Below are 144,179 nucleotides of genomic sequence, written 5' to 3'. Positions count from 1 at the left end.
TGCATGTCCAATATGTAGGCAATCCTAAAACTCCTGTGGCCCTCTAAAAACTGACTCACAATTTTCATCCTGTAGCTCCTAAAGAGCTGGGTACACAGATGAAACAAGGCTGTAACATGTAACATTTTTAGCTTCTTAGACAACTCACCATCACCACCAGCACACACACACTCAAACATGCTACTGACCTCTTCAGTAATATTTTGTTTTCCACAGCATCTTTTCCTTTTGTTTCAGGAGGGCCCTGAAACACCTTTCAAAGGACTGAAGTATGCAAAGATGCTGCTCTCTGCTTTTCAGATGTTGTTCCTGACTTCAGTCCACCATAGAGCAGAGTGAAGCAAAGGGGCAGTGTGGCATTCTATCTTACTTCCCCATATCCATATGCATCTGGAAGATATTATTTTAGGCCTGTCAGCTTTTGCAGTGATAAGTTAGCAATATAGATCACATATAAGCTGCATCACAATGATTTTTAAATGAGATTTATTCATTTAAAGTGGATGATAAATGGTTTTCTTTTATCAGACTCTGGCAAATGAGATTAAAGCAATGTTATTTTCCTGGAGTAAGAGAGCAGCTGGCACAAAGTTAATGTCTGTAGATTGTACTGTGCTTGCCTGACCTTGCAGAGATGTGTAACAACAATGGGGAACATCCAGGTAGTTTTTCTCTTCCTAAGTCCTGTTTATGTTTTACAACCAGGTGCTACCTGGAGTACTGGTAGGCTGTGGGTTATGTGAGCACTGTGAGAGGCTTTGGCAGGAAAGGGCAGCGGACAAGACAGCACAGTCTGCTCCAGCCTTTCAGGGAATCATGTATACATGCCAAATCTCTCCCAAAACTGTGGGAAGCACTGCTCTGTGTTTCTTCAGCATTTTAGAAGGTCTAGCATATTGTACAGGGTATCTTGAGTATGCTCCCCTCAGGGGTTAGCTCATCCTGCTGGGCACTTGGTCTTGGTCTCTCCTGGATTCCAGGAAATATCCTGATACTTCCCCCCTGATTCAGATACCATGAAGCAATGTAAGAACTGCATAAATAAGCCTTACAGCCCATTGCAGTTCTCAATTTGTATGATGGCGCAAAGAATTTGTGTTGCATGCCCTTAATATGACATGAGTGGATAAAGGGAGCCAAATGTATATGGACTTGTCAGCATTACTTTCACAGAGTAGCTCCTGAAATGAACTCTACTGAGAATTTTTTTGAGGAAACAAGTTGGTTCAGTCTGGGGCACTGGGAGAGCTCATTATCTGGAAGAGCAGTGGATTTTTTCCCCTGGATGAATTCTCAGTCTACAGGATAAAACTTTTCCTGTTGTTCTTTATTGCATTCAGGAAGAGGTCCTGTCCTTGTCCCTGGAGCTTTCTTGGCAGGAGGTTGGCTGTACTGAAGAAGATAACAAGGATTGCAGAGGGTTGCCCTCACAGTAAAGAAAAGTACTGGAGAGGTCAAGGAAGAGCTGACAATGACACTAGAGTTCTTCTGTTCCACTGACTCCACAAATTTCTTCCTGTCCCAGAACTCTGTGGGTATGGGAGATGGAAGGGAAGATTTGCAAACTGAGAGTGATTCCTCTCACAATGTGTTTTGGTAATACATCTACATTTCCTCTGGTGATTTTGCTCAGAGGAGCTATCCTGTGGTACCTTTATCTGTAACTTTCTCTTTCTTGCCTATATTTCCTCTATTGACAGAAGAAATAAAGTCACACAGTCGGCTTACCATATGTCATTGGCGAATGAGCTTTGACTGGCATCTACTCCAGGGAAAAAAAGACTTTGTTATGCAGAGTACATCTCCTGTTTCTCCCATGACACTTCTCTTCAGCATCTCTCCTATGAAAAAGAAATCCAATTGCCACTGCTTGATTTTTGTCCTGCTTCTCAGATGTTATTTTTCTAAGAATTCCTAGCTATGAGTCTGTCAACAAAGTCTGTAGCTGATGGCATTTTGCCCTATCTGTCACAACTCTGTACACTTTGATAAATTAGCTGTATTGGATTGCAGACTTAAATTGGAAAGTAGTACAGAGTAATAAGTTATTTTATTGGTTTCTTCCTTTTGATCTTGGATTGCTAGTCTATAATCTACTCTACACCTAGTGATCTGAGCATTTGCTTTGCTAAAAGTAGCTGTCTATTTCAAAGTTTTGGGTTTAGTCCAATGTTGAATATCAGGCCACACAGTGGGCAGGAGAGGAAACAAATTAATTCCTTGTTTTATTTTGAGGCAATACTCTATAAATCTCCAGTTTAAGAAGTGAGTCACTTTTGCACACTCAGAACAGAACAGAAGACATGCATTACTAGATCCTCTAGACCTGGTGATGGTTCATCAGTTGTCCCTTGGCATCCCTTTGGGTAGTCATGCACAGCACACAGGACAATTGGAGACATGAGGTGCAAGACTGAAGACTAATTCAGTTAAATTCTCATGCAAGATCCTCCTACCTCTTGCAGTAAGTTCTTATACATATATAAAAAATTATGTTAGGGTTTTTCTTCATTCTGGGGAAAAAGGAAAAGGATGGTCCCCCATGAAATGGAAGGTTAGTAAAACATCTAAAAGCACTAGATATTTTGAAACCCCTCTGTAGACATATGTATATAAACAGGCTCTGAGAACTGTTGAGAACAAATCATCCTGCTGTGCTTCTGTGCCTGGTGCCTATAGAAAGAGTTCAATAGGAGTGGTCTGTGTTAATCTTTTGTGCTTGGAAATCTGAACTCTGATGTTCAGCTCCTCAAAACATACGAGAAACAAGGCGTATTAGTGATTCTACTGAGCAGACAAAAATCAAAGCCTGAACAACAGAGAAAAATGTTCTCTCTTTTAAACCCCTCTTCAGCTTTTCTGGAGAACATCACTACAGGACTGGCCTAGAAAGAAAAAAGCAATTGGGGATTTCAGAGTGCTCAATGTCCTTGCAGTGTGTATGAATATTGCCATTAAAGGCATGCTGAAAATAATCTCCTTTGAAAAAAAACATTGTTAGCAATCAATAGGAATTCATGAGTAGAACATTTTATAGATCAGAAATTGAGATTAGAACAGGTAAAGGTTATAGGTCTCATATGCTCATCTGGCTTGGTAGAATTCAGTTTTCTTCTAGGTTGAATAAACTTTATTTGTGACTGTCTTATTTTAATAAAAATTAAAAGACATAGTGAGCAAGTCTGAAGAAAAAGTATGTTGTAATTTATGCTTCAAAATAATTTCTAAGAAATTTAGAATTCTAGACATAGAATTAGTTCTTGCTCCATTTATGAGATAAAGAATGCACTGGGGGATATAAGATGTGAAACTTAAAATATAACAAAATATAAAATAGGAGACATCGAGTGCAGTACATTTCTCTGTATACTGACCCCATTCTATTTATTTTTCCTGTGTATGTTTTTATCATTATATCTATAACTGTTAATTTGTGAGGTGTTTCCTGTGCAAATGTGGAGGGCAAAACACAAGAATGAGAACACCTCATTCAGTGTGAGATGATTTTTAATCTATTTTGCTTCATCTCATTGTTCATTAGTGATACAAATTGAACCCAATCTCCAACTCTGATGTAACTTTGCATATTTAAGTTGGCCAGAATTTCATCCCAGAGAGCCTTGAATTATATAGCTGATTCCAGTAGACCAATCTAACCTCACAAATCTGGCCAGCTTTTTGTAGGAGTGTGTGTGTGACTCTGTATATTATTTTAATCTTTGGATCATAAATAACTTAGTGGAGCATTACAATAGTTTGTTTTCTGTAATTCTAATACTGCAGCTCTTTTATGTTGTGGTGCTTGGCCTCCATCCTACTGGGTGGATAACACAAATAAGCATGCACCTTTAGGTACTTCAGTTTCTCTGAAGGGAGGGGTTTCTTCCCCAGCTCCTTAGGTCCCTGTCAATTAAAAAATCTTACAGGGTTATAACTGAGACCTATATTGCTTTGAAATGAGCCCTCACTTTAAATGAGATGCCTACCCTTTTGATCTTTCAGTTTTAAACTCTTTTCTCTTCACCCTAATTCTAGACCGACATCCTCTTTCACCTTTGCTCATGGAATAAACAAACATTATATTTTCATTGCTTCTGAGAAGGAACAGGGAGACAATGGTAGAAACAGTGTTGTGGCTTCTCACAGGTAAAAGAGAAGGGCTGTGTGATGTTAGGGTAGAGAATCAGGGCATGGCAGAGAGGAATTAAGCCCCAAACACCTGTAAAAGGTGTTTAAATACAACAATCCTCGCTTCAATGTATTTGCAGTGTGAATTAGTATGTGAAAAGTGAGCTACTAGTGGTGACAGAGGAATTCTGGTTGAACTTTGCCTTTTTATGTGGCAGAACAGAAAGGGGTTATAAAAAGCAGCTTTATGGGATGGAATATAAAAGTAATAATTCATGTAGGTGAATGGACAGGTCTTGTTAATTTTGAGGCATTATTTTAGTTCTCTTGTCTTCTATATGTGACTGTTATTTTAAGTGGTGCAGAGAGAAAACAGCAGATGAGATGGGTAGATGGTGGCAGTAGAAGGGATATTTGCAATAGGATTAGGAAGAACAAATGGTGCCCTTTGGCATGATAGAAGGGATTTAACATTCTGGGCATGAGGAAATGTAGAGAACCATTAGGACAAATGGCCCAGAGATTGCGGGTTTACAGAGAAGGACAAACATGAAAAAATATTGTGAACTACAGGATTTTTCTGAATGCACAGAAGTGCATTAAATGGAAAGAAATTTTAAAAGATGGTATTGTGAAAACCATGATACAGGCAGGCAAAGCAACCTTAAAGTGGCTGAAAATTACAAAATTTGTTCTAGCTGTAGAATGGGACTGTCTGAGGAACTCACAAGGGGTGGTGAGCACAACTGGAGAGCAAAGCAGAGAACAGTACCAAGGAAAGCTTGATAAATGCCAAAGGAGCTTGTAGGAAGCATAGCTATGTCGAAGATGTGAAACATTCTATGATTGTGATCATCACATGAGCTATGGTTCGTTTTTCCTACCAAGCATGTAACACTAAATCTGATTTAAACCTATTTCAGTTTGTATATAGCTATGACAGATCTAGAGAAAAGTGTAAAAATTGATGTCTTTTAGGGTTACTATCATTAATCCTTTGGGGTCAATCCTGTTGTTTTGTTGGATACCAGGTCACCACTTGTACCAAAATTTGGTTTGCCCATAGGTTATTGCTCTACTTTCTTAAATAAACACAAATTTATAAAATACCAGAATTCTATGTCCTAAAAAAGGCCTGTGATGAGCTGGATAAGTAACAGCTGAAGCAACTTTTCTGATGGCAAATTGTGATTTTATATGTCAGCTATTTCCAGTGAGAGGGCCATTCAGATGAAACAAACAGCATTAGCTTACATGTTACAGCTTTCCATTAAGGATGCTCTCATTGGTAGGCATACTCAGTGCATCATTTACCATTGATGTAATTAACAAAGTATCTTCACATGTTAATGAGTCTCAAAGCTCATTTCATGGCACAACTGATTTGACAGCTGTCTAAATTACAACAATGTGTGTTAATATTATATTTTCTTATAGCTGGAATTAAAGTTTGTCTTTGAGACCAAAATTACTGTCTCAATCTGTACTTCACAACACTAACTTTGACACTGATAGTCTGATAAATTGCTCAAAACAATTTTCAACCAGTCAGAACAGATATGATTTTCTTCACTTTGGATGAATATCAAAAGTGTTTAGATCCCCATCCAACTGTTTCATCTTACCAGATATTACTTGATAACACAATGTCATTTTGTAGTGACAGACCATAATTTTGTTCATATTCCAAACATTGCCCTTTATAGGATATAGAAGCAATGCTTGAATGCTGAAGTTCATTTCACAACTTACAATCTAAAATAGTATCATAAACTCTCATCACATAGAATATCCTAGTGAAGGGTTATTTTAGGAATAGTTTCAGAAAATATGGCGCGATATCACACTTTTTAGATCCAATTTTTAGGTTACATAAATTCTGACAAAAGAGTCAATCACAAACAGAGGTTGAAAATCCACTGAAGCAATGGAACAAAACTCTTGGGATACAGGTTTCAGTATCAGCTAGTGATAATTCCCAAGGAAAAAGATTTTCTGCAAGTGCAGTTTTCAAGGATTCTGAAATGAATCAGCACAACTAGAGATCATTAAAATATAAATACAAAAGGTCAATTGTCAATAATATATCCTATACTTGACAAACATGAAATCCCTGACATCCTGTCAGGTGTATTTTAATTTCAGTCTTTTGTGTTAACCAAAATACCTTTTTAATGAGTCAAGGTAAAAATGCTCATGAAAGTCTTGCAAACTTTTGATAAGATTAAATCATACCATATTTTACATAGTGTAAAAATTTTATTTTTTCTTTTTTTTTTTTACTTCACCTTTCTTTTTTCTTTTTAAATTTTGACTGACATTGCAGTAACATTCCAGAGCATACGTTTGTGCTGATGACAACAGAAAGTCTATACAGGAAATTTTTTGAGCTCTCTAAATATAGATGACAGGATTTTAAACTACTTGACCGCATGATTTTCAGAGATTTGAAGGGGATCTGCCTTACTGAGAGGGGGGAGAAAGTTAAGGAAGTTGAGTCAGAATCATGCTGATATATTTTAAGAATCCATATTCCTTTACTTCCCAGTCTTTTGTCTAAGGCATTTGGTCACATTTATCTCATTTTCTAGCTAGAGAAGACAGTGATAGGTCAGTTTCTTGAAAAATTTTCTCTGCTCTTTTGTGTTGACTGTCAAGAGTATATTTTATAGTAGTTACCATTCAGAATAACATTTTCTTAAATTTTGTTTAGGATCCAAAAATTACCCCTGAAGGCATTTTTTGACTATATTTTGGAAAAAGGAAATACTATAGGGCAAGAACAATAATTTAAACAGTGGGTAAATTTTAGGACCTGCTTTCTCTTTTTAATGGATAAAAATAATATAAAAGCCACCATGTAACTGTGGTATCTTCACACATCAAGCCTTTGTACTGCAATCACCAGTCTAAGAGATTCTTTCTCTACAGCTGCTACATCTTGTATCTAAGCCACAACATTTCTTATTATGGGTAATTTACAGGATAACTTAATTAAATAGGTGGTATTTGATAGCAAAAGTTGACTGTTAATCAAGGCTAATGCGGTGCTTAAATGAACTGGAATATCTTGCCAAGATGTGCTTCAGTCATATACACTGTGAATGTTCCTCAATATTGCCTCAGGGCTTTTTCCTTTGTACACAGTTTTACCCTGCCTCTACTGGTGACTACGGTGATCCTGTAGATCCAGGAGTTTACTTGCAAAGAACAGGGGAATACCTGGAGGAAATAATATGTACAATTACTCCTATTACAGCAGCACAAATGATCAGAGTTCTTCTGCAATAGGTGCGTTATATATATGAGGGTGGAAAGGGTCTCTGCCTCAAATGGCTTGCTAAATAAACACAAGTAGGAAAAATTAGCTATTATTGTCTTCACTGACTAGAATTGAATAAAAGAGTAATTTACTGACTGGCCCTAGGTCATGCAAGAAGCTGATGGTAGTGCTGCTGATTAAATGTAAGCATTCTCCGTTCCAGTGCAGGGCTTCATCCAAAAATAAATCCTTATTTGTTAGACATCTGAGTAAGAACATCCTGATAGATATCCTGACTAGAAAACATTCTCATAGTGCTAGGTTTAATTTTAACTTTTTTTATTTCTTTTAAGACCCACAAATCTTTAAACTTATATTAAATTATTGGAAGAAGGACTGAGAAGTGGTTAAAGGTGGTGTATACACAATAACTAAAATCCTCTTGGGATTCAGTTCTGTTTTATTGCATTTAGTCAGCTCAGCCAAGTAATATATATCTAGTTCCAGGTATTTCCTTCTTGTCTCAGTTTGTATAGTGTTGGTAGGAAATTGGTACCATAGATATTCTTTACAAGAAGGAATGATATATGTCCCTCCAAAAAACAATTTTGAGCAGCTCACAAAAGCTGAGAAATGCTGGCTAATTTTCCCTTTGATTTTCTCCAGTGCTGAGGAGTACCCAGGATACTCAGGGATACCCTGAGTTCTCAGGGTATTTGTTGGCTGACCTTGCTACCTGGAACATCACAGTCTGGTTTTATACCTTGCAGACCAGTTGACAACCTCAATTTGGATGTGTTTTAAATGTGTGAACACCATCTGCATGTGCATTTTAGTAAAGCTCTTTTGTCTTCTCCCTCCAGCACAAAGCCTTAAGGCTTTTGATTATTCCTTCTGTGGTTTGCTGAGGGCTTGATAACTGAAGGATGATGTTAAAGTTCCAGTCTGAAGAGGCCTGTCAATGCAGAACTCAGCAGTTTGCTGTGAGGAAGGGATGCATGGAAGAGAAGCTGCATTATGATTCAGTGTATTACCACAAACATCTTTTGCTTATGAAATGAAATACTCCATTCAACCTAATAACACTTTTACAACATTCAAAGCGGAAGATGTAGTCTGCTGCTGCCAGCCTTGATAGAGCAGATGTTACAACTTTCATCAGGTTTTCATGAGCAATGTCACAGCCAGAGCACCTCAGCATGGAGCATTACCTGCTCTGCCATTTGCCAGAGCTGCTACAGAGCCCAGGCTAGAACAGTCCTACAAAATTTGTTTCGGTTATGCAAATACCTGAAAGAACTGAATGAGAACTGAAAATACATTTTTTTGCCACCTGTTGGGTGCAGGGCTTTGCAAGGGAAATTTACTCATGGACCTTGTAGTCTTTGATCAGCTTGACTGACTTTTCTTGACAGGAGAAGCAGTTGTTCCATGCCAGTCCCACACTGGACCTCAGCAGCAGCTAGGTGAAGAACAAATTGAGTTATTACTGTCTTCTGCCTGATTTTATGGTTCTTCTAATGTGCTGATCATTGTTTTATCTCATCACTTAATAATTTGAAAAAAGTAGCAGCAACTACAATATGGATGTTAGCAGAAGGACAGGGATTCTTGCCTTATGAAAAAAACAGGGAGTAATGCAGGTCATTCTCTGTTAGTTATTGGATTAGAGTGATTTGTAGGTTCTCTTGGATATATATGAAAATAAGATTGCCCTAAGGACAGCAAGGATATTTAAGAATATTGTCTAAATCTATTTACAGATACTGAATTCTAAGTTCTGATGCTTTATCTCTATATTTTGATATGATGAAAGCAAGCTGTCTTCAAAATTTTAAGGAAATGCTATTATACCACTATATAAATCCTCATTAGGCTTGGATCTTGAATGCTTTAAACAATTCTGGTTCCCCTGTCTCAAATAAAATGTAAAATAGCTTAAAAAGTTAGTGAGATGAATAACAAAGATAATCATGGGTATTGAAAAATTTCCATAATATGAAGTTAAGTATGCTAACACTGTTTAGTCTGGAGAAAAGCTGGCTAAGGACAACAAGCTAGAAGTCCCTGAAGCTTGACATAAAGAAGGTAAGAGAGTTCATTGTCCTTTCCAGTGCAAAACATGGAGACCTGAAATGAAATTAGAAGGTGTTAGTTTCACAGCAAAAAGAAACCTTTCTGAATATAATGGGTAATTCAGCCAAGAAAGCTATCAACACAAGATGCTGAAAAATGTTAAGGTTTTATAGAGCAGTTGATAGATTCATGAAAGAAAATTTAAGCAAGGCTGCCTAAAGAAAACTGCAGGAAGCTGGGGAAGTATTGTGGGTAAATGTTTATTTTCTTACACCCAGGTCTAGGCAGAGTGGTACTGGCCAGTGGCAGAGTTGATGATGTGGCAGAGATCCAGCATGGTGCAGCTGTTCTTTCCATTCCTGTGTCCTGGAATCAATATCACTGCTAGAAATGAGAAATTTATTCCGTTCCTGAGATGAAAAGTTCTATCTAGATAAAAAACTCCATTTTCTAAAAATAATATATTCATGAGGACAGATGCATTTTTTATAGCAAACTAGGTAGCTGTTGAATGATTGCAGAAGAAATTAAGGCAAAAGTTTAAAAGGCTAACTTTTTGTTTTCAAATATTTTGTTGCTATGTACAACTGAAACATCAGCATTCAGGGTTGCCTCTGCCCCAGTCTGGGTCTGCCAAGGCACCTGGATGAGTTAGGCATCCCCTTCTTGCTAAGGTTCTGCAGAAGTTGGCATCTTTTTGTTTGACCTTCTAGAAATCCTTGACTGAATGCCTGTGCACAGTGCTGCATCTGCAAATTAGAGCCGTATTATTTGGGTCACATGTAAGAAAACCTGGCCAGGTATCTTAACAAGGCAGATTAACATTCATCTGACACACACATCCAGGAATAGTGAATGCCTCTTCCTCACAGAGATGCAGATCTGAATAGCAAACACTTCCTCCTTTTCTTTGGATTTGCTGTTCACCTGTGCTTTGATTTTATGTTCTGTAAAGATATTCCAGAAGCATTTTTTCTTTCTAATGACTAGATAAATATAAAGAAAGACTAAATTTTGAATCTTTCATCTAAACACCAAGCTCTATCTCTGATTATATTTCTGGATTAAATAGCTTTTTTTCCCCTTAGAATTTGTTTTTTGTTTCCCAGGCTTACTAAGTCTTTTGCAGTAGTTCTAGAAGTAAAACAGGTACTCCTAACCATTACTCCATGATACTCCTACCCATTACTAATTTTCTACATGGCCAAGAAATGTTGAGGATTTAATGCTCAATGTATCTTTGGAGTTCAATTCAGATATAAAATAAAAAGAATACTGGTTTACAATTGATTTTACTCAAGTAACTATTTCCTAAGCACCATTATTGTATACAGTAGGAAATGGGTATAGCTATTTCCTTAGAATAAAGCAAGTTGTGAGGTCTATCATAAAAGGCTAAGAGAATGCTGCCTTTGCTTCACATCCCTTTTAACTGCCTCTATAAAATTTAAGGAATTGCAATAAAACTTGGGAAAGTGCTTTGACTGGTGAGCATTATTTGACAGCACTTATGAGATTACTATGTGCACAAGGCCACTTAGAATGTTTGAACATAAGAAATTATTTAAAATTATATTTATTTTCTGATTTTTTCTTATTTTTATCTTTAAATATCTCTCAATCTGCCTTTTTTTTCCCTTTCCTTGAACAGAAAGATCTTTAAACAGTTCGCTGCCTCCTTGGCATTTCTTCATTCTGCTTTTCATTTCATGTGAAGTCTCCTGGGCTCTGACCAGTTCAAAATGCAACTTTGTAGTTTTCTGTGGTAAATGACTGACAGTGTTGGAAATTATGCTCCTTTTCTGACAGACAATTGTATTCACACTGCTAAGCAGTGTTTGGACTGAACTTTTAATTTAACCCTACTGGCTTTTTTTTTCTCCTTCTTTCAGCATTGTCTGTATTGTGATTCCTACCATGGCAATGTATCTTCTGTTTCTGAAGCAGCTGCAGTTTTTTCTGTGATTCCAAATGCATCTTTGGTGAGCAGTTTGGGGTCTGATGAAGTATTTGCTGTTGTACAGAATAACCTGAGACATTCATATTAAAGCCAGTGAAAGGACGGCTCCTGCCAGTCTCTAGGAACAGAGACTGTAATTTTTTGGTGTCTGGTAGTGACTGATATGGTGTCAATCAAATTAATAATAAAAAAGAAATGCTAATAAGACTAAGAGTTTTGTGAAAACTGTAAACAAAGCAGCTGAAAGGTGAACATAGCTGGAGTTTGAACAACTCTCTTATGTTAGTGTCTCTATGCCGAAATTTTGGCATGTCCATGAGAAGCTTAGGGAATTTTTTGATACACTATAAGTATCTTTCTGATATTTCACCCAGAAGAGAGCTATGCATAGATCTCATTAGTTCACATTGCCTAAAATTCCTTGTGTATTTTGATGCTTCCAGTCCAAAATATGCAGTATAGTGCTGCTGGCTTTGTGAGTGTTGGATTTGTGGGAGTTGTGAGATATTTCCATGAGCTAACCAATTCTCCCTTGGAAGAGGTGTGCAATAGCTGTTGGGGCAGTGTGTTTTACTTTGCTGGTCAAACATCTGTACCAGCTCAGGGCTAAAATCTATACTGCACCAGCTACCTCCATAGGAAAAGAGAGGACAAAGTATGTGTGGCCTCCACCTCTACTGCAGACTCAGACTTACTGCCAGGATGCAACACAGAGATATCCCAGCTTGTGAAGAGGTTCTCTAACTCAGATCTAGCCCCAGGCATTGTTATTTTCAGGCCATCCAGGCCCACATAAAAATGGTTGATGCTTAATAAAGAACACAGTCCTAGGTCCTGTGTGAACAGTCTTGGCAATGTATAACCTTTCGTAAGTAATGTATTTAATTTAATAACTGGGAAACTTGGAAAGGTAGAAACCTTTTAAATTAGCAAAGTTATGAAATATTTGTGTATATAAAAAAATAGAATTAATTTAGTATCTAGCACAGACAGCATGCCATGTTTTCATTCCAATATAAGAATTTATGTCATTTGAAAGAAATTATGCTCTTATCCATATGTCTCTTTTCTACACAACTCAATTTTGAGATATGTGTGTATTAGAATCTTAAAAATGGTATTATATTTCTATCAGTTTTATTTGTGCATACTGCAAGTGGGTGTATAAATGTCTTCTGAATGTTATTTGTTACAGGTCATCCCTTGCTTTGAGATGAGAAGTGCACTAATAAAGCTTTGGAAGTTCAAGTTCAAATACACATTTTACAGAATGGGGTTCCAAGATGCCACAAACACCATTAAAACCCCAACTTTGCTTTTCTTTTCCATCTACTCACCTAAAGGCAGTATGACCACAATTCTCACATTTACTCATGTTATATCAGTGCACTTCTAGTGCAAGCTACAGAATACCTACACAGAGTCCTGCAGGATGTGTTTCTCCTGTGTGTAAAAAGATGCCTTACTTTGTTTCTGTCCATCTAAAAAAGAACTAGAGACTTGACCATCCTCCATTATATTATTATTTTGTAGTTAAAAGATGACAACATATTCCACTATACTTGTCTGTACTTGCATGGTGTGCAGAATTATTCATCCATGCTGCACTATAATTAAGCAGAAAGGCCAGTTTATCTTGAGGTGCCTTTTAACTATAAGTGGTAAATCTTCTCAGAGTGTGGAATCCTGTGGTCTGCTCGAGATTCAAAGGTCTGTGAGGAGTCCAAAGAGCAAGAAGCAAAATTGAGATTGTAGTTTAAAGCAGCCTCAGGAACATCCTTTCCAAGCAAACATGAGCAGCTCAAAGCAAACACTGATGTCTGGAACTGGGTGATATTCTATTTATAGGCATGGTTGCAATATAATATATGCTTATCATACAATTATATAAATACTGTACTTTTATAATATAATTAAATTGAATTAATTTAGCATATATTAATAGTCATACTAGCTATAGTCTCCTATATTAGCATGATCTAACTCTCTTTTTACATATGATCCTGATAAGGACTTGCACAAACAGAACAGGTTTTTGCCTATATGGATAATTACAGTAATAACCACTAAATGCATTTATTAATCACACAGAGCAGGTGAAGGCTAGCTCCTTTTGTGTGCAGCTGCTCTCATGAGCCTTCTGGACACAGAACAAGAGGGAGGTTGTTAAAGAGCTCATGGACTGTTTAAAAGGATATTACCCTTTTCTGTATATTGCCTATTGTAGAGTTTCGCACACCTCAGAATGCGCTATTACGAAATAACTTATTGACTCTGAATAAGGCACTTTGATGCACATGTGAGTCTAAGTCTGATTTTTTTATGAGGTGGTTCTGAAAAAGCAGTGTGATTTATGTATCTATGTATCCAAGTCAGTGGAGAAAATCTACAGTCCCACATCCCTTCCTGTAATGATTTAAATTCAAAAGTCAGTGTTAAAATTTTTTTTTTTGCATTTCTGCATGTACATTTCTTAGCTTCAGCTGGCCAAGTATTAATATGAAGAATGTCCCTATTCACCCTATCTTTCAGATTTCCCAAGTAACCTGATGTATCACATCTGTTTTCTAAGCAGCATCCTACAAAGAATGCAGAAGCTACTGTAGATTTGAGAGGGTTCATGGGAGCGATGACAACAGTTTTTAGAGTGATCTTTTAGTTTATTATATGCACAGAGCAGACACAAAAGGCAATCTGAATTAAAGAGGATGTTGGAAAAGTGCATGAATTTTTAAGAGTGGGATAAGCTCACCCACCTTTTGTTTTCATGGCCAGAATTTTTCCCATTATTTAATTTATTCCATCTCTGGCTTCTCACTTGTTCTTTCATCTTCAAGATGCATGTATTTAATATCTTAGCTGAGGTAAGATTCAGTGGACTTTAAAAGATTGAAGCCTTTTTAAGACAATGGTGAAGGACAATGACTGGAGGTAGAGGGTATTTCAAATAAGTAAAACTGTGAGGGAGGTAGGGATGATGGAGATGATAAAGAAAAGAAGAGAAATTTTATAAATCTCTTTAACTGCTGCCCATGTTCACACATTTTCATTATGAAATTTTGGCACTTCTTTCTAGCTTAGTCTTCCTGTTCTGGTTGATATTTAGCCCTGGTCCTTCAGGCCTCTTGCATAGTCAGTGACATTTTTTCCAACAACAGAAGAAATGTCTCACCAGCCTTCAGTTCTCTCCATTCAGCTTGTGGCTGCAATTGGGCCTCACATGGGTGTGAGCCCATAGTTTGTTAAGATAATTGCACAGACTCTTTCTTTGCCTTTGCTAATAAACTGGCTTATACAACCTTGCTGCTTTCCCCAAATCCCACAGCTGCCTGCAGTTCCAAAGACTCTTTGAAAGGCAGGTTGCAGCATCCCCTTGCTGCACAGAATGCAGAGCATGAAGCTTCTGCTGTGTGTTGACTGGTGAGCACCTCCCTGTACAAACAGCACGATCATTTCTGGGTCATGCTCAGCTTGCTCCTTGCTGCGTTCGTGGCAGAGTTTATGGGTGGAAATAGAATCTAGAGCCACATTTTATTTCTCTCACTTGACTTCAGCAGTTGTTGGTTGTGGATTTCTTTTTGTGAAATAACAAAGCTTTTGATTGACATTATTATGCTAGGACTGTGTTTATAGTGAATACGCAAAGCTATAGACAAAATATAGAGCATTTTGACTGTTTTTCATGATCTTTACACTCCCCCATCCTTGAAGAAAAGTAAGTAAAAAAACAATGGACTTCCTTTGGAAGTTGTAGGGTGCTCAGATTCTATAGTGCTAAAGACTTACAACTACACAGAAAACATAAAAATGTATACATACAAACATGTCAAGAACGTTTTCTAAAGTAATATTAATGACACTTTTTAATATTAATGAACTGCTGAAGATAATTCTTTTGTCATATAAACTTATGTATTACTACCATTATTCTGATCTTAATTGATTCTCACATAAGAATTACAGTTGCTAATTCTGTATTCATAGGAAGTGAATTTCTTCATTAATAATTATTTTATGGCTCATTTTAGCTGTGAAAGGACAGTCTCACTACATTTTCTTTACCTTCCTATTTCTATCTTTTCAATACCACCAATATGGAAATGCAGCATGTCAGACTTCTGGAGAGCTCTGATTTTTGTCTCCCTCTTAGCCTTCAGTCTGTTAGCCAACCAAATGGGATTCAGAGGTCATATTTTTAACCTGCTGTTGCAAAACTAGACTGAAAGGTGCTGCTAAGCTACACGTGTCTAAGCAGGGTGGTTTGCAATGTATTGAAATGATGTCAGAATTTTTGTTAGCACTGATTTCTGCATTTTCCACAGGAGAAATTAGTGACAGAAAGAGCAACTGAGAGGCAGTCCATGAAAAACATTTAATTATACTGAAGTGTCTCTTTTGGTAAAAATGAGGTCCTTCTCAAGTAAACAGGGAGATGTACAGCATCTAAAACACCTAAAAGCAGGCACACTGACCTGCTCACTGAGAAATTAGTGCAGGGTTGGTGTCTACTATTTCTCTCTATTGAGGGTCATTTTTTCACCACTATGTGGTGGTGGTGAAAGAAGAACTATAATTTTCTGCAGCTGATATAAACAGGTTTGTTTTAAGGGGATGATGTCTGCCTGACATCACCCAGAGGACGAGCATTCATCTTTTTTTTTCAGGATGGCAGGTGAAAGCATGGTTTCCTTGCTTGATCTAAGTGGATTTGTTGCCCTTGCCATGTGTGCAGTACTAAATGAAAACAGTGTTCCCTGAATAATAACGATGCTTTAAGCTAGTAAAGTTTGACTATTTTTAAATTATTCTTTTCCTCTGCCTAAATCTGTATTTTTCATCCCCTGAAAGCAAGAGCAAAAATCTGAAACATTTAGCTGATTGTGATTTTTAAAAATGCTATCTAGAAAACAGGTTCCCTGACACATATGTGCAATTATATACTTCTGGTAAACAGAACCAGATCATCCACATTTCAGTTCATTTTTTCCAGCAAGGAGATTTTTGAAGACTTAGTGAGTTGAAAAGAGCAGAGCAGGCAAAGCAAGGGATTGCATTATCCATCCTTTTCACACTCAGCACGTGATGTTTTTCTGAGAAGCAAGAAATTTGTTTTCCAAAGACATTGTCAAGTTCACTGAGATTCGCTGACTCCTGGTAGCAATGTAAGCTTGAGACAGCAGTGACAGGCTTTATTTCAGGACACTACATATCGTACAAAATAAGCTTCCTTCAACTGGAATGATGTCTGACTTACAGCACCACCACCATGAAAATTAACAGACACATAGATCAGCCAGGCAGTAAGTGTGCAGGATTTCTGATCATGCACAGACATCTCCTCTCAGCTTTGCTGGTGATACTTTCCATAGGCAGCTTCTGTTTGAGGGGTTATCCTGCATGTGAGCACCCCGTGTTCCCTCTCCAACCTGTCCTTCCAGGAACTGCAGAGAGAGCAGAATGCTGCAGCAATATTCAGGCACTAATTATTTTTGCCAGCAGGAGCTCGTTTTGGCCTTTGATTTTGAGCTGACACTTAATAGATAGGGCAGTTTCAGAAGTGGGTGTGTTTTACAGCACTTGGCAAATGACTGCCTAAATCACAGGTACAGCTTGCAATTGCAGTGATATAAAGCATCTCTCTGTTTACTCTCTTTCTGAAGATATGTATTCACAAAGAAGATATATTTTTTCAATACAATGAACGGTATATTGGCATTGATAAGGTGAACTTTATGGAGAGAAATTAAATAAATGTTATTATCATTGAATTACAGGCAGAAACTGAGCTTGCATTTGGCTGCACAAGACGTATGCCTACAGGGAGGGGCAGCCTGAGGCAGCCCTGTACAAGGTAGAGCCTACAGAATGGGCCAGGGCAGCTGCAGTGTGTAGGGATCCAGGGCTGTGTCTCTACTGCAGGAGAGACTAGGGACAGGAAATGTACCCTTGGGGCTGCTAATGCTTGTTTTGCAGTCTGGCACTGTTTTGTGTTGTCAGGACCAGTTTTGTTTTCCCCTCTCCCTAATGATATCCTAAGATGTTTTGCAGCTTCAAGGCTTCTGTTAAACCACAGATAATGCAACCTATAGCCTGCATTTTGTACTGATAAAGTGTTGTTTTGATGAGTTGTGACACTGCCATAGCATTATTTAAAATGCTCTGAATTGAGAATAATACACAATTAAATAATGTTTATTAAATCAGGCTATGGGGCAACCACAGGTGACTAAAAGGGGGACTCTTGGCAAAACATTATGCAGAGCGATGAGGCAATGCCACACAGCTTGAACGTTATTTAGCAGTGTGGGTAAGGTCCCAAACCTTAGCTTGGTGTATCTGAGCTGATGGAAGGTGCTGTCTGCTACTAAGGGTGATATCTGTGGTTATTTTCTAGCAGTCATCTCATGATCCTGTGTGGGAGCAAGAACTGAAATTAAAGACCTCTGGATTTCTAATTCTTGCACTCCTCCTCTGCAGAAAATGCTGCACTGAAATACAGTAAAAGAGTAAACAACACCTAAAGAATGTAAAATGATGGTCCCTGATGACATCCAGTTTTTGTCGTCTCATCAGTTCAATGGAGAATTGTCAGTAGAGCAGGTGTAATTCTTCTCTCTGGAGCCCCTGGGAGCTCTGACTTTATTTGCAGTAGAAGTTGGATTGAATTCTGAAGTAAAAAGTACTTTAAGTCAAATGCATTACTAAAATTATGTGCTACGGATGCATGAGGGATTAAAGAGTTTAAAAATAATGATTTACTCAAGTCAGCCTTGAGGATCAAAGCTTTGGCTTCAATGCTGTCTCAAGGTGGACTTTCGTATCTCATGGGATATTTTCATGGCTCAAGGCAACACAGATAATTTGGTATTCCGAGCTGTCAACACCATGGATTAATAAAGCATTTAGAGTATCTTTTAAGTTATTATTGCAAGCCAAGTCTCATGCTCTTCCTGAGTGCTACTGTGTTTGTTTCTGAAATGCAGATTTTTGTTTGTTTGGTTTTGTTGTTTCTTTTTTTAGGAAAATATCCTTGAAATTGAGAGTAGACGATTAAAACCAGCAGGAAACGTATAAGAGAATTCTTGGTGGTCTAATAAGGGATTTAGGGACTCCAGCAGGGGAAAAGTATTTTATAAATTTAATATGAGGGTAAATAGTATTATCTCTGTTTTGCAAATGCAAGAACTTATTCAAGATCATTATTCATAGTCCTTAAGCTTTTGTGTTTCTTTTCTTAGCTAACTACATCATGCCCCTGTCTCCAGCAGAAGGGCAGGAAGATGCATAGAAACTGAACTTAGCTGGGATTATCTCATAAAGCAACCTTAAACTTTGGCAGCAAGTCAAAGGTTTACAGCACATCAAGAAATGAAACATGAGGACAGTTCGTGGTGCTGCTATCAACTCTCTCTCTATCAGCGTCCAACAAGCAGAGGTCAGAGTAATTATCTCCTAGTCACTTTTGGGGTCTTTGTAGCAAATGAGGCACTCAGATTGTGCTATGGAAGAGCACTGCAATGCTTGGGTAGTTTTGGCACAAGGCAGTTGCTCTGCAAGGCTCCATGGCCCTCTCACAGCAAGCTCCTGGCCTGCTCTCAACTTAGGAGGAAAGGATCTGACGGTCAGTGTGCCTGGTTCCTCCCACTGAGCCTTTTCCAAGGTGGGAAATATCTTATTTTCTTCCTTGCTGTGTGCTTGTTGGAGCAGAGTTCCAATCCTCTCAAATGGACCTCTTAGGAAATTGATACAGTGAACGTTGAGTCCTTGTCCTTTGCACAGGTTTGGTGCCTTAAGCTGAAGGTTCTATTGACAGATCAATGGAGTAATTGAGAAGGGTTATATAGATAAAATTAACTGCTAACTTCTAATGTAAATATGAACATTTAGACAAATTGGGAAAAAGGGCAAAGTGACTACCTAATTATTATGAAAAATGGTATTCATGTTTTGTACAATTATGGCTATATTAAGCCTATTTCAAGCAACTAATATGCAGATCTGATTCAGAAGAGATTAATTGGTGATATGAACACTTAAGCTATATAATTTACTCTGATTGAAGAGGCAATACTAAAATGTGGCATTAGCAGATGTTGGATGAATTTTTGCTCTGAATCCATCCACTGAAAATGCTAGGTAAATCTCCCCTTATTCTAAACGATTAAATACTCTAATTTCTGGATTTGACTTGCATCTCTGTTTTGTTTCTTTGAATTATTAGTCAAGAGTCGTTGCTGTGGCAATAGCTGGTTCTGTGATGAAATGAAGCACATTCCAGATTCAGCTGTTAAGGTCTGTGGGGGCCCTTTGCAGGATCCAGCAGGGTGCTTATTAGAAAACACCTGCCCCTTTCTGTTTAATATTCAACGCCATATTTTTGTTCTCCCCAAACTCGCTGGTTATCAGAGGGCAAGTCTCTGGGCACTCCACTAGTTGCCGTGAATTATTCACTGCCACTCTTCTCACCCTAGAACAGAGAAACTGTGTTTTGTGTATCGTGCTGGCACCAGAAATTCCCTAAATCTATATTTTCTGAAACAAAAGGGAAGCTGCAAGTCATCTCCTTAATTCCATTGACAATGAAATAGTTAAATACATTTAATTCACTCAAATTCATCGGTTCTGATCCAGAACCAGAATTTCATCTGCACTGTGTGGATGCCCCTGAAAATTGAAATAAGAGAAGAGAGAGGTGGACAGATTACAAAATGGCACTACCTCAAATACACATCATAAAGCCTGATTATGATTAGAGTTCAATTGGAGGCCAGCTGTATATATAGGGAGGTATAGCTCAGTTTCATTTGCCATAGCACAGAAGTCGCACCTGGATGCCAGTACACATGCTATGAAAATTTGCCTAAATGCTGTAAAGTCCTGAAGTATTAGTAGAGCAGGATCCTATAACAACCATGTCCAAAAAGCCTAACTATGTGCAGCTAACACAGATATTAAATTGAATGCTTCTCTTACTATTATAAATGGCTGCTTTGCTGTCTATGTCAGCAGAGTTGTGGCATTCATCCCGTTGCTAAGAATAAGAATAAGATGACCATCTGCATTTCTGCAGAGTGATGGCTACCCAGAGCGAGTTCAATAAAAGAAAATTATGGCTTTGTGCTTTGCTACAGCTGATAAATCACTAGCAGGTCTTACATTGAGGCGAGAAATGAAAAATAGCATTATGTGGCAAGACTCTTTATTGGGTACCAGCTGAGCAGGCACTTGAATTGTAATACCCCCAAAATGAATGTCATGCAAGTGATAAGTAATGACCTATTCATGAGGAGCTGACCATGCTGGGTTATTGGGACACTGGTGGATACATGTCAGAGGCCCCAGTGATTGTGTGAAAACAGTGACAGCACATATGTGCCAGCTATGAGGATGTTTTCCGTTTTCTCCCTTCAGAATAAATCTCTTCAGTGCTAGTTCAGCATATAATTCCTCTCCCTTTCTGTGACCTGGGGTCTTCTGGAACAGCCTATTCCTTTAGCCTAAAAGACTATGTCCTGGAAATCAAAGCTGGTTAAAAGACAGCCTCAGGGACCCCTTGGAGGTGGTATAGACCTTCTTTTTAGGGTTTGAATATGCCTGGGGTTCTCTCACCACATACATCACTGTAAAACCTCCAGATGTCTTATTTCTCAAGTCATAAAAGCCTTTCTCATTGGTGGGGACTCTAAAATCAGCTGAAACCTAAGCAGGAGTTTTTAGTATCCCAAATCAGTTCTTCCTAAAGGCAGTTGATTTTCTGGTCGTGTTTCCTCTTTCAGTTTACTTTGAAATCAGTAGTTAAGGTTCTAGTAGTTTCTCCTTAGTTTAGTTATCCTGAGTGAGGAGTGTACTGCATGCATGGTTTTGCAAATGAACAGAAATATGTGCTAAATGAAGATGGAGTAAATACTATGGAAAGTGGGTTTCTAAGTAGAGTTTTGACTGTTATCTCATAAATATTCATTGATATCTACAATATAGTAAGGTGTTTTCAAGACAGTAGTAAACTAAATGATCATTTAAAGGCTATTTGTAGCCATTTACTTACAATAATAGGTAAACAACTGCTTAAAGACAAATGTTGATCTGAATTTAGTAGGAATAGCTTAAGGAGCCTCTGATCAAATCAGGTGTAATACAGATCCTACTGTGGCTCCAGACATGCAGAACTGCACTCCCATCTATTTCATTTTCAATTTTACAGTCTCTGCTTAAACACATGGTGATTGTCACTCAAGAAATGCCTCCAGGTGGATTTTCCCAAAGGACACAGCATGGTGTCAATGGGAACAGTGCTTTAGAAAACATCAGCTTGAACAAATATTGAAAAACATAATAATCACTAAAATTCAGTTATCTAGAACACAATTCCATGCGCTGTGGAGGGAAAGGAAGAAAAACGAGAAAATAAGTTTTTGAATCTGAGATTATTATTCTTTATTGCTAATTAATAAGTGTTTGGGCTGTATTTATTCTGTAAAGGCCCACTAGATGTCAGCACATATCTAGGCTACCACAACTGGAGCAACAACCATCTGGTAGTAAAAAAACCCCTCTGCCCTGGAATTATGTAATTTAGACAGCACATAGTCACTGACTCAAAGTGTTTTGTTTGACTTCATGAAGATTTTGAGTTCCCCCACTGTAACAGTGACTGCTTTGGTCATCAAAATGGGGATTTTATGCACATTACTTTTTGTTCTTGTTCTGCAAAACGCTTTCATTGCCATCTCCATTTGGTCCATTGTCTTTCAGGAAGCACTTCTCATGTCTGCCAGGTGCAGCTTTATAATGAGGATGGCTAATGGTTTGCTTTTATTTGAAGATTTAATGGCCAAACTTATTTTAAACGTGAATATGACAATTCTGTTTGGAGTGGCAAAAACTCTGAATAAAACTTCAGACATATTTTTCATAGCATAATATGACATGAGGCAAAATCCCCCACACCATGTGTATTACATGTGTGCTCCCCTCACCTGTCTTTTATGTAAGAAATAATGGAAAAAAAATCACTCTATTATGCATTCAGGCTATTTAAAATGCATAGACACAGTTCACTGCTTGCAGTGTTTTAAAGCTAGATCAAAACTCTCCTTGATGAATTTTGCCACACAGTAGCAAGGATTAGTATTCAACCATATATATGTTCATATGCTGTGCATTCATTACTTAATATTTGTCTAGATCCAGTGTCAAAATAAAGAAGAATTTGGGTGATTTTGGCAGGTAATCCATTTTTCTTAACCATCCAGATCTTCAGGACAAATGTGTTTTGGAAAATATGACATATAAACTGGAAACTGTTGTTTGGGTGTTTTCCTAATATGGTGCAGGACATGGTTCTTAGCTATTCCAGCAATTCAGACCTACAGCTGTTGCTAGCTGGAGTCAGGGGACATCACGTCACTACTGAATGAGGCTGTAGTGAGCTGTAGTGCAACCCCTGCAGCTGGTCAGGTATCATAAAGTGATCCATGCTCCTTGCTCACCCCATTTCATCAGACACACTCAGCTGAAGCACGTGGGCTAAAACATCTAACTTACCTGCAGGTACCATCTGAGCTGCTCCCTGAAGATACAGAGGAAACCTAGGGATGGGATGCCTCAGTGGAGGGCCTGAAGTTACTTGTGGTGAATCTGGGCCCATAACATGAAGTCATTTGGCCCTTGGCCCTTAAGCCTCTAGCACTAAAGCCTTAATTTCTGCGTTTCCAGTGTGTCTCTGCTGTGGTGGGGGCACTGCACTTGTTCCCTACACTGAGTTATGGATTCCTGCAGATTCTGAGGTTCTGGGGAGCTGCAGAAAAAGCAGAAAGGCTTTTTGTTGGCTTGGAGTGGCTCCAGCCTGTCCTCAGATGTGACCTGGCATGAGAGGTGTAATCTCATAGCAGTTGCAGCCATTCTGTTTGCACTTAGCATACTTTACTAAGTCCTTGTCCCAGCACCTGCCCAGGGTCTGCAGTGTGTGTTTGCAGCATGGCAGAACGTTCATCAGGTTTCCAGGCTAAAGTGCATTGCAATAACTGGCCTCCCCAAGAGGCCTGTGTTAGTCAGAGCACCAGCCTGTGTGAGGAGGTGCCTCATCCTTGCAGTATTTCAAAGCTGATAAGGAGCTGACCCGAATACAAGACAGGGAGGGATGCAGAGTAAGGGATAACTTGGATTCAAGAGTGAGATCAAGTCTGCCACCAAATTTTGTTCACAGAAAATACATCCTGCTGACCTAGAAACTTGACTGACCTTATTCACACTGTGCTTAAGGCAGGTTGCCTAGCAGCAGAGATCTTAGCAGAATTTAGCCACAAACAATGTCTTGCTGTCTCATGTGTTAATAAAATTTAGGATGCATTGGAATTTCTGTGCCAAAAGTGGAAGACAGCCCCTGTGGATCTCACACAAGAAAAACAATGCAAACCTAGGTAGGCTGGCTTTATTGTTCCTGGAAAATGAAGACTATTGATTGTGCTTGACAACTTGTCTTTTTTTCTAATATGAAATAAAAGGAATTAATATTGTTTTTAAAACAGATTGCTCTGAATTCTGAGTATCTGAGCAGGTTAAAAATACTGGTAAATGGGAAGGAGCTGAGGAGGAGTAATACTTGGTTTAAAAGTAAATTTCATCGTGACTACTTGCATGATTTCCTATCACGTGAATCCTTGAGAAGTCCATGAGGAAACTGGATGAATAAATGTGAGTATTGGAGTTTATGAATGTCTGCCCGGGATAAAATCAGTGATTTTTATGATTTTCTTGATTTAGAAACCTGATCCAAACAGCTTTTTTCCCCTTATCACAATCCTGTGCCTTTTTCATCCAGAGCAGAAGGTGATTGTCAGCAGTGCTAATGAAGGAATGACAGAATCCCTTTAGCTGGTCATTGAGTGAGAAGAGGTTCAGCAAAGGGGAAGTGAACCTTGCAGTTTTCCAACACATTCAATATTCCCTATTACTATAGCATCAGCCAAGGATGAGCAGGGAAGTTTTTGGCTCACCATTGAGCATTCTCTTTCTCAGATTTGATCTTTCTCCATGATGGCTTTTACTTCTAAGGAAAGTTTTTTTGTTTTTCAGATTTTAAAACCAGAAAGATAAAAAATGCTCAAGAATTTTAAGTCTGGTGAAAGGTAGGATGGTAATTTTCAGTGTTAATGCAGTACCTGAAAACATTTTCATTTCTGTTTGGTTCTAGAAGATGGGCTATGGCATCAGCTGGTGGAAGCCTGCATATCTTTGCTGCAGTCCATGCTGGGAATTAAAATTGGCAGATGATTTTGTTAAATAGCTCTGCAAACTGTTGCAATGTGATGTAATATACACATGAACATTGTTTCTTAGTGTTGTGTTTTGGCCAATAAGAGCATTCCTCAAAAGTAGCATACTCAAAATCCATTCCCATGTGTCTGCATCACTTGAATCAGGCCTTCTCTTTGTGGTGAATCTGTACATTTTTCCTTGTTAGCCCTTCATTGGTACTCAAGTGTTGTGTTCAGCTTTGTCCCATTTTGTGACTAATTGTTGGTTAAAAATAAAATCAAACCTGAGGTTTTCAGTCACTATGTTTTGCTCCTTAGAGGAGAAAAATATCTTCCTTCCTGAAAGAAAAATATTGTAGCAACTGATTTCACATTTCCAGTTCAGACATTAGGTACAAGTACAAGTTATAAGCTATGTAGGGATCTCTTTTGTCCAGTACCAGATATCAGTTGTTTTTCTAGCTTTATTTTTGGTCCTGGAATAATACAAAAAAAGAGATTTTTGTAGTACTTATTCATGATTGTGGATATTGGGATTCAGAGAAATAAGGTATGTCTTTCTAACAAGGAGAATAATTAATCACTGGAAATCATTTATGTAGAATAGTGTTGGGTTCTTGAAAATTTCTAATGTAGAAAATCACAATTCAATGTTTTCTTTTGAAAGATTTCTTCAATTTCAACTGCACACAATCATTGGTCTTGATGCAGTAACTAGTAATTGGAAATCTTACGGCTTTTAATATTTTGAATTTCATTAATCATTAATCCAAAATAATTGGCTTATTGGTAAGAGGAAATAGTCTAATAACAGTGTCAGAGTAAGGTCCTTGCCTCTCAATGGCAAAACCTTGCTATAAGGGGATAACAGGATCAGAGATGTATTGATTAATTCTATACTTTTTAAATGACAACCTTTCTCCATGTAGATTATGTTCTCTTTCTATTTATAGCATTTCACTGCTCTATGACTCTTGCAAAGAGGCTTATTTTTTCAGACTACCTTAATCAGTTATCCATCATGACCACATCTTTCTGAACAGGACTTTTTGGGGATGCAGTGCTGCCCTGTGTAAGTATAAATCCTGAATCTTGGTGTGTCATGGCAGTCATAGGCTTAGAGTACTTTCATGTCCTGAACCAGCAGAGGAACTCTGCAAGCTGGGTGACTGCACTAGTAAACCCCTAGTTATACATTCTGCAGGGGTACATGTAGCTTTACATGATGAATCAGCCAGAATGAAGCTGGCCATTAGAGTGTGCTTGATGTTAATTGAAGCCGTGACTCATTCATTTGCATTTTCCCTTCCCACAAAGAATATTTAACTAAGACCCTTTGCTCCTTATAAGGTCTCTAAATCTGTGTCTAGCTACATATCTGAGAAGCTACTGATCCCCGTGGTTGATCAGAAGCTCTGCTATCACATGGGCATGTACAGCACTTTGAAATCCAACTTGAAAGCTGACCAGGGTTTTTGTGCAGCCTGCCTTTCTGTAGCTCACTTTTGGGATTCTATGGCCACTGGTTACTCTGCATCTCTTTGCCCAAGACCTACTCCTCTGTCAATTTACTCATCATGAACCCACACTGCTGAAGTAAAAGTCAAACAAAGACAGTTTTTCACATTTCTCTCTTTTTTTTTTATATCCCTGCTGAAAATTAACTAAAGAACAAGTTGCAATGAGCACACCGCTTGCCTTGTAAATGCATGCAGTAAGTGACAGTCCTGGGCTCATTTTCAATTTGAATTGACCAGGTATCTGAAGATAGAAAGGAAAACATTGCAGACAGTGACAAAATTAGTCATATGTTACCCAGCAGGCAGGGTCCAAATAAAGATCCTGTCTCCACAAGGCAGGAATGGGTTGGCTAGAAATCCCTAAATATGAAAGTCTTGCAAAACCAGAATGTCATTATAAAATGTATCCTTTTTTTTATACCCTAAGAATAAAAAAAATCGTGTGGTGTTGTGTAGTAAGGATATAATTTTCAACCAAGTTCTGCAGCTTGCTTAAAGAAAGGTTCTTCACAAGATTTTTTTCTGCGTTTCTATTAGATTCTAATGGACTATAAAAACTGGGGATTAATTTGGCACATTAATTGCTAAAAGATTAACACTTTTGTAATTTTTCTAATAATTTAGAAGTGAATTATATAGTTGCACTGCAATCATTCCACTTAATTTTACCTCTCATGTAATTTTTCTCCCAGCATTAATTTTGTCCCTGTTGCAGCATTCAGCTCAGGACAAATCTCACTGCACTCCATTATCTGACCAGTCGAGCCTGCAGAAACAGGGAATCTTACTTAATTAGAAAAATGCACTGATGCAGAAAAGGTACATGTAACTTCTTGCACCAGCTATACCTTTTAAAAATGCATCATTGCAAAGATGACAAACTGCCATCGGTTCTTTGATCTGAAAGATTTTCAGGAGCTGCTGGAATCAGAAAGTAGAAGGACTGAAGCCAAAAATTCCTTTTATGTCATATTATGGAATAGATGTATAAAGAATGACTATATTGGGAAGCACCAGGTGAGAATTTTTAGAAGCTCTTCAAAGCCATCAGTGAAATCTGATTTAAGAGTCCCACTTCATTCTCTACTTACTAGTGTTCCCCAGGTAAGCTGTATTCCAATGTGCTTCACAGAGTTAAATAATATAGCTACCTGGATAAGTAACAGTAGAAGGAGTAGTCAGCCACAGTAAATTATAGACTTGGGGAACAGCTGTTTTTCAGCTGAGATTTAAAATGAAATGGTGAAATTACAGTGCATTATTCTACTCCACAGTGGCCAGAGGATTTCAGCAAGGTCCAACACACCTGAAAGCTATCAATCAGATAAGAGGAGTGGCTGGAAGAGTTCAATAACCTGAGCCCTACTGACACAACCTCTATTGAAAATGAACCTTGCTGACACCAGATCAAATGTAACGTGACATTAATTTTCTTCTTTGTGACCTTGCTTGACTGAATGTGCTGGAGCACTTAATTCTTTATGATCACATCAGAAAGAGCTAATGGGAGAGTCCAGTGGTAGCCAAGCCTTCAGTGACCTGTCCAGTAGAGCATTGTGTGAGCTTGGGCAGTTCATTCCTGGAGAAGGGTCCAAAGTTGGACAGTCCTTGGTTGTTGGCAATTGTGATCTGTTTTCCTCGATCCTGATACCAAAGCAGGTTTCCAAGTCACTAACTGCAAAGCCAATGTTCTTGTGGAGGTGAAAAGAGCAAACCTGGGCATGAGAAATACAGTAGAAATATCTCAGTTTACACCTACTAAGAAGTATGATAAAGCAGCTGTAGCTGATCAGAGTCTGTATTCTTAGCTCAGACACAAATCATAATCAGAGACAGTTTTAACATTTTGAATAGTATGGGGAGAAAAAGATGGAGATACATGCCATAATATATCATCTGAAAAGGTCTTGTAGGCATAGTCATCAACTGTTTAAAGATTTCACCATTCATATATCTTTTTAAGCGGTCTGCTTCTTTCAGAACCTGTACACTTAAGATTTGACACACTTCAGCCAGAGAGGTGATACCACTACAATACCATATCCCAAGCCTAAAGAAACACAAATAATGCTATAAAAGTTGCACACATTCTACCAATGGCTCGGTTTTTTTTACTGCAGAAATGTTGATTTAGTTAGATCCTTAACTGTCTTTTCCCTGTGGTACCCTCAGCATCCCAGTAACAAAAAGCCATCTGCTTTTTCCAGCCTCCATTTAACACCCGAGCAGGGGGAGTCATGCTGTGCCCAGCATTATTTGCACTCATGAGAAAGAAATGGGAATATGTTCAGTGCACTTTTTAGGGTTTGCCTAACAGCTTTGGAAATCAGTGGCAAGATTCACCCTGTTGTTAGGAGCTTGTACATATATATATTGCTCATCTAGAATACAAAATTAAAGGTGCTTACCATAGATTTCTCCTTCTACCACAATAAAAACCACAAGATTCACTCCACAGAAATTTGGAGGGGTCCTACTCTAGGTATGTTCTGTGCTCATTTCAGAGCCTGATAAATGGTGAACAATGCAAACTAATCTGCAGTTATTTTGTGGGAATAATTATTGTGTTAATACCAAAGACTTGTATGAGTGAAGGATATAAATGTTACATTTGATGAGAATTTTACAAGAACACCCATCTTTGTTAAACTTAGTCAGTTGGTGTTGTTAATGACATTCTGTGAATCAGAATTTGTGGAAAAGAAAAAAGATCTGTATCTGTACCCTCTGCATCTGTAAATGTTCACTTGTAAGAAACACACACATTCAACATTTGAGATGCTCTGCTTTGTCATTCCTGCAGTACAGCTTTTCTTACTTAGGCCTAATTAATTTTTTGGTTTAATCTTTCTGTGCTTGAAGATACATGGGCTGAATTTTGCTCATCATCCCACCCGCTTATGCCACTTGTGTCAGGTTTGAATATGAAAAAGAAATCAGTGTTGTAGAAAAGGGATACAGCATAATGACAAAAAATACTGTGCAGCAGAGAATTATTTTTTTAATATTAGGGCTAAAAGGACAACTGTTTTGCAGAAATACATTTAAAACTATTACAAGAAAAATGCTCTGCTCAGGAAAATGATAAAAAGCAATTGGGATCAAACAGATAATTTCAAGGGGATAAAAATCACTGCAACGATAAATGGAAATGCCTGCTGAATTTACAAGGAGACTAATTAGGCATATACTGTCTGACATTGCTTCTCATTGCCCAGTATCTCAGAGTATGACATCAGAAAGGTATGAAGAAATGGAAAATATTTGTAACCCATACATTGTGAGGATCCAGTGGGTCTATCACAGGAGAAAGAACAAACTGATGTATTCTAAGTAAGTGTTCCACAGAACTGGTAGCTGAAAAGAAGTTTTTTAATCACCATCTGCCAGCAAGCACAATATTGAAATACACATGGTGGTAAACATTTTGGAATCCATAAGTCTTTCTGGGCTGCCTTCCTAAAAAATAAGGAAAACAATTTTGATGTGTATTTAGCTGGTGAGCATTTGGTCACCCACAAAGTCATCTGCTTGAAAATGTTGTCTTTGCCATTGCTAAGTGCCTATGAGAAGTGAATCTAGCATGGAAGCATGTAGAGGAAGAGAGGTATAGATGTAGGGCCAAACTTGAACAACATTTATGAGTAAAACATGCATAAAGCCTAAATTCTCTCTGACATTGCCCTGCACTTTCAAATTCTTTGGGGTGAGTAATGAAATGTAGGTGAGATTGGTCTTTTCCAATTGTGAAGCTTTCAGGAGAGTGACTGTGAGGAGAATAAGACCCCTTTTTTGTGTCAGTGTTGGTGGTAACAGTGGGAGGATATATCTGCAGAGAGCTGTGATACTCTCAGTAGTGGAGCTGAACACAGTGCTCACTGAAGCTTATCCAAAAGCCCTGTTTTGTCAGAAACAGCCTGTATGTAAATATTAAATGCATATTGAAAGTATGGTTTTGAAAAACCTTTATTTTTAGCAACAGGAAAGCAGAATAGAGAACTGTGTTGCCAAGACATGATATATGTACTATATACTTCTGGAATGGATTATTATTTTCTGAAACTACTGCAGAAGTCGTATGTTCCCATGACTGAAAAGAGAGCACTTTTTAGAATGTTTACACTGAGAGATAAAAGTTCTAGTCCAAGCTTCTGCATGAAATTAAGATAATCTTAGTTCCAGTAGTTCTTAGCCTCCCCATCAACACTGATTTGGCTTTCAGACTGCTGTTCCCTCTTTTAAAATTGATAGCCTAAAAGGATCAAAGTGTTCTGCATGAGTTCAGGAAATGGACACAGAGCTTTATTTTTACTTCTATAAAAACCGAGTCAGATGAGTATGATAGTCTGATTTTCTAAGGACTCCACTCCATAAGATGGATGTCAGCACATGAAGGAAACAAAACCCAAAAGTAGTCTATGACACCAATAAACTTAGTTTCTGGGTTTGCAGTAGAATATCAAAATTGCTTTCACCTAATATTTTATTCTCCTCTGTATATTCCCCTCAGCAAGAAGATGGCTTGTATCCTGTGGTATATACAGAAACAATTAAACCAATGATGTACTGTGAATTGTTAGAAGGTTCCCAGCTCTGATTTCACAATTGCCAGGTATGGGTAATTCTGTGGCCCTTTGAAGGCTGAGTGTGGAATGTGCAATCTGGATATAAGGGTGCCAAGGTAACACAGACATTAATTGGTGAGTGTGTTGCCAATGCAAGCTTGAGTTTTCATAAGGGTGCTAATATCCAGGCTCAGGGAGGGGGAACACTCAAACTGACAGTGTGTTAGAAACCCCACATCATCAAAAAAGCTGCTGAAGCAGAGCAAGCAGACCAGCACAGCTCCAGCTCCTGGTACTGCTCACTGGTGTCCGCTGGAATGTGTCAAACAACTGAATATGAATGGGCTCCAGTGGGAGGTATGGCCTTTTCCTTGCAAATATTTCTTCAGCTCTTAAGTTGCCCTGCAGCAATAATGCTTGGCTTTTTATAGAACACTGCCTGATTCATTGGCAACCTTTAGCTATTTTATTGATTTAGCATTTCTTCAGAGATGCAGTGAAATATATGACCTGTGGACAATGTGATTTTTTGAAAGCTGATGCTGATGTCAGGGATATGTTCTCTGGTTCAAGCTCTGCTGCCTCTGGAGTTCATTAGAAGTTGTTTTAAATATGCTTTCTACCCTGTTTATGAACTATATTTCTTTTTTCACACTTGGTAAGGGTGCTGTTTTACACTGCCTTTAGTGTGTATTTCAAATCTTCTTGGCTGAATTGAGTCATTTCACGGTGAAGTAAGTGGAATGCAAGAGAAATATGCCATGGTTGGGACACTGTGGCTCAGTACATCAAAACCAATAAAGAATGAAGAAGAGGTTGGGAGGACTTCTAGAATCTATTTTATTTATTCGTTAGACGTAATGAAGCAAAATGTTTATTGTTTGTGTCCTCTGAATGTTAATCTGCTCAGCAGTTGAAATCACAGTGAGAGGTGATAGCAGGCTCTGATGGAATTGTGAACACAAAGCTAGTTGGCAGGATACTGAATCAGAAGCTAATGAGCAGGCAGGGCTGGGATTTGGGGTGTGGTGAAAGTGGATTCACCACACAAGGATTTTAGGAACAGAAGCACAGACCTGAGCAGCTAAGTTTATGTTGAGACATGGGTGGGTTAACTGTGAAAAGTTCTGAGCCTGCAAGAGCTGCCACTCACCATTTGATGCCAGTGTCTAAATGTAGCTCCAACTTCGGGTTTCTATTTCTGAAAACTGGCCTAAGTCTTGGGGAGTTTATAATGGTGCTGCTAAGGATAAAACCTAGCACAGCAGAGATAATGATATTCACTGTCCTTTGGCAGATACTTTGGTCATATCAACATGTCAGGCTGAGCATCCTTCAGCTCCTGTGCATCTGTGTGTATCAAAAGATAATTCCATTAAAGGACGTCCTACTTTTTCCCTCCCCTTCCTTATAGTTGCTTTATCTCTCCAGGAATCCTCACAGATATTATGATTGCAGCTGCTGCTGCTCAGCTGCTATTGCTGCACTGTTCCCATTTTTCTTTTACACTGTAGAGATGGAGCAAGCCTAAAGTTGCTTCTAGTCCATTGAAAGCTTGAGCCAAGAAGCTCAGAGACAATGTAGTATCACAGCACCACTCCACACCATGCAGGGCATAGCTCAGTGACAAAGCTGAATAAGCAGGAGAGAAGCCTGGAGTTGATACATGTGGATTTGGTGGCAGAAGCAGTAGCTGTGGTTGCTACACATGATTAGCAAGATGTGAAAATAGCCTCATCTAGAAGCAGAGGGATTTCCAAAACTGATGGGTCAGGTTCATGCTAGAGCCAGCGACTGTGTAGTACAGAGTGAAAGCAGCTGGCCTTTTCAAATTCTGTCATGAGCTGTAAATCACAATGTCCCTCTTCTCATGTAAACAGACCTACTGTAACAGCTCATCTCTGTGAAACTTTAAATAGCCAGGCTGAAATAACTCCTGTGTCACTCCAGGTTTGTGCTGATGCATAAAATTACACTGGGATGGAAATACCATGGTGAACCAGACTGGAACACAAATGGTTGTGACTTTTTCATGTTTGCCTAAAGCCAGATGATTGCTGGTGAACCAGAAAAGCAGAGTATAAGTGCCATGTTCTTCACCTAGCTTCCTGCAGTGGCCAGCTTTTATGGCTGGTGAGGACTGCTACACTGAATGGTTGGTGTTGGTGGGTGGATTAGATTTCCCAAAAGAAGGTCTGATGAAACCAAAACTGTGGGCCCTCCCCGCCCATCTCACCAGCACAGGCCACAGAACTCAGGGTTTTATGATTGTGATAGGCAGAAGGTGTTACACGCCCTCAGGAGTGGGTCAGAATTTGTCTGAGGACCTCTGCTGACCTCTGAGGACCTCTTTCCCTTCCCCAAAAAAATGGTGTCTTAGAATTGATTCTGATGTTTTAATCTTTAAAGCAGGAAGCAGTGAGAGCAATAAAATTTAATCAACAGAGCACTTCTTTTATCAAGCAAATGGATAATTGTGACATTTGACATTCTTATGAGGCTCTGTATCTTGAACATTTGCCTAATTATCTCCCCCCTTTAAAGATTCTGGTCAGATTCCTGTTTAGCAGTTCACTGCATGATCAGATTCAGCTTTTCTGAAACATCTTATTGTTGTTTTTGTTATTGTTATATAGTGCATTCTCTTGGAAAGGTCAAGTATGTTGTCAAATATTGTACTAATTTCAGTTTTCATTGTGTCAGAGCCCTGGACTTTATTAAGAAAACACATACTGTGAGTAGGTCATTCCAGTAACTAGCTCCATCCTAAAGAGCAATGGAATCACTCAGTTGAGATGTTGAGAGAATCCCTGTACAGTTAAAGGGACCCTCTCAAGATTCCTTTTAACTCTATTTTCTGTGTTCCTCGGATCACCCATTTAGAGCTAAGGTGTCTTTGCATTCCAGAAGCATGCTTTTGGCAATGCATCTGTGTCACCTAGCTATAGCTGTCAGAAGTGAGGCTTTCATAAGGCTCCCTTCTAGGTTAATGGAGGAAAAAAACATCTCCATGCAGTAACTCATCCCCAACACCTGCAATAACTAATCTAATGATGAGTGGAATTTCCCTCTGAAAGCCCTGCTTCTCCCAGCTGATAGAGAAACTGTAGAAAATGGCCCAGACCAGACATTCAAGACTTATACAACAAAAGCTGGGAAAAAATTAGGTCTGCCCGGGCAAAGTGTCGTTCTGTACCTGACAAGTCTGTGCAGGTTTCAAAAGTGACAGGACAAATGCATGGACTAAAAAATAAAAATACATCATCAATAGTTTGGGAAGCTGCATAATGCTAATGCTTCCCATCCATTTTTGGATGGTATCTCTACATGTGATCTCTGTTTTCTTCCTTAAACATCCAGTTCTGGCCCCTGTCAGAGAGAGGATTCCAGCAGGAAGGACCTTGGGACACATCTGCCATCAGCTGCTACTACACTCCTGAGCTCCACCTACATGGAACATTTCTTAGTGTTCTCTCAGGTGTAGTTACAAGGGATTGATGTTGTGTGTGTTTGGAGAAATAATACAAGGACTCTGTATGATCTGAGCTCCCTTCCTGCTTCAAATAGTCCACAGACCATGTGCCAGCCCTTGGCGTGAAGTTGGCATTGAGTCCACAAAGTGAGCTGGTTTCCTGAATGGATGAGAAGGCAGGTGGCAAGCCAAAAAAAACTAGTTTAAAGCCTGTGAATGGAGAATGAAAGGCACAGATGTGTAAAGGAATACTCATATTATAGCTCTAGACAGACATTAATGAGTGTGTGTCCTAACTATCATGCCAAGGTTATAAGGCCCTGCTTACGGGCAAGACAGATCTAGTTTGTCTGGCTCAAACACTGGCAGTTCAAACTCTCTCTTAATTACAAGATTTATGCCTTTGCCTTTATCCAAAGAAATGAAAGAATAGTTCATTCTCTCAAGTTCCATTGCTTTTGTTCTCATTACCATAAATGTAAAGGTGCCAGTTAGAGTTGGTCAGACATTTTTATAATTAAAGCTTTAAAATTTAATAGTGAAGTGAATGTTTTACACTTTGGCACTTTGGTTGCTCCATCAAATATTTTGTGTGATCTTCATTAGAGTATGAATACAGTGGGGTGCTGAAATACTTCAAATAATTTGTCCTTGGGGTCTCCTTCTCTTGATCTCTGTTTTTGTTTTAAAAATTGTTGTCATGTGGTGGAATGGTTTATGAAGTTTCAGCAGTGTCACCCAGTAGTGCAGAGATTAGTCCCAAGTCCCCCACAGGATAAGGAGTCACAGGCGTATGTTATGTGTGGCTGGCACTCCTCTGAATCTGCCAGCATGTCTGTCATTTGTCCCAGGGCCAGTGGAGAGTAAGGATGGCTCATTTAGCATATTGATGGCAGGGCAACTGGAGCTTTTCACTCATTCAGAACATGATTTTCCTTCTTGTCCAGCTCACTAGTCTGTCAGAGTGATTTCATTTTCAGGTTTCTCTCACAGCTTCCGATTTGTAACGCCAGGAATCATTTTGGTCCTGCTGGTTTTGGTGGGAAGAATCACAAAAGTATTGCAAGTGAAGCTACGAACATCTCTCCTTTTACACCTCTGACCTGGTAGATGATCTTGTCCTTTCTCCTCTTCCTCCTCCTGCCTCTTTTTCACATGCACTCATGTTCTCTTGGGGTGTTTCATCTCCCCAGCATTCCCAGGGATGCCTGACATGCAGAAAGTGCCCAGCTGGGGGTGGTTCGTGTCTGAGGCATTTGCTCTCTGCCCGGTGTGTCCTGGCAGGTGGAGCTCCTTCTCCAAAGGCAGGTGAGGAGGCCCTGCTATCTCTACACACAGAGATCAGTAATTTCCTTACCACAGCAGCAGTGGCTTTGGGGCTCCGTCACTGCCTGCCTGCTGAGTTCAGATCATTGTGTACTTTCAGGGAGACGTGGGAAGAGCATTCCCTGTGCTTTGGAAGTTACTCCTTTTACAACTCTGATTCTTCCAGATAGGCATGACTGTTTATATGAAGAAGATAAATAAATATGTGTTTGTTTTGAGAAACATGTTTGTTTTGACAATACAACATCGTAGAATAGATTTAATTTCACTGCAACATTATCAATATTGATAGCAAATATCTTGAAGGCAGAACAGAAGGGTAATGTATTTCTTCTTCTCTTCTTATCATCTTTGTATTGTTTTTCCTTCAATTTGATCCTACTGCTGCAGTCTGAGAACCTTTATGCAAAGCATGGAGACAACTTAGGCTCTCATCAGATTACTCATTGCCTTGCAAAACTGGATTTTAATGGGTACTTGAGGTCATATTGGGAAAATATTCTTTTGGGCTGCTCCATGAACAACATTATTTTGATATTTGAATCCTTGAAAAAAGTGTGCTTGCATGCTGACTGGGTCAAAAACTGGATCTTGCTTTTAGAGGATCTATGAATCTTTTAAGAATGCCCCACTGAAAGCATAATGTTTGTATGTCCAGCAAAATTAACATAACCTTTTAACCAAATGAGGATTCTCTCTTTAACTGCCCTTTTTTTGAAATACCACCAGTACCACATGATACTTTTGATGAGTTTTACCACCTAAACAGTGAAATGGAATAGAAAGGAAAGTCCTCAAGAGTAAATACTAAAAAATCCACATGGCTTTTATGGCTGTGCCTACCAAGCAGTGAAGTGGCACAGCAGGAGCACACTTACCAGGAAGTATCATGTACACTAAGGGCACTTCTGCAAGAGTGCAGGAATTCACAACACCTCTCTCTTTCACTAAAAGCCTTCATGAAAACAAATTTTTTGTGCTTACCTGTGGCATTTCTGCAGTTTTTCAGAAGAGTTATTCATATTTATCCTAAACTTTTGGGAGGAAATTCAGCTCCATTAATGAGTCAGGAAAAGGTATATATGACCATTATCTCTCACTTATAGCCTTGTTTTGATGGCTTAAGTGCAATTTTCTACACAGAGATGAATTTTATTCTCCAGTAGTTCTAAGGATGCTGTTAAAATTTGCTATATGTCACACTAAAAGGACAGCTCATCTTATGGTCCTTGTCCTCAACCTTTTTTTATACATACACAACCTATAAAATATCTTTACCTAGAGCAAAATTGCATCCTGGCTGCTTCCTACTTTCTTTCTTGCAATAATAAATAGGTCATATTTTGATGGTCAGAACAATATTTGAATTTGAGATTAATTCAGCAAATTCTGTTGGCTGCAACAACAACAACAACAAAAAGCCTAAAAAGAAATGATGGAAGTGTTGACAAGAACAGTTCTAATACTTTCCAAATGTAAGTATTTTCAGGATTAGAATCACAGAATCAGAGAATCATTAAGATTGGAAAAAACCTCCAAGATCATCAAGCCCAACCATTAATCAGAGATTTCATTCAGAAGGGAGTTTACAACAATAAAGAATGGGGAGGTATCATCCCATTCTCCATTAATAGCCCCAAATCCAGTGGTTCTTGCTTGGACTTTGTATGAGGAAGTGTTAAATCTAGGCTCAACCCAAATTACAACAATGGTTCTTACATCTTGAAACAGCACTTGTTATCCATCTCTAGGATGGTGTGTATTGACTCTTCCTGACATAACATTTTTAGTGTGCATAATACAGAAACATTTATTGCAGGAGATGAGACAGGTCAGATAGCTTCCTTTACAAAAAGGCCTGAAGCCATTCAGAGTGATTTTCACTGTCCCTCTCTGGTCAAGCAAATATTTGGATATGGTCTATGCTAAAGATAATATTCAAATTGAAACCAAATAGGTTAGTGTTAAAATACTTTTGCCATTTCTTGGTTTGGAGTCTGAACTGGAAAAATTGGATTTTCTTTCGTTTTTATTCATAACTGGGAAAAGCTTCAGAAGAATATGCTTTTAGTAATGTTTCTATTAATTATTATGTGCTCTGTTAAGCATTAGAGCAGGAAGCTTTAAGCAGGTTAAACAGTATAGACTGTATTATGCAAACACAGCTGTTGCAGTTGCAAACTCCCACCAAAGGAGAGGGAGTAAAATCTTATAGATGTTTTATCACCAATATATAGCTGGATCACCTTAATGAACTGCAGGGTAACCTGGCCTGTAAAATTTTTCTGTGAATCCTTTCCCAGTTTCTGGGGACCTGAATGCTGAAAACAAACCAATAATTAGGCCTGTTAAAATGCTTAAGCTGGCTAAGTATGAACAGCCCTCAGCTCAAGAGTCAGTGAAAATTGTGTTACTGAAACAACAGGCTGGACAGATGACCATTAATATGTAAATAACTGGTCATTCCCTGTTGAACTGTAGCCCCTTTTCTGGTTTGTCAAGGATAAGATTGAATTCAGTGCCCAGGTAATGGAACTGGTGGTGATAATTATTGAAAACCAGCATTGCTGTTTCCTTTGTAACAATCCTGCTATGTGGTAATGTTTTTTGGGTTCCCAAGTAGTATTCATTTTCATGTAGAATTTATTTTTGGTGCAGAATCAATATTTTTCATCTTGTGGCTATGGAAGTCTGCTGAAGTAGGACAAGTTACATGGCTTTTGCTTTTTTTTGTTGCCAGAGTAATGTATCCTGAAAGATCTTCGAAAGTGTGTTCCTTAATATAGGCTAAATTTCTCTCTGCCTCTGGCATTTGTAACACTATATCCATTCAATTTATGATGTTTAAAATTAAACTTCTTCTATAATTTTGGTAGCATGACTCAGTTCTCTTTTGAGATTTCCCCACATACAAAGTTTCCTCTTATTAACAGATGTATCAACTATTTTATACCAGCTCCTCCTTCCCTGTCTGTCACCCTCAGGAAACAACAGTAAGGGCTTCTGCTTGGATTGTTACCATTTCCATTGGGTTGCTAAGCACATTTTACATGTAGGCTGTCATTTTTTCCTTTGCTTGCTTTTTCCCTCCTCTCTTTCCCCCCTCTTTGTCTCCAAGTCCATTTGTAATATATTTGTGGAGTTGCCCTTCAGCTTCATTAATGCATTGATTTTTTTTTTTTTTTGTTAATTTATCTAATTCCCAGTCAAATGAGGACATGGTACTTGTAAATCATTTAGTTCCTCATTAATCTCTTCCAGTGCTGGTTCCATTTTTCAGCTGTCTTCCAATTTACTATCTCTAGCGAAAAATATCCACTGTTCCCATCACTTGTCACAAGTAATGTCACGGTTGCTGTGGATCCATTGGCCTGAATAATCAACATGATTTTTTTTATTAGAAATCAAAATATTTGCTGCTGCTGTAGAAAGCCAAATCTTTAATCCCATGCAAGGAAGTTCACGAAATGAAATGCACTAAACAGAAGATCTAAAGCTTGGTCTGTTACTTTGTGCCAAGTCCTGTTCATTAGTTTTTCTCTAACAATAGCTGTAGAATATTAAGATGCAGCTGAGAGCAGCAGAAACCCCAAGAACTGCATCCTCATGCCTTGATACCTCACTGGCAGAAATCCTGTTGAGATGAGAGGAATAAGGACTTCAGCATTCACTTGAGAGTAGCAGGTATCAGCTTAGTCAGAACCCAGAGATAAAGAATTCTCTGCTCCTATCCTCAACTATAAACATTGGTATCACATCAGGCTTACAAGCTGCTTATGGGTAGATTGGCAAGACAGGCAGGGTGCCTGCTCATACAGCAAACTGGCAAGAAAATAATTTTCCTCTGAAATGGAACAGTGCTTTTAAGGGCAGTAGGTGATACTCCCCTTTCCTGGTCAGCAGCAAATGCTGCCCTAGCAGAGTAAGAAAGAGAATTAGACTGAATTCCCTACTGGAGGGAAGGGAAGGGCTGTTGTTGCCCATAACTGTTTAATCAGTTCTGTTGCTGAGGCAAATCTATCCTTCAGCTGTAGAAGACTTGACTTGTGTCCCCTAACACTGCTCTGGACTCTGTGACAGCTTTGCAAAGTGGCTTTCCCTGCATTTCAGATATTTGCAGTGTACTTTGGTGTGAACATATATATACTTTGTGATCTTTTAGACATTAATCTCAAACACTGTTATCTTATTTTGAAAAGAGGCAGATTTTACCAGTAGACTCTTGATGTCACTCATCCTGACTTTTTCCATAGCCTTTGTGCAACAGTCACTGAAAACAACTTCAATGCCATGGTTATTTTAGTTGCCATCCAGTGACTCATCTTCCTCTGGCTGTAATGGGATTTAAGGAGCATTTAATGCTCTCTGCTGTGTATAGGGTAATTGCTTGGACAATAGAATGATAAGCATCTTCAATTTAATATAGATAGAGATGTTAGACTGATGGCAGAATTGAAATACATGGGCATTTTGTGTTTGAGACATCAAATAAAAAGCACTGCCTTTTCAAGAACAGAAGTCCTGCATAGGGAAAATCAGGCCACAGTGTTTCTTCATGTGGCAAAAACATATCGGAGGAGGTGGAAGAAATTGGTGTAGCTTTGTTTGTAAAGTATGTGCTGGTTAAATTGCTCCCCCTTGCTGATCTGTCTAATCCTCTTAATGAGGCTAGGTAAGCAAAAAGGAGGCAGTAATGATGCTGATGACTCAGAGATTTCTCCGAGTGGAAGAAAACAAGCAGAAGATGATTGTCTAAACAGAACAGCACAGTGACTCTCCAGGTGTCCTTTGCACCTGTAAAATGGTTGCTGGATGGCAAACTAACCAAGCTCAGAGGCTCCCAGTGTCCCTGGGTACAAGCGCTAGAATACAAATCTGTACATTGTGAGAGAGTGAGATTTTCTGTGTTTCAGGCAGCCTTCTGCTTGCAAGAAGCATTTTTTCTTAAGCCTAGATTTGTGTTGATCCTTTATGTTTGAAGAATGAGACAGCAGCAAAACAGCTCAGAGGCAACAACCAGCACACAGAGACACTGGGGCACTTTGTTCTGCTCTGATGAGTGGAATGTAACCCATCTTTCTCACTGAAACTGCCCTTATCTGAGGATAAGAGATGGTACTTGTTTGACTGTCCCTAATTTTTTTGTTTTGTTGGTGGTTTTTTTTTTGGTTGTTTTTTTTTTTTTTTTTTGAGGGGGGCGGGATTTGGCTTTTTTTTAATAATGAAAGATGTTAGGGGTATGCTTTTTATTTAATGATTCTCCCATGTGAAGTTCTGGGACATCATCCCTTCACCAATGTTGACTGTTTATTGTAACTTTTCATTGCAAAATTTGTAATCACTCCTGTTGACCTGGGACTGCAAACTCCATGGAGAGAATGCTGACCACTAGGTGACAGAGTTAAGTTACTTTCCTTCACTAAACGAGCTTTTAATTTTTCATGCAAATTGAAGCTAACTCAGCCAGAGAGATTGTAAGAACTTCTGCCCCATAAAACAGGCAAGCACTTGTGGTAAGAGAAGTTTTTTGAGGGGCTAGTTGAATCCCATCAGGCAGAGGGTGGCTGTAAATGTTTGTAAATGTTTGTGTATGTTTTCACTTGCTGAATTTACCACTAGACTGTGGTACAGAAAGGGGAGCAGGGTTCTCTGCTAGCTGTGCCTCCAAAGGAGCAATAACACTCCTCCTTTAGACACGCTGATAGTCCACCAGCTGGATCACCCCTCAGATGGAGCAACAACTGGTGGAACCCAGCAGGGCTTGGCACTTGGCTGCCAAGTGATGTTAAGAAGCTGTGTGCATGGCCAGAAGGTTTCCAGAGACTCAGGGAATACTCACATTTACGCTTGAGTCCCCTGAGGGAATTCAGGGTTTATATGCCAAGAGGGGAAGGAGACAGGCAGCAGTTTTATGTATCCAGGCTTCAGGGTAGGGAGGTAAATACAGAGAGAAGTGAAATGTATATGCCCCAGCCCTTCTGTGCATCTGGTACTTAGTATCTATTTCACTTGAACAACATGGCCTTCTGCCATTGCAGCCTCGTGCCAAGAAAACCCCAGTAATATATGTTTGGTGCCAGCTCTACAAGTTACACAAAGAAAACTACGTAAAAGAAAGTTTAGAAGATCTGAATGATTTCTGCAGGGGATTATTTTTTTTTCACTTGCAAGGCTTAATTAGTAGGATTCCAGATTGTAACAGTGCAGTGCTTGAAAACATGTTGGATTGCATTGAGACAGGTGTTTTTTTTAATGGGATGCAAGTTTCGATGTTATAGTGAAGTTGTTGAAATATCCAGCAGCACTTCTGCAGACAGCTCCAGCTCATGCGCAGTGCTTTGAATATTGGAACCCATTTTGTTGCCGGTCAGAAAGTTTCACATTTGACTTCCTTCTCTTCACACAGTTCTTACATCAGATTTATTTTTGAATTTGTCACTATAGAAATCTACACAACCTTTACCGTAATCTAGAGTAGTTGTAGCAGGGTCAGTACAATGCATACTCAAATATACAAGGTGGGTGAGAACATCAGAGGCAGCGCTGAGCATCCCCTGTGCTTTGCCTGGGGAGGAGCTGCTACCCTGCTATGCACAAGAAAACAGAACAGGCCACAGTGCATTTCACAGTGCAGAAGGCTAACTGAGCACTGCCTAGTATTTTTCACTTTCCATCCATACACTATAAAGCAAAAATGTTGGAATACATATTTCTAGCAACTGTGAGTTTTTGCACATTGGTAAATACCATAGTTCTCTTCTGCTTGTCAAGATGTACTTCTTCTGAGTGTGGGGCTTCAAAGGAGGCCATTTAGAAACATGATTTTCCAGTCTGGATTGGCAATTATGTGCCCCCCTAAAAGCAAGTCACTGAGACTGCAATTTTGAAATCCTGCTAAAAAAATAAGCATTATCTCTCTCTTGACATGTCTGTGCACTAACTGCTGGAAAACAGTTAAATCAAGGGAATATTTATAGCACCAGTGGGAGAAAAAAGTTGGTCCCTTAACTGTGACAGAGCCCATTTCAGTCCTGTCAGCTGTCTCTGTTCTTAGCTGAACAACAGAAAGCAAGTGGTGGCTTTGTGCTGCTCTCTGCTGCGAGCTGAAGCTTCAGTCAATGTTAGTGTGAGTCTCTTATTAGACCCTTCTGTCTATACTGGCTGCAGCTTCCTGCTTTTGATCCCTGGTCTCTTGAATCTGACATCCACTTGTCCTCTCGATTGTGTAATGCTTCATGGAAGTTTTCCAGTCCATCTGTGAGTAGGAGATTTTAAGTATATGCTAATTTAATTGTAAATTATTGACAAGATGAATACGGAAAGATCTGTTTGTATGCTTTTGATACTGGAGAAATCTGATCAGATATTTTCCATCAAGGAAGCCTCTTGTCCTGGTTTGTGTGCTTCATTGAGGCTATGTCCTGCTTGGCAAGTGGTCTAAGAAACTGAGAAGCAGCCCCCACAATATCCATAGATGCACATACATGAGGGGTACAGTCAAGTTTAGGCAGCTCAGGCAGACTCATTATGATGGTGTTTGCACCTTTAGCTCTTCAGTGACAATCATCAATTCCTTTCCTGCAGCTTAGGATGCAGAAGCTCAGTGAATGTATTGGGAGACATGCTGAAAAGAGCCCAAAGAACAGTTTTTAAGCCAGTTGGATATGATTAATTAAAACCACAAGTGAATTCCCTTAGCTAAACCTAGCAGCAATCCTTCTTTGACCTTTCGGTTATTGTGGGTTGTTATTAGGATTATTTTTAGGATGTTATTAGGATGATTGTCACTGTGATTTAGGGCCCCAAGCTTTTTTCCTCCTAAAAGGATAACATGTTCTTTTTATTTTACATTAAGGAAATCACAGACCTGTCACATCTTGCAATTGCTCAAAGGCTCCAGCCTGCTCTTGCCATGGCACTGCATCTCATTTTTCTCACCTGACTTTACTTAGCCATCCACTAGAAACACCCTGTCCTTTCTCCTGCTTGTGGCGGCTGGTGATGGAGGATGTGCATGACCAGTGTGACCTGCACTGTGCCTGTTGTGGCACCTGATGCGTGGGTTGGTAGAGAGGCAAGGCCATAGCACTACATGGAGCACAGCTACACCCTCCCATGAGATTCCGTATTCAGGAGCCTTTTGCCAGGGTCTTTCCTTAATCTCCTTTGTACAGATCCCTACTAATTATCTCTGTTGTAGAGAATATAGTTTCATTACTAAGAGAGAATATTCCATCCTGCAAACTTATCAGACTTTGACATATGAGAGTTCAAACAAAACTTTTTTTGTGAGGTCCAGAGACTGTAGTGCCGAGGCCCAGAGTTCCTCCAGTTTGCTGCCGCAAATTAAATCCAGGCTCTTTGATTCATGACTATGTCTCTTTCCTATTATACCTGAGCACTGATACCCTAAACACTGAATTCTGGAAATTTGATTCTGAACTTCATGGTCTTGGCCTCTCCACCTGTGTGCACATACCCAATGTCCTTATATGCTCTGAACCGGTATCTCTGTTTAGGGATTGCTGTCTAATATTTCTGGGACTTGGAATTTGCTCTTTTAGATTCTTGGCAGAGAGACCTGAAGCTGTCCTTCTGCTTTATTATTTTGGCCTTTAGCCTTTGTAGGGGTATGTTCTTCTTTCCTGAGACTTGCCTTTAGCTCAGCAACTGTGAGAACTCTGTGATTTTTCTCATCTTTTGTCCTCTACTTTTGTAGGGACTCTGACCTAGTTGTGATATGCAATGGTCACTGATATTGCAGAGAATGAGAAATTTTGGTGATTCCTGAGAAATTTTGGTCTTGATGTTCTTTTTTCCATTTCCTTTTCCAAGTACTCAGCATCTTCCTTTTTCTCTTAGCCTTAATTTATCATCTCATGCAACTTTACACTTTGCCAACTTCAACAGCATTTTATCTACTTGATGATGTTGAAACAAGTCAAAATGTCTTGCAGGCCCTTGATTCAGTTGTAATATTAGGAAAAATATCCATATGGAGAATATCTCCTAAAGATGAATCAAAACAAGATAGTGAGATACTGTCTTATTATTGTTTTTAAAACCACTCTACATTCACATCCATTGCACTTGGGCATAGACTGCTGAAGCTGAAATTGTCTTTGTTGGAGTAAACATTTTGGAAATTATTTACATGAGATCAGTAATGATTCCAAAATACAACAGCTATTTTTATTTCTCTTCCTCCTAAAAAAATAAAAATAAAAAAAATGGCGACTAAACTTTGATTATCTGAACTCTTCCAGTGAAAGTTTTACAGATTCTGTGAGAAGTGTCATATGATTTCTATTGTTGGGAACATGTTCTAGTTTTATCACACCTAAATATATACCTATTCTATTTCAGAAAACTTTTTTAAAAATAGCCCCTCTTGGCTACATGTCAATGATTAAAATTGCTTCTGTCTCACTGAGTCTCCTGAGGAGACTCAATTAGACTGAGCTCAGAGTGAGATCAGAGCCCTTCGTCTGGTAGATAAGCACACCTGTAAGAGTACTGCAAAGCCTAAGATGCATCTGAGGTCAGCTTCCTCTCTGACTGTCATTGGACACAACACCAACAAATGCAGAGGGCTTTCCAGGTGGCAATTAGTTCAGCAATTTGGCCTTAGGATGGGCCTCTGCTGCACAGTACTGTGAATATTGTATTGAGGCAGTGTTTCTGAGGCTAGACAAAGCTGGGGCCAGGTAGTGTAGCTTAGCTCATTTTCACATGGCTAAAAACTGCTACACTGTGGTCGGAAAGGACCTCAAGGATCATCTTGTTCCAACCCCTTGCCATTGGCAGGGACACTGCCCACTAGATCAGTTTGCTCAATGTCCCATCCAACCTGGCCTTGAACATTTCCAGGGATGGGGCATCCACAGCTTCTCTGGGCAATGTGTCCAGCACCAGGCCAGCTTCAACAGTAAAGAATTTCCTCTGTCTATATATTACAGTATTTAGTTATTATGATTGAACTTCTTGAGTGTTTTATGTTCCACTGCAACACATTGTAATGATGAGCACTGTGATGCTAGTGCCATAATGAGGCCAATTAGCAACAGGGCTGACCAACAAAGAAAAGAACCTTTGCTATCAAAGCCTAACAATTTCCAGCAATAGTAAGGAAACTTTGTGAAAGTGTGAATACTTAGTCCACTTACAATGTCCATTGTCTTTGAAATGGTTACATGTTCTGTGACTATGCAAGTGTAAGTGGAGTAAGATTGGAAAACATTTGTTTCTTCAAGGGAGAAAAAACTATGGCCCTTTTGCCTTAGAAGTGTTGCCCCACTTTGAATTCCAAGTAGCTTCTTTTTGGGCCAAAATAGTTAATTCCCATGGAAACTCTGCATTTGCACGTCGCTGCTCTGAGCCAAGTCCTTTCAGGCTTTTGTCTCGAGGTTCTCTGTCCTGTACAATCCTGATCATGTGGTCATAATCCTGTGCTTCAGTGCATGCTTTCCCTTTCATCCCTAAAAATGCATGGGTTTCGTCTCAGTCATAAGGTGACCCAACAAATACATCTCCTGTCACCTCATTTATTTGTTTAATGGTCAGAACAGCCCAGCAACAAATGTCAGACCTTTCACTCTTTGACTTACAATTGCAGAGGGAAGAAGCAGAAGTTCAACATGTGGCATGTCAGGGATGGACAGAGAAGCATAGGTCTAATTAGAATTCTGTAGGTGATTTTCATCCAGATCATTTTTTTAAATCTTAATAAGGCAGTACTCTTTTCATAGGTCTCTGATCTGCAAGACATAAGTGTCAAAATGTATCAGTGTTTTCTTCCTCTGTATTGTGACTGTTAATTTATTTTTCTGCCTTTTGAAGAATAATGGTCATCCACTCATTTGGGTTAAAATATAAAGTCATCTGGAAATCCCAGGTAATTTTTTTTCTGGAAGACTCCAGTTAAAAGACTTTCTGATAAAGAATGAAATTGAGAATATATTTGAAATATATAGTTTTTTTGTTTGTTTTATTTAAAATTTTTAAAAAATATTTTATCATTTGGAGGTTAAGTTTTATTTATCCAGGAAGAGATATGAGAAAAGAGCTTTTTTTGGCATTGTGTAGTATGTGATTGTCTCTGGGCCCTGCAACTTGATCTTGGCAGAGGGATTTATCTGAGTACTGTACAGAGGCACTTGAGGTCATGGGGGATGTTTGTGTATTAAGTAATGAAACTCAACACTCAGACCTCTGGGGTATGACTGGTCTGCTCTCACACATGCAGATGATGCAGAGATGCTCACCCAGTGTTCTGCAGAGCCCTCCACCAAGCCACTATGCCAAAGAGCTCCTGGCTATAGCTGGTGGACAAAGGGTTCACTGGAGTGAGGCTTGGACTAAAAAGGTTGGTAGTTAGTAGTCTGCAATGTGTCACACTGAAGACTTTTGTAACACAATTATTCCCAGCTGAGTTGCTCACAGGAATGGCTGGTGTTGTCAGATGCACAGAGGTTTGGCAGGAGTTGTTTAGTAATAAGTAGCAATAATCTCTTCTGACAATGGGGAAGCTCCTGACAGGCTTGTTCAGAGACTGATGAATTGGTTTACTCAGCCTGTCCCCAGGAGAGCAGAGGACAGGAAGGTGTCCCACTGGGAAACCACACAGTCCTGGTGGTGACCCTGAGCTGGATGCAGCTTTTTGTCACAGATACCTACACTCAGACCATGGCCAAAGAAATGTGACAGGGGACAACAGTTTATCACCCATTTGGTGAGGCTGATGGAACCGTGTGTTTGCAGTTAAGACTAAGTGGGCTGCTAAGAAAACAGCTGCAGAGGTTTAAGATCTTATAGTTTTCTTGATGATTGCTACTCTGCCAGCAGTCACTACTGCAGTGGGAAACCTGGCAAAAGGAAATGTATACCCATGCCTCTGCCATTTCCATCCACAGTCAACCATCTTAGTGGAAACAAGTGTCCTTTGGCATTGCCAACTATCAGGTGCGTGGAGACATCATGGGATTTTGTTTTAAACTTTTTGAGCAGGGTTGAAACTAATACACCTCATGCTGAAATTAATTTTAAATTAGCTTAAAATCATGTAAAATAATGCTCTTTCATTGTCAAATTAAATCCTCAGATTCATATCTAAATACTTGGAAATGTGAGCAGTTGTGGAGATTTTTTTTTAATCAGAATTATGAATTTGTTGCAGACTGAAATAATGTACTTTGGTAATTTGCCATCATAGATGCATGCTACTTGAATCTTTATTGCAGCAGATCAAATTCTTCTATGCAAATGGCAAAAAATGAAATCCAAGAAAACTGCCTTCATTAAGGTATAAATAAAACCATTTGCCATACTTACAAGGACATTCCCAACCTGCTTTTGGTATAAAATGTGTCTTTTACAGCTTATCTTGGCACACACATCTTCTGCTCCTAATTATGAATGCCTTGGGGTGACACCAAATAAGCAATAATTCCAGCTGCTCCTGACAAAAGAAGACACTGCTGCACTGCATTATTTCTCTGATGAATGTATCTTCCCAATAAGCTGAAGCAGGCTTTGCATCAGCAACATCTGCAACAACAGGGAGTTAGAAAGTGGGTCAGGTATATTGATGGTTTGGAAAAGGAGAATGGATGAAGGAAGGTGTGTGTGAATGTGGATCCACTTTTGCCTTTGTATTTTCCTACAAATACCTTGCTAATTGATTCAGGTCCTCTGGTGACAGCCACAGGGGAAGCTTTCAGTATAAAGTGCTTTACTTGGAGCTTCGGTAACCAAGGCTGAAAAATCTGACTCTGTTAGAGTTAGTAGTAATTCATTTTCTTGACTCATATGGGGACAGCATTTCTCCTTGTAATTCCTGAACAGGTTGAGGGCAGGATCTAGGTAGCACATTGATTGTGCTGTTTGCTTTCAGCACTGGCTCTGGAATTGTGCATGTGACAATGACAACTTGAGGTGAAAAAATGTCTAAAATAAGATAGCAAATTTCAGGAGGGAAGGGATTAAAATCTGCAGCCAAAGGGTTTCACCCAGTGAAAAAGGTAGATGGAGACTGTGTTTTGAGCCTGGTGTTAACATACCAGGCAGCTGGGCAGGAGGACATTTTGTGGAAATATCTGCAGTGTGATGTTTGATTCCCTGGGGTAAGAAAGGAGATGGTGGAAGCAGCAGCAGCTGCAGTCAGACTGAGAAATCTCTGCTTTTGCTGTTTATTTTAACAGCAATATTGAGTTTATGTTGTGTTGATGGCTCTGGAGACTGTCTAGCTCTCTTTTTGCTGGCTGGGCAGGGTGGGTTTGGAGTATGCTCCCTTTGAGCTGCACAGTAAGTTGCCTAATGCATAGTCTGTAAAGACCACCTTGAACGAAGAAGACTCTTGAAGGAATCACCTCAGCCATCATAAATATAGTCCTTTGCAGTAGCAGGCAGCCCTGTGATAAATGTTTAATACAACTAAGTCAACAGAAATGTGTATATCCCAGGAGCCACAGAACTTCCCCCAAACTTGTAATAACAAAAGGCCATAATATAAAAGGCAGAAACACAAAAGCATGACATGACAGGAAAAAAGCAGAAGAGATTGGGGCAATACCAGTGTGTTCAGACTCTAAAGTACCAGGAGAATTTGTCCTTTAAAGAAGTCTAGAAGGTCCTACAAAGTAAACAATCCATCATGTTATTGATAGAGACCAAAACCTTCCAAGCCTTTCTTTCCAATCTAATTTGGAAGGATTTTTTGGCTTCATTCCTGGGGACCAGCTTAACCCTTGGTGCCTGAGTAAGATGCATCTTTATTTGGACAATTGTTCATCCTCCATGTCCATTCTGGTTTTTAGTGGCCTCTATCTTCTGAGACAGCTAATTAGATTCTGTATTAGTATTGATGGTCCTGGATACAGTGATAGTGAGACACACAAGAAACTGGACACAGATTTTAGATGCATCTTATGTTGACCATTAACCCACTCTTAGAGAAGTTGGGTCAAACCTTGTAAAAATAATATTCTGAAGATAAGCTAACTTTTTTTTTAATGTTTGCTTGTTTTTCTGTTAGATCTTTTTGCAGGGTGAGGGAGAAGGAGCTCATTAGAGACTAGCACAGGAGTGTTGTAGGCTTGCTTCCCTATGTTGTCACTCTATGCATCTGTCTTATTTTTCTCTGTTGTTGTAGCACGGATCAGATGGAAAATCTGTCCTTTCCTATACATTTTTTATAAATTAAACTCCTTCCGGTAGAGCTGCTGTCAAACTAGGTTAACTTTTAGAGTCTCTCTCATATACAATGTCTGTTAAAATTACCCTTTGGGGTTTCAGGGCCACTAAGGGCCATATGCTTCTATCCTTTAAACAAAAGAGAAGAAAGCAGAAGTGTTAACATTGTAAACAAGAAAACAAGTGAAAGCTTCAGCACATTCTTTACACCAAGAGTTGTATATTGCACTCTGGAGCAGGACTCAGAGAAGAGGAGTCTGTCAAAGAGGCATTAGATAGAAAATGGCACTGCAGCACACAAATCACCAGGTAGTTCCTAAAAGACAAACTCAACTCTAGTTGCAAACCAATGAAAAGTCTCATGCATAGTTCCCAACAGGTGAGAAAGATTTGGTTTATAATGCCACAATATACCAAAAGTTCCCTATTCCTTTTAGTGCTGGCTAGAATCTGGAAACTCCCTGAATGGAGTTCTGTTATTTAACATTCTGCTGCAACATTTTTGTTGAATAGAATTTTTTCTTGCACTGTTAAGGGAGAAATACTAATTAACTCTCTCAATTTTTGATAGCTTGCCTAATTATGAAACAAATTAGTGTCTAATTTTTATTGTTGTGAGGATTAGAATACTGATAAAAGCCTCAGAGTAACAAAATGATAAATACGGGTTTTTCCTAATGATTCTGGACTGGGTCAGACATCTAGGTATTTCTTCCAACAAACTTATATATGCTTTGGAAAGGAAAAGAGAGTACTCTTTGGGGTATTTTTTTCATTAACCAGTTCTTAAAATTAGCCTCTGAGAAAATGAGAACAATTAAGTGTGCAAGTTACTCAGGGCTGGAATTGTCTAGCAAAAAGTCCTGTTTGCTTTCAACAGAGGTTTTTCTTGAAAAAACTCTAATGGCACAATTGCTACATCCATTCTAGTACTAAGAATACTAAGGAATTTGTTTGACATCTGCAAAGAAACCAAGGTGTCCAGAACAGAACAAAAGCTCTTATTGTCACTCTGCCCTTGTAAATGAACTGAGTTACAAGAGGCTAGCATTAAAGAGTATATTCATGCATTTACAGAGAAGGGTCAAAAAGTAGTAGCAGTGTTGTCTTATGATGGACAAACACCATAATGAAAACAAATGGCCTTAAAGAGTCATCTTGTAAAAGTGGGAGTAATCTGAGATATCTAATTTTGCTACAGTAAGTCAATTTATATTAGGGAGCTATACTATTTATTGAGCAGTTTTAAACTATAGGGATTGACCTTTGAAGTGAAATCAAATATCTACATGATTAAGAAGAATTATCTGTGTCAATATATGTAGCTCTATTTTAAAAGACATTATTTTAAAATGTGCTGGTCTAATCTAGTGATTTAACGCTTTTAAATACCAGTGATAAGAGAATCTGTTTGTTGTGCTGGTTTTTTTCTGTGTCTGAACTGCTGCACTGATACCAGAAGTGTATCTAGACAAACCTTTCAAAATGGGTTGTTTCTGTGCAGGATGCAACACAGAGGATGTAAAATCACATATGTTGGTTTTAAGTTGCTCTTGACATTAAATGTTTGAGGATGTTTATGATGCAGAAGGGAATGCAATGGGTTTAATGTGCTATAGTTGGTTGTGAAGTATAGAATTTAATGGTGTCTTTCTCTCTAAATGTGTTTTATATTTCTCTGTACTGCTTTATGTAAGTAGGTACTGAAAGAATATGTTAAAATGATGCATTTTCTCTTTATTTAATTCTTAATAGTGTGTTCATACATCTTGGTTTATTTATTTGTCAGATATTCCCTATAGTTCAGTTTATTTGTAAAATATTACTGGGGTCTTTTCTAAAACAAGATGGAAGTTCATTTTATTTTCTTTCCATTTCACTGCTGACAGGCCTTGTATTTTGTGACTAATTTGTCTCCATTCCTTCTGATGTGCTTGTAGAGTAAGTCTTTGTATTCTTCCATTTTGTCAAGCACAGAAGACTGTGCAGTGTTGTCATCTCTATTTTTAGTACAACTGGTTGAGTGAACAGTCACTGTTGGCATTCCTTTACCTGTTCAATCCAGAGAGATCCCAAGAGAAAAGAAGTCTTGGCAAAGAATGCAACTAAAGTTTGAATGGATTATGTCTCAGGAAAAAATCAGTTCTAAATGATCAAATTAAAAAAATAGTATTGTGAATAGTGATTCCACTTCCCTGCCTGAGCAGCCTAATACCAGCAGCTCCCATGAAGGAGTCTACATATCTGAAAGATCCAGGATTTTAAAACACTTTCCTCAACTTGCAGTTGTTGGTTTTCAGCTAAGTTTTTTCTATTTTTCTCCCTAAAATTTCTCAAAACCACTGTATGAATTTCTGTTTTCAGGAGACCAATTCACAAAATCCTAATATCTAACAGTGCTCCAAAAGCATTTGATGGTGAAAGAAATGACAACACATGGGCTCCAGTTCAGCCCTTCAGCTGTGTCTTTGCCAAATTGAAAATGTAGCTGAAAAACGTGAAAACAACCTTTTATTCAGTATTTTTCTATTTTCTCATGTTTACACTGCCATTTCTAGCTAGAAACTCCAGTTTCTTTTTTATTTATATAATGGTCTAATTACAAAAGGTCTCCAAAGGTATCCCTGTCAGAAGGATTCAGTCCAGGAATAAAGTTGTGCAATAGTTATTAGGTGCCACATCTTGTATTAGCGTCTTCCTCAGGATTGTCAAATCTGTCTCAGAATTGTGTCAGTTCTATCAGCAGAATCATCTGGCACTTTCCATGGTGTTTTCTTTGGAAGAAGTGGTCTTCTGAGTCCTTGAGAAGCAGAAAGAGGGATTATAATGTTTCGGCAACAGGAATTTGGCTTTTCTCCTAGTTAGGAGCTGACATTTCCATTTCTTTTTTGCCTTGCCATCATGTAAATTCACTGACTCATTCCCCTGCTCAAAGTGGGAGATGTGCTCTGTGTGCAGGGATGCAGGAGATGGGAGTTCAGATCTTTGACTGCTCAGGAGTATAGTAAACTTTCAGCAACACACTGGTGTTGCTTTGACTCTCCTGTCCCCTACACTGGCTGCATGAAAAGCTGTTTTCTTTAATCTAACAAAGGGGACTTTTAAAGTTATATAAGAGCTTAGAATGCTAAGAGGAGTGAGCTGCTTAGCATAATTCTTGGCCTGAGAGGTGCTTTTATTTTTTGTTTATCTCCTTTGATCTCAGAAAAGATGCTTTGTCACCAACTAACCTTTCCCTTTGCTAGTAAAAAGCTGCTGTAGAAATAACAACCAAAAAAAAAAAAAAAAAGATTTGCAAATATTACTGATATGCACTGTACAGTGTCCAGCTTCCAGTCATCTCTTTCCTGGTCTTAAGCTTGATTTTTCAAGGTCAGCTTGTTACATGTGCTACCTATTTGCATCAGGGGTACAGCTCAGTGCTGTGAAAGTTGTGTGAAAACCAGATGCAAAGGACAGGCTCAAATCGCAGTTAAATATGTGCCCACTGGAAATAAGTGGTCACTTCTCTTTCTGCATGGGGGACTTAGATATCAGAACCACTTTTAGTTGTCTCAATCACAGTGTTTGGTGTAGCTGTGCTTTTTAACAAAGCATATACTTAGACAAAAAGGAGCCATTGAAATACTTCTGCCTGTGCTAGCGTGAGGGAGCAGACATAGACCAAAAGTGCCTTCTGGTTTCACATAGCTACTACTATGCTGAAGTTATGCCTTTCCCTATTGCTGCTCCATTTCTCCTGGAAGACTGAAAAGCAATAAGCCACTTAACTGAAACCATCTCTCTAATCAACATGCAGTATTTAGGCTATCTAAAACATTCCACCATTAAAAACCCCCTTTGTTCTGGGTGTGGGATGGTGACAGCTGTTTGCTTCTTGTCTGTTCATAGTCTTTGTATTCCAGCCATGACATCAACTGTTATAATCTGTGAATGCAGCAATTTCATTTTACTTCAGACTTCTTTATCCAAAACAGGTGTTCACATGAAGAGAAGAAATTGTGCTCATTGCAGTGAAATTGTCAAAGGTCAAATCAGGTTTGAAGATGGCTCAAAGAAGCTTGTTTTTTTGTCCTCAAATGCAGTTTCATGCTGCTTGGTGTATATTGTTTGTACGCAGAATTCTACATTTTCCATGGAAGTGAGAGTTGGGAGTAATTTCATTTGCAGAACCCACAGGCTAGTCTTTTGCTAAATAACATTGCTCAGTGTGGTTCTGAAATCGCCTGCTGCTTTGCATCCTTTTTAAATGTTATGTGGTCTGTGACTCTTGTTTTGCAACAGGAGAGAATTCATGTAAAATCTGTCTTGAATTGATACAAACTTCATTCTTTCCTGGAGGTTACAGAGATGGGAAGCTGAAGCATTAACACTCCTTAGCATGGTTGCATGGCTCTGGAAGACAATGGATGTGTCTTTCACTTACAGTCTGGTGTCTCTATCTGCTCCCAAATGGTTCCACACCATGAGCTGCACTGGATGGAGTGCTGGACCTGTTTGAGTGCATTTCTTGGACTTGTTTTACCTTCTGGGGCCCGCATGTTACAAAGGACAGAAATCTTGATTCTAGAAACAATATTTATGCCTTTTATTTTATGGCTTGCTAATGTGAAAATTACAGCCTTTGCTGCAAAGGTATTTCAAGGTGGCATATACTTAGCCTTCTCAAAATTTCCCAGTTTAATTTTTTTTGGAAAACCAAAAAGGATTTAATTTTTTTAGGTGTGGAATAAACATGTAAGTTACTTTAAGAGAAAAAACCCCAAGGTATATAGGGTTTTCTTAAGATTCTTGACACTTCAAAATGTCAAACTGGAGAGTTGCCCATTCTCTCCTTCATCATCTCTACCTCTGTGCCCTTCAGAGTTTATTGTCTCAGGAATATCTAGTGAAACCTGATTCAACAGTAGCTATAAAAACAATTAGGAAAACAGACATTTTGGGAGACTTTAATTATGATGTAGCTGACTGAGGAGAGAAACCCTGTCTATTTACTAATTTCATCTTCAACTTTTGTGATATTCATGTACGGCTTTTGTCTCCTAACTTCCAAGATCACCCAAGGACTGATCTTAGATCTGTTCAGCCAGCCCATAGGATCCTTTGCCACCCTCCTGTGCAAGGCAGCGCTCCAGCTGCAGCAGTGTGGGGCTCCAAGTGGGCCACGGGCCAAATACCCAGCCTTGAGCAAGAGTCTGCAGCTTGCCCTGAGCATTGTGTTACTTTTGGTACTTCTTCAGAAATACCTAACCCTACTAATTCAGAGATAGCTCATACATGCCCATTCTAGCTGCAGTGGCCACAGTAGAGTGATATCTACTATGTTTCTCTATTTTTTTCTCTCCCTCTCTGTGATCCCCTGGCTTAAAATAGGTTAAGATTCTTGCATTAAAAATAGAAAGAAAAAAGCTATGTGCATGTCTGTATATTTTTGTTTATTAAAATAAATCAAATACAGACACATAATGAGGGTGAAACTACCTTGCTTTTTTAAGCTATTTTTCCCCTATGCTTTGCTGTCTAGTGAAACACAGTGAAATAGGCAAAAATGGGTTATATGTCTATGAAAAGATTTTGGTAATATTGTAAATCATAGGAATGAAGCTTATCTAGACATTTTCTTTGTAATCACTGAGATCTTCAGATAAAATTAGGGCCTTATTTCTATATCCTCACTTTTTTTGCAATTTTCAACTGTGATTTCCTCATTGTGCCTGTTCCCTCTTTGTCTGATTTAAATGGCAAATAGAAGCCTTGCTCTAATCGGTTGCTCATCCTATTTTTAATTTGCAGGAGCATTTTAATCCTTCTGAATTACAGAAGGGGCAAGCAATTCCATAAACCTGAATAATGAGATTTGTTAAGCATTTTTTCACCATGAAGATGTGAAACTGTATGCTGATTCCCAAACCTTGAGAGGTTCCTTCTAATAAAACATTTTAAATTCTTTTACTTCCCACCAAAATCAACTTAAGAGAAGGGATATGACATGATCTGGTTTGCCAAGATTGATTAAAGGACAATGTACAAGACATACCAGTTATTAAAAAATAGTATTTCAATTTTGAGATCAGGCACTGTAGGCAGTCTACTGTTTAATAATATATGTTGCATGGCTGCTTTTATTAAACATGGGAATAATAACAGATCTCTAATTCTCATTATGGACTTGAATGAACAGCAGTCAGCCTTGAAAGGTTATAAACAGACCTATTTGGATTACTTTACTTTTTTTTTCAAGAAAATGCAGATGTGATTTAACAGATTTAAATGCACAACATGGGTATCTGATCTGGATCTGAGAAACCACGAAAGATTTGCCAGGAGATGGAGTAAGTTTCCATTTGAGCAGGAAGTTGGGATAAAGCTAGCAGGATGAGGTTGCCACAGGTCTGAGCTGGATGTCCAGCCCATGCCTGCAGTGGAATGCTGAGAAGTCCTTCCAGTGCCTCTGGAAGAGCCTTCCAGTTCCTCCAGTCCTCTGACTCTTTTAGGCTGCTGTTTCCTGCTCATCCTGCCTCTGGCACCACCAGCAGGGACAGCACTGAGTCCTGGCATTTGTCATGCTGTTGCCCTGCCTCGTAATGATCCAGGAGGTTTTGCTGTTTGTGAACTGGTCCCCATCTTCCCTCCATCCAGTCTTTATTATATTTGTGACCTCTGGGCAGCTGCAGATGTGCTGTCCAAAAGAACATGTGGCCTATTTTTGTGTCAAGGGAATGACATCTGTTAATCTCAAATTTGCAAAATATCATCTCCAGAAAGAGTCCTGTACTGCAGCTTAAATTCAGTACTCTCAAATTCCTGCTGGCTTTGTTGTCTTTGCTGATGCCTTGAGGGTCCAAACCTTGGCAGCTGATGTTTTGTTTTTGATGTTCTGAACTATGTGCTTTGCCAGCCATCTAATGCCCTACTGTTCCTTCGAAGGCATCAGATGCTGCAACTTGAGAACCTACTACTTCTTCACTTTACTGTGTAGAATGATCAGTCTTCACCTTTGGTTGGCCTCCACTAGCACAGCAACATTATTCCTCTAGGCATCAAAAAGGTAATGAATGCCCTTCAGCTTCTTAATGCTTTTTCTTCCCTGTCTCAGTTACCTGCACCAGGCTACTACTCTTTGAGTTCCGTAGGTGATGTTGACACCAATGGAGGTAACCGTGACACTTCAATTATTAATGACCTCGGATCTGGATCTGATTTTCAAAAACTCAGGGATCCTGCAGCTTTTTTTTTTCCCCTCCATTTGTAGTTGTGAATTCTTTTTCATTCTAAAAATGAAGCCCACATCTTCTTCTGGGGAAAAGGCAGAGGAAGAACTGAGACCCTAATTTATGCACCTTTCAGGTTAGATTTGTGGAGTATATGGTAATTTTAAAAGCTTCAATCTTTAAGACCATCTAAGGACCTGGCATTTTTCTAAGTAATTTCTAAAAGTCAGGACCAGTCACATGCTATTAGAATTTGCATACCAGTATTAGATATTGCAAAATCTTTGAGCCTCTTTTGGATAATATTAAGTTTGTGTTTGGAAAGCACCCTTGTTCTGAATTTTGGAGTAGTGAATTTAAAAAAAAATACGTCTGATCTCCAAAATGAACTTTCCGTCTTCAACAGAATTCTTTCTTCCTTCAGTAAAGAATGAATTGTTATTCTAATCTTCTGTGTTAACTATTTGTTTACAGCATTTGGGTTGTGCATAGTTTAGAGGAGGTTCCTGACTTGTTGAAAAGGTTTTGTGCTCAGAGAACAAACTTCAGGCAGGGGGACAGGTAATGAGATCAGAAAGGCCACTGAGAGCTTTCAGCTTTGTAACATCAGCAAGTGTACGTTGTAACTTTGCCATATCAGCTTGGTAAGCAGCAGAGAGAAGATGCAAGTTCACATCCTGGCAAATAAAACAATTTAAGAAGAACATTAGTTCATTAATATTTTAATGCAGTTCTCAATAGTTTATGTGCAACACAATTCAGTTGTGTGGTCCTGGCTGCTTTCAGAGAGGTAGGCATTACTAGCTGTGTCAAACCTTTTTGTCTCCACTGCATACCACAGATCATTATGGGGGATCATAGCTTCAGGTGAGGTAACTTGATTCATTTATGCACAAACTGGGCAAGAAATCCATAAATATTTAAAACTGGAAATGTATATTTACCAGTGCAATATTGCATATTGAATTAGTTATCTGGTTTGCCTGCCAGCATTTCAAAGTTTGTGTTTAATTACCATGTTACCTAAGTCTGATGGCCAATCTGTTTAATGGATTCATACTGCTGCCCTTTCCTTCAGCTTCTCCTTAAGCTCTTCTGAGCTCCTTTTTGACACAAATGAATTGAAATCTTGTCAGCTTAGTGCACTGACAAATGAAAATAGGTGACTAATGTTGATTGTCTTTTGGTATTTCATACGCTGCTTGCCAAGAATGTCTTATGTACTGTGATCATTTAGAATCCTACAAACTCAGGGCAGTCATTTTTTTCAGACTGATTGCAGTCAGTTGACAAAGAATATCATCTTGAGCAGATGCTCACCAGTAGCCAATCCTTCTTTTAATTACTTAGCATAAGAAGAAAAAATTAAATAAGACACAGAGGACCATTTAGTCATATGGTCTGATGTCCTCTGTATCCCGTGTCATTAAATTTCACACATGTACAAGCAGTGAGAGCAGTAGCAGTAGTCTGCATTTGGCTAAAACCTGTCTTCCAGAAAGGCACCTTGTCCTGGTTGAGGGACATACAACCATTAAAAATTTCTTGGTGCCTTTATTAGCTGCTCCAGTGATGTGTTGTCACCTTAAAAAGAAAAATTTTGTGCTACATTTGAATTGCCTACATTTGTGCTACATTTGACTTCAGTTTCTACCACAGCTTCTTGTTATGCCATTCTCCACTAGATTAAAGAGCCCTTCAGAATCCAGTATTTTTTTTCTGCATCGAGGTACTTATATGCTGTAATCAAGTAAATCGTTTTGATATGATAAACAGATTGTGCTCTTTACATCTCACTTTGCAGTATTTTTCTTCAACTCTCAAATCACATTTTGAGCTTTTAATCTGCCCCCTTCTACTATTTTTCGATTTTTTTTTCAAAACATGGGCAGGAACACAGTATGCAAGATTGGTATAATCAGTGATCTATCCAGAGAGTTCTCTATGTTCCCTATTTCCTACACCCTTGATGCAGGTCAATCCTTCCTTTTAGCAACATCACAGTCAGTGTTTAGGATGAGCTGGTGACTATGGCCCCTAAATTGCTTCCAGTGAGTGCCATCACCCTCTCAGTGCACAACACCTACAATCCTTCAGGTTTATTACAGGGATTGTAACAGGGATTTAGCTACAGAAGATGTATTTTGTTTGACAAGATACAGTTTGCCGCTCAATTCAGACTCCTTCACTTGGTTGCTTGGCACCTTTGCCATCTTTTTCTTTTTGGGGTAATTTTCAGAGAAAAATACCCATTGAAAGAAGGTTCCTTTACTTTTTGTTGCTTTTTGTCATCAGTTGACTAGGCCTTTTTGTCATCAGTTGACTAGGCCTTGCCTAGTCAATTTAACATCTGCTTTAATGGTATCATGGGGCACCATGTTTTCTTTCAGACTTAAAATCTGAACCATCAGTATGCACATAACCAAACAAGCAATCTCATTGAAGAATGAATTTAGAGAAGTTTGATTAGACCTGGTCTTCATAAAAAAGACTGGAATTATTTCTATTAATTGCTTTGAAATATTTTTAAATGAAATGATTCTCCCTTTATTATTTAGGGTGCCAGTGTTGGCCTGTATTTTCTTCTCATTGCACCTGCCCATTTTTTGACTACTGGTATAAGATTAACACCCCTATGTAATATCACAAATCATGATTTTCACCTTTCTTAATTACTAGTGGGTTGGAGCAGTTCTTCATAATCCCCTTGAGATACATCTACTTGTTTCTTTTGTAGCACAGAAGTACTTATAGAACATGTTTACATTTTACACATCAGCACAAAACCACTTACGTGGGCTAGTACCATCACTAGGTTTCTTTTGTTCCTAACACACTTTAAATTTCCTATTTGTCTTCAGCTGTCACAACCATGGATATTTTTTCTTCCCTATTAAATTATTATTTTCTGATATGGTAACTTGCAATTTATAGCAACCGTAATTTATATAATTTCTCTTTGTTTTCCATTTGCTTTGTGATTGCCACCTTTGAAGTTTTATGGTAAAGTTACTGCTCTCTGTGATTGCAAAGTCAGTCTTTTGGCCATTTAATAGATGCTTTATGAGAGCCCCTGCTTTTGACATTCACACTAAATACGGTTTTTCTTGTCAGTTGTCTCTACTGTTATTCTCAGTTTGGGGAAATTAGCTCTTTGAAGCAGCAGAAATGCATAGTTTTGGTTGAGGCTGTCTTTCTTTTACCCGTGATGAATACAATCAGACCACAATTGCTTGTTCCCAGGCAACTACAAACTCTTAATTTAGCGATACCAATCCCTTTTGCTTATCAAAATGAGGTTCAAATACTTACCTCTTGCAGTGTAGGATATCTATTGGGCTGCAAAATTATCTTCTCCAATTGTACAAGTTATTAATGGCTTGGTAGAATCTGCTGTTAAGCTACAGAAGGGCTACACTTGTTTCCCAGCAAATAAGAAAAATTAGGATACTACTGTGAATAGATGTTCAATTCACATGTGAATATTTCACTACTTCCAAACATCTCTGTCAAATATTAATCATGATCCAATTTTAAGGGGAGGCATAACATTTTGGGGATATTGGTTGTTAATTTTTGGACACTTTCAGGCCTTCCTGTTACAACAGTGCTCAAAACCAAAGCTTGTTTACCTTTTTCTTTTAAAAGGTAGCAATTAGGAAGAAATTTATTTTAAGAGGCAGTAATTAGAAGGAAATCAAGGGACGAAGATTAAGAAGGCCTATGTTATGCTGTGCAGGGCACGTGTCCTGGAATGAACTGGAACAGCTCATTGAACACAACTCATCCAGAGCCCTTATAAAACTTGGTCTGTTGAGTTTGGAGAAGTAGAATGAGAGGGGACATCACTACAGCCTACAGATTACTCGTGTGGGGAAGCAGAGGGGAAGGCACCGATCTCTCCTCTGTGGTGACCAGCAACAGAGCCCGAGGGAATGGCCTGAAGTTGTGTCAAGGGAGGCTTAGGTTGGATATTAGAGAAAGGTTCTTCACCAGAGTGTTGTCAGGCACTGAACAGGCTCCTCAGGGAAGTGGTCACAGCACCAGCCTGACAGAGTTCAAGAAGCATTTGGACAGTACTCCTGGGCACATGGTGTGACTCTTGGGAACGTCCTGTGCAGTGAGCGGTAAGAGTTGGACTTGATGATCCCTGTGGATCCCTTCCAACTCAGAAGCTTCTGTGACTGTGTGACAAATCCCCTGGGCGGGCGGCGGTGGGCAGGACGCGCCCTGCTCAGGGCTGCCGGCCTGCCGGGGAGCCCGCAGCTCCGGCGGGGGCTTTGAGGCACCGGCTCAGGCTTTAGGGGCAGCGAAACAATCCCGTTGTCACAAGCAGCGGCTGCCACAACCCCTCGCTTTGGCAATGAAGGCAGCCCGGGGCCGTGGCCGGCCGTGCGCTCGCCCTGCCCCGCGGGAGGGGCGGCCCGGCCCGGCCCGGCCCGGCGCGGCGCTCCGAGGGTATTTATAGCGGCCCCGGCAGCCCGGGCACAGCGGAGGCTGCGGCAGCGGCCAGGGCACAGCGGGGCCGCCCCCGCTCCTCTCCGGTGCCAGCGCGACGCCGCGATGGAGGGTAAAGGCTGGGGACACTGCCCTTGTCCCTCCTGTGGCCCCGCTTCGGCCGGGCTGCGGGCGGAGGGGCTCGGCACAGGCTGCGGGGAGGGAAGCGGAGCGCTCTCTGCTCCGCTCGGCGCGTTTAACACTTCCCTCGTCCTGCGGGGCTCCTGCAGCCTCCCCATCGCCGGTAACCCCGGGCTTGGCGGGGAGAGGGGCCTCGGGGCAGGGGGAAAGGGCAGAGCCGGTTCGCAGCGCAGGTGCAGGGCTGCCTGCCTGCTGGGCATCCTCCTGTAACCTCCTTTTGTTACAGCGCGGCACAGCGTGGCCAGGATGGCTTAATAAGGTGCAGACTTTGCAACAGTTGTCATAAAAACATTGCAGAGCAGTGTTTTTTGTTGAAATAAGTGATCTTTAAAGAGTGGTGCCTTTAATTGAAATTTTTAATTTTTTTTCATCAGGCGCCAGAATAACATAGTGATATACAGCAATATAGGGATTTGCTTTGGAACAAAAGGTCTCAGTAAGGGAGAAGTTAATCCTGTTTTGTAAAGGTGTTATCAAGTTCTTTGCCCGCATGAAGAGGAAGGCCTTGCATCATTAATGAAAAGTGAACGTTGACCATGTATTTATAAAAGTTGGGACTGTGGATGAAGTATGGCTAATACAAAACACTGCCGGAGGAGCTTAGAAATTGCAGAGATTAAAAAATTAAGAAAGGAGGAAGTCCTTGGTGTTGTGAATGGAAGCTGATTGCTAAGTCAGAAAATAGAAAAAGTGTTTGCAGATGGCTCTCCCCCTCTCCCACAAGATCAATATTCTTGATAAGAATTTCTTAACTTATCTCAAGTTGTAACTCTCTTATGAAAACCATCAAAATAGACTTGAGACCTAATAAATTTCTTTTATATTTTACCCTAAACATGGATGAAACAGTGAAAAAGCTTTTATTCCGAGGTTGAGAAGTCTCTTGCATCCGTGGGTCATCCAAATTATTAGCACAATATTAGTTAAAAAAATCTCTGAATAAAATAATATTTTTGAAAGAAAACTGCATAAACTTAATATTTTAAAAACAGTGGATCCCCTTTTTCTTTATTTGATGTAAATTGAAGGAGCATTGTAAAGTTACATGATGGTTCTTGTGTGTAGTAAGTATGTTCTGGTGCCTGTAGTAGTTTCAGGCTGTACTGTAAGGACAGCTGTACTATGTGAGTAGCAGGGGTAGTACTGTATGAGTGACAGCAGCTCCCAAAGTCATTTGCTTCAGATGCAGCTTATATTTATGTCCACTGCCAAAACAACTGCAAAGATATGCTGCCAGCAGTCACTAAGATTGAGATCCTGGTGGTTTAGCTGGGTAGTAATGTTCTTGTTCAAATTTTGCCTGCTGTATGCTACCAAAAATACTAATTTCTTTCCTAGTTTCCTTCCAAAACTATTGGCTTTGGCTGGTAAGACAGAATGTGTCTAATGGTAATGTGATCTCCACCCTTGTTGCTGCAGGTTTTCCAGTCTCACCTTATTCATGAGTAGCATCTGTTCTTTCTTTGCACTTTCCCTCTCATGAGGAATCCTTTACTCTCAAAGACCTCTCTTTCCTTTGTCTTCAGTGATTTGCTGTGTTTTCTGCCAGGTTCTATCTGGTGAATGAGCTTCTCCCAAGTGGGATGGTGAATGAGGTTAGGCTACTTTGTAGCCTTCTCTAGAAGCTCAAATTACTGTAGAAATTTGGCTTTGTGGTTCTTGAGGTTGTACAACTTTGCTGCCTGCTGAAATATTTTTTTTTCATAAGCAAATGTGAGTTCATTGTTAAAACTAGACCTTCTGAGCTGATCAGTGCAGTTCTCCTTTCAGTACTGATATTATGGGCTCTTAGCTTTTACAGTCCTATTGGAAAGCATCTGGGAGAGAGGCTTAAGGCACCTGCCTGTTGCAGCACTAGCATTGGGTTTGCTTGCACAGCTGGAGCAGCTGGAAAAGTGGAGTGGAGACTTGAATGTGCAGAGAGTTAACACTTGCAGAAGCTGCTGGGGTGAGCACAGCGGGAGCACTCTGAGGAGTGGCACTCTGGAGTCTTTTCCTTGTGTATTTTTTTTTCCCTTTTTAAAACCTCCTCAATGTATCTGAAAGTGACCATTTGAATTTCATCTTGCTGATTGCTAGTTGAGCCTAATTTCTCTCAGATATCACCACTGTCCACAGGGGAAGCATTAATGACTATGCAGAGGATTTTTTTTTTTTGGCTATGCTTTCATTCACACAAAAGACAGCAAAATCCCATTAATGAGAGGGGGCCAAGTTGTAAATTCCTACTCCTAGCTGCAGAAAGGGATCTTCACTGCATATATACTTCAGTCATTTGGCATCAGGGTAGTTTTCCAAGGTTGATTTGGCATGGAGAAAGCTTGGCAAATTCTGTATTTGGAGAAAAAAAAGTAGGTGAGCTGTTTTCTCTGGGGCATAAGACTCAGTGTGCTAAGCAGAGTTTCCAGCAGGTTGCTAGCTCATCAACAGAGTCAGAGCTGGCAATCACAAGAGGAAGGGAGCAGCCAGCATTTGTGCAATATTCTGCCTTTAAACTTCTGAATTGCTGGTGGCTCAGCAATGTATGAATGGGGAGTTATGTGGTTTTATGCCACCAGCAGACCGGGGAGGTGAGCTGGCAAACATTTTGTGTAAGGTGTTGCCATGTTGCCATCTCAAGCAGCTGTAATGTGAAGCATGGTGAACCACCCTGGGAGTTAGGGAGACTTTAAGGCGCTGGTAATGTGACACTCAGGTTAGTATTTTGGTCAGAGCGGAGGGATAGGATCTCTCCTGTGTCTTAAAATCTGATCTGATAAAAGAGGTACTTGGATCTTTCCTAATATCACTTCATCAAAGGAAGGGAGACATCATTTTGCAAGAAATGAAGCTTGCATCAAATAAAGCCATTTTGTGTGAGTGCATTCGTGGTGCTTTAAAATTAATAAGAATTTTCTTGGCAGTTAATGAACATTTAGTGAAGAAGCTTAATTTGACATTTGAGAAGTTCAATAAATAACTTTTCTTTCTTGATTAAGGCGTCTTTTAAACTGTCACTTATACAACCAGGAATTGTCACTTTTTAATGCATTATGAGATCTTCTTGCATATTGATTCAGCTATTATTGCCTATTAAACAGTTTAGATTTCGTTTGCCTTAATTTCCCTGCTCTTGACTATTTTAAGCTGCCTGCTTCTTTAAAGATCATTTCTATTTGCATAAGCATTTATTACGTATTCAAGACAGAAAAAATGGACACACTGAAGTACATGTCTGTATTTCTGACTTCCTCCTACTCTGTGGTCTAGTTTGAAATAGTTTTTCATGCTTATCCCAGATGTTTACCTCTTCAAGCTTTGCAGAAATCAGAAGTTAGATTTCTTGTGGCTTTTTTTGCTTTGTCTCATGTCACAAGCTGCAGAGGTTGTAGGAAGCAGTTGTTGAAAGCATTGATAAGTCCAGGATACTCATCAGGACATGGCTAAGTTTGGGCCACTTCCCCCCTTTTGTTCTCCCATCTGTGCACACAAGTAATCTTATTTTAGCATTACTGGGCTTTATACATATGCAATGAGGGAATAATAAATTGAAAAGGCAAATTGTTCTTGCCTTGTAGCGCATCAGTAGTGGTTATTTCTGTTAATAATTATTGTCAGGCCTCATCTAAGGGTAATAAAAGGTGTCTTTGACCTGATTCAAATGTAAGAATGTCCATCTCTGTTACCATTTCTTGAGTATATGTGATCTTTATTTTTTTAATGAAAAATGTGTCAAGTGTCAGCAAATAGAATTGTCTTTCAAAGTAAAAGACACCAGACCAGAAGCTTTTCAGTCTCATGAATGTCACGAGAAAGGTGGTTCTTAGTGACCACAGTCTTTTGTCAGCAAAGTAGCAATGACTCTACAAAGTGGTTGGTTAAATCTAGATAATTTGGAAATGCTTGTGTCTCTAAAGCTTAGCTATCTCTGCCCTATGTCACATCTCATCTTACGTATGCTGAAAAGCCTTATAAATATGATCTTGTCCATTGGCAAATGTCAGGGTTTCAACAGGAAATCTTGTCTTTAAGTGGCTTGGCATCCCTCTGCTGGTTACACTGCAAGACAGCTTGCAGGGTCTGACTGAGCTGCTTAAACTAATTTTTCGCAAGCAGCCCTACTCCATTGTTCAGGGATTACTGAGCCCTCTTTGGGGCCAATATATCACGTTAAAAAGCTCTGGCACCGGCCTGAAGGGGAAAGAGCAGGTGACAAATGCTGTATGTACCTGGTATTTGGTTGCAGTGCTAATGCTGAGGTCAAATGACTGATTTAAGTTTTGGCATGGTCCCAACAAACAAACCCCAAACAAAATAAGGTATCCATTTTCTGGGATCAGTCAGACTACAGGCAGTGTGGTGACTCTCTTTGTGTCTCTTTCAGCTTGCCATTGCTGAGCCCTAGTGTGCACAGCAGGATCAGATCTGGGCTTCCACCAGGCACCATCCAGACTGATGCTCTAGAAAAGGACTGCTAGGGTCTTCTGCTGGCCCCTGCCAGTGCCATGCAGCAGCCTGGCCTCTTGCAGCTCAGGAGTGTTTTCCCAAAATCAGGTAGTAAACCCACGGTGGGCGCAACCTGAAATGGTGTGTCCAGAGCCCTGCTGGGTCCCTCGTCTGTGTGACCAATCTCTGCTGCTGTGACCAGCAGGGTTATAACAGCCTGGGCAAGGCAGCTTGCTCCATTTTGAAAGTGCATTGAGCTACTTTAAACTACTTTTACATTGAATTGATAGGCTAATAAATTATGGATATCTATGTAGGAACCAGTTCAGAGAACCTAGTGGTCTGGAAAGTTACATTCTGATTCACTATGCACTAGCTTCCCCATGCTAGTAAAGAAGGGCATATCTCAGAGTTATGTTGTAGGCATGAGTTATTGAACAGCAGCTGGAAATCCTTTGTAGGAAGCAAAAAATATGGAAGTGTTTATGATATGAAAAAGTGAGAGGAAAATACTTGTTTTGACTGTAACTTGAATGTGCAGGTAAAACTTCGGAAAATGAAATTTAGACTTTTCATCTATTTCTACATTTTAACTTGCACTGAATCCCATTAAACTCAGTTTTGGTAAATTACTGCCTTCTTAGTTGATTTTTGAAAGACTGGAGTTAAAAGTTGATTTTATATTATGATTAAAAATATCGTTCTTGCATGAAATTGCATGCTGTCAGGAACCCTTTTAAAACAAGTTGTAGAACTTCCATTTGGATAAAAAAACTATTTGTGTTTTCATTTAATCCTTTTTTTTTTTCTACTGGACCATAAAAGTGTCAGGGATTCTGCATGTTCTATGTGGGTCACACCTGTATTCATCATTTCTGTTTGAACTCAGCCTCCTGAAGTTAACTCTTCTCTTAACTCAAACACAGTGGTTTGATTGAATGTTGCAGTTTCAGTCACTTTTCCACTGAAAAAGGAACATTCATTAGATGTTCACCATCAATACACAACTTTTAATTAAAATGAAAAGAGTTCTGTTTCTCAGATACTTCCTACACTGTTAGCAGGTGTTAAGTGTTAGAACAGGTGAGAAGGAATCTCACTGGGGTCAGGGAGTTGGGATTTCCATTTCGTAGTTGGCATTTGCCGTTTCTCAGTTTTGCAGCAAGGTGAATTCCAATTCTCCACAGCCTTTCTTCCTAATTGGAAATGTTACAGCACAAATCATTCCTACACTTATTGGTTAGGGCATTGCAGAGTTGTTCTGAAAAATTAACATCAGTTCCCAAGGACTGGCTGCATAAAAATGTCTGAATCTTATATTTTAACTTTTACTTGCCCTTTTCTTTTTTTTTTTTTAAGCAAATCCCGCCTAGGACAGCACAACAATGACATGTTTTGAGCATTTGACTAGAAAGAGTCCCTCCTCAGAACTCAGGAAGTACCAGTGAAAGCAGGACCTCTGTCCTAGCATGGTCCTCACATTCCCTGTCAGATATTCATCTCTGTCTCTCCTCATTTCATTCTCCCAACCCTTTCTTTAGGAAAGGGAAATTCAGGTGTGGGATGGAGAATAGGATCCATTTGTAGTGCTGTTGCTGTTCAGTGCTAGCAGTGAGCTCAATGAGTCTATTCAGGGGTTTTGGAGCCCAGACACAAGCACTTTGTTTTCCTTGGGTCCTTCTCTATAAAGGTCACATTTGCCTTTTCACAGTCAGAGGATTCCTGTGTGGGGGTGCTGTTGCTGGCCTTCTGAGGGGAAGTACCCAACTTGTTCTCTATCCACAGGCCTGGTCCATAAATCTGCAAAACAAGAATATGTAATATAGGGGGAATTGCATAAGCCCTACCATACACGTGCCTACTCCTTTTTTCCCTATGGATAGCTTTTCCAGGGCAACAAGTAATTTTATATACTGGATTTTAAGAAAACTGCATTTCCTTTACTTGGTGACAGGCCTGGGAAATCAGTTTATGAAGAAACAATATATTTTTGCCCTAAGACTGGAGTGGTTTTACTTTATTCATATGTACAGAGAGCAGTGATTAAAGAAACAGAAGTTGCTTTAAAGATTGTTTATACCAAGGGACTCAAATAGCTGCATAGTGTGGGACAAGTATGTTTTAATGCTTTGATACATGATCTGGCACCACAGTAATTCATGAAACATGGTGGAGTCTTGATACTGAAGGCACTTATTTCTTTTGCTGGACACACTGAAAGAAGACCCGTGACTAGATCATACAGAATGAGAAATTTAATTTTTTTTTTTTTGCTGATTAATGCTGGCAATTACTACTGCATTTGTTGCAGAGTAGAAATAGGCCTTTGGTCAAAGCCAGATTTTTGCATTCCCTCAAATAGTCAGTGGGCCTAATACAGTATAAACTGAACAGGATTTGGCTCTGGCATTCAAGCATACTCTACTCTTTCACAAGAACTCCCTTCTGTTTCCTCATTCACCTTGTGAGCAGTAAATCTTTTTGATAATTTCATGCTACTCTCCCAAATATTGTTAGAATGGGCCAAGTACAATGCTTCAGTTTCTTTTTATAGTGCAAGGATTGAGCAGTCAAATATAGAAACTGATGAAGCTTTTAAAATATATGTAGTACTTACGTAAAGATATAGAAACATCTGAAAAAATGTTTATTTTTTTCCTGTACATTATTCCAACTCCAATTAATTTATGTTTGCTGCTGGGAAAATAATATTGATCATAAAAGTGAAATGCTGGTTGGAAATACTTAGGCTTCTGTAATAGAATATTTCTTTCAGGATGAAATATGAGAATTATGTGCTTGATTTTGCTGCTGCTGAAGCCAGTGGCTGAATGCCCAATTGCCTTCAACTGGAGCAGAATTGAGTCTTCTCTTTTGCAGAAAAATATCTTTAACAGTCAGTAATTCTTAATCTCTCTGTTAAAGCACTTCCATTTGCTAAATTTTTAGTTCTGTTTCAAGCCTGGAGGCATTTGGCTGAAATTGTATTTGATGTATTTTCTGGAAGTCTGTTTTCTGAGTCTGCTTCAGAGTATGTTCCTGTATTCTCAAATAGGAAAGAACATATTTATTACAGTCACATCTCTAGATGGTTTCCCTATCATATTTGAAAACAAAAGAGGTGTATGTGACAAGATGCTGTTTCTATGAAGTGGGCTCTCCCACTTCAAGGAAAGTGATGTTCCTTTAGTGCAATCTCATGCATCTGACACAGATATATAAAAGGCTCAAAATTTTTGGAAAATAATGTGAGCATTTGATGAATAATTTTTTTTTTTTAAAGACACAGTATGTATCATCAGCATAGTGTGTGTTTTTTAGCTTGGATGCTGAGCTCTGACAATGTGTTAAAGGCATCTATTCAATTGTAACATAGAAAGTGAACTGGAATATTTCTGGAGGTTTATCTATCTAAAGCATAATAAATTGATCATTGGCTTCTTTAAAAAATGTGATAAAAAGAAAAAATATTGTGGAATTTCAGATGTTTATCATCTACTTAGTTTTCCTCTTCAGGGTTTTACTGCAACCAAGAGGACACACATTAATTTTTTGATAGGGAAGAGTTTGATCATCTCATAAGGACTCCAGAAGTTGGATAACTACAAGTAGAAGATTAAGTATCATCAATTGCAGAAAGATCATGAGGGATGAGAAGAGTGTATGTATCCAGTAGTGGTTTCTGAAACCTGAAGACTATCTTAGAGAAATGTGTGTGCTTGGGGCTTGATTTAACACCTGATTGTCAAGTAATTGCTAAATTATGAAGTTTCTGCTAATTTCAGGTAATGGTTTTATGGTATATTCCAGGGCAGAATTTGCAACAAATTCAGATTGAAATTATAAGTGATAACCAAAAAAATTATTGAGGAAGTGGTAAATAATTGCAAGGAGTATTATTCCATGAATTAAAATATGGGCGGAGTTACAAACTCTTTGCTGGAGCTTTGCACAGGTGAAATGCTGTTGAAATGAAGTCTGTCTTCCATCTCTTCCTTCTAAGCTCTTTGCTTTGCCTTTTTTTCATAGACTGTGCCCAAGTTCTGAAACAGATGTGGGGATTAAGAGTAGACCATCAAAAATTTTCCAGATCATATCTTCCTCAGGATCCACAAAGCATCCTAGGGAGACTGTAAAACTGTGTGTAGAGGGGAACAGACCTGCTTCAAACAGGAAGCTGTTACATCTATGACTCGGTTCCCTAAAGACCTGGTAGAAAAAGTAATGTAAAGTTCTGCTGTTGCAGAATTCCTGCAAAAAGATCATTGTAAAGCGATGGAAATATTAGTATCTTATCTCTGTGCAAAAGTGACAGGAATAGGGCTAAGGGAGTTACCAATAGAAATCTTTTTCACAACTCTGCTTCTAGCAGAGAGTTTATGGAGAACCAAAAAATCCCAAACCAAACCAATAAACAACAACAAAAATACCCCAAACCAACAAAAAAAAAGGAGTTAAAGAGTTAGTGAGTTCTCTTGCTCTGCCATCAATTCTGCTTGTAACCAAAGGAAGTATCAATATCTGTGCTCTGCACTAGATATTAATCTCCCATGGAGTTCTTTTTTAGATCCTGTCCTATTTTTCATAGAAACAAAACACCTTTGGCATACATAGAGATCATAGACTCTCCAGGTGATGTAAAGATTAAAATTCTTTTTTGTATTTATATTAAACTCTAAATAGTACTTGTGGCAGCTATTTATGCATCAAATAACTAAGTCTCAACACAAAATTAGTCTCTGTTCTCTCTGCCCAAAGCCCTGATGCCTTCAATTTCCTGGTGATACCCAGAGTTTTAAATCTTCTAAAGTTGACCTACTAGCTTGTGTTTCCAGAGATAAACATCTAAGACTTTTTCAAAGCTGCAGTTTCTTTGCAGTGCCTCTGCTGTGGTGTGCTGGAAAGCATGATGAGAACTGATGTTTTTGACGTCTGTGATTTTCCCTCTTTGCCTGTTGAAGATTTAATACTCTTTGCCTGCTTGTTCTCCGTCTGTCCAGTAGGAACATTTATGCCTTTCCTATAACAATGGGCTGAAGGCTACTCTGTTCAGAAAAATTTAGTATTCTGCCCATTTGGATTAAAAATAGAAGTAATTTCAGACAGGCGAGGGCAGGGGGTGTGTGTGTGTGCTATTTTTGTTGGCAGCATTATGAGAAGTGTGAGGTCCCATCTCATGTTAGAATTTTGTCTTGTTTGTCATATCTCCCCTGATAAGTCAAAGTGAGCTGAATGGTTTCTCTGAGTCACCAGAAAATAAAAGCTCATGGGATTAGCTGGGTTTCTTTCAATCAATGGAGCTTGAAGTGATGCACATTTCTAAGCATCACTGTTGTTCTTCTAAGTCCTCCTGAGCATGAGGAGCTGTAATTATGATAAACATGATGAATGTGTCAGACTACAGTGCCTGACAGTCCTCTGGAAATTCAGTTGTTTAGACCTGTGAAAGAGTCACCTGTCTTCTCTACTTTGCAAGTGGAGCAAAAAGTAAAGCAATAAGATAAAGCTGTTTTGGGCACAGAACATACACCCATTTCTCCATACACCCCAGCCTTGCCTCATCCTGACTGTAAATGAAGACAACCCATGGTGGCAGTGCTGCCTGGCTCCATAGACCTCAGCTATTCTAAAGCAGGATCAGTGAACAGATAGCGCCTGTAACCCAGATAATTTGGTTACAGTAGTTACCGCTTCTCCTTTCAGCGCGATACTGTTTCAAATATCTATTCCCTCCATATCTCCAAATGTCTCAATTTCATCTTCATCCTCATGCCGGTGAAAAACAGAGTCCTGATCTTGCCATATGAAATCAATACATGAAAGAGATACGTAGTTGCCACTGTTGGCCAGTGTCTTACAAGCATCTTGGATGAGCTCTCAGGGGTAATGCAAAGGTGGAAGTAAAAATGTGTCCAAGGAGGAAAGTATGTCTCCTGGGTAAAGGTGAGGGAGGGGAAAGAGATCATCACTGGAGAAAGGAATAAACAAAATAAACAAGATAATCTGCCCAGCAGATTATTGTAATTAATGACTGAGGGCACTTAATGGGATAAGGGCAGAAAGAAGTACAAGTATGTGGCATTGAAAGGGTTTTTTTCCAGGGAGTGTGGGTCAGTGAAGCACTCTGCAAAGAATACAGAAGACGCTGAGCAAGGGGACTGGCTGGTGGGAAGGAGCAGCATAAAGATACAGGAAACAAAGCTGAAAGTTATTTCATGAAAAATTGGGAGCAGAGGGATGGCTTGTGGAGGGAAACATTTTCAATTAAGAAAAATGCCCATTATCTTTCTCTGTATTTCTATTTATACAGCTGTAACATGTTCTAAGCCAGAACTGTATTTTCCTCTGTGTTTGGAAGGTCCCTTGCATGCTTTTGTATGTTAGAGAAAGCAGTAGGTACAATACAAGTAGGCTATTATTGCCTGCAGAATAACTGTCTATGTTTGAAGTAATCTGTTTGGGTTTTTTTTGTCTGTAAAGATTCTTCCACCAAAATCTAGGATTTTTGTATGGGTAAAAAGTCCTTGTGAGGTTTTTCTGAAGTTGACTAAATCTCCAGCAATGAAAGAATATTTTTTTTATTTTATTATTTGTTTATCCTTGCTTTAATTATGAGTTATTTCTCTTACAGTTGGTGTTTGCAAGCAGGAGATGCTCCAGAAGAAGAATGCTGTTTTGGTGGATGGGGTCATCCTAAATGGTCCAATAATGGACTCAAAAGCAGGAGAGAAGTTTGTGGAAGAGGCGTGTAAGATTATAATGGAAGAAGTTGTGCAGAAAGCGGATGATGTAACAGAAAAGGTAAAGCCATAGAGTGTTGTTGAGACTTTGTAGTGAACGTAATGAACAATAAATCAATTTTTTATAAGCTCTATTTTATTGCACTCTAAGTAGCCTCAAAATTGTTTCTACTCTGTGCTTGGCTCCAAAATAAAATACAGCCTTACAAATTTATAAAGAATGTATTATAAAACCTTCCAATAACATAATTACTATACATATCTACCAGTAAATGATGGTTTTTTGGTTTTTTTTTAATCTCTGAATACAAAGGTCATTTTCTTTGAGATCACAAATGACTGTAGTGTTTTTCATGTTTGGAGTGGGGTTGAGTTATTTGTTTTCTCCTCAGAGGCACAGGCGTTGGAGAAGGAGGAAAGTGGGTGTGGTACCACCGTGAAAGGACAACATTATGAGATTGCTGTGGGTTCTGCAGAACCTGCTTAAGAGGCTGTATGGGAAGAGGTCCTGCAAATAAACTGTGCTTGCCTTTGGGCATGCACAGCTTGCTCCCACCCCTTGGCAGAGCAGCATCTGAAATGCTGTGATTACAAATCCTTAGCTAACAACAGAATTTGAGCTGCGGCTTCTTTCTTTTCTGCCTTTCAGCATTTCCCACTCTAATGTTCATGCTTGAGTGTTGCCTGAGACATGATAAAACCAATATCCGTGAGGTCAGCTTACTGGATCTATTTTCTGGTGGCACACTGCCCTGCCACGGGAAGTTTTGTGAAAGCAGAGCTGAATGGGGTGATTACTTTGTACTCTATAACCTCTTGCTCCTGGCTGAACTGTTCACTGATGGTGTCTGCCCTGCTCCCCATCACTAGGTCTGTGAGTGGCAAGCCCCCGAGAAGCTTAAGCAGATTCTTGACCTGGAGATGAGGGACACTGGAGAATGTCATCAGAAGATCCTGAAGCTCTGCCATGATGTTATAAAATACAGCGTCAAAACCAGTAGGAATGGGGTTTAAGCACTGTTGCTCAGCATGCTAACTTAGATGGGATAATCTTTACAAACCTCTGTCACCTTTCAGGGAACTGGGAATGTGAATGTTTGTTTCCCTTCTGCCTATACAAGTGTGCAAACAGTTGCTTAACTGAATTCTGGTCACCATAGGCTTGACTAATACATGTCATAATGGCAAACTAATCAAAAGTCATTAACGTAATGTCCTTTGCATTAATAGTAGATTCTGTCACTTTGATGTCTTGGGAAAGTCACCTAGACAAGTGATATAACAGTCTAGCAAAACAGGCAGGAGAAGGACCTTTTGGTGTGATTTCCTGCTGTCTGAGTGATGAGATTTGGAGTCGCCATCATTGCCCTCATATGTTCTTAGTGATGATGACCCTCCATTTATTATTGTTCTATTTGAGCAATCATCTTGCAGGTTGTTAATTTGCTGATAGGCAGTAATTCCTGTTCCAGACACCATGAGAGGAGAGCCTGCAGTGTTTCAGAGACAGTACACCACAGCTCTGCAGGATTAGTTCTCTATAGCTAACCTTTCTGCAGCATGTGCAGGGTAATTCAATCTTGGTGAAAAGGGATGAACAACATCTGTTCAGGAAATGGCACTGTGAATCAGTGGCTCAGGATTTTAGATGTTATAGGGCTTAGGCTGTATTTTGTTAAGTAAGAAAGACATTTGATATAGTTTGTTGTGCATTTCTGGGCTGCATTCCCTGCTACAATCACTGTTGCTGCAGAATAAAACTGTAAAATAATTTTGAGAGGGAACTTATGATTTGAAAACCACATCAGAGTAGTGATACTGATCTGCAGGGGTAGCGTACTAATAATATGCAGATATAATTACTGAGTTAGTGGAAGACATTTTGTTTATATTGCTTTTGCAAATTGCCTTTAGATTATAATATGTCGCCTTAGAAAGGACGTGGTATATAAAAATATGCTCTGCAAATAGTCTTTGAGTATAGACATTTATTGAAGCCCTAGTTATAATATAAATGGAGCCATACTGTTTACCTGGTTTTCCATGGGAAAATGCTGTGTGCTATGGATTAAAATTTAGGTGGTGACTCCACTGTTGAATGGAGTTGTTTTTATAGTCAGCAGTAGCATAGAATTTTGTCAAAATTAGTAATATCTCAGTGTTTAAAGGAGGGTAAATAAATTCTCTTAACTTCTCATTCATTTTAAGTGTGCAGCAAAATTTTCCAAGCTGTTAGACTTCCTCTCTCTCTCTCTCTGTGTTGAAACTCTGGTGGGAGAAAAGGCACAGCTGCTTGGGATCCTGTATTCTATGGCTTAGCAAAATTTGGCTGAGCATCGACTGTGGCCTCTCAAAACCACTGTTTAAAGGCACTATGTATACTCAATTGTCAATCCCTTTTATTTTTGCTTTATAAAACTTGTGAACAACTCACAATTATTCTGTGCACCACTTGTGTTTCTCAAGACATGTTTTGAAGCTTCAAAGCACTTATTAAATTTACTTTCAAAGGAATGTCTAACTTTAGGAAAGGACAGCAAATCCAGAGAATACTGAGAGAATGGAGTCAATTGTGGTTTGCAACAATCAGCATTCAGCTGAGAGGGAGTGTGATGTATTCCCTTTTCTGGTATATCCTGTCATTTGCTTTTCATCTGTTTTTTCAGATCATCCAAGATTTTTCAATCAGCTGTATGCTGGAATAGATTATTACTCGTTAGTGGCTCGTTTCATTACAGAAGCACTGAACCCCAGTGTGTAAGTGTGGTTCTTTGTCCTCTTGATTTTGAATTAGTATGCTTTTTGGAATAACAGCTTTTTTGCTTCCTTGTTTCTGATTCCTGTTTTCGGTGTTACAGAAGAGGCGGGAATTGTGCAAGACTTTGGGAGAGGGAAACCCTCTGATTTTGATTGGCTGAAGTTGGGGTTTATGAGGAGAGAGGTTTTTTTTTTTTTTGCAATGCTAATAAACTTAGACTTTTATCTTACTTAGTACATAAAAATAAATGAATCAGACTTAACTTAGTTGTTCATTCCTTTGAGGCATTCTGCACACAGTTGAGTGCAAATGGTTACCTGTCTACTGTTTACTTGCAAATGTAAAGCTGAAATTTAAGCTTCTGACCTACATTAATAGAAAACTCTGGTGTATTACTTTGAGAGTGGAAGTGTCAGTGAGATGCTGCCAGAACCTAAGCAATTGCTCTATTGTATCAGATCCATAATGTTTTTAGTTTGGATTCCTGCTGCTGGTGGTGATCAGCAGCTGATAGATTAGAGAAAGGTGCAAGAAGCCTTTATCTAGTTTTAGCAATGCTCTGTGCCACGAGTTATCTAGTTTTAATACCAGTTACCATGCTGTTATTTCTCTTTAGATACACATATGAAGTATCCCCTGTGTTTCTGTTGGTGGAGGAAGCAGTCATCAAGAAAATGATTGAATTCATAGGCTGGGAAGACGGCGATGGTATATTTAATCCAGGTAGGAACATTCAAGCGGAATCATTATAAATGGTCTAATACCATTAATTCTATAAACATTGGAGTCATACAAATTGCGTATTTGAAAATGCATGCAAAAGTGTAGTGATAGCCAAAACTATTTTATTTTTATTTCTAGGCTTATCTTATGTGTTTCTAGTAATAATTCAGCAATTTTGACCGGTGAATGAATGAAAACACTTCTACATTAAATATAATTATATGGAATTATTTGAAATTAATTGTTTGTAGCTGATGCCCTTCCTGACCTTATTAACAATACCAACAGCCTCATTGGAATGAGTAAACTGAGCTGACAGACAGGGAGATGATTTATGTGCTAGATGCCAATCCATGGTGCCTGAGAGCATAGATCTTTGTATCCTGCTTATGAACTGTAGGAGCAAGAATTTACATGTTCTTAACTCCTCTGAATTTTTATAATTTTATTAAACGTTATAATAAGGCAGGCCAAACACATATTTCTAAAGCTGCTTGATAAACCATGTTTTTCAAATGTTCTGTAAGGCAATGTTTCAGTGCATGACACTGAAATAATGAAGCATAACGGGGATATTTCAAAGATTATTCAGGTAACAACTAATTGGGATAGTTGTTAAGCTTTTATATCTATTTTGGGGGTGAGAAGAGAAATTAAATGAATACATGAGTTTAAGTTCCCCCTACCGAACTGAAACAAAGTCAATAATTCCAGCCTACATATGAGTAGTAGAAAAATAAACAAGATAAAAATCCCTATTTTTTAATATATTACTGGTATGGATTTTTTTTCACATCAAATTTGATGTGTATTTTTGATAGAAGCCTTACTTTTACAGAAGAATTTATGGCTTAATACTTAGTTATCTACGGAGAGAAGATAAATTAATTGCCCTTGTTTTGGCTCTAGTTTTATGTAACGGTTTTTGTTACTGCTTTGGCTTTGTTCTTCTAGGTGAATAAATCCTGTCCCGAGTGAATAAAACTTGTCCAGATCTTACCTTGCAGATCTTTCAGTTCCCACTCACTGTGGTTTTGTTTTTTTTTTTTTTTTTTTCCAAAGACCTTTTTTCTCCCTTGGCCCTCTGAGACCTGGTTGCCCAAGAGATCTCCAAGGCTCTGAGCTTGGTGCAGGCAGCTGAGCTTGTTCTGCTGCAGTGTAGAGGGGAAGGTGCTGTGGCAGGGTTTTCTCTGTTGGGAAGGACTGCTTGGGCACAGCTCTTATTCCTCAGAGAGGAAAATATCCCCAAAGAGCACCCAAACAGGCTCTGCTTCCATGCCTGCTGCAGAGCCCAAGGTTCATTTTATGGATGTAGCCTTCAGGGGAGGAAATAAACTGTGATGGATGCATCACTAGGATGCCTGTGGGATTTATTTTTCCCTTAACAGGTCAAGCTCTCAGATGCAGGAAAGGTACTCATACTATGGCTAATCCAATATTTGTATGTCTCTTTTTGCAGGTGGCTCTATTTCTAATATGTATGCCATGAACTTAGCAAGGTACAGATTTTGCCCTGAGATAAAGGAGAAAGGGCTCTCAGGTCTGCCAAGACTAGTTCTGTTCGCTTCGGAAGAGGTAAAATGAAAACAAAGAAAAGCTTTTTGAACTTTATTTTTTTCAGTAGCTGCAAAATGATATTTGCATATCTGATGGAGCACTGGTAGAATAGTTCTGACATCAGTATATGATGTGGAATATCGGAGCAAAGTGGAGAAGTCTGATGGTAAATTTCCCTGCAGAAGCTTTCTTGCTTTCAGAAAACAAACACAGATGTTGCTGTTTTGAAAACTGCTGATACAAGAACAGGTTGTACATGGGGTAAACCTGAAGCAGAATGCATGTGCTGTATTGTGGAGGTCTGCAGCATTTGATTTCCCACAGCATAAAGTCTAGCAGGAACTGTAGGTGGGTTTTGGATGTCAAAGGTTTTTTTCTGCATGTTTAATTTGTACTAAACTCAGTACTTGTGGGCCTGTGAGATGGCTCTCTGCAGCTCCCATTTTGCCCTATATCTGAATATACAGATTGGTTGTGGTACAGAGTCAAACCCACCATATGCCTCTGAGAAAAAAAAATTCTGGACTTTTAGACATTTTTTCTTTAAATAATTAAAAATACCTGGCCAGTTTTTAAAGTTTTTGAATAATATCAATCCGAAATGCCAGTGGGAAATTGAGTTACATCCATACATTTATTCGGAAGGTAGATTTTGGCGGCTTTTTTCTCTTCCCTGTCCCTTCAGTTTTGAGAGCTTATTATTTGATTAGCGTAGAGTTGTTATTAATTCTGACTCTACTATATAAAATCCCCAGTGGAAGCCTGCACAGAACCTTGTTGTATTAGAAAATATGGACTTACTAGGATAATTTTAGCTCAGACGTTTATGCTCCAAACAGTTTGCAGTGAGAGGCTTATTTTGAAGAAGCCTGAGGGATGAAGGCATTGTATGAGTTTTCCAAGATAACATGCCTTTTGGAACTGAGCCCACATGTTCTAAGTAAAGGTGGCTTGTTTGTTTTTTCCCCCCCAAAAATATTTTTTCTTGTTTGCTTTCTTTTCTTTTTCTGAAAAGTGTGTGTATGAAAATACATGCCAGTTCATACTTAATCCCTCATGGTACATCTTCAAAATAGTTAAGAAGGAAAAAATGAGTTTGAAGCAAGTTCCATAAATGCTTTTGAAGTAAAGCCCATGAAACTTTCATCATGAAGTAATGTTTTATTTCATTGCAATGGTTTAACTACAACATATTTTCTTACTCTGAAATAAGCAAACATTTAAATTCATGTCAAAAGAAATTTTAATTGTCTGCCAGAATAAATTTATTTTTATGTCTTTGCTTCACCAGGAAAACATAAACTTGACCAGGAAAAATAAATTGGTAAATTATTTGTAAGGCCATGCTTTTGATCTCTAATACTTTGTTTGCTTCAAACAACTACTATTGAGTCTTTAGCACTCAATAATCATTTACTGTAAAACTGATGCTTTTAATAGCTAGGGTGACTATTTTCCAAGATCACTAGTGTTTATTCAGTGTTATGAGGGAGGAAATGGGCATATTCATTTAAAATTATTTTAGATCCACCTGTACTGAGTCCAAGCTAGATGACTTTTTGGAAACTTTTGTTCAGATATGCCATGCTGAGAATATATGTAATCAGTAGCCCACACTTGAGACAAGTATGGAAGCACTGGTGTCATACAATGCTAGTTCTTTTATTATTGTTTTTATTTTGAGTCTTATTTAACATTTTGCACCTTTTAATCACAGAACCTAGGAATCATTTAGGTTGGGCAAGACCTCTAAGATCATCAGGTTCAACCTTTGACTGACCACCACCTTGTCAACAAGAACATGGCATTAAATGCCATGTCTGGTTGTTTCTTGAACACCTCCAGGGATGGTGACTCCAGCACCTCCCTGGGCAAACTTCCAATGCTTAACCTTTCCCGTGATTAAATTCTTATTGTCCACTTGAACCTCCCCTGGCACAGCTTGGGGCTGTGTCCTCTCATCCTGTCAGTGGTTGCTTTGGAGAAGAGCCTGACTCCTCCCAGGCTACACTCTCCTTTCAGGCAGTTGTAGTGAGCAGTAAGGTTGGTCACCTCTGTTCAGCCTTTTCCCAGGCTAAACACCCCCAGCTCCATCACCCACTCCTCACAGCGCTCACTGTCTAGATCCTTCACCAGCTCTGTTGCCCTTCCTTGACATACTCCAGCCCCTCAATGTCTTTCTTGTAGTGAAGGGCCCAAAACTGAACACAGGATTTGAGGTGTGGCCTCACCAGTGCTGAGCACTGGTGACAATCACTGCCCTGGTCCTGCTGGCCACACTACTGCTGATACAGGCCAGGATGCCATTGGCCTTCTTGGCCACTTTAGCACACGCTGGCTTGTGTTCATCTGGATGTCAACCAGCACCCCTAGGTCCTTGTCCACTGGGCCCCTTTCCAGCAATTCTTCCCCATGCCTGTAGTGCTGCCTGGGGTTGTTGTGACCCAAGTGCAGGACTGGGCACTTTGACTTGTTGAGTGTCACACCCTTGGCCTTGCCTGTTAATCCAGCTTGTTTAGATTCCTCTGCAAATCCTTCCTATCCTTCAACAGATCAATTTCCCACTCAGCTTGGTGTCATCTGTGAGCTTCCTGAGGGCACACTCAATCCCCTCATCAAAACATCCTCCGTTTTTGTTGGAATTTTTTGTTTGTTTTGTTTTAACTGAAGAGGTTCCTGGAGAAGCAAATTGTCAACCCTCCCAACAAAACAAACTTGGAAAAGTAAAACAAAACTTGGAGAAATTAACAACCTGAGTTTATCTTCATCAAGAATCAGACCTGAGCATTGTCATGGAGAAGCCATGAGGTTATAATGAACAGTATTGATAAGGAGTCAAAAGACATGACTGTTCATTCAAGGCCCTTGTGCCATTTTAGGCCTTGGCTGAAATAAAATGATTTTTGCCTTGATTTGCTAAGTCTCTAAGTTTCAGTTTGGCACTTGTCAAGTTGAAAGAGTTGCCCTGCTGCAAAGCAGGGGAATGCACAGACTTTCAATGACTTATGTGATCTGGGGCTATGTATTTTTGGTATGTTCTTGGATAATATAAAGATGTATATTTAATGCACGGCCCACCCAAGGTCCTCACATATTCTGCTTGGCCTTCAGGAATAAAAAGGCTCCTTGTTCCTGTAAGCAAATGCTTAGATATTCAAAGCTGTAGTGATATGCAGTGAACACTGTTTATGCTGCTACTCTGTAATACTTTTTGCTGGACCATAGCAGTGTGATTCCCCTTGAGACAGGAGCAGCAGAAGAGTAATTGTTATATCCCACTTTCTGGAGGCATGATTTGTGGTTCTGTAGGAGATAAATGCTGTTCTAGTTATAGGTATCAGCCCACCTTTTTATTCCCTTTTGCTATCTGAGTCCCATCTAAACTTTATTCTGGCACAAGTATGTGCTACATTGATCTGAAAGGTAGAAATCTGATAAATTTGAGGCAAGTAAGGGTAGAAGAGGATGTGTAAACAGTTGAAACGTACATGCTGATGTGAGCAGTTTTTTAGATTAAATGAAACTAAATTCCTCCCCAGTGCAACTTGATCATGAAAGTAACAAAGCGAGAGAACACAACATTAACTTATCATGTTGTCCCCTGTTGAAATTACAACAGACAAAAATGGGTAATAAAACAATCTCATAATCAGATAATTGCTTTATGCAATCATGTTTCTAGGAAACTTTTTAAAATCAAAAAAATACAAATTTGTCTTCTGTTCTAATGAGCACAGGTAGAAAGTACCTTGTCTTTACAAACATCATTAGGAGATGAAAACTATGCCTAGATATAGGTAAAATAGTATAGCAGCACATCTTAAATGCACCAATGTTCCAATTTGATCTTGTGCTCTAAGATGGTAATTTCTTACTACAAAATGGCTACAGCTTCAATAATTTGTCCAAACAAATTAAGCTGTGAAAGACATGCCAAGAGTAACCTGAACTCACAGTATTTAAAATAATACTTTTAATCTGGATATTTCTTTCTCCTTTTTTTGGAAAGGGAACTATGAAAAGTGAATTAATTGGTGCTCTTGTGACTGTAGCTGCTAAATGCTCTTTGGTATATTTTTTCTTAAAATGATGCAATGCAGTTTAGCATAATGGCTTCTAGTAATGAAGATAGGGGAAGAAATTCTTACATGTTTTCAATCAACATAACTGAAAGACCTCTTTTTTCACCAAAGAAAGCATATCCTAAGTCTATGTAGTATTATGGGTCTTGTTCTTTTTCTGTCCTAGTGAAAGACAGAATTTTCCAAGAAGTACAGAGGTTCTTCTGGAGGAAAAATAATTTCTCTTGCAGCCTGTTTGTTTTTGTATTCCCTCTGTTCTTCCTTCTCTTTTTCTCAGCTTTTTGGTATAATCTCTCAGGCACTCAGGCCTCTTTTATCTTTCTTCCAGTATCTCATACCATTGTTTATAATAAAATATATATTTTACTGATTGTCTGCCTACTAGTATTCTGAATTTGCAGGTCTTATTCAGTTTGGAAGGATCTGATTATTCTTGGTGATTCATACCTTACATTTGAAAGAAATGGCTAGAAATCAGTGATTTCTGGCAACTTGTATTTGAAGTGATTCACTCGTCAGTCAAAAACATCTCCAAACTTCTGCTGAACAACACAAAGCCACTTACAATCATTATTACCTTTATTGATGTAATGTAAGACTAATTATCCACCTATGTATGTTATTATTCTTGCAACAGTCTAAATGACTGAGCCCTAAAGGCCTTGTGGATGTGTCATGTTACAAATTAAGCTTTCTTAAAACTACTCAGTAGCATCATGTCATTCTATGCCTTTGTTTAAAAAGTGGGTGATGGTGGGGGAAACCTCTTTGTCATAAAGAAAAAGAGCCCTCTGAGATCATCCATCTCATCAAAATAAGCGTGACAGGCTTTAATACCCTTAATATATTCATGCCCACACATTAAAATGTTGTACATTTTTCTTAATTATGTTCTGCAGTAACTGCATTTGTGTGAACTCTCAGGAAGAAAATGGAATTAATTAACCAGCTGGCTTCACCTCCTGTATGAAAAGCAGCAATTCCAGACATCTTTGTGTTTGCTGGAGTATGCTTCATTTTAACCCTTCAGTAATAATGTGTAAAAGAGACAATCTTATTTTTGTGAGGAGGGCAGTGATAATCCAAGGGTTGGATGGTCTTGGTTCTGAAAAGAACTCTCTAGTCCTATGGGATGTGGTGTACTCTCAAAGGTGACTCCACTGCTATAAGTGGGTAGTTTTGATGTCTAAATATCTTTGGGTTAAGAAGTTTACTGTATCTTGAATTCCCAGGCTAATCTTGAAGACAAATTAAGCAGAGATCAGTGTGCTCTTGTTCTGGAATAAGCCAAAGTGTTCTTGTGCTGGAATAAGAGTATCCATAGCAGAGCAGGTCCTTATAAAGGTGAACGCTGGAAATGTGATTAGATAAACCATTAATGTTTGTTGAAAATAAAAAAGTTTGTAATAAGTGTATAGTGGTCTGTGGGCTTGAATAGCATTCTCACCTTAGTCATTTTACCACATTCTGATTAAATAAACACCCATTTCTAAAATCCTCCTTTGCACTCCACAGGCTTCATAGACTGATGCCCTTTATTCAGTGCAAAGTGAGAAGCGGGCTGCATGTGTCTGTGTACTCATTCAGTTATGTCTCTGTGATGAGACCTAGCTAAAATTCTTTGCTAAAATAGTAACTTAATTTTCTGAAAAATGCAGGCTGGTCCACACTGGGACCTTTTGCAAAATCCACAGTAAGTTATGAAGATGTGCTGGGTCCTGTCTAAGATCTGCTTGCTTTCACAGTCATGTGAACTACACACCACCATGATTTCCAGATCTTTTTGCAGAGATAGGATGTTGAAAGCCTTGCAAATCCCCATTTTACCTCATCAGAAGCTTTGGTAGGTCTTTGGAATTGAGCTCTTTGATCCTGTGGACATGGGTTGCTGAATTAGACCATGGGTCAGTTTAGCAGAGTATCTTGTCTCTGGCAGTGGCCATCAGTTGGGGATTAGAGAAAGCATACAGAATTGTTACAAACATAAAGTACTAGAAGCTTCAAAAATATACATCCTAGCTAAGGGTCCAGTTTCCAAGGAGTGGTGCTCTTGGACTTTAGGACCTAATTAATTGTTTCCAGGCTGTTGAGTTAAACAGCCTTTAGACACTTTTCTCATGCATTTCCTAACTCTTACACTCATGGATATTTTCAACTTAGTTCTATTAAAACATTTTGAAACAATTAATAATTCTTCTCTGATGACACTTCAAAGTTTCTACTTTTCATTCTAATGCAGAATGAGCTCTAAGAAAAATTGTATGAACTAGAGCTTCCAATTTTTTTCTTAACCCTACATTTTAAACATGGTGCACAACTTTTTTTGTTTTATTTTCTCCAGTTTTCTGTGTGTGTTAAGTACAAGATGGGCTTTGTGATATGTACCTTATCAGTTTGCTTTTTGTGTTAGAATATGCTGTTGTCATGCCTGTTAGGTGCTTTTGTACTTGCCACTGTTCCCTATGTTAAGGAATTTGTTTCTCTTGTTTAATTGCGTGTGTACTTTTTTTTTGTGCCCCTCTCATTTACAGTGCCATTACTCCATGAAAAAGGCAGCCTCCTTCCTGGGAATTGGTACAGAGAATGTGTACTTCATCAAAACAGATGAAAGGTAAGAAAGCAAAAGCCAGGACTGATCTCTGAGCCTTTGTAAAATGCAGTAGTGCTGTACATAACTAACCTGTTTGAATGTAACTGAAAAAGTTTTAAATCTGTGTCCCTTAGAGGTAAGATGATACCTGAGGAACTGGAGAAACAAGTCCAGCGGGCCAGGAAAGAGGTGAGAGGGGGAGAGAGAGTGTGAAGGAGAGAGGAGTGTGTGCAGACTGTGTTCTTGTGTCTGGGTGAAAGGAAGGAAAACTAAGAGTGACCAAAATCTTAAAAGTAGGGTAGTTAATGTAACAATGTATTTCTTACAGGTGCAATCTGTTTGCCCCAAACTTGTGGAACAAGCCAAGGCTTATGGGTTCTACACTCTTAGAAGGGAGGAAAATTCCACAGGGTGTTTACTGCTAATGAAAGTCCCGAGTACAATGCTGCTCTGAAGTATTTAGCACATTTCTTATAGGATTTCTTTTGCCCTTGATCGTTTTCTAAATGGATGCAGTATGTTTTCCTAAAACGGTTTTTCAGTTAATTACAGCAGCTATTGCTCTATTGCCTCTGCAGTGAGCAACAACTGTAACACGTGGCTTAGTCTCTAAAACTATCTTACAAGCTTCAAGTGCTAAATTCTGTCCTTTCTATTATTCTAGCGAGAGTACAGAGAACTGCCTCTTTTCCCCTAGGGACTTTGCCAAGTAGGAAGGCAAAGGCAAGAATTTGGAAAGGCACTGATGTGTATTTGGACAACATTAACACACATTCCCACAATCTGTAAGACAATCCTTACCTATAGTCAACATAATTTATTTTAGAGAGCTTGAAGGACTGACTGTGACTTCCAAGAGAATCTTCTTTTGTCTTGGTTAGCTCACACTATTTCCCACTTCTAGCATGTGCATCAGAGCAGTAGAATTCAAAGCTCAGCCCTTAGTCCATGATGAGTGAATACAAAGCAGCTAGTGCAATGTTTATGGCATGGATGATACTTTCCATGGAATTCTGTCTTGGGAAATCTGCCTTTGTGCCTGCCAAGGCAGCCCTGTCCTGTCCTGCACTGGCATGGCCACAATAGCTTACAGTAAGTTCTGATTTGGATATGTTTTCTGCCAAACAACCATCTCTTACTTGAGTTTCATGCTGGATAGCATAACTATTGATACATGGGGGCTCTAATGACCTAGCAAACTCTCTTTTTTGCCTCTTTCTCTACTTTGCATTTTCTGAGAAAGACAACCTGTACTTTACTCATTTGAGCAAGCTGGGGGGAAAAAAGGGACTGAAATAAAATAAAGCAATGGGAAGCAGGCTTGCAGGAGAATCATCTCTTTGCTTTTGCAAAAACAGTATTCTTGTTTGTTCTTGTAACAATACATGTAATGGTCATTTGAAAGAAATCTTCTGGCATTTGTGATTTTTTTAAAAAGGTCTACCTTAGTATGGTGCCCCACAATTTAAAAATAAAATGCTCTGGTTGCAGGAAAACATGATTTCACTTGCATTTTAAAGGAAGTTACAGGTGTATTGGAAGGTTTTCATTTAATCAGAGCTTCAGTGTGTCTATCCAACTGTGTCTGTTACAACTTTTACAGAAGGACGCTTCAGTAAATAACTGTAAATATTCTAATGACTCTAGACAACAGAGGATGTATTTGCTGGTGATTGAAGCACAAAATGATCACTGACTATGAAAGGCAAGAGTCTTCTCTTTTTAGAGAACTTAGGCAGGAAGACTAGATTAACTATATTGTCAAGAGTAATAAAAATGTAATTCCCTTCTTTGTGGGAAAAGTATAATGGTAGCAATTACTGGAATTTGTAGATATCTGAGACTTCTCCCTGTATGCAGTTGTGCTACCAATTGGCTGCTTGAGAACCTTTGACTTTGATGAAGCTGTGGGGCAAAATTGCTGGGAACACTAATAGAAAATAGATGCATTGGATACAACTTTGCCTCCCTTGCAAGAGTTCTGTACTCAAGACTCAGGCTGATTTGTAAGTTTGATTAACTATCGTGGTAGCTTGTACTGGGAATAAATGGCCAAGAAGTGAATTAAAGGCTGGTAAGTCTTTGTGAATGTATGGGATTCATTTAAGTTTATTCCAATGTTACTTTTCACTGCTTTAGCCATTTGTAAAGAAAATCTAAAGTACAAATAAATCATAATTATGTACCATTCTAACATTCCTCTGCACTGTAAAGAAGGATAAAACTGTCAGAGTGTAAATGTGATATAAGCCTGTCCGTCTCTGTAGATGCTTAAAGTGGCAACATTAAAAAAAAAAAAAGAAAAAAAGATATAATATTTCAGCTGGGTGAAGATGCATGGAAGACTTGTGTGGATTAGATTTTTCAGCTGATGTCTGATTTCACTAAAGCTCCATTGAGTTACACACTTACATCATCTGAGAGATCTAATTCACTGCAAAGGAACTTCAGTGATCCCAGCTTGCACAATTCAGTAACACCTTGAGTGCCTCTGCAGTAGGTGTGTTGTCATTCTGCAGGCCAGGTGCTGAACTGTGCAGAGCAGCTCTTTCAGCAGGCACTTCCCAGCAGTGAGACTGCACAGTCACTGCTGGGGCAGAAACCCTCAATTTCATGGAGCTGCTACAGACTCCACCCATTCTTTTTGTTGCTGCAGTTTCTGCTCCTAAGAAGACCCCACACAGATCTGCAAGGATCTGTGAGCTGGAATGCTGCTAGCTGAAGGGAAGCAAAGATGGATGGCTGTCAGTGGCTGTCTGAGACCCCAGCCTGACAAAAGCTTTCCTTATCCCACCTGACTGACCTGAACACCATCTGAGATTTCCAGCAGTCTCTCTCCTAACGTTCAGTTACTGCCTTCAGCCCTTCTTCTTTCCCAGACAGGAGTGGGAGCAAGGGAATAGCACTGAGCTGCAGGTCAGGTGTGGGATCAGACAGCAGTGACTGTCCCTGTCATGGTGTGCACCAACGTGGCTGAAGGCAAATCACATTCCCTAGCTGAAGTTTCCTCTTCACCAGGCAGAGGACAGGGGTCTTGTAGAGACAGTGCAGGTGGAAACCCTAAAGGGATGAGCCCTTTCCTTGCATGGGTAGTCTGCTGGCTGAGCTAATTGCTTTATTTTATCACTCAGAATGACAGCATATATGGTAGTGAGATGTGAAAGACTGAGAATTGAAAATCAGTGTATAAAGAGAGATGTCTTATATCTGGTATGTTTTGATTTTGACAAAACTAGCATATGTCAAAACAGTCTGAAGCTGCAGAAGTCTGCCCTGGGATGGTGTTAAGTAAAAATGGAAAATGCCTTTTTTTAAATGAAAAAAAAAAAAAAAGAAAATGAGATCCAGCACTATTAAATGCAGTGCCTTCTGCTGGGAAACTAAAATGTGGATTGTCACATCTTTGTCCTACATTCCTAGATCTTTTTATACTTTAGCTCTACAAGTATACAAGGAAGAGATGAACAGTGCAAATGTTAACTTTTTTTTTGTTTTGAATCCTATTGCAGGGGTCAGCACCATTTCTTGTCTGTGCTACAGCAGGCACAACTGTGCTGGGAGCATTTGATCCTCTGGATAAAATTGCTGATATCTGTGAAAAGCGTGGCCTCTGGCTTCATGTTGATGTGAGTTTGTATACTGCATGGTTTTGTTTAGCACTGCTTTTTTTATAATTGCTCTTTGACTGTTGATATTTCTTTTTTAGAAATTGGGCTCTAATAACATTTCTTTTTCCTTACATAGGGACCAGAAATGTGTTCTGATTTGACTCAGTTACATATGCTGCAAAACAGCAAATAACTTGGTTCTGACAAGCAGCCAAAGCCATTTTGTTATTGTCAGGTTATATTTCAAAATTATTTTATAATCAATTTCTTCTTCTTACTACCTCCTAAAAGTGCTTCAAGAGTGATATACAAACATAAGTTTTGATTCTCCCCACATTCTTTTGGGGAATAGACACATTAGAATTGTATGTAAGGTTCATACAGGTTAAAATAAAGATATGCTTTCTGACTCAACCAGTCATAAATTATTCTGTTTCATATTTACAGATTTGAATTTCCTGTATATATCCTTGCATTTTCCTAAACTGTTCAGAAATTTTTCTCTTTAAAAAAATTCTTTGTAATTTTAGGTTTGGATATTAAAATCCTGTAATGAATCTTTTTTGAATAATCACTGTGCCTTTTTATGACTTGAAAGAGTTAGCTGTAGATGTATTTTTCTAAAGATAGGCCACTTCATATTTTCTAAAATTGCATTCTCTTTATAATTGCAATGCCACAAATCCAGAATTATAGTTGGCTAGATTAAAAGTTATGGAGCAATAAGAGGATCTGGAACAATATTTGTGGAGATTTCCAGACCTGCTCTAAATTTCTGAAATGTTTGTATAATGTTGAGTATCTAAAGAAAGATCACGTAGGCAGTGATGCATGTTTCAAATAAATGTCTCACAGACATTAATAAATAAAATCACTGTATGTATGAGTCAAAAGAGTTTTCTTATATTCTTGGAGACAAAAATGCAGAATTTAGGCCTAATATTTAAGATGTCTGCCAAGCCTCACGGCTGCGTGCTGCTGGGAAGGACTCATCAGATTTTCAGCAGGGGGGCAACGCTGCTGTTACACAACTCTCTTGTGTGTCTGTGTATAGCTGGTGGAGAGAGGGATGTGGCTGGAATCTGTGTTGGACCTTAGGTGAGTCAAACAGATGTGGCTGGAGCCATCTCCAGTGGCTGTAGGAGAGCAGTGAGCAGTCTCTCTGTAGCTGAACTCAAATATGGTGGGATGAGCCTGGGTCCTGTTCTGAACCTTAGTGAGTTGTTAGTCTTTTGAAAAGAACTAACTTTATTCTTCTGATTTTGCCTCATGTTAAACTAAGGTAAAAATGTCCAGAAATATCTTCTTTTCTGTTTTGAAATGACTATAGTTGTCAGATATTAATTGTTTCCCAGTAGAAGGATAAATGTCCAGTAATAAATTTGGTTTACTGTCTGGAATATCAATTGTTCTTTTAAGATGTGATTCGTGTTGTGAGCCTCTCAGTGGTTCTCAGAAGTTCTATCAGTATTTTCTCTATTTTTACACTATATAAAGGGTTGGGTGGATGGCTGCTTCTCTATTTTTTTGTTAAAAGTTTCTAGCTGTATTTATAAGAGGACAGGATATAGAGAAAGACAAAGCTTTCCACAGAGGTGACAGCAGGCACACATGTACATACAAGTGTGCTATGGTAAAATGAGCAGACGGTCATTCTTAGTGTAACATTTTTTCCCTCACAGCACCACTAGAAAGAGATTTACTGAAATTGTATCTGAACAGGTACAGTGAGACTGAGTCTCTACCATTTAGAAAGACTACAAGAAACACAGAGAAGGATTGCTTTTTTCCTTTTACTTTTTTATTTAATTTTTTTAGCAAGCATACCTTTTACCACTATAGGATAGAATGTAAAATTTTTGAAATTTTTGAGAATCTACAATCTGCTGAAAGGCCTGGCTTCTTGTGCAATGATTTACACATTATGCAGTCTACAAAGTGTTCTGCTGTTTAGGCCTGCTGTAACTTTGGAGGAAAAAAAAAGCACAGTACAATTAAAACAAAGAGTAAAACCCAGGTTAAGTGCTGTCTAATGTTGGACTTTTCATGTATCATTAACAGGCATCAGGATTATCTACTGCAAGTGCTCTCACAAGCTGTTACTAAGGATATCTTATATGAATGTCAGTGGTGTTTCTTCCAGATTTACACTGATTTATCTCATTTCAGAATATTTTCTGATCCCAAAAATTGATGTGTTTGCCTTAGGGACACTCTTTTCATTAAATATGAAATGATAAAGCTTGTGATTCTTAGGAAGGGCAAAAGGGAGAATGTCAACAGAAATTCACTGAGCTTCAGGAAGATAAATTTCATTAAAGCCAGAAATAGTAGATAAGCTCTGACATGAAGACAAACCAGAGAGGAAAAGTGAGTTAAGGAAAATGTTTTAAGAAGATAATACCAGTAGGTCCAAACTGCCCTGGCAGTCAAGCTGTTCAGTCAAGCCTAAGAGCAAAGGCTATACCAAGCTTATTTTGTTCACAGTGCAGCATTCCAGTTGCTTATTGTATTTTAACCTCCATCTCTGCTGCCTTTCTTAATAACTTGTTTTGTATCATCAATATGCCTCCAGCATTTGTGTATGCCATGTACCATCTTCACGTAGCTTTAAATGCTATGTGTGAGTTTTTCCCTGGTGGTCCTGACTGACTATTTTTTTTTCTCCTATTATTAGGCCTGTAGAGAAAATCAGGCTTGACCTATTAGCCCATGGTTAGGTAATTAGCTTAATCAGGCAGTGCACACTGTGATTTCCATCATTTAGCTGTAAATGATTTGTTGCATATGAAACAGAAATTTTCTTGTACCTTGTTACCAATTACATTGTGTGGGACACAGGTTGATAAGGGCTGTGTTTTGACCTACCCTGTGTGGATCTCAGCTGCATTTGTCTTAAACAAAATGTGTCATTCTAGTTTGATCAATCTGCCCTCCTTCTGTAGTCCCTTGGATGGAGGAGAGGCAGTCAACTTCACCTGTTGACTTTGCAATATCTCATCAAAAAGCCAGAGAAACCTGCCAAGCTGCAGTTCTGGTAGTGAGTGAAAACCTGGCTGGAAAACCATTCCCACAGTGCAGTTACCAGTGGTTCTTTGAAGGGAGAAAAACATTTGAGCAGGGTTCCTCAAAGGTCTGTCTTAGGGTAGAAATTATCTGGTATTTTTGTTGAACCACTTGGATGAAAAAGAATGTGCTGACAAATTTGAAAATGACATAAGACTTCTGACAAAGGCAGTGGGAGGACAGGATTAGAAATCAAAGGGATTTTGACAATTTGGAGAAAAAAGTGGAAAAACTAGGCTACAGTTCAATAGAGATAGAATTCTAAGCTGCAGTAATCAAGTACACAAAGACAGGTTGGGGAGTGTTGACTGGATAGCAAATCTTTACTGTGAAGCCCAGATATTTTCCTAGTTCACAAATCAGTGATATTTTCAAATAGAGTTAAATACCTTTCAGAATTGAATAAAGGAGGTACATAAAATGATTCTTTCTTTCTGCTTCACACGCCATCTGCTTTATCTAAATTTTGTCCAAATAAAAAGATGCAGTTCAAGAAGGCCCGTACAGGAGAAAGATTAGAAAATGGGAAACAACGTAGATAAACAGAATCATATTTAGAAATTATGACCAATGAGGAAAGATGGAAAGCACTGATGTTATTTAAACTAGAAAAGCAAAATAAACAGAACATAATAGTCTACAGAAGCTTCAAAAGGCGCTGCTGAAAGAAAAGGACTAATCTGTTCCCTGACCACTGGAGGTGTGACAAATGGTAACATTGTTTAGGACTGACACTTTAAATTAAAAAGGTGTTATTCCTGTTACACAGAAATTAAGTGGTTTAACTGTGCAGCCTCCATCGTTAGAGAGGCCTTTAAAACCAGACAAAGCCAGTGATTTTCAGTCTCCTTAAATGCCTTCTCCTTCACGGTGTTTTGTGGGGTTTTTGGTGGGTTTTTTTGGTTGATTTTGTGGTTTTTAGGTATTTTTGTTGGTTGTTATTGTTGCTGTGGGGTTTTTTGTTGGTTTTTGTTTGTTGTTTGTTTGTTCTTTCCCAGCCTTAAGCACTTCTCTTTGAATTGGGTAAAGAATCATGGATCACAAATTCATCTTGTATTACTGTGGCTCAAGTAGATTAATATAATTTCTCTCATCTAGATCTACAGTGGCATTCTTTTAAAAAAAGGCAGAGAGTAGGGCCAACAATGCTGTGGAGGCAGCAATTTCTGGTCTCTCTCTGCACTATATTTTTCACTTCAGTACTAGCTACATGTGTAATTGATTCATTGATTAATAATCTCTAAAAAAGATGTAGATGAGCGAAATGAGAGGAGTAGGGCTGATCTTGCCTTTGGAGTGGCACACTGTTGAGATGACCTCTCAACTGCCTTTTTAGTCCTGTTTTTCACAAACAGTGTGAGAATGTCAACTTTTTCAAGCACAGAAATTTTGGATGCAAATTTTTTAATAATGTATTATATTTTAAAGAGTTGTTTATAGTTTCTAAAATTCAGGGAATAACTTAGTGACTGTTTTGACTTAATGGAATCATAGAATGAGAGGAGTAGTATTTGTCTCTTGTATTAGTTTGGTTGTCATCCCATAGCAGGGCAAATTTGGACTACCTGGAGAAAAAAAGTTGCAAGTCATGGTGCTGCAGGATTGCCATGAAGTTTGAGGCAAAATAATTTCCTACCTTAGGTCCTACCTGTAGTCTGTGCAGCAGCCCTTGTCTCAGGAGGATGCTGTGAGCATGACAATGTAAAATATGATTTGATCTATTAATGTGTAGCATTAATGAGGATGACTTTTTAAGCCAAGTTGATAACTTTCATCTCCCTTGTGAGCCTTTGCCAGCCTGTCTCCCAGAGATAACTGATCTCGTTCCCAGTGTTTGGCCTGTGAAGCAAATACCAATGACAAACTCATATATCAGCTATCTCATATTTTTATTTCAAGGAAAGAAGAAAAAAACAAAACCAAACAAGCATATATTTTCTATGCTTAAGTCATGAATCTTTACATCAGTGACTTTCTTTTTCTTTAATTTTTTTTTTTTAAATAAACTGAGTCTAAATGTTTTGTGGACTGATGTTTTTTGTGTGTCTCTGAAGAGCGTTGCTTCCTTCACAGGTAGTTTGATTAAGTGCATTCTGCCTTCATGAGTATTGAAAATCATTTTATATATTTATTTATCTAGCAGTAACTTCTCAAATGCACTGTGTGACATGTTTGGTGTTTGCATGGTCTCCTCACCTTTCCATTGCGGATAAATGTTATTGTTTGAGAGCTGAAGGTTCACAGACCTGATCCTTGCAGAATTCATGAAAAAGTATCACATTCACTAATTCAAATTGTCCAGAAATTAAACATATGTAATAAAAAACTTGTTGTCTGGGTTCCTTCTACAGTCCCTGGAGAGACACATCTGCCAAATGTATCACCCAAAGATGAATGTCTAGGTTAGATGGAAGTAAAAAAGGAGTTTCTGTGAAGAGCTCCTCACTACAGAGAAGGTCAAAGTGACTCTTAGAGCACACACTTAGTTCTTAGATGAGCTGAGAGAGTCTTCAGTAATTTTAAGCTCGTTTGGGTTGCTGGTGACAGAAATGCTGCTATTGCCCACTGACAGACTTTGCTTTTCATATCTCTGCAAAATCTGAGCCTGGCCTTTGCAATTGCCAGAGATTATCACTGCTCACTGTTTCCCCTGTGAAATTCTCAGAAAGGAATTGGCTAGCAGGAGGAAGATGTGCAAAGTGGGGCTTTCTGCTGTCACTCAGAGTTTAAGGCTGGGGGAAAGGAAGCAGCCACAGCTATCTGGTATTTTTGGTATCAGGAGTGAGTCTGGTTATGCAAGGACATTTCAGTTCATTGCCTTTGCTTACACAGAAGGGCCACTCTGGTTTGTGGCTCATGTTCTGGCACAGACCACAACTTCCTCTATTTCAGGCATAGCCCCAGGCTGCTGTCTTTTTTTCAGGAGATGTAACTAAAGGCAAAATTTAGCCCACTGACTGTGTAGTAAACAAAGCTTTAAATGAGATAAGACACCTTTAGAAATTATTAGTTGAAGTATTATCAAAATAGCTTTATACAAATAATATTTTCTTGGCTTGATAAATGTTCCAACAGGCTTCTTGGGGTGGCTCAGCTTTGATATCAAGGAAGCATCGCAGACTTCTTCATGGTATCCACAGGTAAGTCAATTGAATCTATTTACTAGGGATTGAGGCGGACGTTATGTGGCCTGTTGGCTTCCATAAGTGCTGCATTTTTAAAAATATTTGGAGAGATTTCTGAACCTTTGGTGGGTGTGGGTGTATGGGAAAACTGATTTGTCTGCTTGGATTGTGTTTGGTCTCTTTTGGTTCTTAAGTACCCATGATTATAGATGCAATTTTCACCTCCCTTTCTCCATTTATGATTTTTGCAGAGCTGATTCTGTTGCCTGGAATCCCCATAAAATGCTGTTGGCAGGAATCCAGTGCTGTGCTCTTCTGGTGAAAGACAATTCTGTAAGCCCTCCTGACCTTTTTTTATTTTCTTTTTCCTTTTTTCCTTTTTTTACTGCTGTATTCTAATAAGCTGTCATTGCTGTAATATGAAAGTGGAAATAATTAGGAAACAGCTGAAAGTCAGTTTTACTATACTGCAGTACAAAGGCTGAATTATATTTTTTTGAATTTCACCACTTAATTAATAAAGAGTGAATAAAAGAGAAGGGTAAAAACAATCCAAATCACTGTACTCACAAGTGGTCAAATTTTGCAGCTGGTGCCCTTGCTAGTTAACTTCTGCACATAATTTGCATTCAGAATGGAGTATTTTGTCACCTGGGCCTGGCACACTCAGCCACTGAGCTCATCAAAGCCCTCAGAATAGCTGCCATCCATCGGGACTGCAGCAGTGCTGCGTCTGCTTAAGGCAGGCAGAGCTCATCTGCACCTCCCCTTGCACGGGAGGGAGCGCCAGACTGGGACAGGGGTGGGAGTCAGAGCACATCCAGGGAAAGGTGCTGAGCCTTCTGTCCACACTCTACCAGTTTTTCCCCATCAGCAGGGTGATTTAGACTGCCCAAAAGCCATGACTAATTTAAAGGTCTAGCAGGAAAACAGCAGAGCTCTGATCTCAAGATGACTCTGCGATGTAGCAAAAATCCCATCTTGTGTCTTTGTGGCATTCTTTTATCTCAAAAAAAACCCCCAAACAAACGGTAAGAGGTTCATTATTTCAACCTTCATTTAAAAATCAGACCTGCTAAAATTTATGCCAACTGCCCACCATTATGGTTGAATTTTACCTTATACTCCATAGGTTATAACAGACTGAACCTCACAATGATATTGAACCCCTAAGGTTTGCATCACTATTCTGTGGCCGTGGTTTGTAAATTGCTTTTATACATCTCTGTCAGAACAACTGATATTTTCTATTCAGCTGCTGGGGTTATGTATCCATGTAATTTGCTATGAACTTCTTTTGTTAAGAGCTGATGAGGACCAAAGTGTGTACTTGCTAATCAGCACTCTCTTGGAGCTGATTCCTCTAGGTCAGGGGTGGGACCTGGCAGGACAGCAAGAAGAAGTGTGCCACCTCATTTCCTTACATTAGAGCCTGTGGGATTGAAGAGGATTAGATTTCAGAGTTAGCATGCATCACTTTATCTTTATTGTGAGCTGAAAAACAAACAGAATAAAGTTATTGACTAAGATTAATGCAGTGTCTTAATTGCAAGCTTGGGAAGATTTCAATGCTGTATTTTTAACTAATTAGGCCTAGTACATAGATATTGCCCCAGGTAATGATTAGGCTACTTGGACTGAAAAGTGAAAATTTCTCAGGAAGAAAAAGGAAAGAAATTTAGAGGATTGGACTGTTCTAGCTGCTCTAGCCTTTCAAGTCACTTTATGAACACTGTTCCAACTTCAGGGCTCTGGCAACCTTTTTGTGGTTCCCTTCTGTGCAGTGTAAGGTCTGGTAGAGTGATCCCATTCCCCTTTTAAACCACAGCTAGGCAATACTGTGTTAGAAATACTGGTAAAGTTGAATCTTGGGTCTTTGAGGGGTGACAAGAGAAGTATTATGGATCACAGCATCAGATCCTGTTGCAGAGTGAGACATGTTCTGGAATGCAGAAGACTTGTCAGCATTGGGAAGAAAGGTTGTTTTACTCTGTGTCTGCTTCCTGGGAAATCGGCTCTTACTGATTCTGTGTATGTGCCAGTGAAGTCTTTATATGCAAACAGACACACAGACAGATTTGAGTACTTTCTTATTAACTAGCTGGAATATAAATCCTTAAGAAAAAAAGATCAAATGCATATTTGAGACACTTTGACAGAGAAGTGTTGCTTCACTTTGATCCTCTCCATACCAGAAGAGGCAGCTGAATCCAGTTTCCCATTAAAAATGCTATTTTTGCACCAGTAAGAGAAGGGAAAAGTACAGGTATCAGTTTCTCACTTGGGAGCTTGTTCCACTTCTTCTGAAGCACATAAATACCTATGGCTAAGATGAAGCACACGTTTATATGTGAACATAATTCCTTTACACTGTGGTTAGGATACATCAGTGGGAAATGGGTGCTGAGATGTGAGCTGGAAGAGTCTGGCACACACTGCTCTGTGAGTGAATGTTCAAGGAACCTCAGGTAGATTCTGAAGCTCTGAATTCTCCAAGAAATCAAAGCAGCAAAATGTTAATTATGAACATTAAGTCCCATTTATGGATTACCCTATCTCCGTTTGAAAGACTGATTAAGGAAGTTTTGTTAGCCCATCTCCGCATTTAATTTGAGGTCCATTTGGAAATTTTGAATACTTCAGAATTAGACTTAGTTGATGATAAGTGAGCAAATTAATCCCCTTCAGTTTTTCTTCTTCTCCTTCATACTTTCTGTATGAAAGACAATCTTTAGAAGATGTCATCACATTTCATTTGTTCTGGTAACACTTTAATTTCCCATAAACACAGGTAATAGTGACTTTTTTTTGGTTTGGGTTTTTCTTTTGCCATGTTTCTTCATGGGGTTTAGCAGTGTTAGTATGTTTAAGACACTGCAACTGGCTTGTTAGAATGAAACATTGTAATTAAATATTTTCCTGTACAGATTAAAAAAAAAAAATGAAAAAAAAAGATTAACTGCAGTGAAATGCTGATAAAAGCGTATTTCCCAGCTTTAGTGAAACAAAATTGGAATATTTCCAAGGAAGGTAGACATACAAAAGAGATATAAGTGTTTGGCTTGATTAGAAGAGAGAAGCAATTTCACCAAAGGGAAAGAAAGATTGGCTAATCCTTTGTAAAAGCTCAGATCAATGGCTGTAGTTCTTCAGTGCTTAAAGTACTCAGGAAGTGCTCAGCAATTCCTTTTTCACTGCCATGCCCTGAGTAACTTTCATCACTTCTCCAAGATAGTCTTTGTCAGAAAACACTGGTATTGCTGAATCATGAATTGCAGTGACTCTTTAAATGCAAAGCTAGATGGACCGATAATCTCAAAACAGTGGTGAAGCCAGTTTTGGTCTTATATCTTCTCAAAATGCTAGGAATTGGTGTTGGGTTGTACATACTCCCCTAAAAACCACAGAGCCACTCCAATTTGTCCTTGCTGTCATCCATATCTGTGTGAATATTATCTACATATTAACAGAGAACTGTTTATCACCAGTGCCAAAGTTCTGTGACTCGTGAGAGTGAAGCACTAGTTTAGGTAATTCAGAATCAGTTCTAGGTAATAAGGAGAATTTTTACATATTAGTTAAGAATAAAGTCTCAATGTAGCTAATGAAATCTCATTTTAGTGCAGAATATAATTGATTAAGGTGATGATGGCAGTCATCCACATGTAATCTCTTCCTCATCATTAGCAATATAGAGATATCTAACTCCCTGATTCCCCTCCAGAGCAGCTGCAGGAAATGCTCTGTTCTCATTGCTTTTGCTTGGGTTTAATACAACTGAGAGCTCCTTCTCACCTTTCAAAACACATTGCTATAGTGTCCTTTTACACTACACTGCTTTTGACAATTTTCAAGTATGCTATTCAAAAGATTGTCCTTATTGCCTCAGAAAAGGCAAATCAGGGAGAGGCTTGTCTTGGGGAAAGAGATATTTTATTAATTAAATTGAAATTCACTTTTAACTAGCAATGGAAATGGAAAGAGATCAGAAGACTTGCTGTAGGTAAGTCTCTTCAATGAGAAAAATATATTGAATTATGAAACTGGAGCTCTTGCTTTCAGTATCAATATTTTTTCATCAATTTTCTATTAATTAGAACACACAAAAGCTCTTCATAGACTTCATCAAAATCAAAAACTCTTTGAAACTTCATAGTGGACTGGGGCCTCTATGAAAATAGTATTTCCATTTCCTAAACTTTAACAGACTGACAATAAGGCTGAGAACTTGCATTAAAAAGGGTAGAAAGATGAAAGATGCTGAAGAAAGAAACTCCAAGTTGTCCAATGGGGCAGTTCTAATGAAACTTTTGCAATTCTTCTGAGCAGGTGTAGCAGCTCAGTTACTGTGTGGAAAACTGTTGGGACTGAGAACCCTGAGTTAGAAAGCATATTTAAAGCATATTTCTATCCTTTATTTTTCCTTCTACTTTTCCATCGTTTGACTTGGAAAATTGAGGTGACTTTTTTGTCTTCTCTTTCTTTTCCCTTCTCTTTCTCCTCCACCTTTCTTTTTGAATATTTCTCTCTTTCTCACAAAGGATGATTTTCATTTCTTTTCCTCTCTGCTCTAGTGACATGCAGGAGGATGTCACTGTACTTGCCTCTGGAGATTGATAGTATCAGTATCTTCAGCAGGATTTCTTCAGCATTTTGCATTCTTAGTAGGATAAGCAGGTAGAAAAGGATCATAAAACCACATGTATTGTCAGCTTCAGATGCACCAGGAGATGAAGACAGTACCTGCCTTTTTTTTTTAATTTTATAATGAACTGCATTACCAACAATACAAGCTGACTCAGGACCATCAAAATATTTGTTGCATTTTCCTTCTAGAGCATTTTTTTAAAGCTGTGTAATTCTACAAATGTCCTATGATCTTAAGTGATCTTCTCAGTCTTTCGTAATATTGCTAACTTGTGATAAACAATGGTTGCTATTTATCAGATGACAGGCATGAGGGGGACTAGTATTCTGTGACATCCTCTATTGTGCAGCTGCATTGCATTCTGATAAGGCAGAAGATAGTGCCTCATTGATCAACCCTGCTGTACACACACTGCAGATACATCATTAAACATTTTAAGTCAGTAAGAGACAAAGCAATTAGCTTAGATTTGTGGATGTTGCTGCTTTTTTGCTTGTTTTTTTCTTTTTTTAAACACTGTGTCTAGTAAACTTGTTATTCTCCTGGAAGTAAAGGTATGAAGGTCTAAATGAATGAAGCACAATGTCTTGACAGAATGACTCCTGTTTCTTGTGCAGCTGCTAGCCAGAGGAAAAAAAGTTGCTAGCCAGAGGAAAAATACTCACTGCAAAAGGATGCCTCAGCGCTTGACTATTCTGTCGTTTCTTATGTCATCTTGCCTTTCTTTATTTGAGAAAATTGCAAAGTAGGTGTTAGAATCTTATATGCTGCAAAACACTGCATCCATCATTGGCTTTCCAGCTGTGGCTACCCTGTGCTGCAGCTGCATGTTATCACTCTGCGAAGGGAGAGCAGACACCAACCCCTTTTCTCCCCCAAGCTGTCATAAAAACTGCCTTTTCACCAGGCTGAACATGCTGCGCCTGTGACTTAAGAATTCAGACCAAATTTGCTGTACTTTTATCAGATGTTACAATGGGATTGTCAAACCCATACAGAAGCTGTGGAGAAACCTTGGTGGTGTTTTCCTTTAGTGCTCTATTAATAGATGTGTAGATGGAGTTTTTTATTTGCTTTGCTTTTTTGGAGGGAATTGAAAAGTCTAGGAGAGAGGCAGAGTTATTCTGTGTATGCCAGTTCATTAATTTTTTTTTTGTCTTGACCTTTTTACTCCATTTTATTGCCAGTCTCAAAGACATAAGTAGGATATTGGAATGTAGAACAAGAACTGTACCTCTGTTGTGGGAATATGACACTTTGATCAAGAGTGATATCAGACACGGTCCCATTTTAAAATCAGAATTGCAGCAGATGCAGAGAAAAGGGCAAAATGAGAAATGTTTTTTTTGTTTGCTCAAGTTGAAGAGTGAGATTGAGTTGGAAAATGAGCTGTGCTCTTCTTAGCACTGACAGATCTGTGTTTTCTGTCTCCTGGGCACCTCACAGGGCCACGCTCCTCTCTGTTCTTGTGACCTGCTTTCTGCCAGCCCTTCTCTCTACTTCATAGTTTTACAGAGTATATTTTGGTATTTCATTCTTCAACCAACAGCCAGTCCTATGTCTCTTCTCTTCCTCTGCACCTTTAAATCTGTAGCAGCCTCTGTGCTTTCTGTTTCCCAGCCTTGTTCTCTGCTGGAACCTGCCACATCACTCATTAATCTTTGTCTATTTTGTGCTGCTCATCTCTGCTCAGGTTGTCCCTCAGAAGCTGTAGGCTGGAGATTGCTGAATAAAAATAATTTTATTTAGAAATCATGATTAGCATATATGAAAGTATATTTTCTTAACTTTATTTTCTGCAATGTGAAAGAGAAAATGTCACATGTACTAATCTCCTTGTGGTTTTTCTGCTCAAACAGCCAGCCTATGCTAAATCCACAGTGACTTTTTGGTGGTAAGGGTAAAACATTTATTTCTTTGGGCTAAAATCTTCCCTACCTGCAATAACTAAAGCTGGAATAATGGATTGAGCCATTTGTGGATATGTAGGAAGTTCCATTTGTGAACATGTAGGAAGTTCCTCAGGAGTTGTTCTTGATCATGGTGCTTATAATTCCAAGTGGGTACAGTCTCTGTATGAGCCATTCACTTGGATTGGACTCAATGGTCCTTATGGGTCCCTTCCAACTTAAAATACTCTGTGATTCTGTGATCTAAAGACTGGTGCAGGTGTCTCTTGTTCTGTCTCTTTCACATCCATATATGTTTTAGGGCAACTGTTTCTGTAGTACCCACTCATGATTTCTTCAGATCTGAGTCAAAATTCTGCTTCCACCTACCGCTCTTCCATGGCATTATGAAGAAAATAATCATAAATAAATATTGGTTGTCAGTGTGAATTCCCTGACTTTAGGCTCATCCAGGCTTCTTAAACCACACCATAAATTTTGCATGTTATCCTGCATATCCAGATCTGTTTGATAAGCATTTGATACAGACAAGAAAATAAAGGATTTGGCTTGTGAGGAGGTTTGAAAATGCTCATCACCAATGGAAGTCTCTATTGTGTTTCTTCACAGGGCCTCCTGAAGAAGTGCTACTCTGCTGAGGCTGCCTACCTGTTCCAGCAGGACAAGTTCTACGACGTCAGCTACGACACTGGGGACAAGTCCATTCAGTGCAGCAGGCGTCCGGACGCATTCAAATTCTGGCTGATGTGGAAAGCACTGGGAACTACAGGCCTTGAGGAGAGAGTGAACAGGGCACTGGCTTTGGCAAGGTATCCCCTCACAGTTTTGAGTATGTCTAGTCTGTTTGATTGGCTGAAATGTTGGCACAGCTCATACTCCATATGCTGGAACAGACCCCATTGTTACATTTTGCCTCTATCCTTTTGTTTGTGTATAATAGGTGGAAGTAATAACAATAATAATTAGTGTTATTACATTTGATACAATATTTAATAGTAGTTATTGCTTTTAGCAATAAGCATAAATGTTGGAAAACATAGAAGTCAAAATTAGGCTATCAGTCTGTATTTGGGAAAATTTATGTTACCTGGACTACACATATAGGACAGAATTACTAAAACACTTTCTTCTAGTTCAACTGTGTGTTCTGGTGTTGGTGTAAAAGAAGTTCTATGCGCCAGAATCCAAGCTGTGTCTGGCAAGAACCAAAGTTTCCTGCTCACGTCATTCCTCATGAAAGAGGAAATGCAAAAAACGGATCATGGAAAACTCATATGAGGACACTGTGTTAATATTAGGATGTATCTAAACAATATTGTTCTGACATACTGAGCAGTTTTTCTCAAGTTTGCTGAAGTTCTTAATGCTTACAGTATTACATTTACAGTATTACATTTCTGTTAGGGACTGAAACAGCTTTTTCTTGTGATCTTCCCCACACCTGTCCTCTTCAATTTCATTAAGTTTTTGGTCTTGCAGAACTGAGTTTCACAAGTGAATTCAGCAAAATTATTGGTAGAAGGTATTTATAAAGTGATGGTGATGTCCTTGTTTCTGGGAAGAGACTCCCACACACAGGTGGTTTTCTCTTCTCTTAGAATAAATAATTTTGACATGAGATAATGGCCCACTAAAAAAAGTTCACTTTAAGTAAAATATTTGTTCAGAATTTATACAAGACAAAGCACAATGAAAACTACACCAAGCTACTACACACTGCTTTAAGTCAAATAATTGGTATTGACATTTTGCTTTTTATGTGAAATAACAAGTTGAAAAGTATTGACTGTTTACTTCAATCAAAATTCAAGGAATAGTGTGATTCTAATGAAGTTACCTAAAGAGAAAATAAAAATATAAAAATGCCCCTGACCTAAACCCAGAGTGGATTTGAGAGGACTAAAAAGAAAGAACCAAAACTAGTGGAATCAAAAAAAGTTGTGACTTTTTCTCTGCTTTTTTTCTTTAAAGCCACTCAGTTTTTTTGGCTAGTTATGTCTTTTTTAATATGTTCTGGTTAAATTGCACCTTGTTTTTGTTGCAAAGCATTGTACTGTTCTTTGTCTGTTCAGAGTAAGTAATTCTTTCCACTATCAGTAGGAGAATTCAGCCTTATCAAGGTCACTGGCCAAGGTCATTTGACTGACTGTGTAGTGATTAATGACCTTTCTGAGATCGATATTTCTGTTCAACATTAGGATTCAGATGGTAACACTTCTAAGGAGTGACTGGTTTGTCTCTTCTGGTTTTTGATTTGTTTTTCCATTAGGAAGAAATTTAATTTTTAGACATTGTCTGATTAAATAGATTCTTCATAGTGGTGACATTGCCATCTTGAGTTTGCATGGACATGGGCACCGTACCAGGTTTACCAACTACTCAGCCATGCAGCCATTCAGCCTTTCTCCTCATTTGTTACATTAGATGTTACTTCAATTGCAAGGGCAGTATTTCACTGTTCCTGAACAAAGAACTGGATTAATTCTGGAATTAGTCCATTGACTATAGAATTTAAGGGCAAGATTGGTCTTTTTTTTTGGGTTGTTTTTTTTTTTTTTTTTTGCTTGTAGCCAAGCAGAGCTGCAAAAGTTTTAGGGTAATTGCAGGCATGTATTTCTGATGCAGCAAACTTTGCCTATTGGCTAGTCCAGTAGTATTTTCTTGTTCTGGAGATGAATCATGCTTTCAGGGTATTAAATATCTCAGGAACATAGTGATGCTGTCTATTTAGAAAGGCTTGCATTTTTTATATGTAGAGTAGAGCATCCCGCTGATTGCTTCAGAATTTTTTTGTGTATTTTCTTCCCCCCAATTATCTTTGATGTAGGGATGTTGCTTTATAAAGCAACACAAAAAAGAAAAGAGACATAAACTGCTTTTACAATACAGCTATAGTTACTACATAAACATCTCTGCATTTTATGCTTCATCTTCTTCGGAATTTTTCTGCCTGTTTCCTCTTCTGACACCCACTGTTAGCAGACATATGTCTACTTCCATGGCAGATCTCCACCCCTGATTTTCTGCAAGGCTTAATCACAGCAAATGACATTTCTCTGTGTACTTTGGTCTTCTCTAAGACTCAAGCCCCTCTAACATACTACAATTGTGACACGATAATAAAACTTCACTGTCAACTGTGGAGAGATGCACAAAGTAAATTGCTCCACTGCCATCAAATGATCCTGGCAAGATAAATCATGGGCAATGGATTTTCTAACAGCTGCCTTCTTAGGTTATTGGCAGTGTAGTTAAGAACATGATTAACAGTGCTGTGAACCTGACTGACACCAGGTAGCCTATGTCAGATTTTATACCTAGGTGATATAAAATAAAGGCACTTGAGGTAAGAGGGAAAGATATTAGCATTGCAAAATTGCTCTAACAATTCAAGACCTTAAAAAAAAAGGAAAGTGATTATGGATAGGTTTCGCTTTCATAATTTATTAAAAGAAAAAAATAATTGAAGGCCATTGCCATGTGAATAGCCTGCTGATGTTGTTGAAATTGGTTTTATGGCACAGACAAGCATCTTGTAATAAACAGGACAAGCAAGAAGCAGCAAGCTTGTTTGACATAAGATAATTACCTTACAGATAATCATGTCTCTCGACCTAAGCAGCAGTGTGGACATTAACAAACAAGTGCACACAGGAGATCTGAGCAGTGATAGCAGAAATGACCAGAACCATGACTTGTTCCGGGAGAGAAAACCCCTCCCCAGTGCACAGCACAACAAGAGCTGTGCTGTGGGCACTGGCCCTGCACTGCAGCAGTGCCTGTGCTGGGGTGTGTGCTGGGAGACAATGAGTCACAGGCACAGCACTTGATAATGATAAACAGCGTGACAACTCCCCAGGTGCTGTTTGGAACAGTGTGTGCTATCCAGGGTATTGTTTATTGCTCGCCCAGCCAGCCTGTTTCTGCAGCATGTCTGCTGTGCAGAGTCAGCTGTGCTAGGGGTGTCCCTGCTGGGAGCAAGTTTCAGGTGTGTGCATAGGACCAAGGAAGGTTATTCTCACAATATTTCTCACCAAAAAGCATTACTGGTGGGACGACCAGTAATGCAGCTTCAGACAGATTTGTGCACAATCAGTAGTTTAACTGTGTCAAGTTTATTAATGTTAGACAGCAATATCTTCAGGTAAAAGACTAAAATTTTGTTGGAATGGAAAAGCAGTGTGAATTTGCAGTGAATTTGTTGAAATTTTTCTTTCTGAGGCTTTGAGGGAGGGAGAAGAAAAGAGAATTCCCATCTACATCCTCTTTGCTTCAGAATTCCTGTGTGATATGTGCCATGGCAAAGTTGTGGTCATGTTTTAAAAAAAAATTCTGTAAATTGGAGCTATTTGTATCCAAAATTTTGATTCAAACCCACCTCTCCATTGAAGGTGTCTGTGTTTTTCACATGTGGCAGGTGAGAAAGAAAAGAAATTCCCATTTCAATACCCTGTTAGCATAGGAGGTCCAGGGATTGTTGTACATAAGAAGTGGCCCACTGAATGGAAAGCTGTGCTGTTGTACTATGTGGAATGTGGGCAGTACTGGGAAAATTGCTGAGCTTGAAGTATATTAGAATTTTTAAATTCTGGGCTGAGCTAAGAGATCCTGGTGGTAGTAAAATTCAAGAGGTGTCAGAGTGACAATGAAATACCATGGCAGCCCAGCATTGGCACTTGTGAACAAGGGATGGAGGTATTAATTTGCAGTGGGAAAGTTCACAACCTGATGCAAATAGGATCAATTTGTGCCATGTGGCTCTGCTGAAAATCTGTGCCTGAGGACAGAATTTGGCTTCTCCTTAGTGCTCCTTGGCTGGCTGTAGCCTTCTTTTGTTTCCAGGAACTAATAGCTATTGCATTTTCACAGCAGGTAGAAATGAGGTTTAACTCTGTTGTTTTCTAAGTGTGGAAAAAAAAAGAAAACCAACTCAAAAAAGGAATATGTGTTGTTTTTTTTTTTTTTTGCTGTTCTCTGTGTGTATTGTTCCATGCTTTAAATCCCTAATTTTTTAATTACAGATATCTTGTGGAGGAAATTAAAAAAAGAGAGGGATTCCAGCTTCTTTTAGAGGTAAGTGAAATGAGAACTGAGCTGTTGTTATTGTTAGGAAGCCTCAATTGTTTGATTTTGTTCTTTTTAGTCAATTACCAACTTGTATTTAAAGTATCTAATCTAGTCAGTTTATGTATTGGAGGTCCACAGATATGATTGAACGCACATAACATGGGCTGTGCTCCCTACCATCATTCTACCTAATTTCTTATCTTCTGGTCCTGTATTGCCTCAGGGGGCATAGAGAGCACTTCTCTGTGAGAGCGAAGAGGCTGGCTGTAAAAAAAGCAATGCTTGCCAGACTTACAAATAAGATTGTGTGCTGGATGGAAAAATAGTTTGATCCTAAAAATGGATTTTTCATTGTTAGAGTCCATGTTTTTTCCCCTAGTTCTGCTTTGACTCCCATCTTCCTAAAAGCTACCCAAAAGTTGTGTGTTTCACTTGTTTCACTAAACCTGTCAGCTTATTTCCTGTTTGGAGATCTTGTTTGGGGGAGGGTGGGTGTAGGGAATAGAGCTTGAGTACTGCTTTTCCACCTGTCCTCAGCTCTTTGGTTAATGAGGCTGATGTTGGGGGATGTTGCAAATACCTGTCATTTTTATAAAACCCTTTGCATTGTTGGAAGTGTGCTTGTATGAAAGACAGGCAGCTGTGTGGGGTCAGGAGGAAGAGAGTACATGGAGGAGGATGGGAGATGGAGTAAGTGCCACCATGAGCATTCCAGGTTAGGCTAGACAAAATACAAAATATGAAAAATATTTTATACTATTCATACAATATGAACTTTTCTCTTTAACTTTGAAAACTGCTGATTAGTTGAAGAATTTTAGGCCAGCAGCACAGGATGGGGTCAGTAAAGTGGCAAGTCTGTTAAAAGGTGTCCATTTCTTGTTATTGTGGACCTTAGCAGAGAGCCCAGATCTGCTGTAGATGTGAAAACTCTTGCTAAGAGCAGAGGCTGCTGTGTAGTTCCTACAGTAATGGGGCATCTGGATTTAAAGTGGGTTTGAGAGGAGTGTTGTAGTATGGACCATGAGAAAGAAGTTGATCTTCTTGAGTCCTATGAGTTTTTCTGTGAGTTGGGAAGCTGAAAGGATTAAGAAAGTTTTCAGGAGTGCAGGGGATAAGCAGTGAGAATTCAAAGAAAAGATGCTATGAGGCAGCAAGGCCCAGCTGTGCAAGGGAAGATGGGCTTCAGACAAGGATCTTAGGAAAATGATCCTCTGATACATGCAGCGAGGAAAAACCTGTAATGAGAATTGCTCTGTGGCCTGGAAATGCCAACTTGTGCTTGAGTCATCTTGAACTCTTCTGTGGTAAAATTGCTCACCTGCTTGAGTAACACCTGTGACAAGATACCCAGAAATAGAGTGTGAAGCATGGCTGGGGGTTGTTTTCTAGGATGAATGGTGTTTTCAGAGGGTAATGATATATTTGATGTGTGAAAGGAAACTGAGATAATCAAGGAGGCAATATAGGCAAAGGCAATATGGTAATGTCTACCATCTGTCTGCTCCTGCCATCTGATTTTAAATAGTTTTGCAGTAAACCCCGTAACACTGAGCTAGTCCTTGTTCTTATGGGGAAGGCACTGCCTTTTCAGAGTTTGTGTTTACATGTGTACTCAAAGCAAGCTCTTTGGGGGAAGAAATGGGACTTTAGGAACTGATCTTTATTCCATTCAGCAGCAGCACACGGCAGGTTTGCAGCTCAGTTCCTGCTGACAATGATATTCTTCTTGATGATTTCACTGTCTTTAATGCATTCTTTGAATGAAGCAGAAAATGGTATGAGCAGCTCTCAGTGGCCTTTCATGGAAGAACATCTCAGTTGGTGGGATCTCCTTGTTCAGGAGAATGCCTGGGATTATAATAGCAGCCACATCCACAGTGGGGCAAAGAGATGGGGTGGTTCAGCTACCAAGCTCCCTTTTAACAGTGATTTTTTTCTTTCCTCTGGCACTGATGAGGATGGCGTGTGGGAGAGGAGTGGGGTGTGTGAGTTCACAATCCAAATATGGATTATCATAATCCATATTAAAATCTAGTTGCCATCTGAATGCTGTGCTGCAAATAGGGGAGGTCAAGATTCACTTAGTGATTTAAGGGTTGTGTGAGATGGCATCACAAAGTGTATCTATTCCTCATATTATTGTTCTCTATACAGGTAAACAAAAAAAAGTTCCAAATTAGCAGGAAATGTATAGACATTGGACTGGCCTGCTGGGAACATTTTCTCAATCATATATGATACAGAAACCTCATAAGCACAAAATGCCTTATTTTATAATGCGTGGTGCACAGCCATGGCTGGGAGCCTTGCAGCAAACTCTGCTGAGTTTAAAGGCAAAATTTCCCTGGAGAGAAGCAGACATGTGAAGTCTCAGTCTTTGCTCAGAAGGCCTGCTTAGATATTAGACAGGCTACATTCAGGATCTGGTGCACACCCTGCAAGGGATCTTGAGATTCTTATAAAATGTGGAAATCGAGAAATTCAGCATTAACTCCAGCCCTGTATAGTGTGCTCTATGATATGAGAGGAGATTGGCATTGTTCAGTAGAAAAATGATGAGGTGTGAAAGTGTTAAATGGTCACAAAATTGATTTTTTGTGTTTTGTATAAAAGGCATAATTGGAAATTTCCATGTAAAAACACCAAACACTAAAAAGAAAATGTATTCTTTAAAGTTGCTTCAAATATGAATTCTGTAACTTACCTTCTGTGCCTCTCTTACACTTTTTCTAGCCAAAGTTTTTTACTGAGTAAAACAGAGTTAAAGATGGATATAGGAAGAAGAAATTAAAAAGCAGCACCTGGCAGCAGGAAGAGGAATGGATGATATGAAAAATTATTTCTAGTTTCAAAAAAAAAAAGGAAACCAAAGGTGACTTGGAGAGGAAGCTTTAAAGGAAAGGGTATAAACTCAAAGACTTCACCCTCACAAAGAATAAAGCAGAACTCTTTGAAAAGCTGTGATATGTGTCCCTATTACATCTTATAAACAATCACTTGTTCTCTTGTTTAGCCGGAATATGCAAACGTCTGCTTTTGGTACATTCCACCCAGCTTAAGAAAAATGGAGGATGGACCTGAATTTTGGCAAAAGCTGCACCAGGTGAGTGTCCTGTGTTACCTGAGGCTTACTGATTAATCTGTGTGCCAGATAAGAATGGGAAATAGCCCTCGGCTTTGCTCACCATTAGAACCAGTCAGCAGACTGGGGATTTAATTCTTAGATGTTGGTAAGATTTAAGTTTTTTATTAGTTTAGACATATCTATTTTTTTTTTCTTACTATAAGGGATGTAAGCATTAACAAGTATTCAGCTTGCTATCCAAGCTGTTAGCAGTTGGCAGAACTGAGAGAAGAGGAGCAGTGTTGGAGCATCTCTTGTCTAGACAGATTATTCATTCATTACCTGTTTCATATACTTAATGCTGTCCTTGGAACTTGGCTTGCATTATCTGTGATAATCTATGATAATGCAAGCAAGGAAGTGCTTAAGAATATATATCTGATGTTGAACATAAATGGCAACAGGAATACAATGGGAAATTCTGTGGGAAAAGCTTCACAGATGAGTGTCTTGGTAACTCTTTGCCATGCTGATAGAAAATCATGAACATCTTGGAAAAAAAGCTGCAGTAAAATTTTGAATTTGCTAGTGGAGAATCATTAGTTAAGACTTAATTAAGAAACCACTAGACATTGTGGTATTATGTTTTACTGAATAAGTTATTCTGTGAGGAATTGAATTAAATTCATTTTTCGCTCATCTCTGGAAGAGTTGTGGTGTTCTGTGCTTATTTTTTCACAGAATTTGCTACTAGAAGTTTAAACTAGAAGATAGATGTGTATATCATCTGCATACTATGTAAACAGGCATACATACTTTATATACATGCTTCCTGTAACATCTGCTCTCATTTCAGCAACTTTCACAGGAATCGCTTTCAATTTTTGCTGGAGTGACTTTAGGAGAGAGATCTTCCTTAACCCCCTCTGTATTGTTTTGGAAAGTATACTTTTGTAGCCCAGATCCATGCATAGCCACAGTATGGAGGCAAGGGCTTGGCATTTACCATCCTTTCACAAAGTTGTGTTCCTTTTGTTTGGGGCTTCCCATCCTCTCTTAGGGTGGAAGCCTTATATGTGAATATGTGTGTGTATATATATATATGTGCATGCATGTATGTATAGAGTGTATACAGAGCTTTATAACAGCTCATCTACTCATGGAGGAGTGAGGATTTGGGAATGAGCAACTGGAAGGCATAGAAGAAAAAATGCTGCAAGTGTCACTGTTTGATTAATGTGGCTACAGATGGGACCAAGGAGGGAAAGGATGAAGCACAGCAAATGGCTTTGAGCATGTATATTTGAGTGGCTTATGGAGTGTAACTTACTGTCTCTTTGCTCTGTTACTCTATGGTGCTTCTAGTCACGGTAGGCAATAGATACCTGCCTTTATTTTATGTACCAACATAGATAGATTGATTCTAGAAATACAGATTTCCTAGCAGTGTTTTTGGAAAAGAACTTGGAGGGAAAGAAGCTTGTGTGCAATTTCTTCCAAGAACTGACCACTGCTGCAGATCTCAACCACTCTTTTCATGGGCAAGGTGACATTTTCCTGATTCTTATATCTCCTCTGATGAAAACCTAAGAAATCCCAAATTCTAAGACACAAACTATTTCACTCTTCCCCATAAAAGCCTGAAAAAAAAATCTAGTGCAAAAGAGACAAAAGCTTCCTAGGAAATGGCACAAATTTCTCTCCTGGAGGAAACAACAAATGATTATTGTTAGTTGTGTTATTTTAGACACTGCTGGGAAGTAGTTTGACACTACAGAAGTGAGCCTGTTTCACAGTGAAAACATGTTATTTCACCTTCCTGATTCTCTACAGGGATAGGTCTGGGTAACTCTACTTTTTGGATGCTGAGGGCCAGTTTGGGGCACAACATGTATCAGTGAGCAGATGAGATGACAGCACTTGATCAGAAAAAATAAGACTGACTTGACTTTTTCAGCTAAGATCAATTTGTTTTAACATTGCTGATGCAACCATCATGGTTATTATATTACATTAATCAATACAAATATATTGCTGGACAAGAAGGAATCCATCCTGATCAGCAAGGTGTAAATGATAAGAGCATTAAGGCTGCAGAGGTTGTTACATGGTGCTGTTGATTGACAGATGGGGCTGTGACAGTTTCTTGATTGCAAGTAGTTCCTGAATGTTCCCATAATATCATTAAATGAGCATTAAAGTGCTTTCATTCACAATTTCTCTTTTCACACCACATTTTAACATCCCAGTTATTCTGTTTATCCAGAAATCAATCTTCCTTTTTGTAGACCTGCATAACTGACAATAATTAAGAAAACATATGTCTTAAAAATCCCTAGGGCAAGTAATTAATTTTATTAAAGTACTTGTTCAGCAATATTGTTCAGAATAACATGCTGTCTTCTAAAGCTAGTTACATGAGTTTTAGTGCTGGTGAAAGTTGATAAGCAGATGTAAAGTCCTCAGCTTTGTGAAGAATTTGCATAGTCCTATGCAAAATAACCTTGGAGGTTTTCTGCCGTACTGGCTCTTCTCCAGTTTCCATGGCCCATTTTATATGGAAATGTGTCTGGACTGACTGGATTGTGGTGTGATACCTGATTCTGATGTCAGCCTTCTTGTTGTCCTACATAGAATGTGTCTCTCAGAAGCTTAATTTTATTTTTTTTTTTTTGGTAGGCTGTTTGTTTGTTTGTTTGTTTTAAATTCTTGAGCCTTCAACTTCAGCTGTGAAATTTGGGCTCTTCAGAATCTCCTACATTCAAAACAGAAGGGTGATAGAAGCCTGAAGGATTTGGAACAGTCACTAACTGGTCATTTGATTCATCACCTGAACGATTTAGGGAGTGAGAAAACAACACAATGGTCGGGGAAGTAGAGAACAGCATGAATGGCACATTCCTCTGTTATGTGTGAAATTGGGAATTCTGTGCACACCCACAGTCTGACACCGCTTTGATCTTTTGGGATTACAGCAGCAGTAGGCTGTGTAGTGAAACTAGTTCTATAAAGAGTGCAGCAAGGCTTTGGGTGCAGTCAGATGGTCCAAGGCAGTCCATGCCCTGAGCACTGAGCAGCGTGCTGAGGCAGTGCACACGGTATAGCCCATTACCGACCCGGTGTAAAGTGTTTTCCAGTGCCATTCTTTACAAACGAGGAGAGATTTTTTCTTGTAGAAACCCTGCAAACGGGCCCTCTGTGGTAATTGAGGAGTTGCTGGTAGAGCCAACTGGAATTATATGTCAGTGGTGTTATTTTGTCATTGCAGACTGGGGCCTGCTGTCTCTGACCTGGAGCTGACATAATTGTCGGGATGAAGGAGCGATGGCTTTGCCAGTGCTGTATGCGCCCCCCAGTGGGAATTTCGCTCCTTTTCCTTTGGTGACACACAGTGGGATTTATTTTGTTTACTGCTGAGAATGGTCCGTGTATAACGGGGTCACGGTGAGAAAAGCTGAACGGGAAAGTGCAAGGCAGAAATGGGAGTGAGGGAAGAAGTAAAAGCACATAAGCAGATATAATTTCAATTTTCATATTTTCTTCGTACCTACAAATATCTCTACACATTCTTGCAACAATCGTCTCTTTAGAAAAGTCAGCTTTCTCAGCTTATACTGAAATGCACGAAGGTAATTTAGAATTAGCTGATTGTTAGTGATAGCATCTCTGGAAAGCCTCCTGGCAGCACAGAGGATGCTAGGGCACAAGGAGGAGTTTGGAGGGATACATTTGGAACTGTTCTGTTGCCGTCCTGCTGCTAACCCAGTCAGCTAGCCATGTCTTACTCATTCTGATCAGTTTGTAGTCTGGTGAAACTCAGACATTGGTCTTGCAGACAAAAAGCACAGAAGTAACTGTTTTAACAGACCCCTCCTCCTGCAGTACCCTGGCCTTGCCAAATGATCCTGGAGCATGACTGTAGGTAGAGTACTATGTAATGAATACTGCTCAGTAAAGAAGGCTAGTGGTTTATTGCTAAGTACCACTTTAGACCTCAAAATCTAGGTTCAAAAAGCAGCAGTAGGTTTCTAGTAAGCTTTTGTGATTTACTAAACTTTGCCTGCTCTGTAGTTCTAAAAAAAACCATATGCTGGAGTATTAGATTTCCAATGGTTCAGTAAAGCTTTTATACACAACTGTTAGATTCAGTAACTCAAAATTCTAGAATCTCAGTCTCAGACTCCACTTCTGTGATGCAGTTGGTGTTTTTTGGTTTTGTTTCCTTCCTTTCCTTTTGAGGATTTTTGGCCAAGTAATACAAAATTTATTGGCTGTAATAGAAGGCTCAGGATGCAAAGTCATGTTAAAGTAGTAATGTCCTACTAAAGCCTGTATAGCTTGGAATGCCATTTTGCCCCTCCTCTCTTCACCTTAGTGAGAGGTAACCTTATTCCAGCCTTTCTCTCCTATTTTGGAGAAGAATATATCTGTTATCTGAAGGCATATTTGTAAAATAGCCTGTCATCCTGAATGGTGTTGTGATACATTTGCCTAATGAGAGATTTCATCTCAAACCATAAATGTAAGGAGGTTGAAGAGGTGTTGCCTTGGCAACCTCTGAATCTTGTGATCTTTGTAGTATAAATAAAAAAAAACCCCAACCTAATCAAGGACCAGATTCAGCCGTATTTATGTATTTAAAATACCTATTGATTATGGTGCAAGATTTGAATGGGAAGGGAAAACAAGACCTCCAGTTGGTTATATTGACAAAGTTTGTTCTCCACATTTTGGAAGAACAAGAGAAAAACTACATGAGTTATAAACACAGTATTGAACGCAGTGAAATCAGGTCTATGCATAAGAAAGGTCCTAAATATGTCACTGCAAGGTATTTCTACTTGAAATAGATTTGTGTGCAAAATGTTATTTGATTTGCTGGCATCCCTGTGTTTTTCTTACTCTTGAAGAAGGAAACAATTAAGTTATTATTTTAATGTGTGTGTTTGAAGAGTAATGGCAGAGACAGGGTTCTGTGAACTTTCCTTACATAAAATAAGTAAGTTTTACAGTAGCAAGTAGCCTACTGCCTCTAGCATCTAGCTCAGTTTGACACCAGTTTTGGTGGAGGGCCTGCAACAAATGATAAGAAAAAAATGGTAAGATTTGCACAGAAATATACAGGAGTTCGATTGGCCAAATCATTGGCTTCCATGACAAGGTGACCAGCTTAGTGAGGAAGGAAAGGCTGTGGGTGTTGTCCATCTAGACTTCACTAGTGCCTTCCTTCAAGGTCTTTGCTTTCTCTTAAAGCACCCTTCAAATCTGTTGTGGACTTCAAGAAACAAAAATCCGCAGGTGGAAGAGATTGCTTTGGCAATCTTCTTTTAGACAGAGGATTGGTTGATTGTCATTTCAGCATATCAGATGGGACCTCTGAAGGGGTTCTTTGAAGAAATTTGACTTGTCAGGAGAATCAAGGTAAATAAAAGCTTCAGATTCACCCTGTAAAACTTAAGGCACTTACCCAGGGAAGCTGCTTGAGGAACTGGCTGGTTTCCCACCATCTTTAACATGGAGAACAAGAAAGGGGGCTCCCAGATCATGACTTAGGCAACCTGCAGTCAGAAGCACCCTTGAGAAAGAGGTCATTATTCAGAAGGGGAACCTAAGAGGTGCCATGATCCTTGATTGGCTGCATTCTTTCTAAATACAGGTAAAAAGAACCTAACACTAAATCCTTAGCATGCTGTGTGCTGGTTTAGATTTCTATTTCACAGGCTTCTGAAGAGAAGGGCTGCAAATCTCCTCCTGATTGAATGGACCAAGCTGCATTCTCAGTGTTGTGTTCAAGAGGGGCAGAAATGCAGCATTCCAGGAGAGGTGAGATCAGGGGGCCCCATGGAGGCAGGGCTGCAGGCAAGGACCTTAGGGGAGAGAGGCTCAACAAGCACTGAAGCCATAGAATGAGTAACAAGAAAATAATCAGGATTTAGGTTGTAACATCACCTTCTGCTGACCATTCCTCAGCAGAAGGTGATGCTTAGAAGTTTAATAATAAATAGGCATTAATTTTTTTTAAGTAGCAACATCTCTTATTTTGCAACTAATACTGCGTAATATGCCATAGCAGGTGAATAAAATTTTTGTAGTTTGGCTGCATATAAATGACTGTTATTGTTAAGAAGAAAGTTCTAAGCTTTGATAAATGAGACAAAACAGTACAGTATAATATAATAGCAGAGAAAAATTATAGCAGTGTTTCAGTACCTCGTTAATGAGGGATTTGCACACTTTCCCTTTTAATATGTGTCTTCTTCTGCAGTTTTATATAACTCATCAGTACAAAAGTGACTGTAGCTGTTAATTAAACAGGGTATTTAACATTACTTTGTTTTACATGTATTCTCCATAGAATTGGGTTATAAGAATACAAAAATAATGGTTTTTTTAAAAAAAATGTTAATTCAGAGTAAAGTATTTTGGTTTCTGAGTGTGTATCTGATTATAACTGGAATTTATGGTTTTTTTTCTCTTTTGTATTTATTCTTGCATGATTACTGAAGTAGTAGTGTTAGTCTAAAGTTCTGAATTGGCTGGTGAAGTCTTCATCAGAAGTAGGAGTCAATGCACTTGACAGTGTCCATTTCACCTTAGGACTCCACGCAGGTGTTAGGGGAACTTCAGTTTATATTTTACATTGGTGAGGTTGTACACCTGCCTAACTTTCAGCCACATAAAATGGTGTGTGACAGTGACCTGATCTCACACTTGCTCTTTCATGGGATATCTGGCATATCAAGTGTGTGTATGGGGCTAGAACAGAGGTATATTTCTATGGCTCTATTGTAACTACAGTAGATGTAATAAGATAAGACAGGCTGACTGCTTCCAGCCTGTGCTTTCTATAATAGTCCTAAGTGATACTGCAGTAATTCATGACATGACAGTCACATTTCTGTTCTAGCTTTCTACTTTGTCCCTTATTGCAGACTGACTTTTCAGGGCTGTGTAGTATCAGTTGGGCTCCAGTGAAAGACAGTCCCATTCATGCAGAAATCTTTACATATGTTAGGCCAGTTGTGCTTGTCTCAATTGATGCAAATAGGCAACAATCAACGTCACTAAATAATACATCTGGCAGCAAAACAACTCTATTTTAAAAGCATTGCTGCACAGCTGCTAAAACTACACATCAGTCCTTGGGAGAAAAAAAAAAAGAGACGGAACCCCAATGATTTTGATACTGAATGGTTTACTAGATGAGAGTGCAGGGCAACCTTTGTCAGGGACTTAACATTGAGCTGTGCATGTTCAAGGCACACTGGGGACTGGGGTCTCTGGATCCCTGGTGCTCAGCCTACAGAAACAATCAAAGCTGGTGGGAGGGAGTCTGCTGCAGCTCCATATGTTGCATTCAAGCTGAACTAGGATTTAATCTTCCCCAAGTCACCTGCAGAGTAAGATTGCTCAGATCTCCAGAGATGAAGTAGGTTTCCCACTAGTCATTTCTTGCTTGAAATCCTTTTAAGGATAACGGAGGGTCCAATAATTTCTCCATGTGGTAATACACATAATGGCATGAAATGAAGCTGGGGGCAGTAGACAAAGTGGAGAGAAATATTGTTAGGAAATTTAATCACAAGAGACCCACAGATTCAAAGTAAAGGACCACACCTTCCAAGGAGATGACTGCAAGGTGTGTTTCCATCATGGTATGAAATGCTCTGTGATGATACCTTAGCTGGCTCAAGTACCAGGAGCCACATGGCTGCAGGCTAAATCTGGTACTTAATTCAGGTTTAAAAAGGAACAGTTGACATGACTGTTCTTTCAGGACCAAAGCAAATTACCTGTGCTGGTGGTGGTATATGTTTTGTGTAGGTGTACTCCTTTCCTACAGGGAAAACATGGGTTCCACTTGTCCAATATCTTACAATTTTTGCAGGTTTAGACCTGAGCGTCACTCTAGTTTTCAGTTCAGATATTTAAATGAGCCTGTTTTCAAATCTTTGCATTGTTAAAAGCTTCACATATAATGAATCTTTCTGTTTGTATACAGAAAGCTTCTAAAAAGTCTTATTTTGTGAGTGATAGGTCGACAGAGGTGGTGGGGATTCAGTGGAACTGCATTCTCTGCTTTATTGCAGACTCAATTTACTAAAGGGCACTTAAGCACTGCATAAGAGCTCCTTGCTATTTTTGTGTGAACAAAGACAGTAATTTTTAATTTGTATGGCTTTCAAATAGATACAACCTGTTACCCAGAGCAGCAGATGCTTTGCACCCATTGTTAAGCATCTCTTAAACTGTGGAAAGGCCAAGAGGGTAAAACAACCCCATTTCTTTTCCAGAAAGGTGAATGTTTGGGGGGACTATGTGAAAATGGTGCAATTCATAGAAATTAAGCAGCTAGTTGGCAACAGAAAATTGTTTTCTCTGTGTTTGGGCACAATTAAAAAAGCTAATCTGAAAACTATGTCAACTATGACATTTTTTGAAAGCAAATATTAAACTATTTTCTGAGTATAGAAAAGAGAAGGGAATTTGTAATGAATGTAAGGGTTTTTCATGTCTCTTTGTTTGTTTGTTTGTTTGCATTAAGAGCATTACAATGTCATCCTATTTTGTACCTTTCATCATTTCCCAATAGCATAACAAAAATAAGTACTTCTTACTTGGAGTCATGTTGCTCCACAGAACAGTATTGCATTTTTGTTCATTACTGCTACAGAAATGAAAAAAAAATCGTATTTTGTAATGCAACACTGTGAAACTCTTTAGAACTGTCCATTTGCAGTGTTTCAATGCAAATGCACGTGTGTTCCTATGCATACACACGTATATGGGTGTGTATTTACCCCCTGGGATCCTATGAAAGAAGGTTATTATTGAAAGGGACAGGATGGAACAACATAAAGTATTACTCACGTAACTTCATTGTAAAAAAAACTTGTAAAAGGAATCACAGAACAGTTGATGTTTGAAGGGAGCATTGGAGGTCTTTGAGCTCCTGACACCTAGAGTCAGATGTCCAGGGCAATGTCCAGGTGACTTTTTAATATCTCCAAGGATGAGACACTCCATAACCTCCCTGGGCAGGTGTTTCATCACCCTGACAATGAAAAAGTACATTCAGATTCCTGACTACATAGCACTTGTTTGCCCAATCAGCATGTATTTTCCTCGGCTTAAATGGGACTAATTACACTTCCTTTGCTTCATTTTGGAGTTAGAACATATTGGCTAATATTTTAAATGGCCTTTTGTGCCTCTCTGGGAAGAGAGCTGCTTTTAGCAAGAAGGCAGAGTTTGAAGACACTCATCACATTTTGTTCTGCCTGACCTTATGCACTTTGTTCTCCTAAAGCAGCACTGTGCTCCTGAATATCTGTGCACCCCTTCATTCTGCTCTCTCGGTGCCATATGCACATTAATAACCAATGATAGAAGAAAAAAAAGTTCAAGTTACAGGTTGAACTCCAAACTACTGCTTTTCTGAAAGTATCATAGATCATGTTTAATAGCCTGTGGATCAAAATGAAACCCAGCATATATCACAGGGGAACTCAATAATTGAAGCATTCTGGGAATGTCTAAGTACTGGAGTGCTGAGGTCCCAAGAAGCTTCATTCTGTGCTGTTTTTACCTGAATAAAAGCCCTATCATCTATTATTTTATAACAAATTTTAATAATATTTTAATGCACTGACTTAGATTATTTTATCTGACATTCAGGGGAACAATAAACTCCTTTTTTAGCCCCTTCCAACTCCTAATTTTCTGCAAATGAGAAAAACAGTCCTTGAGAGACATTAGCATTTCAGAGTATCTCCAGTACACTTGACTCATGGCTATCTCATCTCTGTCCTGGGTGTCTGCAGAACAGTCCCTCAGGAGCACTGAACATGTTCTCTGGGTCTGTGAAGCTGATCTATCTGTCTGCCAGCTCTGAATTTACTCCTTTCATATGAGAAGCCTCAGGGGCTCTCTGAAGGATCCTAACTGGTCTCCTGGTGATGGGAAAGCAATAATTTGCAAGCCTGAAGCTGCACAGGTGGTACTGTGTGGGTATGGTGAGGATGTATAGTTTTGTCTCAGAAAAACAGCAGTAACAGAAGGGTTTTGTGGACTTGCTGCTCTGTGGTTTGCACAAGGGATAAATTCTTTTCCTATTTAAATGTGGTAGAAGGAAGGTTGACTTTTCCAGCACCCAGGCAGAGAAAAAAAACTTGGGATGAAACTGTAGGAATCCTGGCAAGATTGAAACCCTTGAAGCTTTCTTGACTGATTATTACAGGGCTGGCGTGCTGGGGCTGCAATGTGTGCCTGTGCCAGAACTGGGCTGGTGCAGGCTGTGCTGGCTGACCTGGAGCCCTCGGGGCTGGGGCAGTGAGGCAGCCCTGCAGCCCAGGTCACTCCCCTCTCATGATATTTAATGGTGCTCCTCGAGGACCATCAGGTTTTCACTGCATTGTTTCACCCCGTGCCTGTAATGCTGCTCCTGTAACCCCATGCCTTCCTGCAGCTGCCCAAGCTGTGCCTCCCTGGCCCTGGGAGGGTTTTGGTATGCAGTCCAGAGGGTCTGTACAGTGGGAGTTTGAACTGAATGGGGTTGGTGACTGAGGTGATTTTAGGTGAGCATTTTAGGGTGCACTAGGGACTGGTAAGGGAACTGCCCACCAGAGCCACTGGCTGGATACATGATGGCTATATATATTCCTTTATGATGGTTATATATACTAATTAATCTCACTAATAATTGGTATTTCAGTGCTGAAGGGTATGTGTAGGATAACAGTAATATCTACCCCTCCCCTTGCTCCTGTGCATAGGAGGAATCTCACTGAGAGTGAAAGTAAAGAGCATGGCCAAGCAAAAATCATTCTGAGTAGTTGTTAATTGTTAATGCATGATTTATCTTGCTTTTGCACTAGTTAAACTGCAATGTGGAATGGAAGGCACCATTTCTTGGTGCCTTTCCCTCTGCAAGGGTGTGGTAACAGGACTTTCTCTGAGTGCTTTAGATATAAAGGTACTTGAATATCAGAATTTGCAGGTGGATAAATGAACAGTGAGTAGTAGTGTGGTCTGTTGGTGGTGATTTTTTAAATGAACCATTTCTACACTACTCATTAAAGTTCCTTCTGGTTACAAATCTTTCTGGTGGTATTGGTGGGGGTGCCAGCCCTGCCAGCTGGTACCTGCTGTGGTTTCTGAATGAAACAAGTGTCTTCTAGCATTCTGTTGTGTTTGACATGTTCAATAAATAACAGCAGTGAATTGACCATAGTGCAATAATAGTGATCATAAGATAAATAGCATAGTGATTTTTTGGCGTCATTTTCTAGTGAGTTGGACAGAAGGAAAATAAAATCTTTGAGTTTCACCATTAATTAATGGACTGCTACAACATGAGTTACTATGTGTTTGATGGAAAATAAGATTTTTTTTTCCTGTTTTATCAGCCAGAAAGGTGCAGCTGCTGAACAGAATAAGTCTTTATTTTGCCTCACAGTAAACTTCCACTGTAGTCTGAAACATGGGTGACAACTTCACCACTGGCTTAGCCTATCTGGGGAAATATTCACTCTGTTATATGAGGCATAAATGCGGAACTTTCATGTCAGTGGAGCTTCAAAGGATGTGGGCTATTGGGCAAGTGCAGCATCTCTAAAAAAGAATTGCAATTCTTTTATTAATTTATAGTTCACAAATATTCAATAAAAGAATGGTTTAGAGGTTGTTTTAGGGTACTGTCATTGTCTACTTGGCCAGCTCTGTATTTTGGAGACTCTTCTCTGGGTAGACCAGTGACTTTTGTATAAGCACATCTAGAAAGGCATCTATTCTTGACAGGAAAACATCAAGGAATGGTAAAACTAGCACATTGTTTGGTCCCTCCTTTCAATAGCTAATTAGCCTTCCTGTACAAAATGGTGGTGAAAAAATACTTATCCACGCTAAAATAGCCTTCTCTAATGTGTTTTTCCCTTTTGCTCATAAGTTATCATCAAGTCACCTCTCATTCTTCTATTTATAAACTAAATAGATTCATATCTTTAGGTCTTCATTAGACATTGAGTTATTTCTGTGGCTGTCATCATCATCCTTCCCGTTTTTCATTATCGTAAAAAACCCCAACAAATATCTGAACTATGCCAGCACTTCTGTTTCCACTACTGTATGTGGAGATAAAATTGTCTCCCTAATAACTGTGCACTTGTTTATAAAATCGTGGATCATATTACATTTTTTCTTCTACTAGTATTTCTTTGGGAGGCTCTGTAAAAAAAAAAAAGGTGATTAATGCTGAAATGAAAAGTTTTCTTGTGTGCATAAATTACTAATTTGAGAACAAAATAAATTGTCAGGATCTCTTGGGTGGTTTGGGTTATTTTTCCCATTGGCCTGTGGAAAACAAACTGACATCCCAGATAAACCAGTGGTCCTATGATCTGTGAATCTTTGTTTAAGAGCACTCTTGACTGTTTTAAAGCACTCACATAAATGACCTAATTACAAAACTTTGTAGTCTGCCTCTTGACTGAACTTTTAAAAGCTGATTTTGGCTTGGGTGTAGAGTGGAAGCAATTGCAGAGAAGTCAGTTTCTTACCAGGAAGGATTTTTGGCTTCTGATGTGTGACCTGGAAGCTCGTATGAATTTTGTTTTATTGTTGACTGCTACAGTCTTTTCAGAGTCACTGTTTTTGGGGTAGTCATCCATTTTGAGCTGTCTCTGGGTTTTTTCTTTGCCTGCATAACTTACCTTTTGAGTGAGTTTGAGCAGTCCAGGTCTGTGCAATGGCTTGTCTTCCTCATTTTTCTCCCTTTGTGAGTCTCTCACTTGCAAATGGCATCAGCTGTCATTTATTGACTTTCAGAAAACCAACAGTGAGGATCAGCATCAAGGTTAATCCTGATCTCTGTGGAGTCTCACTAGCAGTAATGCTTGATTGACATTTGGTTTTTCCTGTGTAGGGAGATATGCTAGTTATTCAAATCTTGCTTGGTTCTACTTCATTCCTATTGCGTGGTCCTAATTTTTTTGTGCTGTTCCTGTGTGAATTGTTTCTGCTATTTTTCATTTAAATGGCTTGTGTAAGGCTTTCCCATTAATGCTCTAAGTGCAAATAAATCATCAGGAAAACTTGGAATATCAGCAAAATAATGAAGGTGGGCTGACCCAAAAAAATGGTGCTTGGCAAAGATATAAATATAACTGGACACAAAAGACTACATTTTGAATCTGCTTCTATAAATTTTAGAATTTCTGTGTATTCTTACCCTTTAACTCATTATAAATTGAATCCACCATGAGCTTTTCTTTTTTAACTTCAGGTTCACCTTGGCTTAAGCAATCTTATTTCACTCAGTCTTTCTCCTTACCACTTCTAATAGTAGTGCTTGTTTTCTGAAATTGCCACACTATCCTCAAAAATTGCCCACAGTTTCAGTGAACTGTTTTTAATCTTAGCCATCCAGGTCGACAGACCAAAAAATTTCTCTGCAGTAGATCTTTAGCATCCTGATGGCTGCTGATGGCTTGGAAAGCTCATCAGATTTGTGGTAGGAATCTCTCCCAGCAGAAAAACAAAGCTTATTGAACATTTCTGCCTTACCTGCATTTTTAATGATTTAACCATGCATAGGGCTTCAGCCATCCCTAATGTACACACTAAACTGCTTCTTCTTTCCTTAGTCCTGTCAATCAAGGTTTTCTTTTCCTTCTGATAAATTTTCTTCATGTCACATCTGTATTGATTGCTATCTGATCTGCTTCCCTCTTTCAGCTTGTTAAATACTGCTTTGCTGTCCTCCCTTTGCCAATAAATTGGGATGGGCTTTTAGATAAAGCTGTCTTCTTTCTTGATTGAAGGATTGCAGCTTTTGGCCATCTAATCTCTTCTTAAAGAGCTTTAAGCCTTCATCTATCTTTTCCACCTGAAGTTTTTTTGAAATTAAGTCTGTTAAAGCAGTCTTTGTGATTGTGACCATCTTTTTCCTTAGGCATCACTGAGTATAGTTAAGTTGTGATGATTTCACAGGGGGAAGAGCTGATTTATAGACCAGTGAGTAATTTCTTTGAGCCACAATATGGTTGGAAATGAAGATCTATCATACTGGGTCTGCTGGTCAGTTGGGTCAGGGTGTGCAAAACTGATTGTTGTATGAATTAGAGTCTGTGGATGTGATGGGTCGATGTGTGGAAATGGGATGGGGGTGACTGCTGGGGAAGGAAGGTGAGAAGAGGCCTGTGCTGGGTATCCATGTGTCTTGGTTGCTTGAATGATGCCTTGATTTGATTAATATAATGTAGATTTGTACAGCCATCCCATCCCTGGAAAGATTCAGGGTCAGGCTGGATGGGGCTTTGAGCAGCCTTGATGTAGTTGAAGGTTTCCCTGCTTGCTGCAGGGTTGTTGGACCAGATGACCTTGAAAGGTCAACTCAAACTATTCTGTGTAGCATTTGTGCTTGTGAATCAGGCTGTTTTTCACAACCAACAACAGCTATGAGGTGGTTGTGTTGAGTGCACTGCCCAAGCTGCCAAGGCACTGTGCTGGAAGTGGTTAGCACCTGGCTGGAGGACCTGCCCTGGATGCCCCGCTCTGGATCCCAAGGATGGGAATTCTGCTGTGTCCGTCGCTGTGTCAGGGCTCAGGGCTCGGGTCCGGCTGAAGAGCTACACGAGCAGTTGGGGGTCCCCTCTGGACTGCGGCTTTTCCGGGAGGATTTCCATCCGCAGGCAGTGCTAGAGCGCGGTGACCATCGGGGGGCACCAGAACGACAGCAATGCGCTCAGGCTGCTCATTAGCGCTCGGGCTGCTCATGTCCCTTTGGTGCTGTCACGGAAAAAACCCGTGTTTGAGGGGGGCAAGAAATTCCTTCCACTTCTTAAATCAGCATAATTTCCTCAGTAATACTGCAAGCTGTGTTTTGAAGGCATGAGCTGTTAAAGAATGAACTAACAGGCATGAGTTATCTCCCACTTTCTCGGCAGCACTGGCTTTTCTTTTCTTTTCTTTTCTTTTCTTTTCTTTTCTTTTCTTTTCTTTTCTTTTCTTTTCTTTTCTTTTCTTTTCTTTTCTTTTCTTTTCTTTTCTTTTCTTTTCTTTTCTTTTCTTTTCTTTTCTTTTCTTTTCTTTTCTTTCTTTCTCTCTTCTCTTCTCTTCTCTTCTCTTCTCTTCTCTTCTCTTCTCTTCTCTTCTCTTCTCTTCTCTTCTCTTCTCTTCTCTTCTCTTCTCTTCTCTTCTCTTCTCTTCTCTTCTCTTCTCTTCTCTTCTCTTCTCTTCTCTTCTCTTCTCTTCTCCCTTTCAATCCTTTGTTTAAAGTTATATCTTGATTTGCAAGATTTAGACTAAAAATTTACCTTGAATAAGATGTATTGAATAATTACCGTTGAGAGATCAGTGTCTAATAAAATGTGAAACTTGTGAGGATTTTACAGTTCCTCCTAGGCATTGGAGTGCCTTATACGGAGTCTGAACACAGTAATACTTGAGGAGTTAGTATACATTTTTAACAGTAGTTGAGTGCTATTTTTTTGTTTTGTTTTGTGGGGGTTTTTGTTTTGTTTTTGCTTTTTCCCTGAGAGTTCAGCTGATGGTCTGAATTTCAGGTGTAAAGGGATACCTATAGACATTATTTCTGGTTTGTTGCTGTATGAGGTTATTAGCATGGGTAGATATTCTATAACTACTAGGGTCTATAGGTTACTGGTAAGTCATGGTGTTGAAGCATCTTTGAGTGCTCCTTCACCTGGCCTCATAAGAAAATCGGGGAAAGGAAGCATTTTTTCCCTTAAAAAGAAGGCTATTCTGCTCTCTGCAGGCAAAGTCTTCTTCCCAGTGTCTCCTGAAACTCCTGCTAATTTTTGATGGAAATTCACAGTATTAACATTTAATATTGAAGGTATAAGCCTGTTTTAGTAAAGACGTATTTTCTGTTTTGATCTTTTAAAGTAAGTTCCTGAGGGTGAAGATATTGAGTTTCTGTGGGTGGTGCCACAGTATGACTTCCGAAAAGCGAGTCTCTTATCCAAGAATTGGCCTTGGTTGGCCAGCACTGCCGAAAAGTGTAGTCCAAGTTGTCCTGAGTCATCTACAATGGTCAACACCTAAAGCTGCCAGGGGCTTTTATCCCCAGTGGTACTGATAGTCTTCTCTGCCCAGTCATCCTCCTGGTTTACCAGGCTTGAAGTCCTCCCCATTGCATGGATAAATGTTGAAGTACAATCAGAACGTGGGCTATAGGTGTAACAATGCACACAGTTAATTTTGAAGTGAAGAATTTTGCAAATAATGTGTCTGACTTGACAACAAATCAGAAAACAATGAAATGAATGTAGCATTTAAGCACATGGAAGAGGCTTGGTGAAAGGATTCCTTGCTTGAAACCATGTTGCTCCTTCTCACTAAGTAAGTTGGATTGATAAAAACACTATTTCACCATGCAGGTCTTGCTTTCTTTATATCCCTAGACCATCGTAGTCAAGACTACTAGAAAACAGAATTTTCATGAAACAACTTACTTTCATCAGGCAGCTAGGGGCATCTGGAAATTCCTGCTTTTTCAAGTTCACTAAGCCTATTTGAGGTCTTCTAGAAATGATGAAAAGAATTGTTAATCCTGCTGCTGCTTAATTTTAAATCAGTAAGTCAGTCCTTAAACCTTTGCAGTTCTTTAATTCATGCACTAGATGGTGATCAAAAGCAGCCCAAGTTGTGTTCTCCCCAAAATCACAGCTGACATTGGAAAATGAAAGCACAAGACTGACAGATCTTCCTGCCAAGCTTTTAAACTTTTCTGGCTGTCCAGTAATGATAAATTTATTTAGTAGAATCATCTTAGAGATTAAGCTAGAGGTTCTGCTAAATTCATATATCCTGTTCCAACTGTGATTTTTTAAATCAGTTGTTGGATAAAAGTGTAGGAAGTGCTTCTCTCTGTCAGATCGTAAAATATTAATCAAACATTCCATAACTTCAAGCTGGGGTTAGTGTTGTTTCCATAATAAAGGAATTCAAAAATACTAGTTCTTGAAATAATTGCTATGGATTGAAACTTAAGTCTCTGAATTTGCAGATTGATTACCATTGGCTAAGACAAGGTAGTAATGAAAAAGCCGGGGGAATTATTCTGAAGACATGATTACAGTTTTTTATAAGATTAAAAACAAACCAAGGGAAAACCATTTCTGTACTGCCCACCCTGAAATGATAAAACCTGCTCTTGTCCTGCACTTTCAGATTACTACTGGCTTCAAGGGAAGATTGCAAGATGTGTTTTGGATTCTGTAGCTGGAAAAAAGGCATTCCACTGAAGAGAATCAGTCAAAAATAGTCTTTTACTGAAAAAGGCAAGGTATAATATTCAGGAATGGAGGCTGATAGGTGGAACCAGACATATCTGGGACAAGGGGAAATCTAGTACAGTACAGTGCAGAGTGACTGTAGGTAGAATATATCAATGGTGCAGTGTTTAGATAGCAAGAGGGAAATGTACAAAACACAGGACTGTAAGATGACGATGTACAACACACACTGGAATGTACTACAGCTATTATGGGCCAAGAAAATATAGTTCAAATAAACAGATAAAAGAGGGAGAGCATCACATGAACAGTAAATGTTAATAGCAGGGAAAAGTTCTTTTTTGTTCTCTGTATAAATCTGTAAGAAAGCAGAAGCCTGTCTTGTGACTAGAGCTCAGAGCCACTCACATGCATACATCCTTCCTCTGGCAAGGTTAAAAGCTGGTGGAAAGAACCCTAATTCTGCTCCAGTGTGGGAGGAGGTGCCATGGGTGATGGCTATGGCAAAAGATGCAGTGCTCTGGAGCCACCTCCATGTATGGAAAGATGGATGAGATCTGATGGTGCATGGAGCAATGGCTTAAATTAGGCTTAAACAGAACATCTGGGTTGTCTTTTCTTTTTTTCCTTTTTTTTTTTTCTCCTGAGGCTTCTCTTTCACAGGCACTGAGTGCAGAGTCTTTAGCCTAGAAGCTGGATATAGAGATCCCCCTTAGATTTAACCTCAGTGTAAATATTTGTGACTCTTTGTGACTTCTGTGAGGCAGGCAGTGAAGGCACAGATCATCAGTGGTTAGGAAGCTGGATAGCAGCAAATACGTATCTGCTCACAGGCAATTGTAGGTTAAAAGAGCAAAAGGAAATTTGATGCAGCTACAACATGTTTTACACTGATATCTGTGTAGCAACGAGGAAATGCATGGAAAAGCAAAATTCCAGACAACTGAATTGATGATATGATTCATACACTGACTTTTTCACTCAACACTCATCCCAGTCTTAACGAGAATCATCTGAGTGGAGTAAAATAACCACAGTTTGGAGCTTGTAGGAGGGCAGTAGTCTATAGCCATGCTAGATGGCAGAGTCATTTGCTCTGTAGCCTTTTGGAGAACTGTGTCATGTACAAGATGGAGCTTTTCCTTTGGCTTGTTTTTTGTGTTTGTGTTTTTTGGAGGCATATACTGCAACCCTGACTTTCATTCCAAAGTGGTCCTGCACAGCTGCATGTATACATTTATGTAATATATGCATGCACATAATCTGTGCTTTCAGGAAAAATTAATCTTTGCATGTGCACATGGCCAGCTTGGCAGCAGTGCACCAAAAGAATTTGTATGTGCTAAATTTATAAAAACTGGCTCCAAACATAGAAGGGAAATAGCGTCAAGAGAGTTGAGGCACACCCTTAGGATGGTGTTTGCACGTATTCTCACAACTGTTCTTGGTTAAAGATGGCTCTTGCTCAAACAGCATCAGAAATGTAAACCTCACATTGCCTCATTCTCTACAATTTAAGTTTTTGATCTTAGAGAAGTTAACATATGAAAAAATAATGAGGTAAAAACATATGTGTATTTAATCCTAGTCTGAAGTTGCATTTCAAGTTAATGCCAAATGAAGCTTCACCCCAGAGTTTTCTAATGGTCAGTGTGCATTTGTGGGACCAATGGGATGCCCCTGGGATAAAATGTGAATTGTTTCTTATATACAGAAAATTATTCAAAGCACAGATCCCTATCATTTCACTGAAAACCACAGACTCACAGAATGGTTTGAGATGGGTTATCAACCATGGAAAAGACTTCAGAGCAGACGCAATTCAGTATAATGTCAAAAGGTGGCTGGCCTTGGGGCCTAGCATCATTCCTCCTTTTTCAGCCCAATAGGTGTGAGAGCACTGTGGTTCCCTGTCCTCAAGTCCAGTGAGTACACAAATTCCAGGAGGTGCCCGTGTGCACACGTGTGTGCATGCACACACAGACACACAAAAAATACGTGATATACACACAGCTGGCTGCAGAGATCAACACAGAGAGCACTGGCTTTACCGGCATGAACATCCCCTTGAACACATCTAAAATCATGTCATACAGACATGGGCACTGCAAACAATCATATTCTCTTCAGCTGGTAAGGACTGAAGTCTTGAAATATATGTACATTCCTTTCTCTCTAGTAGCTGGTTTTGGAAATTGTAGCTGAGTCTCTCCAGTTGCTGATGCCTTGGTTGCAGGTATTCAGACCTCCTGTCCTGCCATCTGGCTTGTCCATCTTGGAGTTTATTAATGTTCACACACCCACACAGAAGAAAGAAATTTGATTCAATAAGAATTAAGGATAGTCTGCAGTGATTAGGTGTGGGATTGAGATGGGTAAGGGTGCTGACCATCTATCTGTTTGTATCTGCCCTGTTATACTTATTTTCCCTGTATTTTCATGTTCAAAATCACTTAGGTTGGAAAAGACCTCCTGACCTCTCTCTGTTCATGCCTTTGGTTCTGCACCTAAGCATCGCATAATGCATTTTTCACACTTGGCTCCCCTGAATCTTCTTGTACTCTGGATATCCCCACTCTGTATTTCATCCAGTGCAGCTTTTGGGTCAGTCCACCTCAGATTAGAATCAGCAGAGAAACATGGGTTTTAGATAGCTTTGATTCAAGATGAAATATCTGCATGGACTTCATCTCACCTTGCTTTAGCCAACTAAAACTTAGGCAGAGGTCATCCTCTGAAGCCCATGTAGGAGGAGAGAAGCTTTTCCAAACTGAGCCCATCTGTCTTAAGGCCTGTCTTATTCTAGGATGAGATGAATCACTCCCTAGCAGTTCCTCTTTTTCTCCCTTAACTAAAGGCAAAGCCTAGATGGCTAGCATAGGCTAGATGTCTAACCTTTACACTGCCAAAAGGACGGGAATAGAATCCTACTTGCACATTTTATCCTCAGTGCTGAAGGCTGTGTCTCTGGGTAACATGTTGTAAAGTTCAATGTACCTAACACTTCCTCTCAAGCTGTTGCTCCCCTTATGTGCGAGGCTCTTACAAAAATAACCAGCTGCAGTCTGTAAACAGTGTGGGTCCTGAAGGAAAAATACCGTCAAAGATCAATCTAAGTCAATATACAGAGGTGGAACTTGGGAAATAGTAGTCTGTGTTAGTGATGTGTGTGGTATAAAGAAGATGGAGTGACCAGGATTTGATTTTCTGTGATCCCTCACTGAGCCTTCACCAAGAGTGAAGCTCACATCAGTCAGCAGCCCTGGGTGTGCACTGTGGCAGAGCTGGCATCTGCACTGCAAGGGGGGCACTCTGCATTGCATTCTGCTGCTGCTGTTCAGCTGAGCCTCCTCCAGAAAGGAAACCTCTTTGACCCAAATTGGATGAGTTTATGTGCATTCTGCAAGAATGTTTGCAAGGCCAATTTGCACTGAAAATACCCTGTCCTGCTCACTAATGTACCTGAGTAACATCTAGCTTGGGCATAGAGTTGTGATTAAGATCTCAGTCATTATTTCCTTTCTGTGTGACTCAGTTCCTTTCAGAGATTAAAGTGGAGATAATAGTATTTCTTCTTATCTAAGAAGTACATTGAAATGTGAGGATGGAAAGCACTGTAAAACTCCAAAATAGAAGGAAATTTTCACTTAAGAGTATGGCTCCTTTTCCTTTTCTCTTTTTCTTTTCCCTAGCAGTAGCTACTTACTGATTTGTGTCTCTCCTTCTTACCTGCCTAGAGCATGACAAGTAGATTGTTGTGGCCTTAAGAGCATCAGGTTTTTAAGACAAATGAAAAAGTTTGAAATATGGCATATTTAAACAGAACCTTTGATTCCTTAGCTGTGCTGGTCCTGGCAGAACAATGTAAGAAAGGTCTATAGTAGCATGAAGGAGAACCTAATGAAATGCACAACAATATGGTCATGATACAGGAAAATAAATATTTCTATCCCCATATATTTAATTTTATCCAATATTATATGATTTAATAATCAAAGCACAGTAATAATGACCCATGCAATACTAATGACTATTGGCAACAAGGCTCAAGAGGACACACAGTCTAATTAACTTTAATAGGATGGATTTAATAATACATTGGATTAACATCTGTTAGAAGGAAGTATAAAGATTTATTGTTCTCTGAATAAATATTGACCTCTTGCTCTCAGGTCAATAAATCTTAAGCTTGTGTCCACTTAAATTAGTATCTACTTATTACGTTAGCACTCTTCTGTTTCCTATCACCAACTTCACTAGGAGGAGAGGGGAGCTGCTCTTCTCTCCTGCTGCATCAAACACTTCTCTCAGGAACTGAAGGTAAACATTGAATTTGCAGATAGAAGAAAAGAGGTCTGGGCCCTAAACTGTCCTTTCTTCACATAAAACTGTCCTTCCTTGCTGTTGCTTCATAAGAAATTTCAGAAATGTTCAGAAAAAATCAATTACTATTAATGCCACAGAAAAGGTGTACAGCTTGCATCATCTGTGTGATTAAACAGTCTTTATACTTGTGTGATGTGAGTGGTGTCAAAAATATTTTTGGGGATGAGTGGGAGGAAATCCTGCCCCTTCATGTGTTGTGAGATACAAAGTTGTTTATAGGACTTTGGATTTCATTTTGTGCTTCAGATATTTAAGTACAGATTCCTTTCTAGCTGTAAGAGTTTCAGGAGGAAAGAGATGGAATGTGTTTCTTTTTCATACATACAAGGGAGGGATTTCTTGTTACTCTCCAAAGGGGTCAATATGGTTAGAAATATCTACAAGTCTAAGAAAATTATAACTGAGAAGCATTTCTCTAATCTAGTTGAAACTTGAGGCTGATATCCATTCAGCATATCCATTCAACATATATTCAGACCTTCCTTTCAGATTTAATAGATAATTTAATGGGTGATATTTATAAGGAAACATGGGTTAGTCTAACTCCATCACAGGTGAATTTAGCTATAAAACTCCCTGTGACTTCAATGGCAGAATTCTGTAGTGAATGTTGATTAATGTGGAGAACTTTTTCTAGGCACATTGACCAATCAGAAAACATCTAAATTTTTGTAGGATGATTATTTGTATTTATGGAGTTCTGCAGAACTTTTTCAATAAAGGAAGTGGAATCTATCAAATTTTAATGGATAAGTTTTGTGTAGCAGATCATAATTGCTTTCAAAGCTCAAAACCTTGTTCTTGCTCTCTCTCCTTCTCTGTAAGATTATCTATGCTGGTGCAGGACCCTGACAAAAACATGCAAGTACTTTACCCTGCTTTTATTTTCTGACTGTGTGTGATTTATAGGTAGATGTGGCACTAAGGGAAATGGTGTCATTTACCATGGTAAGTAGGGAATTCCTGGTCAGACTGGTGAAAGAATACGGTCCTCAGAGCAATTTGGTGTACAGGAGTAGAAAATTTCATCTGTGCCTCTGAATACTGAGCTATATCTATATCTCTAAGGGTTTAGGCCCAAGGTTAGCAGATCTTTTATTTCGTGTTTTCCTTTGAGGTAACAAATCCTTGGAAAATGGTTTCTAAATTTTGTGCCCAGTCTACTGTTCCCCCTTCAACTGACCTTAAATTATCTAGGGATTGACTGCAGTCTAGCTCTACTTACCTCAGACTGTTATTAATCATCATTACCTATACTCTGAGTGTTTAGTTTGCAAATACTCATAGGTGCAAATCATTATTTTTCCTTTCATTTTTCACTCTTTCAGACTGCAATAGAATTGCACATTTTTGACGCCCTAGAGATTCTGCTTTGTTCTTTCAGTTTCCTGGTTGGCCATGCATTAATCACAGAGGTTTGTAACATATGTTGGGTTTCAGTTGGGAATAAAAAAAAAAAAAAAGATAAAACAGCTCACTGGGAATGAGGAGAGGAGCAAGGTTGAGCTAGAGTGAACATTGTCTGGGGGCAAGATGTATGTGGGAAAAATGTTGTGTTGACTTTGATAGGGCTCAGTGACTTTTATTTCATAGCCATATCAGGCTTCACAAAAAGGAGTCTCAGGTAGAAAAATAATTTTAATAACTGACAATTATTGGTCTTGTATTTCACTGTGTGGAGGGGCAAATGGGATAATTTACTATGTTAAATTAGGTGAGTACCTAATTGTTAATTTAGACAACTACCTTGCTTTTGTGTTAGCATTTTGGGTCATGGTAGACACCATCCCTTCATGCTCCCCAAGGAATTGTATGCAATCTCTGAGAAAGTCAGTATGATGACTTTAAGGAGAAAAAAAGAAGGTACGAAAGTTACCTAATTTTGTTGAAATACCCATTTTTCTTTAGGTCTCATTAAAGAATATGCATTGCTGGTCTGTAATTCTTACTGTACTGAAAATAAAGGTGCTGGTATCTTATACCAGAAGCTGACTTGTGCAAATAGTAAATAAGATCTTAACAGTGGGGAATAATTCCAATTTTCTGAAGTGACATTCCTTTTTCTACACTAGAAGCATGTTGAATTTTTGAACATGTGTCACCAGATAATGCAACTGTCTCCTTTTGTAAGGTGTCCCTCCCTGCCCCAGACATTCACATTGCACTATGATTTCTTTATTCCCTCAGTGGAGTAGAAGGGAATCTCAGCCCTGTGCATGCAAACCAAAAAGGATAGATTTTTTTGTTACTCATGCTTTCAAGACGACATGCTACCCTTTCATCCTGGATGGAGAAGAGGAGCTTAGTCACTAAAATGGGAACTTAATAAAATGGTGCACAAAGAGCCTTGTGTAAGCTGTGAAGCTTTTTAAATAATTACTTCTATAAAAACATTAGTGCTCAACTCTTTTGAACAGATGAGAACACTGGAATCATAGTGTTGTGTGCTAGCTTCTGGAGTTTTCTTAATGCCTGCAATTTCTACATGGCTTGTTAATAAGATCTTGGTAAAGCAACAAAGAAATGACAGAAAAATAATAAGAATTCCATGTGAATTGTCTTGAAAAACCACATATGCTCTAACAGAAGCAGACATGGAACCATGCACCTGGAAAACCATGTTGTTCACCAATGTACTTTTTAGCTGTAAGTAAAAACACACACAAACTTGTTCAAGTGCTGATTCTGTTCTGGGGGCTGTTTGTCCTGGCTCCTCCTTTTCAGAGGCCAATGCTTTGTCTGAAGGCTATTTTCTCTTGCCTCTTTATATATAAATCTCTTTATAAATGACCAGCCTAAAAAAGTCGTTGAAGACAATCAAAATCTGAAGCCAGCCCACCGTCTCCTATTATTCAGGTAGTTTTCGGGGATTCGTGGGATTCATAACAAGTCCTCTGGCAAAAAGCAGTGGATGGGAAGGTGATGTGCAATATATGGTAGTGTGGACATACTGTGCAGCCCTGAGTGTGAGTCAAAGGTGCACAAAGAATGTTGGTTCTGGGACAAAAATGCAGCAGCATCTGTTCTTTGGTATTTTAGTTGCCCAAAGAACGTGGAAGTGGTTACTGCTATTTTGACAAATGCACTTATTTCTGCTTTTGTTGTGTGGTGTGGCACAAGGGAACACTGGCGCAATAGTGTAAGGCAATAATTTATTAGTGGTTTAGGGATGTGGGCCCAGAACAAATTCTAGACAAAAGAAAAACATGTTTGGGTTTTACAGAGAGCCTTGGCTACAGGAACAAAGCTGTGATTGGGTGTGCAAATATTTGGTATTTCGATTGTCCTCGTTGCTGTGACAGCTGAAAAATGGTCTGAGTTTGTTTTTAATTATCACCAGGAGGGGAAAAGCCTGTTTTAAAGCCAGCAACTGATGTTGCAGCAAAAGGCAAGAAAAGATATTTAACAGTGGGGAATATATTTTCTCGACATTAAAATATGACAAAAGCACTATTATTTCCAAATATTTATAGTATTTAGCTAGGTTTGTGATTACAGCCAACGAAGAAAAGTGTTTTGTTCATTTGTATTGCATCCAGTGATGGATATTAAAATGTCAGCTACTGTTCTTACCTGATACTGACTGGTATAATTGATATTAAGCTTATCTTCTGCAGCCATGCTGGGAAATGCAGCAGGCATGTTGTGGCAGGTCTTTGTGAGACCTGCTTAACACAGAAATTATAAAATACATATATCATACCTTGTGAATGCTCTGCCCTCTTGTTTTAGAGTGTAGTGGGTTGGCCAATTGCAAAAGATAGAATCACAGGATCATGGGATCATTTAGGTTGGAAAAGGCCTTTTAGGTCATTGAGTTCAACCATTAACCCAGCACTGCCAAGTCCATCACTAAACCATTGACATGACTTTTAAATACCCACCCAGGGATACTGACTCAATCACTTCCCTAGGTAGACTCCTCCAGTGCCTCACAATCCTTTCAGTGGAGAAATTTTCCAATATATCCCATCTAAACCTTCTCTGGTAAAACTTGAGGCCATTTATTCTTGTCCTATTGCTTGTTACTTGAGAGAAGAGACCAACCCTCACCAATGTATGACCACATAAAGACTTCAGTGTTTTGAAGGATTATATAGGAAAAAAGAAGTCTTACCCAAAAGAGATGTAGTCATTTGTCCAAACAGCCTCTGGCAGGGTTTGGGACCAGTCCTGTTTGTGGAGTCTGTATCCAGTACTTCAAAACCCTATTCTATCATTTAACCAAGATAAGAAACTGTATTGTGAAAACCCCCTGAAATTGATAATCATTATGTAAAAATTTAAGATTGTGTCCAAATACTTCATAAATTGGGGTTTTATTGTATTGACCTTTTTTTTTTTTTAAGCAATTTTAAGCTGTACAATGATTGTTTCGTTATGAAAATGCTTGAATTCAAACTGGTCATTTCTAGCAGGAAAAATAACTTGTCAGATTTTAAACAGCCATAGTTGCCTTTTAAGTAAAAATCATGAACTTCCAAATGAAAATTTGCCCCTTCTGGGGGAGACAAAATAGATTTTTGTGGTCAGATGAGAGGGACTGTTCTGTATAAACTTGTCTTCCATTGCAAGGAACAATTTAGACAAGAACACAAAATTTGTTTCCCATATCTCTGAAATCGTGAGAATGTGATCTTTCCATTTTGTCAAAAGGGCAGCTTTTTTGTTTTTTAGCTACGAATCTTCAGCCAGTTCCTCACGTGGTATTCTGTACCTTGGAAAACTTAATCAAGGCTGTATTTGAGGAAGAGAAATAGTTTGAGCTGCTAATATGCTCCTGTTTTTCCAAAGCTGTCTAGCCTGCTTTTATGGATCCCTAGAAAGGTTATTGATTTACTGTGAATGTGGCTTTCCGTAGAAAAAGCTGGAAGCTGTTTGCAAACTGCCACCTGAAGCAGAGGCTTAGGCAGGAAATTTAGATAATTGCATTCTGCTTCCATTGAAGTCTGTGGCATTTTGGAAATTAATACCAGGGGAAGCAGAATGGGGTCCCGTGACTGGGAGTTACTGATGCCAGCAACTGGAATAACTCTTCAGCTTCGTGTTGCAGAGATGCTCAACCACCTGGGAACTGTTCAAAAGATTTGGAAAAATGATTCTGATAGCAGTTGCCAATATTAACACTAGTTTTTGTAGGCATTCTGTCTTTGTAGTCCTTGCTGGGTCAGCACATTTAGACTCATCCACACTACTCAAAGCTATTCACATGGGAAGTCCAGAGAGGTTTGGCCAACAGAATGGGCAATCCCATGAGTTTTCTCATACTTTCTTCTCTTTTCCAAGGGACAACAATTCTACAGATGTTTTATTTAAGCAGTGTCAGCTTATATAAAACATTTGATCTCACATACTTATGGTTTTACAAATAATGAATTTCTTTTTTGCTTGGCCATTGAATTGAGAAACTGGAAGAAATTCTTGGGTCTAGTTGATCAGAAAGTTGTTTTCAGGCAAGCTAAAATGAAGCAATTTGCATAGTTTAAATTTTCTCAGTCCTTTTCTATGGGTTTAATAAAAATGGGTCAATTTTCAATTGAATTTAAGTTTTAATTGAAAACAGTATTTTGAAACAAATACTCAAAATATGTTTGTTTCCAAAGTTTAGAAAAAGTTTAGTCTTTTCTGGTTTCTCTATTTTTCTGGCTGATTATATCTTAGGCTATTTTTCAAATTCACTTTTTTTTTCTTCCCCTGAAGCAATATATTTTCATAAAATCATTGCTTAGCAGAATACTTTTACCCAGCATTGTTGGCAATTTTGCAACTCACTCCTTTTATCTTCGTGTTTAAATAAAAAAAAAAACAACCCAACAAAAAACCAATATAATGTTGCTTTTAAATCTTATAGCCTCTAGCCTACAGTTTGGAACAAACTGTTGTGATATGTAGCATCAGGCATGACTGGAGAAATCCAGCTGGAGTCTGTGAGAATGAGGGCAGTACCTGGTGGCATCCAGGTAACAGATGTGTCAGGGGCATGGAATATAATTTGTGATCGGACAGTTTGAAAATACTCAATTAGGTCTAAAATGAGGTCACTTACAGATTAAAGGAGGGTACTAGAGAAAGAAATTTATAATCAAGGTTGACGTGGTCTTCCATTATCAGCAAGCCAGTCTGCAGTTGTCAGGTTGCTGAGCTTTCTTGCACTTTCAGCATATCTGTTAATTGCAATTGCCAAGGACAACATTAGTGTAGGAAAGCAGGGGGTTAATTAAAACAGTACGTGCTGATTTCTTTGCTTCAGAGAAAAAAAAACCAAACAACCAAAAAAAAACCAAGATAGCATATTTTGGGGAATTCTGCTTCTCTTTAGGACAAGTTATTTAGCTATCTATACCCAGCAGCACCAGTGCAGTTGGGGCTGGGGGCTCAGAGCATTTACCTTGTATGAACAAAGGAGCCAGATAACTCTGTTCTGTTCTTTCACATCAGAAGGTATCTGCTATTTTGGACCAAGTGTACAACTTGAACTACAAACTGGTGGTTGTGGGGTATGTATTTTAGAAGTCAATGAGATTATGTGCTTTGAACAAATTAAGCACTTTGTTATCTTGTTGTGATTTTTCTTTTTTGTTTTGTTATTAGAATAAAATCTACAAACCAGTGCTTACAAATGTCCATAATGTTCACCAAAAGGCAGCTAATGGTGATTGAATTCCAAAGCATAATACTGTGCCATGACTAATGGAGAACATAACCTATTTAACAGATCTGCTCTGCCTGTTTCCCTTTGCACAACAAACCCATGTGCTTGAGGGCTGTTCTTGGCCTAAGAATAAGGCTTGCATAGCTTCACCAAGGTGAGAATGGTTTTGGAGGCCTTGCTATTTGGAAGAAGAAATTTTCTCAAATAGGACTTTTGTCAAGTCCTCTGAATAGATTTTTATGGTCCAAATTTGGGACCTAACTCTTGGAGACACTGGGTATGGGATTCTCCTGCTGAGAATGTGCTCAATCCTTTTGTTGTCAGACTGTAATGGTGGTTGCTGAAGTTTGCTATGCTGTTATAACCTGAGCCTGATGGAGATTCTTAAAGTGTTGGAGAAATTTGCATTAAATGTCATTGATGGATCAATTAGCGGGACACAGTGGTTTAAAAGTAAAAAAAAAATGTTGTGCTTTGGTGTGATTGTGCAGAATCACTTTTCTCAAGGATACTTGAGATATGGAGAAGGACATCTGTTGCTCTTCTGGTCCCTGTGGAGCACTAGATACTTCAGCTGTAGTGTCTCAGCTGATCCCAGCTACTTATCAAACTGCTCTGTGTGTATATGTGCTGGGAAGAAGCACTGGCATCTTCCATGTAAATATGCATGAGGATCAGCTGGGGTCTGGACTCTTGATAGAAACAGCTTAAAGTTTAGGGCTAAAACTTTTTATTGTTGGTAGTGTGGCTGAGTGCTGGCTGAGAGTGGGAAAAGAGATTACCCTGTCACTCAAGTAGGTAGAGAAGGAGCTAAACTACTCTGCAATCTTAGTTCTGTTTTTAAAAGCTCTGCTATCAGGAGTAAGGGAGGTATGAGCTGTTACAGCCACTGTGTAGCTCTGCACAGACGGACTGCGATGCACCCATCAGTCCTTAGGCAAAGCTCCCTGGGCTCTGGCTGCACAGTGCAGTGTGGGAAACTCTGGTGTAGAATGGCCTTGCACACATGGCACCTCCTCCCCACATTCTGAGGTGGAAGAAGAACCTGTCTGATAGCTTTCATTCTGCTATAGTGAGCGTTTGAAACAATAATCCCCAGGGAAAATTGGCAGGGGAGACTAGCAGTGGGAAGGAAGAGGTGAGGGGAGCAAAGGAGAGAAGAGACCTTCAGGTTTAGGATATATTACACTTAAAATTCTGAGACTGCTCCACAGATGGGCCACATAAAGAATTAGATTTGCAATTTGAACAAAGTTCTGTAGGAAAATAATTGGACTGGTGAAGCAATCTCACTCTCACTAAATTGCTTTCGAAGGACCCTATCCTGAATGGGGCTGTGCAGCTCTTTCTGATATTTGAGCAACCTCATTTCTCATTGACTTCAGTGAGAATTAAACTCATTGAACTCCTCACTAGGCAATTAGTTTCTTACAGGTCCATTTTTTCTGCTGCAAAGTGGTAGCTGCCTTTCCCTTCTGTTAGCAGTCATACCCTGTGCCACTCAAGCCCAAGCCTCAGCATGCAGGTATCATTTAATGGTTCTTTTGTGAGACATGTGCTTAAACGTTTGAACACAGATCCTGTTCCTTATTGTTTTCTGTGGATAGGATCCTTGACAGTTTTGTTACACTGACTGCACCACTTTAGCAAAAAGAACGTGCAAAATATGTGATGGAAAGTCTTTCCAAAACCAATCCCATCAAAAGCTTATAAATCAATTTTTTGTTTTGTTTTATTTATTTAGGAAGATTTTGTTTTGCTTTCAAAAAGGGAGGAACACATTTCAAATTAAGAGGACAGGTTCATTAGCATGGAGGATGAATGAAATAATAAAGGAGATCATGAAAGTGAGGTTTTTCTACCTTTCCTTTCCACGAGAAAAGACCTACAGAAATGCAGTGTATTTACAGTCCTCAAATTACTAAAGCTGTAAATGCTTTTGCTTTCATGGCCTCTGTTTGCACAACTGCACATTTTGGGATGATGGATTATGGAGCACCAGGTGTTGGGATGAAAAGAATCAATAGTGTGATACAAAAGATGAAATAACTGTGATGGAACATCAATAAAGGCTAAAAGCTGCCATAGGGATTTGAATCTTAAAGAAGAGCCTGAGAAAGTGTATTAAGAAGAATTCACTTCTCCCCTTGCACTTGTAGTGTCTTTATTCCTTGAGCAGAAGTCACCTGGGGGCTCTGTCAAGGACAGAGGTGGAGGAATTTTTTCTTTTCTGTGTGTACATGGTGCCCAGCACACCACCTGTGGGGCACAACATCATAGTGTCAAGGTAATGTCAGGACACAGCTGGTGTAGGTGCAGTTTGGAATATGTTTGCTCTGAAGTGGAGAGGATTTTATTTTATTTTTCAAGAAATAAATTAAATTAAATTTGTTATTAATTTGCACACTACTCCCACAAGCAAACTAGATGAATAAATTTAGAAATAACTAGTTGCAGTTCACGTCTGTGCTGTTGGGATGTTGTTCTGAGGAAATGGCAGCTGCTCCTCTGCTGCTGTGACCCATTCACAGGGGACTTGGCCACTAAAGAAACACAGCAAAGCTAGACTGTTAGTGTTGAGAACTTTATCTAAGCAAAAAAGTCTACTGAAATGTGTAATGTAAAAATAAAGCTATTAGGTAAGTTTGGCATCATCATTTTTCTTTTGCAAATCAGGCACAAAGTTTTATTGCTGAAATAAATTCATGCAGAAAGCAAGGTTAAGTCACACACCTATTTTCTTAGCTCAAAATCAAACCATCACAAAGAGAAGGAGAGGAACTCACTCTTCTGAAATACCTTGGTGTTATTACTAATACATTAAAATGCAAGATCTTTTAAAATATACTCCTGTCAAAATACTTAGTTCTGCCTTCCAAGGAGTAGTCCAGAAATGCATTTAAGCTTAGGACCTATTTCAAGCATGACAATGCAGAACTACTCACACTCTTTAAGCTATGCACAAGATTAATTGGCCAAAGTTAAGAGCCCTCCTGGGATGAGGTCAAATGCTCTGCTATAAGGACCTGACTCTGCCAGTCTCACTCATGGATTTTTTTCTGCAGTAAGATTTCATCCCATGCAACACAAGTCTGATGTAGCCAAAAGCTACTCACATTGTAAATCTATGAGACGAAATCTCACACGGCAGGATCAGGCCTTGTCTTTAATATTGCATCACACTGAGTTTTTTGGCAACTTGAGTTTCACAGGGTTTCAATGCAGAATGTCCTCTAGGGACAGCTGCTTTGCAGATGTGGTGGAGAAGGGTCATCAAGGACAACAAGTCATGCTTAGCCTGGTTAGCACAAGGAGACAAACCCTGCCTTTAACTAGCTGCAGCTGATGTTCTTCCTGAGTTCAGACCTTTAATCTAAAGCAGGAAGAGTGGAGACCTTCACCCAGCCTTTCCCATGTCACTGATCAATGCCTCAAACACCAGGGTTTAGATCTTGCTCCAATTCTTTCAGGAACTTGCTGTATTTCTGAATGTGACATCAAACCTTTTTTTTTTTTTTTTTGTCTCTACTTTCAGGTTGCTCCTATAATTAAGGAGAGGATGATGAAGAAGGGCAGCATGATGCTTGGGTACCAGCCTCACAGGGGCAAAGTCAACTTCTTCCGCCAGGTGGTTATCAGCCCACAGGTTAGCCGAGAGGACATGGACTTCCTGCTGGATGAAATCGAGCTTCTTGCTAAGGATTTGTAGCTGCAGCTCCACAGCATCAGGTGCTGCTCACGTGTGGTATTTATGGAGAGAGTGGCAGCAGCATTCTGGTGCTATTTTGTGGAAAGTAGTAAAAAGCTTGACAAATAGTTTGGAAACTGTAATTTTATAGATTGGTGTTGAGAACTCTGCAGGTAGAACACCTCTTCACAGGAAAGCATTTGCTGACAGGGGCTGGGGGGCAGGCTGGTGCTTCCAGCACCATTGCTGCCATTCTGGAAAGTGTTTCCTCTGGGAATGGTGTCTGTGCCCCAGGAAAGGCAGCTATTTACTGGGTGCCTGTGCACAGTGTAGCTCAAACTGGTCACTTATGCATGCAGGCAAAATTCCTCTGAAGTTGCTATTACGAGTAGATTTGTCAGTGAGCCTTAACATGCTAGTTAATTCTCTTATCTACTCTGTCAATATTTTAGTTTGGTAATTAACATGATAAGACTGGAAATTGTGAAGTTATGTGAATTGATTTCCTCAAGGCCACCTAACTAGGTGCATTGCCCAGGTTTTCCACTGTGAGCACAGGCAGACAGTGCAAGGAGGCTCAGTGCTGTCATCACACCAGGAGGAACCTCCTGCACAAAGCCCTGAGTAACCAATATTGACCCTGGTGGGAGCAGGTTGAACCAGATCCCTTTTAAGGTCCCTTGCAACCCATAGGATTTTGTGATTCTATGAAATGCAGTAATTTGGTCCAGTCAGTGTTTGCCAGTGTTGCCCATCCAAAATATCACCACTTTAGGAGAGCTGAAAATATTGGAATAACATTTAGAACTTCTTGCTTCTTTGTCAACAGGAGTTACCTATAATTTCTGAATTGCTGTTCACCTTCATTTATTTTTAAAGTGTAAAGATTGATTTAGAAGCTTTTAGATGCACTTTAAAATTTTAACAGAGAAAAAATATATATTTACCTGGAAGATATATATTTTTTATGCATGATTACTTTATATTAATAATATAGCAAAACTGCTTATCTGTCATTGTTCGTTTGTATTTTCCTACAGATTTGAGATGACTTGATCTAATGTTATCAGTGTATAATTTGTAATTTTAATCTGCTGTTACCGTAGGGTGATTAGAGAAGGTCTTCCTGTGATTTTAGGATATGAATAGTTTGAACATTTTTGGTCAATCTTAAATTACAAAATTAAGTTCTGTGCTTTGTCTTTGTGGTGAGAATTAGACTATACTTTTCATCTGTTTTTTTATTCCATAAAAATAATCCATTTTATAAAGATAGAAATGTATTTCTTGTGATGAAGTTGTTACAATGGAAATAGCCATGTCTTTCACCTTGTAATCAACATCTGCTCAACGTTAATGTTTTGCTCTTTGCTCCTTCTTCTGTATTTGAGGTAGCACTGACCACTATGAACCTTCCTGCTATAATGCTTTCTGTCCTCCTGAAAGCTGTCTATAAACACAAAGCTTCCCTGTTTTAATTTCCTACATTGTACTAGGATCCAACATTGCATGAAATTCCTACTTCCAGTCTCCAGGATGATGGTGAGCAAAGCTGAACAAGGTTATGACAACCAGGGGGGTCACACAATCAGAGCAGTAGTTAAAAGCAAGGGTCATCTGCAGCCCTTGACAGGTGCCCTTAACAGTGTTCTGGATGTGGATATACTTGTGCTATCCTACTGGACTTTAAGCAAAACCCATTTGATAATAAAATGAATATCACAACGTGGCCCCTGGGTTTTGCTCTTCAATACCACAAATCACTCCATCATTTGTTGACAGAGTGTGCTTCTGGCTATACCAGTTATCCTGATCTTGGAAAGCCTGAATTCAGGGCCCATAAGGCTTTTTTTTGCCTCCCAGTCCCTCAGGGTGGAGTGCAGAGTGCACAAGGAATGCTGCATGAAGGGGACAACTTTGCTCTTTCATCTTGAGTTAGACAGGACCATTACCCCTTCTCCTTCTCTTTTTTTGACCTTGAAGGGAAAGACAGAATACAGTGTCAGGATGTTTTGTTTATGGTCCAGATTCTTGGTGAGTACCTGATTATTTGATTCATGGAGAGGTTATAACACCTTTCATCAGCTAAGACTTTGGTCTGTGGTGTTTTGTGGCACGATCGTGATCAAAAAAGTGTTACTGTCTTGTTTCTCTTCGTGTTCTCCAGACACTGTGGCAGTAATTGCACATGTCAGGCAGAAGTAACACAGTTCCTTTCTGTAGCACTAGTGGCTATAGTATTTTTAAGCGAGAGTAAACTGGATTTTTTTTCATAGTTGCAGAAAATAAGTCTCTGATCATCATGTGCACTAATTTCTTCGAAGCTATAGGTTAACCTTCCAGTGTGATGTGAGTACCTTATCCAATCTCCATATATTTTCCATTTTTTCTGACCCTTTACCATGTCCCAGGTGCACAATATGATGGTTTCATTTCAGGACTAATGTAATTTTCTCATAATTACTTATGTTGGAGTAGTATGTACAAAATGTCTATTTTGTAGCTGGTGATTTTAATAAAAAGTGAAGTAAATGACACCCTTATAAATACAGGCTGTCTTTGTCATTTGTCAATCTAAAGCTGCATATACAAACAAAGAAGGTACCTCTAAGCACTCCAGATAAACAGCACTTCAGCTTTAAAATGTGAAACCTAGTTTAACCCTGCTTCAGGATGTGGTTTATCTGTGTGCTGTGCCCACATCATCTTTGATAAACATTTTGGGTGAAAACATGTCACGATTTATCTTACTCCTTCTTTCAAATGCAGAAGCTAAATTGTCTGTGCAAAAAGATGTTTAATTTTTATTATTTTTTTGCTATACTAGCTAGTTGGGATTGACCCATGAGCTCCCTCTCATATTTACTGGCAAGCTCCATCAATCAGGATGCTAAACAAAGTTCTAGAAGTAGTGAGGTACATGCATTAATCACTATAGAAGCTGATCCATTTGTTGTCTGTAATTTCTTGGGTCTACCTCTAATAAATTTTTGAACAGAAAAGGAAAGAAATATTTAGAAGGGATACAGAGGTAGATTTTACTCTTAGTTGCATGGCTGCATCTTGTGAAAACTTTGAGCATTTTGTGATGGGTCCATGTGCAAAATCACCCACATGAGTCATTGTGCCTAGAGCCAGCAGTCCCTGTCTCAGGATTTCTCAGGATTTCGATTATGATTTTCTGTAATAAAGGAGCACTAATCATCACAGTCTGGTTACATATGA

General features: G+C 39.1%; 1 protein-coding gene across 2 annotated transcripts; it reads left to right on the top strand.

Moving 5' to 3' along the window:
- The first annotated feature begins 30,797 nt into the window (after positions 1 to 30,797).
- Positions 30,798 to 143,501, top strand: GADL1 (glutamate decarboxylase like 1). Of its 2 annotated transcripts, none has more exons than XM_054516501.1 (15): positions 30,798 to 30,814; positions 72,661 to 72,830; positions 73,640 to 73,766; positions 75,436 to 75,526; positions 76,144 to 76,250; positions 77,710 to 77,825; positions 84,421 to 84,500; positions 84,614 to 84,668; positions 87,989 to 88,105; positions 94,229 to 94,293; positions 94,530 to 94,611; positions 101,446 to 101,645; positions 105,858 to 105,909; positions 108,920 to 109,009; positions 140,802 to 143,501. In XM_054516501.1, the coding sequence occupies exons 2-15, from the start codon at positions 72,681 to 72,683 to the stop codon at positions 140,973 to 140,975; spliced, it is 1,506 nt and encodes a 501-aa protein (XP_054372476.1). In that variant the 5' UTR covers positions 30,798 to 30,814; positions 72,661 to 72,680; the 3' UTR covers positions 140,976 to 143,501. The 2 variants fall into 2 exon arrangements, with proteins under 2 accessions (XP_054372476.1, XP_036262945.1); XM_036407052.2 differs by lacking the exon at positions 30,798 to 30,814 and adding an exon at positions 61,381 to 61,536.
- Positions 143,502 to 144,179: the final 678 nt, after the last annotated feature.

This window comes from Molothrus ater, chromosome 1, assembly GCF_012460135.2.
Source record: "Molothrus ater isolate BHLD 08-10-18 breed brown headed cowbird chromosome 1, BPBGC_Mater_1.1, whole genome shotgun sequence".
Lineage (NCBI taxonomy): Eukaryota > Metazoa > Chordata > Aves > Passeriformes > Icteridae > Molothrus > Molothrus ater.
The sequence above is the reverse complement of the archived record's forward strand: the minus strand, read 5'-3'. Positions and strand labels throughout refer to the sequence as shown.

What these genes read in the sequence shown, in the direction of transcription:
- GADL1 (XM_036407052.2), top strand. An exon ending in TTCTGTTCGCTTCGGAAGAG is followed by an intron (nt 77,826 to 84,420) that starts GTAAAATGAAAA and finishes TCTCATTTACAG; the next exon opens with TGCCATTACTCCATGAAAAA. An exon ending in TCCAGCGGGCCAGGAAAGAG is followed by an intron (nt 84,669 to 87,988) that starts GTGAGAGGGGGA and finishes ATCCTATTGCAG; the next exon opens with GGGTCAGCACCATTTCTTGT.